The sequence below is a fragment of the Tasmannia lanceolata genome, unplaced genomic scaffold, assembly GCF_043159265.1.
Source record: "Tasmannia lanceolata isolate RefF3 unplaced genomic scaffold, GAP_Taslan_0.1 ptg000008l, whole genome shotgun sequence".
Classification (NCBI taxonomy): Eukaryota; Viridiplantae; Streptophyta; class Magnoliopsida; order Canellales; family Winteraceae; genus Tasmannia; species Tasmannia lanceolata.
In genome coordinates, this window is record NW_027518685.1 from 10435106 (window position 1) to 10545094 (window position 109989).

Below are 109989 nucleotides of genomic sequence, written 5' to 3' on the forward strand. Positions count from 1 at the left end.
GCTTCGAGGTCGTCAGAGTTCCCCGAACAGAGAATGTAAAGGCGGATGTGCTATCGAAGCTTGCAGCATCAGGTTACACCGCCCTCAGAGAAATTCGCATGGAGTTTCTGAAGAGGTCCAGTATCGATGGCCAGTCCGCCGTAGTGATGCAGATCGACGATGAGCCGTGCTGGATGGATGAGATAATCAGGTATCTGCGCAGCGAAGAGCTCCCGGGAGAGAGAAAGGAGGCCCGTAAGGTCATGCAGCGGGCAGCAAGGTTTTCACTAGATGGCGAGACTGTGTACAAGAGGTCGTATACCCTCCCGTATCTAAAGTGTCTTCGCCCCAGTGATGCCTTGTTAGCCCTGCAGGAAACCCATGAAGGAATCTGCGGAGAGCACCTCGGGGGCAAGGCCCTCGCCATTAAAGTCCTCCTGAGAGGTCTGTACTGGCCTACATTGAGGAAGGACGCTCTGAGCCTTGTGAAAAAGTGTGAGAAGTGCCAGAAGTTCTCTCCGGCCGTCCACCAGCCCCCCGTTCCGATGGCCCCGATCATCAGTCCTCTTCCTTTCGCAGTATGGGGAATGGATATTCTGGGCCCCTTCCCGCCGGCCTCGGGAGGCCGTGAGTTCGTCGTTGTCACCATCGATTATTTCACCAAATGGGTAGAAGCAGAGCCTCTGGCCAAGATCACATAGCAGAATGTACAGAACTTCTTCTGGAAATCAGTAGTGTGCAGATTCGGAATCCCCCGGGTCCTCATAACGGACAATGGCAAGCAGTTCGACTCAAGGAACTTCCGAAAGTTTTGTTCCGACCTGCAGATAGAGCAGAGGTTCACATCTGTGGCACATCCTCAGACGAATGGGCAGACAGAGGTGACGAACAGGACCCTCTTGCAGGGGATAAAGAAGAGACTGGATGGCAAGGCCGGGCGTTGGGCAGACGAACTGTATCATGTGCTCTGGGCGTATCGGACTACTCCGCGCACGGCTACAGGAGAGTCACCCTTCAATCTCTCCTTCGGAACAGAAGCAATGATCCCGGTTGACGTCGGCGTCCCCTCCCCAAGGATCGTCCATTTCAATGAGCAGCTCAACGGGAACGGACTCCGTGCCAACCTTGACTTGCTTGAAGAAGTCCGTGAGGAATCTCAGATCAGGGCTGCGGCCTATAAGCAGAAAGTGTCCAGATATCATGACGTCAAGATCCGACCAAGAGAATTCCGTGCCGGCCACCTAGTCCTGAGGAAGGCCTCCGTTTCCCAGCCAAGAAGAGTAGGCAAGCTCTCTCCGACCTGGGAAGGGCCGTACCGAGTCAAAGAAGTCATCCGACCAGGAAGCTATCGGCTAGAGTCCCTTGACGAACAGATGCTACCGCACGCCTGGAATTCTAGAAATCTTCGAATCTACTATCAGTAATTTTGTTTGCCTTCGTTGACTTGTAAAGAACTGCTGTAATTATCCAAGTTCCGGAATGAATAAAATAAGTTTTCCGAACAAGTGTCCCTCTTTGAGTCACTTATATAAACACCAACATACAGCACTGGACCACTCCGGCTCATCCTAGTGGCTTGGAGGTCAGTTCCAGCCGAGGACGCCCGCAGTGGAAACCACCTTCAAATATTTTCTAAGTGTTTGAGTACCAAGCTCCCAGCTCGGTTCTCGCAGACTTAGGACAAGCAGTAGTGGTGCACTCCGGCTCATCCTAGTGGCTTGGAGGTCAGTTCCAGCCGAGGACGCCCGCAGTGGAAACCACCTTCAAATATTTTCTAAGTGTTTGCGTACCAAGCTCCCAGCTCGGTTCTCGCAGATTTAGGACGAGCAGTAGTGGTCCACTCCGGCTCATCCTAGTGGCTTGGAGGTCAGTTCCAGCCGAGGACGCCCGCAGTGGAAACCACCTTCAAATATTTTCTAAGTGTTTGCGTACCAAGCTTGGAGGTCAGTTCCAGCCGAGGACGCCCGCGGTGGAAACCACCTTCAAATATTTTCTAAGTAATTGCGTACCAAGCTCCCAGCTCGGTTCTCGCAGACCTAGGACGAGCAGTAGTGGTGCACTCCGGCTCATCCTAGTGGCTTGGAGATCAGTTCCAGCCGAGGACGCCCGTAGTTGAAACCACTTCCAAAGAATCTAAGTGTTTGCATACTTAGCTCCCAGCTCGGTGCTTGCAGACCTTCTCGGTCGTTGAAGTGGGGTTGAAGTGGTTCACTACGGCTCGTTGTAAATGGCTCACAGACCCTCTCGGTCAACGACGGACAACCACTCCGGCTCGACAGAAAGAGAAGAAAGCAGCACAGAAATTATGCGTACAAAAAATAAGAATGCCGTACAGACAGTTGAACAAAAGTGTATTTGTATTCATAGTATTCATATTACAAAATTGCTCTCTTCGCCGAGCTGGCTTACAAAGAATGGGCCTTACAAACTGTGCAAAAAACATGCCACCAAAAAGAAAGATAAGAGCAAGAGGGCTGCTACTCAGGCCTCCTCGTCGGCCACTCCCTCGGTGACGACCTCTGTGGGAGTGAGGGTTGCAAGCTCGCCGACCTCAACAGAGGAGACTGCGGCCACAGTCACCTCCGCATCCATCTCAACAGGCCGGGAGGAGTCCGGTTCGTCTTCCTCTTCGTCATCCTCCCCCTCCGGAGGTGCATACGGAACGGTCAGTCCGTCCAAGGAAACGCCGGGGTGAAGCCTCTTCACCTGCTCGGAGCAGAGAAGGAAACCCGCCCTATAGGCCTGGAGGCCCAAGTCGAAGTGCTGAGCCTCCTTCCTCTCCTCGGTTTCCTTCACGGCCTTCTCCACGGCCGCCTTCTCCTTCTTTCCGGCCCTCTCCGCCGAACTTAGGAGATCCTGCACGGCCTGGTTCTTGACCCTCTGCAGTTCGTCCTGTAAGCTGTTGAGTTCGGCTTCTTTGATATGGACGGCTTCGGTAAGCTCGCCGTTCTCTTTCTGGAGCTGGGCCTTCTCGGACTCGATCCTTGTGATCGTCTCAGAGAAGAGATATCGTTTCTTAGCCATGTCTCTCGAGTAGACTTGGAGTTGATAGAGGGCAGAGCTGATTGCCGCTTCGCAGGTCTCCGGCACCTCTTTCTCGACTACTAATCGGTCGCGTGGGAGGACGCCCTTGTACATCAATTCCGTGGCCACCCGGGTATCCCCCAGGCCGGTGTCCATTTTCTGCACGGCCCAGTTCGGGCGGAAGACGTTGTCGCCTCCAACCGTCGTGGCGGCAGCGATGCCCAGAACTGCCCCGCCGCGTTGCGGCCCTGTCGTCCCTCCAGACTTGGAGCTCTGTCCCGTGGTATCTGCCCGGCTCGATAGGGCAAGCTTATGCGTCGCCAGGCTGCTTTTCAGAGGCTTAGCCAGTGCGACCATCGGCGGAGTCGACTCCGGTACCTTCCTCTTCTTGCCCTTGGCTTGGGGCTGCTCCTGCGCTGGGGACGCTTGGGAGGTCTGCTTGATTCTGTCCAACAGGGACATCTGCTTCACCATTTCTGCGAAAGAGAACGGAACGCAGTCAGAACTATGAAAAATTGAAGAACAATTCAGGAAAATAAAATGCTGGCCTAAAAAGTCTACATACGTGCCAGCGTCGCACGACTGACCCCGAGCGCTACCAGCTCGGCCTCCTCTTCGAACTCTGAGCAGTGTATTTGACCTCGCTTGAGCTCTTCTTTGATCAGAGCGAAGGTCATATGGTCATAGTCCTCAAGGGCTGGTTTCTTACTAAGGCGACGAGTGTCCAGCGTTCTCCATTGTAATGAGAACGGCCAGTGGGAGCCCGGCACGGTGTCCTTTACGTAGAAAAACCTGTTCTTCCATGTGTGAATGGAAGTAGGTATCCCAGTGATCATTCTCACTTCAGGCCTCTGGCTAATGTAGATCCAGCCGCCGTCCTTATGCCTCTTCAGGTGCGCACACATCCTGAAGATGGGCACGGTGGGGTTCCTACGGAGCCAGACTTTCAAAAGGTACAAGAAGCCGACCAGCGTTCTCCAAGAGTTTGGGACGACCTGTGTAACTGCCAGCCCGTAATAATTCAGTACGTCAGCAAAAAAGGGGTGGAAGGGGAGCCTAAGTCCGGCCCGTAAGGCCTCTTCATATAGGCAGAGGTCTGCACTATCGTTGCTGGCCCGATCCCCTTCAACAGCCGCCCTCAAAATGTACCGGCTAGGAATACAGTATTTGTCCCTGACGGTCTGAAGCTTGCCCGGCCACAGATGGTTCACCTCGTATAAGGCCCCGATGTTATACTGTGGGTTGGCTTCCATCTGTGCCTCCGCTATCACCTCGACTGGCATGCGCGGCGAGCGAGGAACTGTCGTTTCGACGTCCTCTTCATCGTCGCTGGTTTCTACCCGGTCCGGTCCGTCCCCACGGACCGGGATTGTGTCTAAGTCCACACTCATTTCCTCACCGCTCTCCTCATCTAATACGATTACTATCTCTTCGTCCTCAACACCGGCCTCCATAGGTGAGGCCGGCACCGCCCTCTCTGACGCCCCGGACCCCGTGGTGGTACTGGTCGAACCGGACTCCTTTGAGCTAGAGTCCGTCTCCGAACTAGTGCTAGACATTAAAAAGGAAAGAAAAGAAAAGCTAAAAGAGATTACCGAACTGAAGTGTTGGACGAAGATCTCCGGGCTCACTGATCCGAAGCGGGCAGAAAACTTGAATAGCCGAACAGAAGAGGAGGAGAGTAAAAGATGAAAAGTAAATAATGAAGAGTAAACTTCAGTATATATAGAGAGGCTGGGAAGAGCGGGAAAAATCCCGCCCTTTTCCCGCCAGCCGGAGTGCGCCACGTCGCCTGCCGCATTAAATGCGCCGTTCGCATTAAATGCGCCGTCCGCATTAAATACAAGGCACAGGTTCCAAAGCGCTAGAAGACAAAAGACCTGTCCGGCTGTCCGGACAGGATATGGCGCATTCGCTAGACGACAAAAGCGCTAGAAGACAAAAGACATGTCCGGCTGTCCGGACAGGATATGGCGCATTCGCTAGACGACAAAAGCGCTAGAAGACAAAAGACCTGTCCGGCTGTCCGGACAGGATATGGCGCATTCGCTAGACGACAAAAGCGCTAAGAGACAAAAGACCTGTCCGGCTGTCCGGACAGGATATGGCGCATTCGCTAGACGACAAAAGCGCTAGGAGACAAAAGACCTGTCCGGCTGTCCGGACAGGATATGGCGCATTCGCTAGACGACAAAAGCGCTAGAAGACAAAAGACCTGTCCGGCTGTCCGGACAGGATATGGCGCATTCGCTAGACGACAAAAGCGCTTAGGTATGAGACCTGGCCCATACAGAGCCCACCACCTGTCTTGGACAGGTGGCTCAGAACTACCACCTGTCCTAGACAGGTGGCTCAGAATCACTATAAATAGCCTTCACTTGTACTAAGGTGAGGGTCCTGAAATCTGAGAATCAAAACTCTAAGCTTTTGCTCTGACATTGCTCTACACTCCTGCTCATACTGACTTGAGTGTCGAAGCGCCCGTCCGGAGTATCACTCCGGGTTGGTCCTCTGACCCTTTTCTTTCTTGTCTGTACCCTTGTGCAGCGTAGGACTCAACCAGCCCTTCAGTCGTGACTTGTTAGCTCGGACCATCCAGCCCTACCATAACCTGTTACCAATTTTAGACCTAACAAGACCTAAAAAACATGTCCTAGGAAGATCCTAGCCCTTCGATCTAAAGAGGAACTGCATATTACGGAAATCTTTGTAGATCGGAGGGTTGGGATAATTCTATGTAAATGAGTTTTGGGGCACAACTTATTTATGTTGTGTCCCAACAATGGACGGTTTGGTACAACCTCAAAAAAGGGCAAAAAAACTCGGTAATCAATTCTACCGGATTAACGGGCTTTCAGAAATAGGCCCAAGCCCATCCCCGGAAAGTTTAAAGTTAGCTTTTTGGCTGGCCCAGCCCAACTTTCACCCTAACATAACTAGAAAACAAATAAAACACCACATTTTTTCACAACGGGATCCAGATTACAAATTATTTCAAGTCATTCCAAAAAAAAATTAATTCAAGTCATCTTATTTTAACATGGGATCAAAGTTCCAAATCAAACATGCCCTAAATCAATCAAACCAAGACGTAGCCGCAAAATATACCAAGCTGGGAATCCTATATATATAAAGCGGAATCCTCTAAGCTGTGGCGGTTCCACATGTCAGCCCCTTCTCTATCCCGCAGTTTTAAAAGGCCCTATTTATTACATTTTGGCAAATTTTCTGAATTAGGAAGGTCGGAATTCCAATAGTCTAAATCGTTTCAAACTTTCTTTCCCATACCATATTGTATATTAGTTCCTCTCTCTACCCGGTTTTAAAAAAAAACATTTAAATAACATAATGACCGTAGTTAATTCCCAAAAAACTCTCTATATTCCTTTAATTTAGCCTTGAAATCCCATAAAATCCTCTCTCTCGATATGACAAGGTGCTTCTTTAACCCTTTTTTAGAATATTAAAACGGATTTCTTCTGCCGCAATTTCCTGGACCAAAAAAAACTCATACTAAAACTCTCTGTCCAGCATATATCTCTTTCCATTTCAATTCCAAATTAAAATAAGCAGATAAATCTTCGAAATGCCAAACGTCATAGATTCTCTCTTCCCGTTTTTTACATGTACCTTAAAAACACCATTATTTATTTCTATTTATTTCCTCATCTCTTCCTATTTATCTTCCATTCTCTCTTCTTCAAGAAACACATCATCTTTTCTCTTTTTCAAGGTGAGAGTTATCCTTCTTCCATTTTATTTTTTTACACATTCGCAGATAAAAAACATATTAACAATCTAGGCCTTTGTCTGATACTGTCTTCTTTACTTTTGGCTTTGGCATGACGTTTAGTTTTGTTTGTGGTTCCTGTTTCATCATAGAAACTTTCATAATCTATATTCTGGTGGTTCGAAAATATGTGTTTTTTGTTTATTTATGGTGCTATCTTTACATGTTTTTATGAGATGCTTCGTGGCTTCTTTCATAAATCTATCCTCTAGTAAAAGGTGTTTTGATACTACTCATGTTAGGGTGATTTGATACTGCTCATTCTGCATCTAGGTATGATTCTTTTTTACAGCAAACCCAACTTTTGTTTTGGTGTTCAATTAAAATTTTCTAATGATGGAGTGATTATTAAAATTGATGGAGTGATTTTTAAAATTTATTTAACTTTTGATGCAGGGCTTAGGTTCAATCTCTAATCAATTTCAAAGTAGTCGATGATGCCCACATTAATTTCAACATGATCAGGATGTAGTTATGTCTGATTTGCTCATGTGCCTTTTTTCTCTATCAGTTAAATGATTTCACATACTTTTATAATTGGATTTTTCTCGACCGGGTGAAGTGAAAATTGGAGATTTTGGGTGGATTCTATTCCAAAGTTTCTGTAGTTTCATTTTGGAGATTGAATTGTGTGATGGTTTTTGACAGGTAGAAGAATAGAAACCCTACTATCCACTTGGTTTTTTCTCCAATGCAAGATAGGATCAGTGAAGAATCACACAGGTTTACTCAAAGTATTTGTTCCCATTTTCTCTTCAATTGGGCTGAAAGGTATCTCTTGCCTATGGGTTTAGCACAAGAGGTAATATAAAGATGCAAATTTTAAATTATACCCATTTGTTGTATAAAGCTTTCTTACTTTCTCTCAATTCTCTCTTTCAAGTCTAATATTCATTTGTATTTATGCGTAGAATTTGTGGGCATTTATCCAGTGTAGTGGCCTTTCTCCATTTCTAACCATCCATATTCAGTTGCAACCCTCTCTAAGCCGTTTTCAAAGTCATAAATGTAGAGAGAAAATTTAGGCTAAAAATCAGCAGTCTTGATTGCATACATACTTGCATCTCTCTCTCCCATGACGTTTTAAGGGTGTGTTTGGCGTACCGTTTGAAATAGCGTTTAAAACGCCGTTTTGCAAAATGGTGTTTTGGTTCAAAACGGTGTTTTGCCAAACGATGTTTTCATGTTTGGTTGGCCAGATCAAAACGGCATATTAAACGGCAAACGGAGGTATTGTGTGTTTGGTTGCAAATGCCACAAAACAGAGTTTTAGTGGTAAAATGACCAAAAAGGGCATTGTTTAGTTGGCCTCAATGTAACTCAACTACTCTCTCATTAGGCCCAATATTAAAAGGTCATTAGGATCTCATTCAAACACTACTAAAATTAAGCATCATTGCCAAAAAAAAATGGCTATACCTTTGGGGTTCTTCTCCTTCTTCTTCTTAACGGTTGGATTTGCCGGATTTGACGGACGAGTGGAGGCGCTGAGGCAGTGAGGCGTGAGAGGGTTTGCAACTTTGCAAAGTAGATGAAGAAAGTAAGAAACTAGGGTTTCTTTTAATTCTTTTGTCTTTAAAAAATCAAAATTAAGTGATCATATAATGATATCAGCAGCCCCTTGTTTTGAATTAAATATTAACAATTTAACAAATTTGTGTCCTCAAGAATGATATTAACACCCCCACTTTTTTGGTATTTGACGTAACGCATAAAATCGCAAGCATATATGTAACAATGGGTTTTGGTGAGGGCAAACACGTAAAAACCCAAAGTCCAAAAACTCCGTTCAAAACGGCGTTTTGCAAACGGACCTCCCCCCCTCCGTTTGCAAAACATCGTTTTGAGGGTTCAAAACGGTGTTTCAAACGGCGTTTCAAACGGTGACTGCGCACCCAAACACTCCCAAACGGCCATTTGGCCCCAAAACGGTGTTTCAAACGCCAAACGGTGTTTTAAACGGTACGCCAAACACCCACTAAGTATACAAGAAGTTGAAAAAATCAGCTAAAAATCATGTATTTTTTATTATGTAGGCCAAAAATCAGCCGTCTTGATTTGCACACATACACGTATCTCTCTCTCCATGACAATCTTAGGGTACACCACATGTTGAAAAATTCTACTAAAAATCAGCAATATTTGATTATACAATATTTAATATGTTGTACGCCCCAATTGTTCAGTCTTTTTCAGAAAGCATTGTACAGATTACACCATAGGATGATCCAAACCGTCCATTAGACGGGCCACAACATAAATTTGTTGTGCCCAAAAAGTCATTTCCATAGGATGATCCCAGCCCTCCGATCTAGAGATCTACAAATTATGGAAACCACTCTAGATCGAAGGATTGGGATCACACTATGGAAATGATTTTTCAGGAACAACCTATTTATATTGTGGCACATCAAATGGATGGTTTGGATCATCCTATAGTGTAAGCCGTACAATAATTTTTGAAAAATACTTGACAATACAGCCTTACACCATATAAAAATACATCACAACCATTAATCCAAATATCACTCTCAGGATTGAATTTAAGCATATTCATGGGTCCCACATGGGACGTGTTATAATCAAACATTCTATATGGGTCCGTCTAAAGCTAAAGCTATGTCTAAAACGTTTGGTATACTCTTTTGAGTGGGTCGAAATGTCGAATTACCGAGAATCTCTCTCTCTACGTTTGGTATGCTCCTCTGAGACTCTCTAATTACCGGAAAATCTTTCTTCTTTAAATTATACAGGAGAACACGGATATTGGCACCATTGTGGCGGACTTATATGTAACCAATCTAATTTACTCGCCGCCCCGTGCATCTCACGAGTCTGCAACTAGTCATATTAATATTCTCATTTGTCATGTCGCAATCGAATATATATGTCAATACAATATTGAGGAAACGGAGTGCTTAGGTGCGGTCGAGGGCCCAAACACATGGGTCCCACATTTTTTGTGCTGATGAAAACCATTCATTAGCAAAGCCCCATCATAGATAGGGTGTGTACAAAAAATCAGGTCCATTGGATCATCCTAACCCCTCCAAAAGTTGAGGGAAAAAATGGGCAGATTTGTGGCAAACGGTGTCTGTCCATTTTGACCTCCACAAATGGATGGGTTAAGATGATCCTATGGAGCTGATTTTTTGTACATACCCCATCTATGTAAAGGCCTTTCAAATGAATGCTTTGGATCATCCTAACAAAGTGTGCCCACATGAGTTTGGGGCCCTCGACCGCACCTAAGCTTGGTGCGGTCGACCGCACAATCTTATTCCTCTACAATATTAGTATATAACAAACTTTTACTCAAAACTAATTTATTTATACGATAGGAGATAGGGAGAGGTTGAGGTCTAAACACCTCCGTTTTACGTTCTCTCCTTCCTTTGTGGGACTCGAGAAGTTTTGAGGGCATTTGATCTCAGTCTCTTGCATGAAATCTTCCAATTCAGAGAAGAAACCCAACCCACTTTCTCTTCTTTTAGCTTCTTCATCTTCGATTCACTTTTCTTTCTTTTTTCCTCATTCTCCCCTCCCTTTGAGGCACCCGAAAAGATTACCGGACTTTTGAACTCCTCTTGCATGAAATCTTCCCATTCAAATGAGGAGTCCAAATCGCTTTATCTTCTCTTCGCCTTTTCTTGTTGGATTCATTTCTCCAATGATATTTCATTGCTCGAATATTTCTAAGCAGAGCAAAAAACCTCTCCACCTTTTGATCTTCTTCATCATGCCCCTTTGTTCCTTCTCCTTCCATGTAACCCAAGAAAGACAAAAACACCCACCTCTTTCTAAGCCTTTCCACTCTCTCTCTCTCATAGATGAGTGGATGAATATGACGAAAAGAAAGCGAAACGTGTTTCCTTACTTCTCTTTTGCTTGTTGGGACAGCATATACTAATCTGGGTCTGGTCTATTTAAAGAACCAGGCATGAGTTTTTGACTTTTGGATCATGACGAATTCTCATTCACAAAATTAACCTTTGAACCGACTACATAGTATTTGGTTTCATTAGTGGGTAATGGGAATGTTTTGGTAATTTTTCACTTTAGATTTAGGTAAGCCACTTTTTATGTTGGACGCTTATCACCATCTGACCTCACTCTGCAAACGTAATGACTCACGTTTTCATGGTCAAACCACGCTATTAGTTTTCTTTCCAATGGAGTGTAGATGAAGGATGCTAAGCTGCTAACAGAGTCACCGTCAACTGGGGTTCGGTGAAAAGGGAGGTAGAAAATAGAAGAATAAAAACAAGGAAAATGATATGAAGTAGTATTTTAAATGGGGGAATGATATTTTTTCCCCCTTTTTTTTACTTGGGACAGCCCCCTCTTGTTTACTGGGGGTTGTCCCAAGTAAAAAAGGGGGGATTATATCAATTCCCTTTTAAAAACATGACCGAACCACCCCGTCTAACCCCGGTTCTACTCGAACAGACCGCCTTGGCCAAGCCGGCATAAGTGAAAAAACAGTTGAACTAGTCTAATTTTTAAATTAGAGCATGCCAACCATTTGAATCAACCACAGTTGAGTACATGCGAAACTTAGTCCCAGTTTGTTCTCGATTTTGAGAGCCGATTGAGTCTAAAACTGAGGCCCTGTTTGTTTACGATTATGCCAACCAATTATGAGTGCAAAACCGGTTATTGGACCCCAAGTTAAACTGTAATTTTGGGTCCAATAATTGGTTTTGCACTCACAATCAGTTGGCATAATTGTAAATGAATAGGGCCTGATTATTGGACTCAAAATTGAACATAAATTTGAGTATAATAATCAGTTGTGGACTAGCAATCTGATCCAAAACAAACAGGGCCTTAGCGTTATAATCCCAATTACTTAACATATCATTATTTTTAAACTTACAAAAGTAAAAATTAAAAACTTAATATTTGCCATTTACAATTTACAGTATTAATTAATCAAAACTAAAACTAATTTATGGTTTTTGATTTCTTTGTTTCCTTCTTTATAAAGTAGAAGTTAAGGTTTTGCTACATGATTATCACTGTGTTAATTTATAGTTCTTATGAGAAAAGCCACATGACAGAACATATGCCATGCCAAGCTTGCGTACTGGGTTTTCTTCCCTTAGGTCCTGTTTGGATGGCAGGAAAAGTATTTCCCATGGAAAAATATTTCTTAGAAATTTTTGCGTCCTTGATTTATAGGGAAATGATATAGTTATGAATTATTTCCCGAAATACGGGCTATTTCTAAACTTTTCTCTCCTTTACTTTTATCGTTTTAATAGATTTTAATTAGATCTATAAAAATTCATATTGACAGAAAATTCATATGACTTTTTTTTTTTTGACAAATTCTCCAACCGATAAGAGCGATGTCGGGGTTTCTTCTAACTCCATTGCACCTTCTCATATAATAAAATCGTAAGTTGTCACCAGGTTGTCAAACGAATCATGAAGCGAAGTAAGAAGCAAAAGGGTCTTGTCTTCTACCTTCAACTTTTCGTCAACCTTTTCGAGCTGATGCACAAGCCCGTTGAACACTATAATGGGTTCCAGAAGATGTTCGCCTCCGTGCATCATTAGTCTGTACAACTGCCGCTTGACATATAGCCGGTTGGCCAAGATTTTTAACATGCAAAGCTTGTCCAACTTCTTCCAAAATTTAGGTGCTTCTATTTCTTACATAATTTTATTGCGAAACATAGTCAAATTGTGCTTACCTCCTTTGACTCAATGTTTTCTCATTCGGCATTCACCATCTTCAGACCTGATAAATGAAACCTTTTTAAAAGTTCAAACTTAAAATTAATGGCCAAATAATCACATGCGGCGGGTCCAATATTGCCTTGGACAACTTGGGTCATGAGGTCATTTCTCTACGGCACCGCCTAATCGAAAGTTTATTGATTGTTGCATCTTTAGTTGAAACTAAACTGGGATGCTATACACATCAATGGTGAATAGACATGATTCTAATTGTAAGCAACATCTTTTATCTGGTTGACACATAATGGTGAATAGACATGATTCTAATTCTAGGCAACATCTTTTATCTGGTTGACACGGAATAATAAAAAGCGCTCTTATCAACTTGCTTCATGTGAAAAAAAAAAATTTGGGAAGTTACCTTATTTACAAATTGTCAGCGACTGTCAAAGGTTATTATCAAAAGAGTGTTAAACAAAGTGAGTCGTCGCATTACCAAAACTCGATCTCCAAATATTGGTAGACAAAGTGATTAAATGGGGTCTCTTTTTCTTTCATTTTTTTAAAGAGAATTAAATGGGCTCTCTTACTAGCGGTTAGATTGGTTAATAGAAATAACCTAGCCTTGGATATTGTGGAAGGTATTTTGCCGACTAGAGATTTTTTGCGATTTGAATTCACTTGTCTAGATGATCTAAGCTGTTCATTTGTTGGTCTCTGCTGGGGATAGGTCAATGTCCCAAAAATATTCTTCATAAGGTGAACCGAGCCCTCCATTGTATTTTCTATGAAATGGACGTACGGTTTACAGAGTTGAAAACATACCGTTTAAAAACGGGAGTTGATATATACGCCCCTTAATTCTGCGGACACCTTTTTTAAATCACCGGCCCCAGCTAAAGCAAGTGGCCCATTACATGTAGCGGTTATTTTAGAAAATGACCAAAACACCCATGTAGGCATCCAATATCCTAGGGCTGCAACAGGGTCGGGTTGGGTCGGGTTTTTCAAAACCCTAGCCCAATCCTAGATCCCATTATCTCGGCCCGGACCCCCCCCCCCCCCCGATCCTGAGTCAGGGCAAAAAAACCTCAACCCATTGCCCTCTCTACAGGGCTCACTGCTGGGCCTAGCCCGCCCTGATTGGCCCTGATTGGGCAGGGCAGAGCCGGACCGGCCCTAATTGACCCTAGTGCAAATACCTGTTAAGAGAGCCAAAAATAAAGCAACCACTTATCATATAGAACAAAATGATTAATAAACAGAGAAAGGGAACAAAAGAAGACAATATGAATTCAACAACATTACGGGCAACAAAAATAATTAATAATATTAATCTAAAGAAACATCAATCCAAGATGATAGAAAACATTAGCAAAAGAAACATGCACAGATGGTTCATTTCTATAATAGAAAACTTATGGTCGGGCAGAGTCAAGGTACCCGAGGCATTAACCCAGAACCCGACCCGACCTGAGTCACGGTCTAAAAAAATGAACCCTGACCCACCCTCAGGGTTGGAAAATCCAGCCCTCACCCTGTTCGAGCTCAGGGAGGGTCAGGGCGGGTCAGGGCTGACAGGGCCAAACTTGCACCCCTACAATATCCCATCTCAACCCATAATCCCTAACCTTCGTTTCTGTCTCTCTCACCTAAATGCAGAGCCCAACTTCAGAAACCAAATCCAGCGCCGGTGCCTCTCTCATTATTCATCGGTGGGCATGGGTGTTGGAACCAAATGTGATATAGAAACTAAGCATAAAAATGGTATTCTTATGACATGCAGCCATCAGATTTCTGTATCTAGAAAATCAGAGAAGTTTTCTCTGTACAAAGTTCCTTAGCTGCCTCATGCTTGATGACAATGGTGGTAAAAGGATAAGTTAAATTTTAATTTAGGGAAATGTTATCAGCACTACTGTATTTTGATGAGTGTCTCCTCATTTTATTAAAATGTAAGGTGTGGCCCGCACCATGGGATGATCCAAACCGTCCATTAGATTTGCCAAAAATCATTTCCGTAGATTGGTCCTAACCCTCCGATCTATAAGGGTTAGTATCAACCCTCTAACATTCAGATCGGAGGGTTAGGATCAAGCTGCGGAAATGATTTTTGGGGCACAACCTATTAAGGCTGTGGCCCATCTAATGGACGGTTTAGATCATCCTATGGTGAGGGCCATACCTTACATTTTAATAAAGTGAGGAGTGCCCTCATCAAAATATAGTGCTGATAACATTTCCCTTAATTTATGCAGAAAACTTGTGAATCATATATTGTGAATCATTCACAAGTTCTCTATAGATCAAAGGGTTTCGATAGAGAAATCCATCTGTTCCGAGAAATTGCCCAAAACTGCCTCCGAGCTAATGTTTGTTATAAATGTTGGGTAGCAGTGAGAAGGGGTTTTCAAGAGAGAAGCTTCTTCTCCTAAGCAGCAATGGTATCTATCTTCCTCTTTTTGGTGGTGGGATACAACAAATTAAGATGCCCTAAGAGAACAAAATTTCCAGAGTTGTTGATTTCTAGAGAGAGAGAGAGAGAGAGAGAGAGGGAGGGAGGGAATGGGCGAGGTAGAGAGAGAGGGACCTAGGGCGTTTCTGCACTTTCTGGGGCATCATCTCTGAACTTGGCGCCGCTGGATTTGGGCGAGAGTAATGGGCATAGATGTGGGATGAGTGTTGGCTGGGCATTTTGGTCATTTCCTAAACGACTAAGTATGTCTAACTGGAAAATTTCATTAGCCAGTCAGGCGGTTTTGAATCGATTGTCCCTAGTAATATGAAAAGGGGCGAATATATCAGCTCCCTTAAAAACTTTTACAAATTGAAGGGTTAGGAACATTCAATGGAGTAGATTTTATATATTTTTATTCAGGCACAGGACAATCTATCGGCTGTTCCGGGGGTCCACTACATGAATGCTCTTTTTTTAGGCACAAACTACGTGGATGTAAAATGACCATTTATTGTACTTTTTTGCGTTATTGTATTTCCGTGATACACGCCTGGTATCTTAAAATATCCATATGTATGCATAATGCATGAATGCTTACATGCCGATAAATATTTCCAAACAGGCTAGTTTTTAAATGGTGAGTGCCATTGAAGTCGAGTATTTTTGGAAAAGTACACTGGGGCACACTTCACACTTCACAGTATGATCCAAACCGTACAACAGTTGGGCGGCAACGTATATAGACTGCACCCCATAGCCTCCAATTTGTAGTTCCCAAGATGATCTACGTGTCTTCAATTTCTTACAATTGGGTCCGTTAAGCTAATCAACAAGCATGAGTTCGGACCCATCTGGATCAAAAGATCTTAACCTTTGATCCATCAAGTTTCATTTCAGGTTCAGAAAGAAATCTTAACCGTTGATTTTTTAGCCATTAATTCCAAGGACGGGATGCACATTTGGTGTGGGACCATGACCACATCAGTCGCCTCAAGATGATCCACATGATAAACGGTCTCGATTATACAAAAATGAAACATATCCGTTCTTGGGACCCAATGGTTGCACTGATCCCGATGGCTTGTTCTCTTGTTGGGACCCTTTATAATTATATAATAATTGAACCCAATGACTCAATGAGTGCACTAATGGGAGTTTGGAATATAATTTCCCAACTCTTTGTCCCTATACTAAACTAATTCCCAATATAAATATAAATAATGTGTGGCTCACGGTCAAGTCTACCTGTTTACAAACAGGTAAGACAGATATTGAGGGATTAGGAATCCGTAACACGCGTCATCTTGAGTGCGTAAGAAAAGCTTTCACGGCGTAAGTGGATGACGTCAAGACCACCTGTTTATAAACAAGAAGAAATTACCCTACGTAGTACCTACGCACCATGAATTACCAAACTACCCTCCCTACCATAACCACATTACCAAACTACCCTCACTACCCAGAATGTCACCTTCACGTTCGTTGGTAAAATTAATTTTTTGGCTCCCACATGATGCATCGAGGGTTTAGGATAATCAAGCCAAGGTGATCTCGAAGGCACTCGGCAGGGCCTAAATTTTGCTGTCCGGATCAACGGTTCTGATCATGTAGATGACGTACAAGTATGACTCACTTGATGAACTTTTGGACATAAAGCTACCATTCTATGAAGAAGTACGTTCACACGCTATGTTGTATTTCCTCCGTTGAAACAGAGAAACAAGTCGTAGTTCTCTATAGAAGGCGTTTTGCCCTTTTCTAGCTTCTCAAGCCTCTACAAATTGACAATTCCCATGTTTGTGTAAGTTGTCCTGAGGAAAACAGAGTAGAGAATAACGTTACGTTTTGGTCTTCTTTGCTTTTTAAGTTTCCAGTGTGGAAGGGTAAACGACGAATACAGAAGCTTAGACCTCAATCTCTCTCTTTAGTATAATTGGTTACTTAATACAATCAAATTGTCAGTGGAAGAAAGTTGTCATTTCTTCCAGTTTGTTGTTTGTACTTTCATCAGTTAAAAGTGGTTTATGGAAATGCTGTTTTAGTAAGGTTGATTGAGATTCTTGCAAAATACAAAACACAGTACGTGTGCACATTCACAGGCTAAAATCAATAGAAGATGGACATTTAATTCCAATCTCTTTCTGTTTCTTAAGGACAGATAATGTGGTTTTAAAATAATAAATATAATTTCATTGCTTTATTTCAGACTTATTGTTTGTTGTAGATATTTTCGGTCAATGTTGCTCTGTTCTTAGAATTCAGCTTTCTTTCCCTTTTGCTTTACTAGGAGATGGACAACACAACAGTTAAAAATTGAGTGTGACAATGGTGGATAGGCTTGCTAGTGGGTTTTCATCAAACTCAACCCATAATTCACAGGTTTGGATCCTTTTCAAGACTCTTGTGGATGCCTAGACTTGACAATTACAAACTATAAAATGGACAAGAGATTTGCTATGAAATGTCATTTTTTGATATTTGTACAGCCTTTACAGTCCAATTTATTTACAGTAGAAAGGGAAAGGCTAAGGTCTAAGCTCTTATCTTCTTTTTCTTCTTCCTTCTTAGAGGGACCGGGAACGGAATTAAACTCCACCTTGTGCGTGAAATCTTCCCATTCGAATGAAGGAGTCCAAGCTGCTTTCTCTTCCTTTAGTTTCTTCTTCTCCGGTTCATTTGACTCGTTTCTGAGACCATCTTTTATAGTTCGAATACTTCTAAGGAGAGCGTAAAATTTTTCCATCTTTCTTTCTTCTTCTTCTTCTTCTCCTTCTCCTTCTCCTTCTTTGTCATCATCATTTGGTGGAGCAAATTCTGCGGGTCTCTTTGCTCTGTCTCCTTCCATTGATATATGTTAAATTGGCAAAGAGAAGGCACGTTTCCCTTCACTTATGCTCGCATTTCATATGAGAGAAGAGAAAAGGACGACTTATCTGGTTTTTGCTAAACCGATTATCAGTCAATTTATAGAGTCCGGCTCAGAAACAAAGTCCTCTACAGAGAATGACTTTTCAAATTTACAAAACTACCCTTCTTAGGAGTTGAAATTTCGGAATTGATGCCATAACAAGCGCTTACCGTGAGAAGTCAGAGCGGGCCCACTCGATCCGTTCATCTAGATGGTCCACTCTAACATGATGAATCTATTACGGAGCGATGGATTCTTCAACCTTTGACCGATCTGAACCATCAATTCCCCGCATAGGACTTGCTTTTGGATCTCTTCTTCTGTCTTAAAATGGACTTGCTTTTGGATCTCTTCTTACGTCCAAAAATTTACTCATGATTTGGTATTACAATTGTAGGTTCATCTGATTTATTTTTTTTGCCATAGGAGATCTAAAGCAAGGCCTGTCAGATGGACGGTTCAGATCACAGTTGCTTGGTGAGGGCAGGGACAATTCTGGCTTCTTTTGCAATGGCAATTGTGTAATTCCACATAAGGGTTGGGAGGCAGGTTTAAAACGTGGCGTCATCATATGGCATCAATATGCTGACGTAACAGCCTACGTAGTTGGGTGACCTTAGTTTTTATCACGGTTTTAAATTTTGACCGAAATCTGAAATTTCCGTCCAGACCGACACCGAAATGGGTAAAAACCGAAACGGTCATTTATTCCGACCGAAATTTGACCCAAAAAATCTTTTTTTTTTTAATATTTCACCGATTGAATAAATTATTAGTTTCGGGTTTGGTACCAGATTTCGACCGAAAATTTGAAATTTCAAGGTCCGAAAACAGAAATTTTAAACCTTGGTTTTATATGGTGACCGGCCGTCCGTCCATCAACAAGGGCATAGAGAGAAAAAACTCTCCCCTTTGATTTTTATCCAGGGCAAACACACTTTTTTGACTTTTACCTTGATAAAAATCAACCTGGTTGCATGGTTGCAGGGACGGGGTCGAGGGGGGGCCTCCATTTTTGCAGAAAATTTTCTGAGTCGAGGGGAATGGATACTGGATAGGTCTGGTTTTAGAAAGCCCAATGTTTTTTTTTTCCTCTTGGCTAATAGCCAACAGCATAGTGGTAGGGATTTTGATGTGGGTCCCATTCGTTGTTCAAAAGCGAAACGTAAGCCAACAGCATAATGGTAGGGTTTTTTATGTGGGTCCCTTTCATTGTTCAAAATCGAAACGTGACAAGAGAACTCGATGTGCTTAAACGAGAAGTTTCCGAAATAAAATATAGGGAATGATATACTCGACCCTTTTATTAATTGGGACAGCCCACGTCGTTATTGTAACAGAGGAGTCATAATTGCACTAGAGGGGCTGTCCCAAATGGATCATTACTTTCCATTTTTTATACAAGGAAAATTATATGGGAAATGATATATCACCCTTTTGATCACCACAAACACCCCCAGTCACCACAAACACCCCCTGTCAGTGTATCAGTGACTCAAGAGGGGCTGTTGTACTTATGTCAAAAGAATTCAATGCCCCTGATAACCACAGACACTGACAGGGGGCGTTTGCAGTGATCAAAAGGGGCGGATATATCACTTCCCAATTATATTTCTAGTTTGGGAAATGTTATCAACACAACCATATTTTGATATTTGCACATTCCATTGGATGATCCAAACCGTAAATGTGTTGGGTCACAACATAAATCGGTTGTGCCCAAAAAAATCATTTCCTTGGGATGATCCTAACCCTTCGATCAATAGGGAGACTGCACATTATGGAAACTTCAATAGATTGGAGGGTTAGGATAATCCTATGGAAGTGGTTTTTGGGGGACAACAAACGAATATTGTGGATTCAACACGGTGTGAAAATTGGCATCTCGTTAGAATGAGATGAAGAATTTCTTTCGAAGAATCTTTTTCTCATTCCCCCTTAATTATCCTCCACCGAAGTTTACTTTTGAAAATGGCAAAGTCTATGTTTTGCACCCCACCATCGAAGGGGACGAATGACCAGCATTAGCATTAGACCTCCCTTGGTCTTCTTCGTTTTGGATTTTGAGAATCGATTTTGACTCCAATACAGATTATTTAACTATGAAAGAGTATAATTAAACTGATGGAGTCCGAGCAGTGAAGGCAAAATATATAAAATTAAAAAATGAGGTCGTTCAATAATCGTCTTACGGAGAATATTTTGATCACCATTGAGCGAGATGATGTTTACTTCGATCCCATCAAAGTCAAGTTTCTTAAAACAGAATTGGAGGTCTAATTAGCAACCCAAAAGCTTTTAAATAACTTAAAAGCATAAAGGCTAATTTTCATTCATTAAGTTAAAGAAATCCCATACAATGCTTTGGTAATAACTATTTATAAGAAGAGAAAATCATAAAAAAATAAATAAAAACTAAAAATATGACTAAAATTTGTAAATAGCCCATAACTTCCACAGATCACCTCCAAACCATGTGATCATGGGCACTTTATATAGGTAATTGGAAAATCTTTCTAATAATACCAAAATAAGCCAAATGTATAAGATTTGATAGATAAAAAGTAGGCTACAATTAAGATGACAAAAATTAAAGTTAAAGAATAAGGAACTTGATGCCGTTCAAAAAAAACAAAAAACAGTAATAAGAACTTGTTCCACCTTGCACTTTCTTGATGATTTTCATCCGCATCATACGCTCAGTTTTATTTTGAGTCCAATAATCAGTTTTGGACTTACAGTCGGTTACCAAAATTCAAAGCAAACCTGGAAATTTCTCACATGTCGTGAGAAAATGAGGAGGTTTTTTTTTTCTCTTAAGTTGCTTTGGTGTACAGTCTTATTTAAGAAGAAAGGAAAGGTCTGCAATTTTTTGGGGTTTGGTTTAATCCATGACAATCATTATATTCTTAACTAAGTGAGAAATTGCAGTTTCTGGTTTGTGGGGTTTTTCTCTTCATGTTCCCTCCTGTAGCCGTATGCATCTCAATCTTTAAACGGCAAAAAAAAGAACAAATGATGGTTTGAGTTATCATCTTTAGAGAGGAAAAGAAAAATATTTTAACCCCTTTCAGGCTTTTGTTCATCTTTGGTGTCACAGGTTAATGATCATGGGTTGATTGGAAGGTTGTTTTAGTCATATTTAAGCAAGTACTTGCTGAAATCTAAAAGTTTGGTTATGCTCCACATTTCTCTCTTGTTGATGTTATATATCCTCTAACTTGACCATCTTTTGCTTGAGAAGATATTTGTATCTCATTATAATAGTAGAAGATTTTACTGGACTCTGTCTCATAATTCTTTGATTTTCTTCCCCATGAAGACTGTATTTTTGTTTTAGGTCTCTGCCTCTTCTTCTCTTGTAATCTCACCATTTCCAAAAAAAAAGGATCAAAATTGTTCCACCACTTTGACAGTTATTTACTTCATATTCGTGGTTTCATTTTTCTTATATTCTGCTTATTTTTCCACTTGGTGTGTCATATTTGATTTGCATAAAGAGAAAAAAGGTGTGTTGTTTCCCATCACAAGCTTTGATCCATTTGCCATTAGTTTCAAAACTTACATTAATGCTCTCATTTGCCCTTTTCAATATACTCAACAAGAACTAGTAGGCAGAAAGTGACTTTCAGGGGCTGTTTGGATGCGTGGATTTTAGAATCCAGGTTTTAGTTTGAAAGCGGTGTAAAATTTTGGATTTTACAATTCATTATCCTTGATTTTAAGTAATACAGGTTTTACAAATCTCTCTCCCATCCTGAGATTTGTAAAACATGGAAACACGGGACGATCTTCTACACTCTAGCTCGATGAAAAGAAGGGCGAGAAATCAGAAAACGACGGACGGTCTCCTACTCTACTCTACTCTCCCATCTAGGATTTTGAGGAAATTCAAGATTCTAAAACCTGTAAAATACAATTTTGGCTTTTTCAATATGGCACAAGTGGGCATGTATGTGAGTTAGAACATCACGATGTAACCCACATGGTTTTAGTCGTATCCCAAATGGACCACCAATGTCTAAGATGAAGGTTTTAAAAAATCAATTGGTTATCTTTTCTTGTCGGATCCCTCGGCTTGATGGATCTATTAAAGATTTTTCAAAATCAAGTGTTTTGTGGTCAAAACAAATTTTGAAAAATATTTTCTTTTAGTTGTTTTGGGAAAGGAAAAACTATTCTTTGAAAAAGTTGCTTTTTTGCTTTTGCAAAGAGTGTAGAAGTGCATTGAAAACATAATTCCATATTGCTCCGGAGAAAAGTTGGAGATGGGCATATATTAGTTCACTCATTCATTTCTCTTGTTTGTGTGCACTTGGGGTCTTAGTCATGGGTCAAACCGCGGGACGGTGTTGCAGCGCTCGCGCACGTGCACGCGCGGCTTAGGCAATGGGGCGCATAGTGGCACTTTATTGGCTCTTTTTTAAGCGCACTTTGCACTTCGACGATTGTGGATCGGTCTAATGGGTGGGCCGAATAGTTCAAAGGCCCATCAAGCCCAGTGAAGAATAGTTCGGTTGGGTTGGGCTTTGATTCGAGCCTAACGGTCGGCCCAGCTGGCCCAATACTCCAACGGTCAGTGGGTGCGATCCATTGGGTTTTGTCCCTTCCCCCAACGGTCAAGAATCTAGGGGTGCGATCTGTATCGTAGATGGATCATCTAACGGTTACAGGAGAGGACAAGATTTTAAATATCCAACAGTCACTCCAGGATTGATTTGGATCATTGAATCGCGTATGGGCGCGATTAACGGCCAGAATTCAAACCGAACTGGAAAGACACTATTCAGCCGTGCTTTTCAACTTGAAAACTCACCAGAGGCTTAATAAGAAGTGCAGAATCCAGCGATTTCAAGAGAGAAAACGAATTTACTTAATTCTGGTGCAATTCTCAAGACTTCCAGTGCAATTATACTCTCTTTTCTCAATCCCACCAGAGTTATTATTGTTATACTGCAAAAACAGTAATTAGATTGATTCACTAAGGCTTGTTATTCTCTAAAGGGCATTTCAGATTTGACTCCGCTTGTGCATAGCGTCGTCAAATATAGTAGGACATTCCTACTGGCTTCATTGTATCTTGGAGGCAGTTTGCGGGTCCCCTTTGCACACTTCTAGTGGGGGCAAAATCTGTCTTAAGGAAAGCGATTTCGTACCTTGAAGCAAACCGGTTTCTATTCTTTCTTCTCCAATAGATACAAATTATGCCCAACAAGATCAAGGTTGTCTGACATCTGATCAATATAATTAAAATGTTGATTTGGACATCCGTTCGATCAAAGGATCAGATCATGTAAACTACTCCTAAGTGGGCGAATTAATGTCTTTTGGAAAGGGGTTTAAAGTGACTTTCTTGGAAGCATTTTCCATGCTGGATATTAGCTCGCAGATTCATCTCACAAATCACAAAACATCAATACTGTGTGCCTATCAAAATCATCTGAAGCTGCACCAAATTGTAAATTGAACCAAACCAAACTTAAGTATGGTATACAACCCTAATCTGACTACGGGACCAAGGCCCTGTTTGGATGGCATCATGGCAAGAAAAAAATTTCTGCAGATATTTTTTTCCTAGGAATTATTTTTCTACTCAGGAGGGAAATGATATGATTATGGTTAATTTAGAGGGATATTATAATAAGGGGAGTGATAAATCGACCCCCCATGTGTCCTCCTCTCTCCTCTCTCCTCTCTCCTCTCTCCTCTCTCTAACCCAGAGGAGAGAGAAAGAGACAAAAAGGGTCGATTTAAGATATTTGGGGGTCGATTTATCACTGCCCTATATAATATAGAGGGCAATATTTTTTTCGCCCTGTAGGACTGCACCTCCCTCGTAAAGCGATTTGACGCCAAAAAGCGTTAAAGTCTGCTCAATTCACAATTAAGAGTGGGGAGCATAATCCCACAGGAGGGGCGAAAAATTATCTCCTTTCTAATAAAAAATTGAATGAGGTTGGCTGAAGTTATCGAGGGACTTTTAGAAATATTTTTTTATTTCCAAACAATCTGAGAATTTTTATTGCAATTCAAACAGGACCTAACCTCTTATTGATCCCCCCCAATAAAGCAAAAGGAAAAGAAACCTGAATTGTAAGAATAAAGCAACATTGACCTCAAATTCCACAGCCGCCCATAAATTGGGAAAAAAGCAATGAAATTATATTTATTATTTTAAAACCACATGATCTGTCTTAAGAAGCAGAAAGGGATTGGACTTATAATCATTTTAGCATGTGAATGTGGACATGTTCTGGGTTTTGGTGTACCAACCTTACTAAAATCACAGTTCCATAATTAATCTATTTCTAAGCCTTGTTAACACAAACAACAAAGCGAGAAGAAATGAAAAGTTCCTCCCACTGACAATTTGATTGTATTATGTAACCAATTACACTAAAGAGAGAGATTAAGATCTAAGCCCCTGTCTTCTTCCTTTTCCCCTGCATTGTTAGAGGAACCCAGAAAGATAACAGGGTTTTTAAACTCAATTTCTTGCAAGAAATCTTCCCTTTCAAAGGAAGGAATCCAAAGGGCTTTCTCTTTTTTCAGCTTCTTCTTGGATTCATGTGACTCATTTCTGAGACGATCTTTTGCAGCTTTAATATTCCTAAGTAAAGCGTAGAACTCCTCCATCTTTTCTTTTTCTTCATCTGGTAGGAAAAAGCTAGCAGGTCTCTTTGTTCTTCCTTCCATAATGTCCACCAGAAAAACAAGAAAAACTTGAAAAATAAAAAGAGCAGAGGAAAAAACACGTACGTTGTTTGTTCTCGACTCTGTTTTCCTCAGGACAACACACAAACCTAATCCTTAATTTATAGAGGCTTGAGAAGGTAGAAAAAGACCAAAACGCCCTCTACAAAGAACTACGAGTAGTTTCTACCTTTCAACAGAGGAAATACATGTGTGTGAAGTTGTAAACCTACTTTTTCATGTCAAAATGTTCATCTAGTGGCCCACACTTGTACCTCATGTACATGATCAGAACCGTTGATCTGACAGCAACAAACTTAGGTCCCACACCAAATGAATGCTGTTGAGATCACCTTGATTCGATTAATCTAAACCCTTGATCCACAACATGTGGGACCCAAAAATTTCATTTTACGTTTGATCGTGAAAGTGACATTGTGGCTACTGGTTCTTAAATATTATATAAATATGTGGTAATGGTCATGAGGGTAGTTTAGTAATTCACGTGGCGTAGGTAGGGTAGTTTCTTTCTGTTTGTTAACAGGTGGTCCTGACGTCATCCACTGACGTGGTGCACACTTTTTCTTACGCACCTAAGATGACGCAAGATACGAATTCCTAACCCCAGAAAAATATCAGGCTTAGGTAGACGACGTGGGCCACACATTATTAATTCAAATTTGGAATTAGTTTAGTGCTAATCACAAGAGTTAGGAGATTATATTCCAAAGGGAAATATTGGGAATGGGAGACACCAAAATACAAGAATTGTGAATACACACTTTCGAAAAATTGTTAGAGAGGGACAAAATGGAGTTATCAACCCTCTAAATGGCGTTATCAAATTCTCGAAAGGGGGTTATCAACTCTCTTTAACAATTTTTAAAAATTATGTCCCTCTCTACATTTCCAATATTTTGGTTTCACCCATTGGCAATTTTTCCTTCTCCAAATTCCTATTCCGAACTCCCTTTGGTACTGTTTTTGTGTCCAATTATTATATAAAAGGGTCCCACCACGAGGAACAAACCATCGGGGTCATTGCAACCTTTTTGGTCCCAAGAAAGGATATATTTGTAGGGCTGCAACTCGAGCCGGGTAAAACCCGACCCGCATCGACCCGGCCCGAAAATAGCCTGGGTCGGGTTCAGGTTTCATGGGTTTCGGGTCGAGCCGGGTTCAGCATTCAAAAGCCCGCATGAATCTCGGGTCGAGCCGGGTTTGAAGGGGCCCGACCCGACCCGACCCGAGTTACATAAGTTATAGTATGTATATTTTTTTCTATTGTTAGTTAAAAGTTAAAGGGATAATTACATTTACACCCCCTCTAGTTTCTGACACATCCACTTCCACCCCTATAATTTAAAATGTGACAAATACACCCTTGTAGTTTCAATTTGTTTAAGGTAGGCCCCCTCAACGGAAGGTTCGTCCATAGATTGAAGGGTTAGGATGATCTGATGGAGCTGATTTTTTGGGCACACCCTAACTATGTCAGGACCCATCAAATGAACGCTTTGGATCATCCAAACAATGTGGGCCCACATTATTTGGATGATTTTTTGGTAGTGTTTGGATTCGGGTAGGGGCCCACATTATTTGGATGATCCAAAGCGTTCATTTGATGGGTCCTGACATAGATATGGTGTGCCCAAAAAATCAGCTCCATCGGATCATCCTAACCCTTCAATCTATGGACGAACCTTCAGCTGAGGGGGCACAGGGGTGTATTTGTCACGTTTTAAACTATAGGGGTGGAGTGGATGTGTTAGAAACTAGAGGGGGTGTAAATGTAATTATCCCAAAGTTAAAAGTGAAAACCCACGCACCCACTGTTACTGTATGTGAGTGTAATTTCTGCTTCTATGAGTTGAGTTGATTCAAGTGTTTGATTGTAATTACAACATTGTTTGATTACAGCATTGTTTGATTCAAGTGTGATGTGAGTGTAATTACATCATTGTTTGATTCAAGTGTAATGTGAGTGTAATTTCTGCTTCTATGAGTTGAGTTGCCTTGCCAAACAAGAATTTTCCATAAAAATTTGCGTCAACGTGAAAAAATCCGACCCGACCCGAACCGACCCGAGATTTATCATGGGTAGGGCCGGGTTTGGGAATCGTGGGTTTTCTGAAAAAAAACCCAACCCGACCCGACCCGAGATATTTCTCGGGTAGGGTTGGGTTCTCCAAAACCCGACCCGCCCGACCCGAGTTGCAGCCCTATATATTTGTATAACCGAGAGTGTTGATCATGTAAATACTCTTGAGGCGACTGATATGGTCATGGTCCCGCGCCGAATGGGTATCCAGTCCTTAATATCAAGGCCTAAAAGAAAAAAAATCAATGGCTTACATTTCTTATCTTCACCCAAAATGAACCTTGATGGATCAAAGGCGAAGATCATTTGATTGAGATGGGTCAATGGGAATGAACGGAACTTATGCTTGTTGATTAGATTAACGGACCCAATTGTTTGAAATTGAAGTCACATTAAATTAAGGGAGATGATATTTTCACCCCTGCAACACGCATGCGCCCCCCTTATGACGTGATTTGACATGAACAGTGGACAACTTTAACGATTTTTGACGCCATACCACGTTAAAAAGGGGGCGCATGCATACGGCTGTGGGGGTGAAAATATCATCTCCCAAAGTTACTTCTTTTGTTGAGTATATTTAGTGGCTGCAATACATTAGGTTTCTAGTGTATTTTTGGAAACCACTAATATGTATTCTTCTGTTTTGCATGTTTTAGGGGCGAGCTTTTGAAGGAGGAGAAGAAGATTGTTGTATGTGCTAATTCATGAATGAGATGTGGACCCTCTTTTGGTGTACCGTCTTTCGAGATTTGATACGGTGAGGGGGCATAAAGTCCAGTATTTTTTTTCGAAAATTACTGTGTGGCCCACTTCAGAGGATGATCCAAGCCTCCAAGCCATTCATTTATTGGGCCATAATGTAAATAAACCATACATCGTAGATAATCTCCATAGAAAGATCCTAACCCTCGAATCTATAGAGAAATAGAGAGAGTGCACATTATAGACACCTATAAGATCAAACGTTTCAGATCATCTGATGGTGATGATTTATGGGGTACAACTTATTTACGTTGTGGCTCAACAAATGAACGGCTTAGATCATCCTTTGAAGTGTGAACCACTGTATATTTTGATATTTTCACCCCTCTACAGTATTTATTCGCAGCCCCCCCCCCCCCGCCCCCCACGCCCGCGTCAAAAAGCGCCACTGTTCGCGTTATAAGGGGATCATCTCCCTTTGCAATTTGTAATATTGATCGCCATGGATATTTTAAGATGCCCGGCGTGTGTCGCGAAGCAAACAGGTACAATCAATGGTCATTGTACACCCCAGGTGTATCACGAAGCAAACAGGTACAATCAATGGTCATTGTACACCCTAGGTAGGTTGTGCTTCAAAAAAGAACATTCATGTACTAGACCCGAATAGAAAGATTGTGCTGTGCCTTAAAAAATCTACTCCATTTTAGGGGTGTAAACGAGCCCAGCCGAGCTTGGCCCAGCTTGACTACCTCGTTAAGCTCATTACTCGGCTCGGCCGGGCTCCCGAGCGGCGCGAGCCTTACTAAATTCGTTAATAGGACAATTGGGCCCCAAAATCCTACATATTGGGCTTTTTAGACTTGTCTTGTACAATCAAATGATTGTGTATGTGTGATATATATAGAGGAATATGTTCGTGCGCTTGAGCGTTGGAACCAAATGGTGCGCTTGAGTGCACCATTCACATGGGTCCCACAATTTCTGTGAGGATCCAAACCATTCATTTGCAAGGCCCTATCATAGATAGGGTGTGTACCAAAAATCAGATCCATTGAATCGTCCTAACCCCTCCAAAAGTGGAGGGCAAAAATGGGCAGATTTGTGGTCTGTCCATTTTGACCTCCACAAATGGATGGGTTAGGATGATCCTATGGAGCTGATTTTTTGTACACACCCTATCTATGTAAGGCCTTTTCTAGTGAATGCTTTGGATCATCCTAACAATGTGGGCCTCATTGGTTTGAGAGCTCAAGCTCACCATAAGGTTCCAACGCTAAAGCTCACAATCCTTTTCATATATATATATATATATATATATATATATATATATATATATATATATATATATATATATATAATCCTTAACGAGCCGAGTTCGAGCGAGCTTCCGAGCCCGAGTCCAAACTGACACCCGTAACTCCATTGGATGGTCCTATCCCTTCAATTTGTAGAAGTTTTTAAATGATCCTTTTTTTTAAACTTTCTAAACCTTATGCCCATTTTATAGAAACTACATTGGAAAGTTAGCTTCACCTTGTGAAGAATAGATTTGGGGCTTGACCTATCCACCAGAGAGACCAACAAATGAAGAGCTTAGATCATCTAGGCAAGTGAATGCAAAAAACCACCAGTGGGCCAAATACTAGAAATTTAGAAAATACCTTCCACAGTATGCAAGACTAAGTTAATTCTATTAACTAATCTAACCGCTATCAACAGAGCCATTTAATCACCTTTATTGTTTAATCACTTTGTCTACCAATATTCGGGCTCGGGGATTGTGTTTTGATATGGGACGACTCACTTTGTTTGTTTGGCTGCTAATTAATTGTTTTTTGGGAATTGTAATAAGCAATAACCTTTGACAGTTGCTTACAACTTGTAAATCAAGGTGACTTCGGGACGAGGAAAGAAGACTAGAAAGAGATGAAAAAAGGAAAAATAAAATGTTTTTTTTTTCTCATTTAAGTAAGGTTTCTGGATGTTACAAAAATACCCCTCATGAATAGACATAAATGAATGTACCTATGAGTTATATTTTTCTACATTGCCACCGTCCGTCATAGAATTTTGGGGCATGATCCAAAGTAATTTCAGACGGGGTGTGTGGATCCAATTGACACAATTTTTAATCTAGTTGTGCCCTAATCCTATCTATTAACATCGTTCGGAACCTTTTAATCGATGAGATCATCTTGGTCCAATGAAACCCCTACTCCACACCAGCGACCATGTATTTCGAAAGCCTTCACATTTTAACAATGTATGTAGTTCAATCATTGATTTTCTTCTAATCGATAAACAAATGCCAAAACACCGCCAATAAATTAATTTCGCACGTTGAAACCTCTTATGTCGTCCAAAATTTAAGGCAACTTGTTTTCGATTTTCTTTTTCCTCTTTCAATTTCTTTATGATCCTAGGTACATCCGACACCCCGGGGTTACGACAAGAGATGGAATTATACCACATCGTTGAGAAAACCTGCTCATGAAATCCAATTCGATAGTCCAAAAACAAATAAAAAATAAAAAATAGACACAAACCACAAGATAAATACCGAAATTTTATGTGATTTGGCCAAGATGTCTACATCCATGGAGAGAAGACGATCTTCCACTACGAAAAATAAAATTATGAGAAAAAAATAAAATTACAAGGATTATAATGAGCTAGATTAATCTGTAAATCAGCAAACTCGCAAACTACAATCTTTTCCCTTGCTTCTCAACGAAGATTATACACAAGAAAGTTGCCTGAGAAAAACTCCAAGAGAAAAACTCAAGAAAAAACCTTTTCTTCTTCAATTAGCTCTTTGTTTTTCCTTCTCTCTTTCCCTCTTCTTCTTCAATTCGCTCTTTTTTTTTCCCCTTATCTTTCCCTCTCTCACCACCCTTACACTTCACGTAACCCCACTTACGTTTGTATAGCTAGGTTTTCTAAAAACCCAAACCAGCTCCATTTCTATTTCTTTCAATTTGTTTTCCAATTCCTTTTTCCTCTTTAAATTTCTTTCATGATTGTTGGTGCATGTTACTCCACGACGTTAGGACAATAGATGGAATCATACCACATGTTCAAGGGTGGTGGAAGTGTCCTAGTGGGCAGTGGCCTAGCCTCCACCAATTGCCAATACCACCCACTCAAATGATTCTCCTTTTCTTTTTCATATTTTATTGTGGTAGGGAAACCTAACAATGGGTACCTCTGCCCCTCGATCACCCAACATTGGGAGTTTTGTGGGCTTTGGATGAATGAGGTTATTTATGTTAAGACGTAGCTTTCACAAAAGTTTGTGATTGACGCCATTTCTCCGTGGCTCCTTCCTAGCATAATGTCTATGATATTTTCATGTGATGGTAGGTAATGCGGGCAAGTTCTTTCAATATCTGTCAACGAAAAAGATATGCCACCAGACTCCAAAAAAATTAGGAGCATTTCATAAATCGAACGATTTTTCTTCCTTTAGAATCATGCTTTTTTGACCGAAGGACAAATGCTTTTCTGGATTTTTAGTCCTCCCTCCTGTTTTGAAAGTGAAAAAAAAAAATGGAAAAATTAGCTTTTTACATGGGTGAAAGATGGGTATGGAAGATGGAAAAAAAACTACCTTTTGTCTCTTTGGCTCCCTTTGGTTCTCTTTTTTTGTTTGTTTTGTTTTAGTCTACTGATAGCCATTAGCTAGGAGTCCGACTTATTTAGGAGTTTTAATAGCTTAGATTAAAGAGGTTATGTTTATCCAGATAAAGTAAGAGGAGTTTTGGTTATTTGCAACTACAGCACTTGTATATAAACATTAACGTGAATAAAGTTTGCAGAGAGTACTTCCACCATTTTCCCGAGAGCTTAGAGTGCTCATTCCGGTTTATCAAATTTTATATATTCAGTTTTTTGCCGAGTAACTTTTATTCTCTCTTCTTGCTTTCAATTTCTTCTTCCAAATACCCAAGAAAGGTTTACAACCTTAGCAAATTAGGAAAATGATATGGAGACCGGGAAGCAAGGGACCTGCAATGAAAATGTGCCGTGTGCACAAAAATTTCCGTTGTTGTTGATTTTTCTAATTCTAAGGGCTGTCACACATCACTTGTGATATTGTGGCGATAATCCATTTGTTCGGTCCCCTTTTCCGTGGTATTTTTCAAAAAGTACTATACGGCTTACACCATAAGACGATCCAAACCATCCATTTGATGGGCCACAACATGCACACAAAATCGTTTCTGTAGGATGATCCTACCCCTCCTATCTATAGAGCATATTATGAAGCCTCTATAGATCAGAAGGTTGGGATCATCCTATGGAAATGATTTTTTGGGCACAACCTATTTATACTGTGGCCCATCAAATGGACGATTTGGATCAACCTATGTTGTAAGGCCCATCAAATGGAGAAACTCTATTGATAGTTCGGCTCGGGCTAGTCCATCCGCTTCCCCATTCGCTGATCTCCGGGCTTGATGGTAGTGAACTAAGTGACCCTCAAATGAGGTGCCCTTGGGGTTGGGCTTAATATTAGCGTTCCTTTACAAAAAAAAAAAAAAAAACTCTTTTAGCCCCTCCTTCGTTATGGGGTTTTACACGATGTAATCCCATATAGTCCTGTATTTTCTGTAATTGTATTGTACAGACCACCCTATAGGATGATCCAAACCGTCCATGTGATGGGGCAAAACGTAAATAGGTTGTGCTCAAAAAATCATTTCTATAGGATCTTCCCAACCCTCCGATCTATAGAGGAACTGCATATTATGAAAACCTTTACAGATCGGATGGCTAGGATCATCCTATGGAAATGATCTTTGGGGCACAACTTATTTACGTCGTGGCCAATCAAATGGACGGTTTGGATCATCCTATAGTGTGGTCCGTACCGTACTTTTAGAAAAATACAGGATAATAAGGGCTTACAACATATAAAATCTCCTTGATTATATGTATGGGGCCACATCCTCTATTTCTGTAATTTTTAACGTGTGCTTGGACTTAATAATGGGAATTGATATCTACCTACACATAGGGGTGGCAAAATTGGCTGAACCGAACCGGAACCGAGCCGAAACCGAACCAAAAATTCGGTTTCGGTTTGGTTAAACCAAACCGATTCAAATTTCGGTTTGGTTCGGTTTGGGTATCAAACTGAACCGAAACCGAATATTTGCAATTATTATGAGTAAAGTGTGGCAAAATTGGCGGAACCGAACCGAAAATTCAGTTTTTGTTCGGTTTTGGTTTGGTAAAACCAAACCGATTCAAATTTCGGTTTGGTTCGGTTTGGGGGTCAAACCGAACCGAAACCGAACCATTGCCACCCCTATCTACACATGGTTCAGCAATGATACTTTCTCCTTTGCTTAAGCCTAAATTGGCCGGACGTCCCCATCCCTCATTATTACGTAATTCGAAAAGTAAAAAAATTTCTGAGTGGCATTACCAAAAGAAGAGAGTGCGGATTAATTGGTTCAATAAGTGATATAGAAGTCATATATCGTAATGCTTACGACATTCGTAAGTCGTAGGTCTTAAGTAGGGGTGTCAATTTTGGCTCGGGCTCGGAGGCTCGCTCGAGCTCGGCTCGAATCCTTAACGAGCCGAGCTGAGCCGAGCCCGAGTTAGGCCAGGCTTGGCTCGGCTCGGCTCGTTGAAGCTCGTAAAGTCAACATAATCGGTAAAAAGCAAAAATAGTGTACCGAGGGTAGGTATGTCTTGTCAACATCATCGCAAATCAAACGGTTCGAAATTAGTTTTTTCCTGTGTAATTGTCATAACTTTCAACATTTTTGGTATTTTTTTATTAATTGTCATAACATACTACATTTTCTTCGTAATTTTTCATTTTAAACTATATAAATCAGCTATTTTACTTTTCTCTGTAATGATTACCTTTTTTTTTGCTTTTGCTTTTGCTAACAAGTTTTGCAAAAATAAACCTAAGCTCGATAAAGCTCGCGAGCCTGGCCAAGCTCGGCTCGGCTAGGCTCGTTTACACCCCTAGTCGTAAGTACTCTGATATTCTCGTGGGTCACGAGACAAGCCTCGAGGAAATCACACATCAACAGAAATCGTGGGACCCACCACCACGTAGACGTCACGAGGCTTGCGTCAGGATTCAGCAACTTGTACGGCATTTTTAAAGTGACGTCAGCCACCAATTAATAAATGATGACATTCCAATAATGTCTTTGAGAGAAGGACTGGTATTATTCTATGCTTCCCATTTATAAGACGAGGAGCAAAAGAAAGACACAGGTCGAGAAAAAAAAAATTAAAATTAAAAATATCGCTTTAACGTTGCCGTTTGTCGCCGTTAGGAGGCAAGAAGATGGAGATGGGGAGGAGAAAGCGATCTGCAAACGGCGGAGATGACGGAGAGAGAACGAAGGCTAGGGCAAAGGGTAACGACGTTAGCCAGACGGTGACGGAAGACGAGGTGGAAGAGTTCTTCGCGATCCTCCGTCGAATACACACGGCGGCAAGGTATTTAAACGGAAACGGAAAGGGGATTAAATTGACGGAGATGAGGTGGAAGCCGTCTTTCGAGTGTGAGGATTTTGTCGAGGGGAGTAACGCCGTTAAATCTGACGGGGAATCTCTCCCGAAAATCGTAACGGGTTCTGGAGAAGAGGGAAAGGAGAGGGAAAAGGAGAATGCGAGTTTTGATTTGAACGCTGAACCGGAAACGGAAACGGGCCCAGGTTCGGAGGGGGTGATTTTCTCTGCCCGCGCACTTTAGCATGAAATGAATAAACCTGCGCACATTACTTTTGCCCCCCCCCCCCCCTTTTTCTTTTCTTTTTTTGTATTCGCAGAATGTTTAAATGTCGTTGCTCTGTGACGGGTGGTAATTAATTACTATGGCTGATAACTAATGAGTTTTTTTTTTTTTTTACTCTCCATTAAATTCATCCTCAATTCCCATTTTTTACTGAACTACGTACATTATATTTCGTTGGTTTTGTTTCGTTACTCAAATTTTTGGGTAAGTACATAATTAGGGCTGCAACAGGGTCGGGTCGGGTTTTTCAAAATCCTGGATCCCATTATCTCGGTCAGGGCCGAAAAACCTCAACCCATTGCCCGCCCTGATTGGATAGGGTCCGCCCTAATTGACCCTAGTGCAAATACCTGTTAAGAGTGTCAAAAATAAAGCAACCACTTATCATATAGAACAAAACGATCAATAAACAGAGAAACGGAACAAAATAAGACAATATGAATTCATCAACATGACGGGCAACAAAGACAATCAATAATAATAATCTAAAGAAACATCAATCCAAGATAATAGAAAACATTAGCAAAAGAAACATACATAAATAGTTCAATTCTATAATAGAAAACTTAGGGTCGGGCCGGGCCAGGGTACCCGTGGCATTAACCCAGAACCCGACCCGACCTGAGTCAGGGTCTAAAAAAATGAACCCTGACCCGCCCTCAGGATTGGAAAATCCAGCCCTGACCCTGTTCGGGCTCAGGGCTGACAGGGCCAAATTTGCACCCCTAGTAATAATGTTTGACGACTGTTTAGATAATGAAAGACAAGGTGAGCTAATGTAATTATCAAAATGTGGTAATGAAAACGCCAGTAGACAAAATTCGTTTTAATTTAATCTTAATTGCAAATGAGGCGGACGTGAGAGCGATCCTCTAGGGCATTAGATTGATGGTAGTTCGAGACTTCGACAATCTTATTGTTGAGGGTGACTCCCTCAACATTGTCAAAAGGCCGGACAAGAGAACTCCCCAACCATGTAGAATTTTAGAGTTCATGGATGAGATTTTCAACCATGTGGCAGGTCACTTAATTCACTTCAACAATGTAAGCAGGTCGGCAAATGGAGAAGCAGACTGGCTAGCTCAGGTGGGTGTGTCTAGATTGGAATTAGTGTTCTTCTTTATTTCTTACCTCTTGAGTTGTATTTGAAAAAATGTTAATTGCAAATGTGACATTAAATGAATCTTAGCTGTAAAGGGGACATTAAGGTGGTCTATTTGGTGGTCATTAACGTCCCCATTATCAAAACTATATTAACACATTACTTGAAAATAATTATATTTAACTTCAAATCTTATATCCAATAGGACTTTTAGAGAAATCCATTATATTTTCTCACCCTAGTTGCTACTAAGTACGCCCTAGAAGTCACCCTTTCACATTTTTGTAAGGGGCTCCAATTAATCTCACTAAAAAAATGTATTTTAATCTCAGCCCTTCAAAAAAAAATGTGTAAGGCCGATATCTAGGCGACACACTTAGTCACGACGAAGGTGAAACTATCCCGGAATCCAAACTGGGGAACATCTTATCTCAATATGATCCTGAAGTGATGTTGATTATTCCTATCGATATAGAATCAATTTCATAGGAGTTTACATGATAGTGTCGTCTCTTTGTTGAAAGAATTTTTCAATACAAATGAAAAAGTAAATAAAATATATTTTTTGAACCGGTCAAAATTTACTAACAGAGGACCAAAGCTCGACCGAGACCGTAACTCTGTTTGGTTGCCGGTAAAAATTTTGTCCTAGGAAGTTTTTAGTAAAATTTTCGTCTCATCCCATGTTTGGTTGTCTTTTAGAACTAGAATTTCTTTAATCCCACTCTTGTAATGATTGTTTCTATGGTGACATTAATTCCTTGTCCCCTCTTTTTCTTTCCTAGAGAATGATGTCCTCTCTCTTTCTCTCTCTCTTCCCTCTCTCTCTCTCCTCCCTTCCCATATTTGGTAATGACACCTTTAAATTTTGACGGGAGATTTAGAAATTGTAGGAAAAAAAAAAACCATAACAGATCTCGTTGACTTCACTGTTTGGATTAAAAACTACCTAGGATAAAAACTTTATTGGCAACCAAACACACAAGAACAAGAATAATACAAAAAGACCCTGCAACTATGGGGGAGAAAGTCCAATAACTCTAATGCTTCACTAGTTCTCCGGATACTCTCTCCCGGGCTAAACAGTCGCCTAACATGATGAAACTGAACAGACCTTCCACTCGATGAAGAATCTCGTCAATGTGCTTTGAAAATCTCCTAGGCAGGGTAGCTCTCCTATCTAGCCACCTGATGACATTTAGTAAGTAAAGTATTAGGCTGCAAATATTCAATTTTATACAGAGCATGCCTTCTGTTGCACCTACGTTTAACAATTTAGTCTCAAGTGTGGGCCTAGTCATTGCACCACACCCATGTCGGTGCAATGGACCACGTCAAAAAGTTTGAAGCATTGAAATATGTTCTCTTGTTTTATTTCTACTTTTTATTCTCTTTAGGAAAAGCAAGCTAATACTAACTTTTGATGTTTCTCACTGTGCTACGATTCTAAGTTCCGTTAACCACTTGCGTCTCTACTATTAAAAGTATTTAAATTAAAACACTAGTATTTATAAGGGTGTGAGAGGGTCGGAAGTACATAAAGGATTTAATTAAAACACCAGTCTTGGTCTCTATTATTAAAACCTGTTCGGTTATGAACCACTTGCATTAGAGTTCTCTAACAAAACTTAAGAAGTAATTTAGAAGTCTGTGATCTCAAATGAGCTTGGTGTATGACTGGCAGTACACCACCTAAAAAGACATGAGTTTTGTGACCACTCAAACCAAAGGATTGCACAAGGATCTGTGCACTCTTGGAAAAATAATCATCATATATACTCTAGAGTATAGACCATGTGCATGCGCATCTTGCTTTATTCATATGACGTACTCCTCTGTTCCAATTTGAAAGTTAAAAGAAAATCAGAGCTTTGTATTGGGTCTTGAGTGGAGCAACATACGAGTTCAAAACGCACTGAGAGAGAGAAATGTTTCTTAAAACCTTGTGTTGTTCAAAGTTTGACTGTAGACATGATGTACAAAAGCACATTACTCGTAAAAGAATTGTTCTATGGGAGTATTAATGTGGCACCCTTAAAAGCTAGAAGTTTAGGAGAGGGTGCCCAGGTCCTTATAAGCCCTTCCAAATCCATTCGCTTTTCCGTTGTGGGATCCTTGGCATCGCATGGAACCCCCAACAATATCCCTCTCCTAGCGGAAGTAATTAATGTGGAAAATACAAGATCTTCCCCAGGGATTTTTCTCCATCCTCGAGGATACACTCGGGTTATTGAAATCTTCTCCGAGGGATTTTCTTCATCCTCGAGGGGCACCGGGGTTACCACGCCCAGGCTCTGATACCACTGGTCGGGACCCGGGTAGAACTCACCATTAAAAGCAAGTTGTTAAGGGGAGGGTGCCCAAGTCCTCATAAGCCCTTCAACGCCCATTTACTTTTCAGATAGCTCTGTATGCCCCAGCTTGGCGAATTGCATCCCCGTGCAATGACATTGTTGTACGCCCTTCATCGTCCTCGCTCAGTGTTTGCAACAGGTGGTAAGCCAGTCATAGAAGCGAAGCCCATCGCCATGCCAACCATCAAATACGAGATTGACCCCTTCTCAAATATTTGATGGAATGGCCCAGCCCAATAAAGGAACGTTGTTTTTTTTTATTTTTATAAAGATAACAATTTTATTAAATTATAATGGATTACATGTGCACTTCGCAATAAATTATAAAAAGATTCGCTAGAAGCTCCTAATTTGGCTGAGCAATCAGCCAAATCATTGGCAATTCTAAGCATAAGAGAAAAAGAGCAAAACCCAAACAAACACATATCTTTTATTTCATCCATAAGATTAGCGAGCCCAAATGGACCGTCGCTAGTTCCTTTAGCCCACAAGACTGTGTTAGAGGAGTCACTTTCTACTTCCAATCTACCTTCAATTTGTCTGAAGAAAATTATCAATCTTTGATGAAGTGCGCGAACCTCTGCTTCTATAGAGTCTGAAACGCTGATAGGGCCCGCAAAGAAAAAGATGATATCACCTTAGCAATCACTAAAAATACCTTCAATGCCTGCCATGCCAGGATTACCAAGAGAGCAACCATCAACATTAAGCTTGATGATGTTTCTAAATGAAGGTTTCCATTTTTTAGGGATGCTACCGATAAAGGAAGGTTATAGAACATACCACGCAAGACCAGATGCAGAGCCACTGGCAGGCCTATATGTTACATATGGGTAGGCTGATTCCTTGCAGTTCTGTAAGACACAGAAGGCTATAGTTGGCTGTAGAAATCAAATCAAAATGTTGTTGCTGCTTTCTTGAAATTTTTGATTTTTAAGTAGTAGCATTCAAGTATTTTTTACCATTCTAAAAAAAAAAAAAAAGCATTCAAGTATTTCTTAATATCCTTTGATCATGAGCTGAAGATTTCGTTCTTGCTGGTTTCTTGACATTTTAATAGCTTGAACTGTAGCATCAAGTATTTCTTAAAATTCTGCAACCTCGGATTTAAGCTTAATTTTCAGTTTTAAAAGAATAAAAGATTAAATAACGCCATCTTCAACAGCTTGATGGCTTTAGGAGTAACTGGTTATTTCACACACAACACCACCTAATATTATCGTTTTCTTTTTGTTGGCAACTTCTTGTTCATATAAGCAGAGTGATACAGTTAATCGTGAACCATTTATCCCTCTAGTTTTCTCAACCACTTTTGGTTTCTACAATGCATTCAACCCAGCTCACCTAACAGGGCGTAAAAAAGCAATCTAAAGGCAGGTTCCTTGCAGTGGGTGACTAGAAAACACAGGCAAACCTGCTAAGTCAAAAGTAAAATATTAGCTTTCGAATCAAATATTCGAGACAAACATTCAAGTTCCCTAGAAAGTTAGGTGAGCAACACAACACCTTGTTTTCGGAAAACAAATAGTGTCTGATGTTGGAAGGTTGTCAAACTCAAATGAAATTTTTAATGGACATGTTGGCCATGATCGCGGGAAATCTTATAAAAAGGAACATTTTCTAATCTATAAAATGGGATTTGCTAGAAACCATCGCGGAAGTCATTTCATGGCTGTGCATGAGAGTTCAGCCACCTCAAATGAATTAAATGAGTAAGTCAAATCTGAGCCTATGTGGCTGCACTCACATGCAACTGTCTTTCCACGAAATGTCTTCTGTGATGGTCCCTAGCAATTCCCCTATCAAACTAGACATCAGTATACTGTATATTGGAGCAGGGGCATGACTACTTTCACATCAACCTTACGAGTTTCTCATGAATGGGACCCTTCTTGCATGTGTATTTTGCTGTCTATATAAAGTGCAGAGGATGGATCCCTAGAAGGACTGTGTAGCCACGTGAAAAAAAAAAAAATTATCCTATATTCCTATGTTAGCGAAGCTTCGTGTTTTTTTTTTATTTTTTATTTTTTCAATAGAGCTTTCAACCCCAATTTTTATTTAATTTTTATTGAAAAAAAGTAATCTGAGTGGATGAATATCTCTCCCATCAGGAATTATTCTCTTTCGTCGCTCTCTTTCTTTCTGTTTTTCATTTTCCTTTCGATTGGGCATTTCTCATTGATGAAATTCATTTAAGATCAAGGATGGACAAAACCTAATGAGTGTTGAAGTGAGATCTAGTGTTAGGTTTAGAGATCAGGGATTGATAGTAGTTAATGTTGGAAAGTTTCTAAAAGTCTGCAGTTTCTAAACTTGATAGAATCCCTAAAAGACAAGGATTCTATATTTAGGCTTGCTAATTTGAGTGTGGCCTTGCATGTTTAGAAACCTTTCATGCTCATAGGGTTGTATCTTAACTTTAGAAACGTTTTGTGAAGGAAACTAAGCTAAAATATCACTTTCTATTTAGAGTTTAATTGCCAAACGAATTTGGGCATTTTAGCAAAGCTCTATGGGAGGTTTTGCCTACCCTTGGTCCCTCTTGCCACACACCACCATGGTTTTAAATTTCGATCGAAATTTCGGATTTCGGTGAGGAACGAAACGAAATGGTACCGTAACCGAAATTCCCGAAATTTACCAAATTTCGTCGAAACTTATGATAAAATAATATTTTTTTTATTGCGTTAAAGAATTTCGAATGAAATTTCGGTAATTTCGATTGAAATTTCGTCCTAAAAACCGAGATTTCGTGCGGCAATACCAAATTTCACCCGAAATTTCAAGATTTCAGCTACAATTTCAGTTTTGGATAAGTCCGAAATTTTAGCCGAAACCGAAATTTTAAACCATGCACACAACACTAAAACTCATTGAGAGAGAGAGAGAGAGAGAGAGAGAGAGAGAGAGAGAGAGAGTTCACTTTTGAGAGGTTTTCCATAAACCTATTGGTGTGCAAGGTAAGAGAAGTATCAAGGGGCGTTTCTGGGTCTTCGTCGTGCTTGGAAAAGCTATGAGGATCTTCAGATTACACACCTTTAAGCACAAGCCATGGTAAAAGATACATCAAACCCATCTCGTTAAAATCAAGTTTTTCTTTGTTTTCAATGCCAAAGATCGAAAGGAATCATTAAAGTGATGTTAGAAAATAACAGTTAAGATTGTTTAAATTAATCTATTTCCAGATAAACTCGAAGTGCATCATAGGTACTGTGCTCTTTCTTCGTCTCTGGAAAGCATATTCATTAGTCTTAAAATATTTTAATTTGTCAGTAAGTGTGATTTCATTAGTCATAAAATATTTTAGTTTGTGTATATAATTGGTTAGTGAAGTGTTAAAGGAATAGATGAACGATGGATTATAATTTTAAATTTTAATGACTAGTCTTTTAGAATTATGGATGTATATAGACAATCCTTTGTACTATGTTTTATTAATATGAAGACATAGTTTTAAGCCCGTATGTACAATCCTTTGTACTAGTTTTAAGCCCGTTTGTGATTGTCGTATTAATATAAACGAGAAATTATATGATGCCCGACCGTCAAAATAAAATTGCCTGGACAATCCCGTTTACATGAGATTGTCTAGGCATCTTCACAAAAAACCATTTCATAGCCCACATTTTGCAGGAGAGAACATCCATTTCCTCTCCTGTTAAAGTGAGTCGCAAAATGGGATTTTGAGAAATCCCCCCATGTACAAGATTGTCTAGGCAATTTTGCTAAAAACACCATTATAAACAGGATAAAGCTTACACCTATATCCAGATTATGATGCCTCAGCATGGTTAACATGGATAAGGTCATCAAACAACAACGAAGCACAAAGAAATAAGATGTTTCAATGTAAACAGTAATAAAACTTCACCAAAATACCTCTATTAGGATCATGCAGAAACATTGTCCTTACCTCAGTACCTATTTCCATATAACACTACTTAGAAGCTTATATTGGAAATGTAACACTCTCAGAATACTATATGATACAATCACTAAGACATCACATTCTCATCAACAAAAAACCAAGAGCTGAAGAACCAGTTTCACCCTTTGAATTTACGTAAAACCAGCCATTCCAATGGTTGAATTTGCCCGATTTGTTTTGCGAGCGGCCTGAGAAGTTGCCTTGGTGAAGTACATGTAGTAATATACATTGAGAATCATCGTGAAAACCACGAACACGGCTGCCGCTACAAACACTCCTTTCCGCAATGTTTCACATGACAAGTTATGGGCATATATGGCATCCCTGTACTTTGTGTGGTAGGCATTTTTTGTTGCGCCGGCAATTAGACATGCCTCCGCAATTATAAAGGATACCCTGCCAAAATGTACATGCTAATTGTAGTGTCTAGTGAGGAAGGCACATGCAAATTGCAAGTGTTGTCGTCCAATAAACCAATATAATTTCACAATCAAAGAACTTGAGAGAACAATAAGGCCTTAAGAGACGAAAACTCACCATGATGAGGCAAAATAGATAATGGACCAGGCTCGACTTCCACCAGGGGCTAAAGGACTCCCAAAACACATGCACTTTGTGACACCCATAAGTAGTGATTGACTTGAGAGAAGAAACAAGAACGAACCAACCCCATAACCGGTTGCAACATCTGATTTGTAAACGCAGTACGTGCTATTGTCTCTCACATCTTCAACTATGGTACCCTGTAATGCATAAAGAAACTTCGTATTAGAACAGTAAATCCACCTGTGAATAACTAGCAAGAGCAATACTTATCTATAAAATATATACTAAACGTGAATCTTTCCTGTCATTTGGTTTGTTTGTTTTTCTGGAAAATTTTTATTGGAATTTTTCTATTGCAGATTTTTTTACACCATGCATAACATGAGTGAGGCCACCATTTTACACATCTTTTGATAGGGTGAGGCCCATCATTTTATACCGTTGATATGCATGGGTGGGGCCCACCACTTTACACCTCATGTTTTGATATTGTAGGGCCCATCAGTTTAGGTATAATATGTCAATATATTCTAACATCAAATCAGTTTGTTGATGGCCACAGTAGTTACAGGATGGGAATTGATCCAGTAATGAAACAAAATATTTAAGGGGCACATCACGATCTCATAAACATCTTGCAATTATAGTTATGAAAATAGAACGAACTAGGATACAATTTCTTTTTTTCTTTTTCTTTTCTGAACGTTACTAGGATACAATTCTGATATCATTTCCTGTGACCAAGTGCCTATTTAAAAGTGCCTGTCACATAGTTAGCACGGAAGCAAAGTTCTTCTCACTTCCCAAATTTAGGAGAAATGCGCTTCGCACACGTTTCATGTGTTTCCTTTCAATTTAGAGTACACTTCCAATTGAGGTGATTACTTTTTCCTAAGACTGTGTTTTCTCCTTTTGATAATGTTGAATGAGCATATTTTAAAAAGATCATATTTAAAACTTAAAAGCTCATCTTAAGTTGCGAATAAAGTTTTTCGAAAAACTTAATATTAAATCCACATGAATAAAACAAGTGAAACTATAAACCCCTAAAATAGTAATTCTAATCAGTCACGAAATCTTCTTTACTATTTGTAATCCTTACCTACATTAACCCTTCCTCCCTAAACTACGATAACTCTACTAGTTTTGTACACTTCTTGTTTGTTTCCAATAAGGATTACTACAAGTTTCATGGTAAGTTTCAATGACACAACATGTTTCCTCTTTTCTTTAGTATTTTTCACTTCCCGCATTTTATCTTTTTTAGACCTCTCGCTTCCGGCACTCACTTTCCACTCTTTCCACTATGGCAACTATGGTCTGTCACTACATGTATGCATGCTTGGTTATCTCTTCAACAAGAGTTCTCTCAGTTGGAAGAGTATTTGGAGGTATATATTATGGACTATTAATATATTCAATAGAAATTAAAAATAAAAATGCAGTGACTACCATTTGAAGGAAAGAACAATGAGAGAAAGGAGATACTAATCTAGGAATCCAAAGTGGGGTTTTCCCATTTACGAGAAAACTAGTAAACAATGAGGTCTGGCAAGTGTTTGCTATCAAATAGTAGTAGCCATATAACTGGTTAAATATAAAATTATGACAACCCATGAAAATAAGCCTAGAAACACTCGATGATGAAGAAATTTTCTGGACAAGGCCCATCACATTTTTGGTTGTGTATTGACCATGCTACCATTCAGCTTTGATAAAAGTGCAGACAGCTTCCTTGATGTTGACCTTTTGTGTATTTCTAGCCATCGACACTTTTTTTTCCGCATAGTCAAGTTGTCAAGAGATGAGGATGGTTAGCTAATTCCCCTGAATCTCTTCCCTTTTCGAAATTTTAATTCTTTCTTCATTGATTTTTCTAATAGCATACCTTCACCAGGACAACCTTTGGGGATTGCAATAGACTTCTCCCCTTGAACACAACATATCAGGAACCTACCACAATCATGGGCCAGCCCTAAAATTCAAGGAGCAACAACCTTTTATGTTCTCCTTTTTGCAAGTAAACAGGCACCTGCCACCATCATAGGCCATCCCTAAAATCCAAGCAGCACCAACCTTTTATGTTATCTTTCTTTTCCGTTTTTTTCTAAGCAATAACAAATTTATGCATAATCAACCAATTATCATATGGTGAAAATTCCCATGACCACTAAAACTTTGGATTGAGTCCATATCCTACTATTACTCTCTATGCAGTACGGGTACGGGTACGGCGTGCGGGTACGACATGACACGGGTACGTGGGTATGTGATTTTCCAAGAAAACTGGGTGCGGGAACGTTCGGGTACGCCGAATATAATAATATATTTTATTATTTTATTATATATTTATAAAAATTTTAAAAAAAATTGGAGAGCAATCAAATAACAATAACATCACCAAAATGAAAAATTCGAATATTACTCTTCATTTCATAAGTGATTAAGTTCCATATTTCATAACATGGGGCATCAATACATCATTCATTTGAAAAAAAGTATGTCACCAGTGTGTTGACCAGTGCCTGACAAGATGAATAATTTTAAGAGACCAAATTATGAGATTTTTTATACCGGACTGTTGGGATTTAATAATGTTTCGACATGATAGATTTTATGAATTTTTAAAATTTGAAAAATACCCCACCGTTTGGAAGTTGAGAAGGTTAAAATTTTGACCCGACCCTTTTTCTGCGTATTTTGTACTAGAATAGGAGAGTTGACTTTTTTCCCTTTTAGATTTGGGTCTTGAAACTATTTTTAATTGATCCAAATGGGGGGTATTCCGTTATTTACATGTAAATCTTAAGTAAATGGACAATTAAATAGTAAAGACATTATACTAAGTACAGGAAAGGAGAGAGAAGAAGCAGGAAGGGTTTACAAACCAGATAAGAGAAGCAGGACGTGTCGGGTACACGTGGGTGCGCACCCCCAACGCACCCGACACACACCCAGTACAAGAAAAAGGCTTTTTACTTTTTTAATTATGGGAGTGCGTACCGGGACGTACCTAGGGCGTACCCGCACCCATACGTGTCGGGTACGGGTACGGGAGGCCCGGGAGAGTACCCGTGCTTCCTATATTACTTTCTAAGAGCAGCAACCAAAAAGTGCCATTTTTCAGACTACTTTGAGAAGTAACGTTTAAAGATAACATGGAAAGTGCTTCTCGAAGATGTCCATGCTCAGTGCGCAGCAATTTTTAAAGGTATTAATACTGATGGCATGATGCAGAGAGAAGGCTTGCCTGAGCTCCGTGTGTACAAGCAGAGCAAAGGTTGCCCACAATCCTGATAAGAATGCGCCTAGCCAAGCTTCTATTGGATAAAACATTCAGACTAATTAAGCTGAAGGTTCAGATGAGAACCTTTAAATGGTTAGGGAAAAGGGAAAGGCAATTGATCGACCTGGTAGTAAAATATGTTTCAAATGTTGTCATATTTTATTTTTATTTGCCCATTTTATAAAGGATATTGTATAATCACTCCAAGGATTTTCTTTGTATGGTTAGAGAAACAGGCCCGCTAATATCACTCACCCCATTGATCAATAATTTTGCTCCCAACCCAACCCAAACACATAAACCACCCCACTGTCCCATCCCACTCCCTGAACCAAACTCAAACCTTCACCCTCATTGTACGCATGACAAATGTACACTCATTGTTGGGGCTGTTGATTTAGTAGGCTGACATGCAACCTTATGGGACTTAGCAGTCCCACAAAAACGGATGATCCCAACACCTTGAACATGTCCTACAGGTGGCAAGAGTCAGAAATTCAGGGAATGAGGGGCAAGATCATTTGTTGGCCTCAAAAAATGGTAGCCCAACAGATACCAGTTCCAAATCTCCTAATCAGTTGAACGCGTTCCATGAATGCACACGGAGATGGAAAGACATGAAGAAAAGCAATAGAAAGATTTCCCTCATGACTATTATATCCCATCGAACCTTTTCATATTAGCAATTCTGACATCCATCTGAAATAGAATTGACCCGTATAAGTTGGTTACCCCTAAGAGTAGATGAACCATATGCATACTTATTATAGGGTAAAGAGTGTCTTCAACGTCAAGCTCATATTGATGATTATACCCCTTTGCAAATAATTTTTCCTTGTACTTGTCAACTGTTCCATCTGATTTTAGCTTGTAGGCCAATTAGCAGACAAAAACATTTTTTTCCTATTAGCCTGGCTATAATTTTCACGTATCATTATTGTATAAGGTATTCATATCTTCTACCATGGTAATGCAAGCAAAGTTCTTGAACAAGCGCATAATTCAGGAACGATGATTCGAGAGAGAAAAAAGACTGACAAAGATCCAAAAGTAGGCCTAAAAATGACATCAACATCATGCTAATGTAAATAGTGGACCTGCATAGCTTCGTTTGATAAAAAATTGTCAGACTGGGTCATTATGATTTATGGAGAATGTTTGTGATTTTTATTTACATTTTGGATAAAGATTACGCATAGTGGCCTCGGTGAAAGGCAAATGTGAATTAGCATTTTTATGCCAAAATTGGAGTCTTTCTAACTTAGGAAGTTTTGAAGTTAAGAAAGGGTAGTATTTGGGTTGGGATATGTAACTTTGTAGTAGCATGAGTCCTTAATTGACTTAACAAGTAAAGTAATAAATTTTAAATGTTTTCGTTTGAGTCTTTTAACCCAAGTCGCGTGCATAAATCAATTCTTCGCTAAAATACACACCTACGAATTTACCGGTTGGGAAAAGTAAAGTGTTTGAATCAAGAAGAATTGGAGTCACAAAATCAGGGATAGAATCCCCTCTGTTTTCCGGAAAAGGCAGATGTTGGTTTCTTGGGAAGTTGCAGAACCTGCACAGACCAATCAATAGTTCCGTACATCATTATCAAAAGGTTCCTTGCAATTCATAAGGGAACATCCTTCCTTCTTTCGGGTGATCGATTGAATCACTATGCCTCGTTGATTTATTACCATATTGATGCTGAGAGGGACCACACATAGAAAACCGAAAATCCGTATCGGCGAGAGTTCAAAGAGGACATCTCTTCTATATTAGAGAGAAGGTTCTGCAAGACCTAACTAGCTCAAAAACTTCTAGCTCGTTCCGGTTCAGCCCTGGCGTCAGAGTGAGAGAAATAGCTAACCCAATTTCGACCAAGATCTAGATGGCAACCTAACCGTAGAAGAGAAAGGGAACACCCCCAGAGCCTGAACACAGGCATTGACCTCTCCGCCACCAGCACAAGCGAATAAGAGAAGATCATGTCTCCTAAGGTGGCGGGCGGTACCACCGTCTACAGGTCGAGTCACGATTTTTTTATTTAGGTTGAACCAAGGTTGCCAGGGCGGGAATCGAAAGCGGGATTTGATTCGGGATTCGAAAGCGGGAATCGAAGGCTCCTGGGATGGTTGGAAGCGGGAATCGTGAGTTTGCCAGAGAGTCGACGGGGATTCGTCGGGGATTCGCCGGGAGTCGCTGGGGAGTTGGGTTTCGCTGGGGATTCGCAGGGAATCGCCTGGGAATCGGGGTTCCTATAAAGTGGAAATCGGGGTTTCCATAAATTGAGAATCGAGGTTCCCAAAATTGGGAATCGGGGTTCCGACGGAATCGATTCGGGATTCCCCAGAATCGGGGAATCGAATCGAATCACGATTCCGATTCGCGATTAAAGGAATCGCGAATCCCCACCCTCAAGTACGAATCCTGCTTCCCTGGGTTGAATTACACTGTTACGATTAAACTGAGGTGGTCTCTCTCTCTCTCTCTCTCTCTCTCTCTCTCTCTCTCTCTCTCTCTCAAAGTATCCTCATCTTTCACTACCTAAAGTACAATATAAGGCATTTTTGTCTTTCACTTTTCTTATTATTTCTTTCGGCTTTTGACATCGTCTTCTTCATCCTCTCTAACTAAACAATATTGTTCTCTCACTTTTCTCCCCTTCCCAAGACAGCCTACTACTGCACCACTCTAATCACCACCATCTATTTGGATTGTTTGCATTTGCAGCACATGTGGGACAAGATGGTGCTCCACTGAAACATTAAATCTGGAAACATATAAATGGATGAGGAGATGCGAGGGAGGTTGGGGGATTGAGGCCGATGAATTTGTGTCAGCACGATCAACATGAGGGCTGTGGGGACGCTGGAATTCTCGCCACCCGGGATGGTGTGGGTGCCAACTTTGTTGGCAATGAGCACTGTTTATAGTTTTGGGTGGTAAAAATTACAGCGATTGGGCGGGGAGGCCGATCGAAGAGTGATCGGAGGGGTTGAGGATGGGTCCTGCCTGCATCCATCCAGATACATCGTCCCACCATGAAGGAGATGGTAGGAGTTCTGTTTGAGAACAACCTGTTATGCCGCCAGGGATTTTTTTTGTTGGATCTAGTGGGGAAGTGCATGAATGGGGCCCATGATGAACCCCCTTGAAAATCATAGGGGGTCTAAAATTGGAGAGGACAAGGAGACAGTTCTGTTATGGGGGTTTTCAAGGAGATATATTTTGCTACTTCCACTGCTTTTTTTTTTGTTGAGAAATAGTCTATCTGAGGGAAATTAATGTAGGAGTGGAGGAAAAGGCTGAAAATTTTCATACATATATAGAATAATTTGCGTGATTGTTTAATTTGTTAGCAAGTTTCCTACTTTTGGTGGGTTACAGGTAGATTTACTTACATGAAATTGGTATCAGAGCAGGCTCAATTCAAAAACCTATTTGAGTATATGTGATGGTACCGAAGTACGCTATTGATCCACATGAAAGGATTGATCAATTGGACGAAATTCACCAAAGGATGTTGCAAAGGTTAGACCGTTAGATCGACTGACGTCGGATGTGGACTTATTGTCCTGAGGGTAACATGGAAATGAAGACGACGATGACGAGGAACCAAATGAAGGAGGACGCAATGACATCAACTCTGTTCATCGATGTGCGACTTTAACATGTGAAGTTTGAGGTCAAACATGATATTAGTGATGATCAAGATCAAGGATGAAACTGTGATGAGGAAAAGTTACTCTTTCTTCCAATCCTAAAAACGTGGATCATGATAGCAAGGAATTGATAGAATTTCAATCTAGAAAAGAAGATCCCAGCGTGTTAGAAGAGATTGGCGAAATTCCTAAATTTTAGTTGCAACTTGCAAGTCCCGACAAAAGCTCAAGTAGAATTATTTCTGTACTAGGAGAGAATGATGCAAGTAAATTTGAGAATACCAATATCAAAATCTCAAGTAGACAAACACCAATCAGGTTGTCTAAATGCAATTTGGGGCGACTGGCGACAGTGCTTCGTCAGACAAATTTTTACAACAGTTTTAAAAAGATATCATGATGCCATAACCAAAACCACCCCACAACAATCCAAAGTTTGATGATATTTTTAAAATAATTTGGCTGGTAGAACAAGAGCAAGTTGTAATGCCAAAGGCCAGATTTTTTCAAGGTTACATGAACCTGAATTCATCGACAATTTTCGCACCCATGGGAAGTGACACAGGGGCTAGAAATTAGCACTTTCTACTTCATCTTTTTGGGATTTCCTATTGGGGATAATACCAGTGGATTTCTAGGATGTGGAATGGTAACTTGGATTGTAATCTAAACAAGTTTTTCTTCAAGTTTAATTGGGATTTGATGTAAGAAAATGAATTTGGAGCAATATATCTTCACTTCCAAATCATTTTACCCCTATTCCCCCAATATCTCCTCTAACACGAAGCATAAATTTCCAACATAAAATAAACACAAAAATTCAAATTGAAAGAATCCAAAACTTCGATAATATTTATACTAATTAAAAACATAAGATTCTTCCATCAAAAAATAAGAGACATTTCTTGATGAAGTGATCAAATAGCATCACACCATTCATATACAGCATCACGTTGCACAATGTTAAGAATCATTCCCAAAATAACAAAATATAAACCTCCCAGCAAAAACTGGCAAAAATAGAGCAAAAGAATGTTATATACTCCTAGCAATATGGCTTTATTGGGGAAGGGGTGTGCGCACCACTTTACCTGTGCAATTTTCAAAAATCCAAACTGAAAGGTTGAGACCCCTAATTCTTTAAAGAAAAAAAAAAGACCCACACTTTTCAAGAATATGGCTACTAACATAACTTAATTAAAGCTTTTGAAACACCTTACATGCCTTTATATAACTAAGAAAAAAATTAACTTAAAGAACCCTTAAACTGTGCAAGTTTCAAAACTCCAAAACTGAAAGGTCGAGACCCCCTAATTCTTTAAATGAAAGAGAGAATATCACTGCAGGGAAGAAACCTGATGCAGCAGGTAAGAAACTCGAAGCAACATGGAAGAAGAAGCTCACCGCAGGGACTTTAGGGAGGTAGCTCGACACAGTGGGAAAGAAACTCGATGCAGCAGGGAAGAAGCTCACCGCAGGAAAGAATAGCAAAATGGATAAAAAAAGGCAACAAAGGAAATTAGAGAAAAAAGTTTAGGAGATTGGAAATGCTCTCGATGCAGCTTAGTAAATTTCAAACGGAGGGTGATTTGTTGGAGATGCAGTAAGATTTGGTCAGTGAATGACCATAACATTCAGAACCAAAGGCTACTAGCTGGGAGAAATGAATGCGAGAAGGCTGGGTTCGCTCGAGAAAACCGCCCAAGTTAAACAGTTGATGATCAAGCACAAACCGGATGTTCTATGCATTTAAAAAACCAAGAAGCACTACATGAACCATTGTGTAATAAAAGAGTTGGGGGCAGGTCAAGCTGGGATTTTGTCACTCGAGATGCGGAGGGTACTGCAGGAGGGACACTTGTCACTTGGGACTCCGGTGCATTTGAGATGACTGACAACTTCATTGGAAGGTTTTTGGTGTCAGTGGTGATAAATAAGTTAGGTGACAGGTCATTATGGATCTTTACAGGGGTTTACAGGCCAACCCAGAGGGCGGATCGGAGATTGCTTTGGGAGGAGTTAGACGAGGTAAGGAGATAGTGGTCTCACCCATGGCGTATTGTAGGAGATTTCAATGTGACGAGACTAGTGGAGGAAAGGTCTGGATGCAGAAGAACTAGCCCATGTATGTTGGCCTTTTCTGATTTTATCACTGGAAATGAAGTTATTAACCTTCCCTTGTCCAGGGCCCAATTGACATGGTCAAGGAATTCTAGCAGGAGCAGAATAGATCGGTTCCTAATTGGAGATTAAGAAAAACTGTGGTTAACTAGTAGTTATGTAACAACCAGTCATGAAGATGACCACAAGATGCTCACTAGTTTCTGCATACCAAGCCCTCTAATAAACATCCATGTAGAACCAGACCTCGTATTTTAAACAATGAGTTCCTTTTCTTACAATAACCAATAGCAGAGAACGGTATGGATGTATACATCCTGGTTATCCATTCAAATTGAGGAAGATATGTGGCTGTTGATCCTCCATCCAGAACGACGACATTGTAAATATGAAAAGGGGGGAGCCCAAGGCTAACTCAATGACAAGCCAAACAATGCATTCCCCAGTGAGCATCATAAGGAAGTTCTATGAATGGTGTCTTCACTTAGAGTTGAGCATAAGAAATAGCTTAAGGTTAGGCTTGAAGAGATCAATTTTTGGAATAAAGCAAGGATGTGGGGCCTTGTTCTAGTGTTTATGCAAGGATTTGAATGATAATTGGCACGTTCATAATCAAGTAATAGTATGGAGTGTTTGTAAAGAATCGCATTTTCTACAGGATACATTTTACTTACGTTTGCAATGTTGCTCGCAAGAATTGCTATTTGCTCAGCTAAGGAGACTTAAGTGGTATACTGAGCATGAAAACCTTGGTTACAGAAATGTTTTTCGGATTGATGACTGAAATTTCGCAACATAAATGCAAAATGGGCCTCCTCAACGAGTATGAGATGTTAGTTTGGCAAGCTATGCAACACGGAAGAACAAAAAATATAACATATGATGAGGCAATCATGCAATTTTCACGCATAGGCCCACGACTTCTCCCATACAAAAAAAAAAAGCCTCGCCTCATGAAACAAAAAAGAAACATAAGAAATGCATTCTACTCATGTGTAAAATAAAAATTAGTCATGGCAGCAATAGCTTTCTGACTTAAGCAAGATCAGGAGCACTCTACTATGCCAAAATAAAAAGGATCAATTTACATATCCCAAATAATATTTGTACACTACATACTTGGATTATTCACATTGAATGAACTTGGCTAACACTACTATAAAGAAAGTGATGATCAAAGAAGGCAATCCTAAGCATAAATGTAAAAAAACAACAAAAATACAGAAATTTCAACAGAAACCCTTTCCCAAGAAACACAATTGCAAACAAGCTAATCAATGCAAATAATCCTATGTACAGCAGATCTACAAACCCTAATCTCCAAATACAGGACAACCTCGAATCTGATGCTAAACTTACCCTAAAATTTCTTATATAGACTGGCACATATAATTTTTAGACGAAACCCTAAACCTTAGAAACTTCAACAAAAACCCTAATTGTAGTTGGATTTTGACATCATAAGGAAAAAAACGAGAGAGAAAAGAAGGTTACAGTGCTTCTTCGACGTTCAGCAGCAATGGAGAATCCAAAGGCTACTAAGCAGAGAATCACGGCCAGCAAATGAACTAATGTCGAGCCCCTTCCCTCTCCCATTTCTCACCCCCCTTTTTTTTCGTTTCTTTTTTTTTGTCTTTGCTCGTGCCACTGAGAAAGTGGGTGAGTAAAATGCTTGAGCGGTATACTTTTTGAAAGGAGAAGCTGACTCCTGGGAGCTAGGGCTGGCAATTTCACCCGAAAAAGCGGGGATCCGCCCCGCCCCGCCCCGTTTGGGGAGGGGATTCCCCGATTTGAAAGGGGAAGGGGAAGGGGAAGGGGAATATAAAAATTCCCCGGTGCGGGGAGGGGAAGGGGAAGGGGATGGAGTTGTCCCCGCCCCGCCCCGCCCCTCCCCGCCCCGCCCCGCTAATCAATGCCATTTTTTTGTAAATTTTTAAGTGGTTTTTTTTAAGGAAAACTACTAGAAACTCTGTGGATCGGCTACAAGATTCCCCCAAACATAAACTTAGCTTGTCTTTTCCTTTTAATTAGCTTCTGAGAGCATTTTGGGAACTATAATAACCTTTTCACAGATGTTGAAATAATGAAGACAAGCTGAGAGCCTGAGACGCTGAGTGTATGCAATTATCAAAAAATCGTAGTGCCAACAGAATTTTAGGGTTGGATTGCAAGTTTTAATTTTCAACAAGAAAAAATTAGCTACTAGAAATTTGTTTCATGTCAGCACTAGAGTGAATTGCAGTTAAAGAAATAAGTCATTTGTTGATTTTGTTCTCTTCTCCATTCTCATTTCTCATGCTCATCTAGGGGTTAACATGCTATACAGAATGAACTAATGAACATTATTTTGCGTGTGTGAGCGCCCACTTATGGACTTTTAAAGTTCATTGTGACTACTGAAATAGTTACTTTTTGCACATTGGCTGCCTGTTAATGAAGGTAATCCTGGTGCTCATTTCCTATTTATCATTCCATAATTTATGCAGAAAATTGCTGAAAGATGAGGTCCTGTTGTTATTTATGTTTGTTGTCTCATCCATGCATTTCTGATTTTGTCCATCTGTTTGTTGATCACATGAATAGAATCATAGCATTCATCACAATATTGTCTGTAATGGACGTAGAAGAAAGAAGCTCTGTTTGCTGGTTTGGTTGGGTTCCAAAGAGGGGACGGGGCGGGGATTTTGTCCCCGAAGGATGCGGGGAGGGGAAGGGGAAGGGGAAGGGGATTAGATATTCCCCGCGGGGAGGGGAGGGGGATTCCCCACCATCCCCGCAGAGGGGAAGGGGAAGGGGAGGGGGAAAATTCCCCGCAGAGGGGAAGGGGAAGGGGACCCCAACATCCGGCCCCGACCCGCCCCGTTGCCACCCCTACTGGGAGCTTTACAAGAGTGAGGCGCTTCACTTTTTTTAAAGTCCGCATTCGCGAAGAAATATAGCACTTTTCATTTAGCGGAATTACCGAATATGCCACTCGGTAATCGGTAATTCTAGAAGCTGCTCCCATGCCCGTAGATTTAAATCTTATAGTGGGAAACGAGTCAACAACCCCCCCACCCACTCATCACTTTTGCCGTCTCTCTCTCTCTCTCTCTCTCTCTCTCTCTTCCACATTTTGACTAAAAAAGTTAATAAAAACTCCTTTTACCTCTCCTGACTTATGACCATGGTTTAAAATTTCGACTGAAATCCGAAATTTCGGATACCGGTGGGGACCGAAACCGAAAATTTCCGAAATTCAATTTTTCACCATTTACCATATTTCAGTCCGAAATTTCTGTTTAAGGACATTATTTATTAAAAAAAAGTGTTACAAAATTTCAATCCGAAATTTCAAAATTTAAGTCCGGAATTTGGAACCAAATTACCAAAATTCGGCTTTTTGTGGGGTCCGAAACGGTTACCGAAACCGAAATTTTAAACCTTGGTTATGACTAGGGGTGTTCATTATTCGGTTTTAACCAAATAACCGAACCGAACCGAATTGCTTCGGTCGGTTTGGTTCGGTTTTTTGCTAATTCGGTTCAGTTTCAGTTTCGGTTCTTATTTCTGGTTAATTCGGTCATTCGGTTTCGGTTTCGGTTATCTCGGGAAAAAAATTTGATTAACCGAATAACCGAAATTAACCAAAAATAAACATTATTGTTTCAAAAAATGGTGTATGGGCACTCCGTAGGATGACGCAAACCATCCATTTGATTGATCACAACTTCAATAGGTTGTGCCTAAAAAACAGTTTTGATAGATTGATCATAGCCCTCCGATTAAACCGTCCAAATAGATTTTTTTGTCTTTTTCTATCACTATTCGGTTATTCGGTTATAATCAAAGAACCGAATTTTTAATCGGTTCGGTTTCGGTTCGGTTTTCGTAAAATTCGGTTCGGTGTCAGTTTCTGAAATTTGATAACCGAAATTATTTCGGTTATCAAATTTCGGTTATTTCGGTTCGGTTATAACCGATTGAACACCCCTAGTTATGACCGTGTCAACCGAGTGCTCGACTACGTTGTGGAGAGCTTACTAGGATTTTCTTCAGCAGGGTTTTGACCCGCTCCCGCTTTTTGAAACACTGCTATCTATCTCAACCACACTGCTATCTATCTCAAATAGTAATTCAACGAGAGTCGAATAAGTGTTTGCTTGGGTCTTAAGTTTTACTAGTGGACAAAAAATAAATTCGCCAAAATTTTGCCAATATAAGTAGGATATTGATTTCACATACATGCCCCTATAATTTTTTAGTCCAATAAACCTAGCATTGAATAATAATAATAAAAGAAAAGGGATCCATATAAAACATAGAGCAAAAGATAAAAGCCCCGTACTTCTTTTATCAACTAGTAAAAACGCACGTGCGTGAACAAAGGATTATCATATGTAAATTATTTTTTAGGAACAATCAATTTATATTGTGGCCCATTAAATGGACGGTTTGGATCATGCTATGGTATAGGCCGTAAAATATTCAATACAATTTCATCTATTTTGATATGTAAGTTGGGGTTTTGCAGGGAACCCTACCGGCTTATTAAGAATTACTTCACTACATGGGCTTACACCATATATATATTCTAACAAGAATTTTGTGACAAAGCCTGCAAACCAAAAACATATTTCTTATACTCCCTATTAAAAAAAACAGTATTGTATAACTTACACCATAGGCTAATCCAAACCGTCCAATTGATGGGCCACATCGTAAATAGGGTGTTCCCAAAAAACACATGTCCATGTGATGATCCTAGCCCTGCAGTCTATAGAGGAACGGCATAGTTAGGAAGCATTTATTGGTTGGAGGGTTGTAATTATCCTATGGAAATGAATTTTGGCTGACAACCTACTTACATTGTGGGCCATGAAACATCTATTGGTTGGAGGGTTGTAATTATCCTATGGAAATGAATTTTGGCACACAACCTACTTACATTGTGGCCCATGAAATGGACAATTTGGATCATCCTACGATGTAAGCCATACAGTACTTAAAAAAAAAAAAAAAAAAAAAAAAAAAAAAAAAAAAAAAAAACTCACTATCAGGACTTACACTGTATAAAAACTCTCATAATCACATCATTTCGGTTAGGAAACATTTATTGGTTCGAGGGTAATAATCCTATGGAAATGAATTTTGGCAAACAACCTACTTACATTGTGAGCCATGAAATGGACGGTTTGGATCATCCTACGATGTAAGCCATACAGTACTTTTTTCAAAAAAAATACTCACTATCAGGACCTACACTATATAAAAACTCTCATAATCACATCATTTCCCTCTAAATCATGGGGAAATGGGTCAAACGGGCCGGGTCAAAATCACCCGGAAATGGATGGTTTGGACCATTAAATGGACGGTTTGGATCATTCTATGGTGTAGGCCGTAAAATATTTAGGACAATTTTTAATTTTTAGATAGGTGTGTTGGGGTTTTGCGGGGACCCCTACCGGCTTATGAAAAAAAATACTTCACTACATGGGCTTACACCATATATATTCTAACAAGAATTTTGTGACAAAGCTTGCAAACCAAAAACATATTTCTTACACTCCCTATTTAAAAAAAAAGTATTGTATAACTTACATCATAGGATGATCCAAACCGTCCAATTGATGGGCCACATCGTACATAGGGTGTTTCCAAAAAACACATTTCCATGCGATGATCCTAGCCCTGCAGTCTATAGAGGAACGGCATATTTAGGAAACATTTATTGGTTGAAGGGTTGTAATTATCCTATGGAAATGAATTTTGGCACACAACCTACTTACATTGTGGCCCATGAAATGGACGGTTTGGATCACCCTACGATGTAAGCCATACAGTACTTTCAAAAAAGAATATACTCACTATCAGGACTTACACTATATAAAAACTCTTATAATCACAGGGGGGGATTTTATGGGTCAATGAGCTTGGACCCACACACCCGCGGGTCAACCAAAATTTTGACCTTTTTTTGAAGAAAATATTTTTTTATAGAGATTTGCTAGTCACATTCGCCGAGTCTACTTGTCAGTTGTAGCCCATCATTTGCTGCAAAGATTGGCAAGTACGATTTGTGCAAAGGTGGGTAGCAATACATAATAGCAATAAATAATAATCGTACTAAGTTTTAAATGAAAAATTACGGAAAATGGAAGCAAATAACAAAATTACGAAAAAGTACCGAAAGAGTGTAATTAAATATGACAATTATGGGAAAAAGTATAAAGAAAATTCAAAAATTATAACAATTACGGGCACAAGTCATAAAAGGGAGACAGCTGGGGTATTATATTATTATTATATGATCAGGAATAGCTTTTGTTTGGACGTTTATTATTATATGATTAGGAATAGCTTGCAGTGTTTGTTTGGACGTTTCTGGAAGCGAATTTCAGTAAAATAAGGGAACCAATTGTTAAGATTCTCACTTTATATATAGTCATAAGGATTTTAGAAAATACCATCATCTCTATAGCTTATTCCAATGGTTGGACAAGTCTACCGGGACAGTTAAGGCATGACAGGAGAGTCTGGATTGCCTAAGGAGGTTGTTCACATATACCTTTCATCTCTCAAATTTATCAGAAAGCAGACTCGTTGACCAATAAAATTTAAGTATGGCTGATGGCTCAGTCTTAAAAATGACCTTTGCCCCTTCTTGAAACCGTCTTTCACACTCGCCAGTTCCTCTCGTCTTTTCTTTTTTTTTAATGCGAGAGGCAGGCCTTACCGCTAGCTCATTAAAAAGGATAGAGACCTTCCTCTTACAAACCGACTTTCTTTAGTAGGTTGGGGTTGAACTTGTGTCCACTGAAACTTCTCCCAGGTCACCTATGCTCTGTTTGGTTGCTTGTAGATGGGTGGGAGATCCAGAGAAAGTCAAAGGGGAAATTAAAAACAAATCAGTTAGCGAGAAGATTGGAAGCAAATCTACCAGACGTTGTTTGGTTGCGTTAGGAGATGTGAAAGAGGTTGTTGGTAAAAGGCAAAAGAATTTGCCTGAGAATTTCTCTCATTTTTTCCTCATTTTGGAGAAATGTGTTGACGGACTTTAGAGGGTTCCACGTCAGCAGACAAGGGACAACCCCAGTAGTCAAACTCCGCATTTTTGCTAAATTCCAAACCAAACAGCTTTAAGCAAATCAGTAGAATAACATTCCCTGGTATTTTTCTCAAAAAAAGGTAACCAAATTGAGCACTACGTATTTAAGGATCCAATTGAACTCTTTTCCCCTCTATTTATTTGGAATACCTAAAGCCTGCAAACAATCATATATTTTCTGTTTGGGCTTTCAGAATGTCTCTTTTACTTACGGTTTTAGGCAAATCACACGCGTGTTTGCAGGTCATGTTGCACATGAATCATTTAGAAGAACATTGGTAACATTAGAAAGCCTACGAGAAGAAGATTATTCTGAGAGAGGGGGGGGGGAGGGAATAGAGTTCCATGGTTGAAGGATTGTAGTACAGGCATGGCCGTTTCGCTCTTGATGGTTCTTTTCATGGTGGGCCACACTCTTTAATTTGATGCTTCCCTTTATATTCTAAGGCATGGTGACCGCTCAAATTGTTCCCTCTCTTGATGATCTCTTCTCTATGCTCCGGTTGATTCCTCAGGCCATTTTGGTTTTTAGATGTTGTTTATGGTGGTTTCCATAATTGATTGGGGAGATCTATCGCCACTTTCTCTTCTCCCATAGGACCCACCAAATAATTTTTACATATCTTTTCAGATTGAGGGGCTTAGTTGCCGGGCATAAACAAAAGTAAAAAAAGAAAAGAAAAGAATTTCCAAACAATGTGTGCAAAAGGTTTGGCAAAAAGGGAGACACGGCAAATCCAAATTCCAAGAAAAGATTTGATCTATAACAAACTAGTGCTCTTCACTTTTCTGCCGTAACCCATTTCGTTGAACCTTTTGTTCGGAACTGCGTAGAACTCACCCTTGAAAGCTAGTCGTTAAAGTGAGGTTGCCAGAATCCTTATAAGCCCATCCACATACTTCAACCTTTCCGATGTGGGATCTTTTGCTTTCACGTGGAACCCAAATACCTTTGTCGTACATGGAACTCGTTAGGTCCTCTTTGTTAAACCCTTCCTTGAGCACTTTCTTTCTTCATATAGGCCAAGCAGGCGAAATGGGGTTGTCTACAAGGTGGCACAGTGTCCAAAAGAAGTTGGAATATACATATCCTTAAAGTTTTTAACCGAAGAATTGTTATAAAACTGACCGAGGCATAAAAATAACCTTGAAAGTATGTAAACAGAAGCGGTGCACATTAGGGCAAATGATTCATGACCAAGATTGACTGGCAATAAGAAGCAGGCAACGCTTCGATTTTTTAGGAGGTTGCATGATCAAGTCATCAAGTGTGACCCACTTCTATCACTCTTTGATCTTGCTCAGATGGTGATAAGGTTCGCTATATTTAAATTTAATGTTTGGAAAAAGGGATCCACACAAGCTTCACTTAAAACTGAAGCTAAGTTTTTAAGTTTGAAATATAGTATTTTTTTTTTTTCAAATACACTCATTGAGCACTGTCAGTTTGTCACAAGGAAAAATAACCTTTTAGGAAAAAATATTTACCCAAATAGAAAATATACTCTTAATTAAGAGTAAGTACGCGAGAAGGTATTCCCGCTTCTCTTAAATTTTGGAAGTGAGAAGAATTTAGTTTCCAAAGCGAGTTTAAGCGAGGTTATGTAGAAACCCAACTTGAAAGCTTCCGGTAAGTATGATCCAGGCTCATCCCATTTTAATATGGGTCGCCTGGATGAAGGGCTTGGATCGCGTTGCATCATGTGAAATGGGCCTGAGTGGAGCTTCATCATGCTCTTTTCATTTTGGAGCCCTTCATTATCTTATTCTTCTCGGTTTAATAGGACTTGTCGGCCCCATGGCAAATGAATGATCCTAACCGCTTGATCATGGTATGAGATAATCATGCCATGATTCTTTCAAGATTGCAAAGAGCCAAACTAGTCTCTGTCCTGGAACATTAGGAATCAGCTTAATCGGGCCCAAATCAGAAGCTGACAAGGAGGAAATTATTGGGGGTTAGGAACGGAAGCATATTATGAGACTTTGATGTAAAATGGTAGAGGAATTCGGATCACAAATCCCCACTCAACACAACTGCATCTGATGGGGTGTAAAAACGCAGCAGCCTATCGGCTTCCCACACGTGGCTAGAGGGGGGGCCCACCGCAGACCAGCCTATCAGCTGCCGACACGTGTCTCGAGGGGGCCCACTGCAGATCCCGCTTCAGCAAGGGTAGTTCGGTAATTACCTCAGAGTAGGTGAGCTCGGGCCTATGGCTGGTCGGCACCTGCCTTGGAGCATTAACTCCCCACCTATCCCAAATTTCCCCTATAAAAAGGGCTTCCAAAGCTCATAAATCAGGGTAATAACTTCTCACCCACCACTCTTAAAACTCCCTCCTCATTCCGGCTCATACTGACTTGAGTGTCGAAGGGCCTGTCCGGAATACACTCCGGGTCGGTCGTTCTGACCTCGTTTGCTTCTGTGCAGAACACAGTTCATCCGGACTCCATTTCCCTCACTTCAGCTCCTCAGGCCCTCCAGCTCGGCTCTTACGTCACTGTCACATCTGTTAACCGATTTCGGGCCTAACAGCATCCAACTTTGTAGAAAATTTGAAGGAATTTTTTTGGCAATAGAGTTCTCAGGAACAAGCATTAATACAACCTCTCATTTTCGAGAGTATTCAATGATAATTTGGTCCTTTCGCAAGTGGTCCCCGGGGCCAAAATATTTTCCGGTCAGGCCATTTGAGTAATAGCTCCCAAATGGACATTTAAACAAAGGGATTTGCTAGCCTCCTTCGCAGAAAGCACCTTTGCGCCCGTTCTTTTCAAGTTAGATTGCTAGTCCGCCCCAAAAATAATCTTCAGCAACATACATTGGTGATTGGAATTGATCATTCGGGATCGCCATGGATGTGGGCTGTTGCCCAAATATTTAATTAATCAGATGATACTAACCATTCGATCAATGATTTTTTGCACATCTTATGTTCATTGTCAGCCATCCATTTTGAAGCCACTGATTAAATGGCTAAGGTTGCCGATTGGTAAGATTTTTTAGGGCAGCCCATCCATGGTGGGCCCCAGTAGATACCAGCGCAAATCAGAGCTTCAGTAGATAGAAGGATGGACCACTTGAAAAAGGCATGGGTGAAGGGAGATGTAAGAACCAAACCAGGTCTCTCATGGTAATATTTCCAACAGCTAATGCAAGGGTTTTCTCATAATTTTCTGTCTTCATCTATCTACCATGTTTGGCAGATGGGGACTGATATGTGCACGACCATGTATAATGTATTGATAATGGGATCAATTACTGAGCTTAACACTTCTCTAATAGGTTGTAGAGAGTGCTTTGGGCATTGTAATGACTTATGAGAGCTGGTTAAAAAGTGTAAAACAAGGAGCTTCGTGGCATTATCAAAACAGGTAGTGCAGATATCAGCTCCCTTTGCAGATATGTGGTTAATAAACATCAAATGAAGGGCAATGAAAAGACTGTTCAAGAAACTCACATTGCAGATAAGGTGAACCAGCTCTCGCCACGTAGCACACCGAGAGAAGTGCCAAACGATAAGAATGCAATCCAATTTTCCCTTCATGTGTGGTTATCGAAGTGAAATGCCAATCAATTGAAAATCCAACGGCCCAGATAGATCTAAGATCTACCACGAGGAAAGAGGAACGTTGGATGAGAAACAACTCTGCCTAGAAGAGAACAGAGATTATATATAGGAAGGGTTTGGAGAGCAATTTCTGTGATCAAATTGAAGGAGTTGTATAGAAATATGGCTTCCTCGATGATGGTTTCTTCAGCAGCTGTTGCCTCCACTTTGGCCATTAACCGGGCCGGGCCGGCCCAGGCCAGCGTGGTGGCACCGTTCACAGGTCTTAAGGTCTTACCCACGATTCGAAAGACTAACTCTGACCTGTCTCACCTCGCTAGCAACGGGGGCAGAGTCCAATGCATGAAGGTGAGCGAGGAAGGACAATGGAGGAATGGGTCTTGAGGATTTGCTTTTAGTGACTTCTAGTAGGACTTGCAAAGGTATATGGAGGGCCATTGAGTGAAATTGGCTTATTTTTTCATGTATATGTGTGTACAGGTGTGGCCTCCTAAGGGCCTCCTGAAGTTTGAGACTCTCTCTTACCTCCAACCTCTCTCCCGACAACAATTGGCCAAACAAGTTGAGTACCTTATTAAAATGGGTTGGGTTCCTTGCTTGGAATTCGACGAGGTCAGTCTCTCTCTGTCTCTCTCTCTCTTGTTAGTGAAAATGGATGGAGATTTTGAATTATACTAATAAAGTAATAATAGCATGGAATCTGACTTAACTTATCTGTTGAGTCGAGGCACGGATCTAAATCTACAGTTAACATATAATAATTTGAGGGTTTTTTTTCACAGGTGGGTTTCGTGCGTCGTGAATACAACGCCTCCCCGGGGTACTATGATGGACGCTACTGGACCATGTGGAAACTCCCCATGTTCGGTTGCACAGACGCGTCACAGGTATTGACAGAGCTGGAAGAGGCAAAGAAAGAGTACCCAAATTCCTTCATTAGGATCCTGGGCTTCGACAACCTTCGCCAAGTCCAGTGCTGCATGTTCATTGCCTACCAGCCTTGAAGCAAGACATGGGTGACCATCATCCCCACCATTTATGTCAATTAGTTTAGGTTTCGCTTCCTACTTGTTATGCTATTTTTGTTTTTCTCTTTGAGTCCTTTTTTTTTTGTTCTCCAAGGGATGAGAATGGAGATAAGTCTCTTTATGTTTTTGTTGGTGAAAAAGCTTATGACTCCGGCTGCATATTTCCTCCATTTTTTATTACATTATGGTTGGGGTTCACGGGTTATCATTCTACTATTTTTATGCTTGTTGATTGCCTTGTTTCTCACGGCGGAACGAATTGTTGTAAAATTAATATGTTCGATCGTGGAGCCTATAAGGATACTAAACAAATTACAAAAGCACAACACAGAAGAGAGCTTATTTATGAGGATGATTTGATAAGGGGTTGGAATTCCTAAAAAGAAAATTATAGGAGTTTTGTAAAAATATTGTTACCACGAGCACTGAACCGAGCCAAGTCGGGATGGGACATGGACGTGGAACTGAAAGTATTTTTTTTATTAAAATGTTTAATATGTTTAACAAGATTTAATAAGTTTAAAACGTTTTTTAATATAATGTTTCGTAAAATTGGGTCCTTTCTTCTTCCTTGAGGTCACGTCTGACAACCATGAATTTGTTTTTGGGAAATGATATCCCTCCCAAGGTCACAGTTTCTGTGAGAATGTTTCACTGCTCGAGGATAACTTCACCCTTTTTTTTGAAAAGGGTATATATATATATATATATATATATATATATGTAAAAACAGAACCGAGGTGGTCCTGAAGGAACAAGGATAACTTCACCCTTGTAACGGTTTCTCTCTTCTTCTTTTTTTTTGGCTTTAAAACTTAACGGATGACGCTGTGGTTGGGGGGAGGTGTGGGGGAGAATATCATTTCCCTTCTTTTTTTTCATGATAAATTAGCTTCTCCAAGTCGTGAGAGAGGTAGGGCAGGCTTCTCTTACCCACTACTCATTCAGTCCCTCATGTATCTATCCCTCTCCCACCCCTCCCTCACCATTAGGTAAGCTAATATTCTAGAGAAAAAAATCATGGTAACAAAACGTGCCCTAAATATACGGTATGAATACAAAAACGGCATTTGAACATATATACTCTCTAATCTGTCCTCTCTCTCAAAAAAATCTAGTCCTAATCAAGGAAACTGTCAAGGTTGAGTGTTCTCAAGGCATCTAGGATGTGTAAGTGCACGCTCCTAGAGCATAGTCGTTGTATCCTTGAGGTATAAGTTGTACAACCCATTTGCATTGTTAATAAGTCATGTGCGGGGTCAAAATTTGTCTTAAGGACAACAAATTCAGATTCGTGCCTCTACCGTTAAGTACTTAAGTCACTTCTTCTTCTTCTGTCATTATTTTTAGTTTATTTTCTTGCATTTTACTACTATTTCAATTACTTGTTTATTAATATATAATCTGAAATCCCATACTCCAATTTCAACAACGAAGATAACATGGGTTTTACGATATTAGATAAGATTACTTATATTCACGGGAGATAAATCATCTTTCATCATGAGAAACAACTAAAAGAGATAATAAAACGATCGTCATCAATCTCTGAACTTAATCTTTATATGCTCTACGCTCACAACTCGAAAGATCAAATAACTCGAGCTACTCTCATGACTAAAAGAAACTCTACAATATTTCTTCTCCGCGTTAAAACATTATTTCATTTTCTCACTCTTTTGCATAAGGCATAACGATATCTTATTAAGAGCCAGAGAGCTAAGAAGCAAAGTCAGAAGATGATAGACACCCGTGGATATTGGAAGTTCTTGAGATTCTCCGTGCCTCTGTTTCTGCTTCTAAGAATATGTCTTGTCGTTGTTCTCTTGGGTTGTTTCCCTATTCTTGTGATAGGGTTTGTTTTTGTGAGCTGATTGTATCTAAGGGCGGAGCTACATGTAGCATAAGGGGGTGCAGTTGCCCCTGTTGGGTTGGGCCAAATCGTTTATAGGCCCAACTCAATTGGGCCCAGACCCTTTAAAATTTGAAGGCCTGCATGTATAAGCCTGTATAAGCTTGCGCCCCTTATGCATAAATCCTGGCACTGCCACTGATTGTATCATCTTTATCATTCAAATAAACCGGTAGGGGTCCATGCCAAACCCCAGCTTACCTACCCAAAAAAAAAGATTCTTAGACTCTCTCTCTCTCCAACCCGGAAGCAACAAGAGCTCTCATGGTTTTCCAAAGCAGAGACAAATCTCTCTTTTTCTTTGTCTTCTATTCAAACAAGGAAATCCCTCCAAGAGAAAGAGAAGCTTTTAGTCAAACTAGGATGAGCCTCACTTTTGTCTCGTGAGAAACGAGTAACAAACCCAACAATTTCCGCATCGACTTGTTTCCCAACTAATTGAAGACTTTTCCATTACTACTCCTGTTTTTGTTCTCACTAAAAACTTCCATTTTCCTTTAGAAAACTCTGTCACATACATCATCGAATTAACATCTAACTCGGTGAACATAGTCAATGCAAATGTATAGCTTGCCCAAAGTCAACTTGCTTCATCAACTCTCTCGAGAGAGACCTCGACCAGAAATGTTCTCTCCTCCTTATCATCATTTGCAGTCAGAAAACTTATCTTCCGCTAACTACCAAAAAACCCTTGTGTCCACACACTAGCCCTTTTTAATCATTCATCGAGATACTAGGAACATCACTTGTTATTTTGTGCCCCACCAGGCATTAAACATCCTCGCACTTCTCTTTTTTCATCAGAATCATACAACCACATTAATTTTCAAAACTTCAACTGCAGCTGAATACCTGCAACCTATAGTGTCCAACCGGCTAAGTTACAGTAGATTCTTCTGTATCTTTGAGACATAAGTGTCGCCACTTAAATGTGCTCCACTCTATCTAACATTTCAATCTTCACAATCCAAAACTTTCTCCATCTCTTTCTTTCTCTCTACCAATTCAACTTATAAGATGCAACAATAAATCCCACTGGTTTGGAAAGAATACACAACTCTTTTTTATCTCCTGTTCAAACACGGAAACCTTCAAAGGGAAGCTCCTAGTCAAACAAAGATGTGCCTCACTTATCTCATGGGAAACAAGACCCAATCTAACAACGAATGCTTGTGAAGATGATGAACCCATGACTGATATGTTAACAATAATGAATAGTGAAAAGCTCATTGAGTGAAATATAGTGTCCTTTCCTAATTTAATTGCAACTTGATCTTTTATTTATTAATATGATCCTAATCTTTCTTAGCGTAATTTGACTACAAAAGAGAAATCAAAAGATTTCTCCCAGCTGTCTTGGTATGCTTAACATTTCACTAGGATCTTACACATTTTTACCAAGACTACAATAGATTTTTTCTCTCGGAAGCTAAACACGTCCTTCATGTGGTAAAGAATTCTGTGGCTATAAGATTTTGAAGACATTTTTGGATGGGATTTCACGTGATAACATAGGAGGAGATAGGCCATGCTGCTGACAACACTTCTATTACTAAAGACTCCACTGAGGCCAGATGCCCATGGTGTTAGCTCTCGCCCAAATGATTTTTTTTTTAAATACTAGCATATACGCGCTGACGCCATATAAAAACTCCATTTATATTACCCACGCCACCAGTTTTTACTAGGGCTGCAACTCGAGCCGGGTTTTACCCGACCCGCATCGACCCGACCCGAAAATAGCCTGGGTTGGGTTCAGGTTTCATGCGTTTCGGGTCGAGCCGGGTTGAGCATTCAAAAGCCCGCATGAATCTCGGGTCGAGCCGGGTTTGAAGGGGCCCGACCCGACCCGAGTTACATAAGTTATAGTATGTACATTTTTTTCTAATTGTTAGTTAAAAGTTAAAAGTGAAAACCCACGCACCCACTGTTATTGTATTTGAGTGTAATTTCTGCTTCTATGAGTTGAGTTGATTCAAGTGTTTGATTCAGCATTGTTTGATTGTAATTACAACATTGTTTGATTACAGCATTGTTTGATTCAAGTGTAATGTGAGTGTAATTTCTACTTCTATGAGTTGAGTTGCCATGCCAAACAAGAATTTTCCTTAAAAAATTGCGTCAACGTGAAAAAACCCGACCCGACCTGAGATTTATCATGGGTAGGGCCGGGTTTGGGAATCGTGGGTTTTCCGGAAAAAAACCCGACCCGCCCGACCCGAGTTGCAGCCCTAGTTTTTACACAGTATCAAGAGATCTTATATGATGCGTGGGTATGGCGGTATAAACCCGTATTTTTTAAAAAGTACGGTACGGCCCACTCCATAGGATGATCCAAACCGTTCATTTGTTTGGCTACAATGTAAATGGGTTGTTCACCAAAAATCATTTCCAGAGGAGGATATTAACCCTGCGATCTATAGAAGTTTCCATAATGTGCAATCCCTATACAGAGTCTGCACTCAATCATCTATTTGGTTCCATCTCATTCCCTCAGCCATTGAATTGTGCCACTCCGGTACCAAGTTGATGTGTTCCTTTTTTCGTGTTCACCCAATCTCGAAGATGAAGTGGAGAAGACAAGAGAAATAGGATCCATTGGAGAGGAATCTTCACTCTACTAATCGCAATAGAAAAAAAAAGATAAAGAAAAAAGTAAATGCCAAAACGTCCATCTTGAAAAAAAGAATAAAAAAACCTCCTAAAGCAATCAAGGACTTCATGTAGAGGAGAGAACAAAGAACCTCTTCCAAAGAGCTTTCCTCTTAGCCTTGAAAACCTCCATCTCTAAAGAGCTCTCAATTTTCACACGACCAGCATCTTCGAATTCATCTTGAAAAGCTTTCCCAAATGCCACCTTTGCTCTCTTATTTAGCAAAATATATTCGGAAATGGCACAATCCTACAGACTTTTTCAATTGTGTTAAAGTCCATCCGATTAAATAGGGGTTGTCTCTATTTTCCACCTGATAGGGTCCGGACTCAGCACTGAGGGAATCCGGACTCAGCAATCCGGACTCAGCACTGAGGGGTCCGAACTCAGCATCCAATTAGCTTCTGGCGCATGGCCCTCACAAGGACCGTTGGAAGGCCAACACCTGTCTCCCCTAGGTGTGACACCTGGACCAATCAGGGACCTCCACCTGCCCTCCTTAGGTATGAAACCTGGTCCATACAGAGGCCACCACCTGGCTCACAGCTACCACCTGTCTTAGACAGGTGGCTCAGAATCACTATAAATAGCCTTCACTTGTTCTAAGGTGAGGGTCCTGAAAATCTGAGAACCAAAACTCTAAGCTTTTTGCTCTGACATTGCTCTACACTCCTGCTCATACTGACTTGAGTGTCGAAGCACCCGTCCGGAGTATCACTCCGGGTTGGTCCTCTGACCCTTTTCTTTCTTGTCTGTACTCTGTGCAGCGCAGGACTCAACCAGCTATTCAGCCGTGACTCGTTAGCCCGGACCACCCAGTCCTACCATAACCTGTTACCGATTTTAGGCCTAACAGATTTGGCGCCATCCGTGGGACCACGCAACAAAAAAGCTGTTCGAAAATTTCACCCAGATAAAAATGGTAGGACAGACCGGCAAGCGAGCACCTCCGACTTCTCGGGCTACCCGGGCTACGGCCCCCCGTGAAGGACGAAGTGAGCGTCTGGCCTCACAGGTGGAGGTCGGGGCGGCCGTGGAACGGACTTCGCCCCACTCGGACCGTTCAGACCCCACCCCGACCCCGAGGGAGATGAGGGCCCTTTTTCAGGAAATGACCGCTGTAGTGGCGCAGTTCAGGAATGCGGCTCCCGCACTCCAGCAACACCCCGTCGAGGTTTCTCGACCTGTTCAGAGGGGAGAAAGCTCCCGCAGAGAACGCGCGTCTCCACCCCGCGACCAAACTCGTCACTCCACTCGAAGAAACCACCACTCGCGGGACAGGAGCGTGCGTCCTGAGCCTCGTCGACAGCATCGCCGGTCACGATCTCCTTCCGTGCAGAAGCGGGGCAGCAAGAGAGACCCTATGCACGGAGAGGGATCGCGGCACCGGCGAAGGAGTCCCCTCAGCCAGTCCGGATCCGCAAGGAGCCCATCAGCCGTAAGAAGTAGACCTGCCCGTCTGGCTGAACAGAGGGATGATCCGATGTTGTTAAGAATCCAGAAGATCGATAACAGAATCGAGGAGCTGGCTAGAGATCATGGCCGCCCTGCTTCAAGGATCTTTAGTAGCAATCCCCCTTTCACAGATCGGGTACTCGGTGCGGCAGTCCCTTTGGGCTTCAAGATGCCACAGATCCCGCAGTATGATGGGACCACCGACCCCGTGGATCATCTGCAGACCTTCAGGACCACGATGCTTCTCCAAGGGGCGTCGGACGGGTTCCTTTGCAGGGCACTCCCCACCACATTAACCGGAGCCGCAAGAGATTGGTACTCACGGCTCAAGCCCAAGTCCGTTGACAATTTCGACGACTTCGGGGACGACTTGGCCCGGCATTTCATGAGCAGCAGGAGGCCTCGAAAGACGACGGCTTCACTAATGGCCCTGAGGCAGGAAGACGGTGAGGCCTTAAAAGCGTTCGTTGGCCGGTTCAACAGGGAGGCCCTTCAGGTACCCAACCTGGATCCCTCCGCGGCAACGAATGCTCTTCTGGCCGGAGCCCGGTCCACCGACTTCCGAAGAGCAGTCGCCCGGCGAAATCCGCAGTCCTTGGCAGATCTGATGACCGGGGCGGAAGAGTACATCTCCGTCGAGGAGACTCTCGCTGCCCTGGATTCCGTCAGCAAGAGAAGACCAGAGGAGAAGAACCCCGCCAAGCAGCGTAGGGATGACAGACCTCAGAGGAAGGAGAGCAGTCCGTCCCGGAAGGAAAGGAGCTCCCCCCGGCCTCGAAAGGAGAGTAGCCCCCCGACGAGGGAGCGCTACACGCCCCTCACCGCGTCTAGGGCTCAAATTTTGGCAGCCATCCGGAAAGAAGACTTCATCCGGTGGCCGAAGAAGCAGACGTCGGAGGCAGGCACCCAAGACATGTCCAGGTATTGCCGGTTCCATAAGAGCCACGGCCACGACACCAACGCCTGCATTCATCTCAAGGAGGAAATCGAGCAGCTGATAAGCAGAGGGTACCTCGGGAGGTACTTAAAAAATAACGACAATAGAAGGGAGCGCCAGGACAACCCGAGACCCAGAGACAGAAGTCCTCGAGACGCCCAACCCCTGGGCGACCGCATCCAGGCTCCAGCCCCGGCCGTTCTCCCTCCTCAGGTACCTCAACCTCAACTCCAACCTCATGGTGTTATTGGTACCATTTCAGGAGGGCCGACCGCGGGAGGGACCTCTTCATCGGCCCGCAGAACCTATGCCCGGCAGGTCAACGCCGTCCATGCCTGCAGCAAGAGGGCCGAACCAGAAAATGAGATATCCTTTTCGGAGGCAGATCTGGACGGTCTGATCCTCCCGCACGATGATGCCCTGGTCGTCACAATGCTAGTGGCGAACTGGGAAATGAAGAAGATCCTGGTCGACAACGGGAGCTCCGCTGACATCCTCTACTACCACGCCTTCGAACAGATGATGATCGGAGCTGACCGTCTGAAGCCGGCCAACTCAGATCTGTTCGGATTCTCGGGAGAAGTTGTCAAGGTCGAAGGGCAGATTGAGCTTCCAGTTCTGATCGGGGAGCCGCCCTGCCAGTCCTTCGCAATGGTGACCTTCCTGGTGGTTAAGGCCAAGTCGGCCTATAACGCCATTCTAGGACGCCCTGGCCAGAACCTCCTCCGAGCGATTCCCTCCGCTTATCACCAGAAGATGAAGTTCATTACGCCAGGAGGCGTAGGTGAAGTCAGAGGGGATCAGCCCCAATCAAGACAATGCTATGCGGCAGCACTGAGAGGGAAGAATGCGTCTGAGTCTCTTCCAATCGAGCTGTACGATCTGAGAGACGAAGCGCAGATCACAGTCAACCAGCCCGCAGAGGACCTCATCTCTATTCAATTGAGCATCGATGACGAACAGAGGGTTGTCCAGATCGGCTCTGCCCTGCCAGAAGCCGCGCAGCAGGATCTCGCTCAGTTCCTCAGGGCCAATGCAGATGTCTTTGCCTGGACTCCTTCAGACATGCCCGGCATTGACCCGTCGATTAGCACCCACGAGCTCGGTGTCGATCAGACCTGCAAGCCCGTGAAGCAGAAGCGTAGACACTTTGCACCGGAGAGACGGAGAGCCATCAGAGAAGAGGTGGAGAGGCTTTTGAAGGCCGATTTCATTCGTGAGATCCAGTATCCGGACTGGCTCGCGAATGTGGTAATGGTAAAAAAGTCCAACGGGAAGTGGAGGACCTGTATAGACTTCACAGACCTGAACAAGGCCTGCCCAAAAGACAGCTACCCACTCCCAAAAATAGACCAGCTCATTGACGCCACAGCAGGTCACGAGCTGCACAGTTTCATGGATGCTTTCTCAGGATACAATCAAATCAGAATGTACGAGTCAGACATCCCGAAGACGTCATTCGTTACCGACCAGGGGACTTATTGCTATCGGGTGATGCCTTTCGGACTGAAGAATGCAGGAGCCACTTACCAGCGTCTCGTCAACAAGCTGTTCAGAAATCAGATTGGCCGGAACATGGAGGTCTACGTTGATGATATGCTAGTGAAGAGCAGAAGTGCTTCCAACCACGTCTCCGACCTCGAAGAGGCCTTCCAAGTCCTGAGGGAACACAACATGAAGCTTAATCCGACCAAATGTACGTTTGGCGTCGGAGCGGGCAAGTTCCTGGGCTTCATGGTAAGCCAGAGAGGAATAGAGGCGAACCCGGAGAAGATCAAAGCGGTAATGGAGCTGACTCCTCCCAGCACTATCAGAGAAGTACAGCGGCTGACCGGGCTGGTGGCAGCTCTGGGGCGGTTTATTTCAAAATCCGCCGAGAGATGCCTCCCTTTCTTCAATACGATCAGAGGTATAAAAACCGCGCCCTGGACTCCGGAATGTCAAGCAGCGTTCGAGGAGCTGAAGCAGTATTTGTCCTCCCCTCCCTTGTTGTCCACGCCGGAGCCAGGAGAAGAGCTGATTCTGTACCTCTCAGCGGGACCCTTGGCGGTTGCAGCAGTACTGGTCAAAGAAGAATCTAATCAGCAAAAGCCGATCTACTATGTTAGTAAGGTCCTCCATGATGCAGAGACCAGATATCAGAGAGTAGAGAAGCTCGTGTACGCCCTCATTACGGCGGCCCGGAAGCTAAGGCCGTACTTCCAGGCGCACACAATCAAGGTCTTGACAGGACAGCCTCTCAGACAGATCCTCCACCGGCCAGACACTTCGGGCCGACTTGTCAAGTGGGCCGTGGAGCTCAGTGAGTTTGATATCAAATATTTACCCAGGCCGGCGATCAAAGCTCAGATTCTCGCTGACTTCATAGCCGAGTGCACAGTTCCGGACCCAGACCCCGGGCTGGTAGCAGTTCCATCTCCAGAAGCAGAGCTGGCCGTACCAGAGCCTCGAGTCGTTTCCAGAGCATCACCGCCCCCCGGGACTGAGTCCGTCATCGCGCACCCAGTTTTTGATGAAGAGCCGCTCTGGGAAGTTTATGTGGACGGGTCATCGAACAAGACAGGGTGTGGTGCAGGACTAGTTCTCACCGGACCAGAGGACTTCGTCCTGAACTACGCCCTGAGGTTTGGTTTCCGTGCGTCCAACAATGAAGCAGAATATGAAGCACTCATAGCCGGGATGAATCTTGCTGCGCAGACCCGTGCTCAGAGGCTAAAGGCGTACTGCGATTCACAGCTGGTCGTCTGTCAGATCCAGGGAGTATATGAAGCCCGTGAAGAGCGAATGATCAAGTACCTGGGGAGGGTTCGCAGTCTTGCCGTTCATTTCAAGAGCTTTGAGGTCGTCAGAATCCCCCGAGCAGAGAATGTAAAGGCAGATGTGCTATCAAAGCTCGCAGCCTCAGGTTACACCGCTCTCAGGGAAATTCGCATGGAGTTCCTGAAGAGGTCCAGTATCGACGCCCAGTCCGTCGTGGTGATGCAGATTGACGATGAACCGTGCTGGATGGATGAGATAATCAGGTATCTGCGCAGCGGAGAGCTCCCGGGAGAGAGAAAGGAAGCCCGTAAGGTCATGCAGAGGGCAGCGAGGTTTTCACTGGATGGCGAGACTCTATACAAGAGGTCGTATACCCTCCCGTATCTGAAGTGTCTTCGCCCCAGTGATGCCTTGTTAGCCCTGCAGGAAACCCATGAAGGAATCTGTGGAGAGCACCTCGGGGGCAAGGCCCTGGCCATCAAAATCCTCCTGAGAGGGCTGTACTGGCCTACGCTGAGGAAGGACGCGCTGAGCCTTGTGAAAAAGTGTGAGAAGTGCCAGAAGTTCTCTCCAGCCGTCCACCAGCCACCCGTTCCGATGGCCCCGATCATCAGTCCTCTTCCCTTCGCAGTATGGGGGATGGATATTCTGGGCCCCTTTCCGCCGGCCTCAGGAGGCCGTGAGTTCGTCGTTGTCGCCATTGATTATTTCACCAAGTGGGTGGAAGCAGAGCCTCTGGCCAAGATCACAGAGCAGAATGTACAGAACTTCTTCTGGAAATCGGTGGTGTGCAGGTTCGGAATCCCCCGGGTCCTCATAACGGACAATGGCAAGCAGTTCGACTCGAGGAATTTCCGAAAGTTTTGTTCTGACCTGCACATAGAGCAAAGATTCACATCTGTGGCACATCCTCAGACGAATGGGCAAACAGAGGTGACGAACAGGACCCTCTTGCAGGGGATAAAGAAGAGACTGGATGGCAAGGCCGGGCGTTGGGCAGACGAACTGTATCATGTGCTCTGGGCGTATCGGACTACTCCGCGTACGGCCACAGGCGAGTCGCCTTTTAATCTCTCCTTCGGAACAGAAGCAGTGATCCCGGTTGACATCGGCGTCCCCTCCCCAAGGATCGTCCATTTCAGTGAGCAGCTCAACGGGGACGGACTCCGTGCCAACCTTGACTTGCTTGAAGAAGTCCGTGAGGAATCTCAGATCAGGTCGGCGGCCTATAAGCAGAAAGTATCCAGATATCATGACGTCAAGATCCGACCAAGAGAATTCCGCGCTGGCCACCTAGTCCTGAGGAAAGCCTCCGTTTCCCAGCCAAGAAGCGTGGGCAAGCTCTCTCCGACCTGGGAAGGACCATACCGAGTCAAGGAAGTCATCCGCCCAGGAAGCTATCGGTTAGAGTCCCTCGACGAACAGATGCTGCCACATGCTTGGAATTCTAGAAATCTTCGGATCTACTATCAGTAATTTTGTTTGCCTTCATAGGCTTGTAAAGAACTGCTGTAATCATCCACATTCTGCAATGAATAAAATAAGTTTCCCAAATAATTGTCCCTCTTTGAGTAACTCATTTAGCCATCAGTATATAGCAGTAGTGGTGCACTCCGGCTCATCCTAGTGGCTTGGAGATCAGTTCCGGCCAGGACGCCCGCAGTGGAAACCACCTTCAAATATTTCCTAAGTGTTTGAATACCAAGCTTCCAGCTCGGCTCTCGCAGACTTAGGACGAGCAGCAGTGGTGCACTCCGGCTCATCCTAGTGGCTTGGAGATCAGTTCCAGCCAGGACGCCCGCAGTGGAAACCACCTCCAAATATTTCCTACGTGTTTGAGTACCAAGCTTCCAGCTCGGCTCTCGCAGACTTAGGACGAGCAGCAGTGGTGCACTCCGGCTCATCCTAGTGGCTTGGAGATCAGTTCCAGCCAGGACGCCCGCAGTGGAAACCACCTCCAAATATTTCCTAAGTGTTTGAATACCAAGCTTCCAGCTCGGTTCTCGCAGACTTAGGACGAGCAGCAGTGGTGCACTCCGGCTCATCCTAGTGGCTTGGAGATCAGTTCCGGCCAGGACGCCCGCAGTGGAAACCACCTTCAAATATTTCCTAAGTGTTTGAATACCAAGCTTCCAGCTCGGTTCTCGCAGACTTAGGACGAGCAGCAGTGGTGCACTCCGGCTCATCCTAGTGGCTTGGAGATCAGTTCCAGCCAGGACGCCCGCAGTGGAAACCACCTCCAAATATTTCCTAAGTGTTTGAGTACCAAGCTTCCAGCTCGGCTCTCGCAGACTTAGGACGAGCAGCAGTGGTGCACTCCGGCTCATCCTAGTGGCTTGGAGATCAGTTCCAGCCAGGACGCCCGCAGTGGAAACCACCTCCAAATATTTCCTAAGTGTTTGAGTACCAAGCTTCCAGCTCGGCTCTCGCAGACTTAGGACGAGCAGCAGTGGTGCACTCCGGCTCATCCTAGTGGCTTGGAGATCAGTTCCAGCCAGGACGCCCGCAGTGGAAACCACCTCCAAATATTTCCTAAGTGTTTGAGTACCAAGCTTCCAGCTCGGTTCTCTCAGACTTAGGGCGAGCAGCAGTGGTGCACTCCGGCTCATCCTAGTGGCTTGGAGATCAGTTCCAGCCAGGACGCCCGCAGTGGAAACCACCTCCAAATATTTCCTAAGTGTTTGAGTACCAAGCTTCCAGCTCGGCTCTCGCAGACTTAGGACGAGCAGCAGTGGTGCACTCCGGCTCATCCTAGTGGCTTGGAGATCAGTTCCAGCCAGGACGCCCGCAGTGGAAACCACCTCCAAATATTTCCTAAGTGTTTGAATACCAAGCTTCCAGCTCGGTTCTCGCAGACTTAGGACGAGCAGCAGTGGTGCACTCCGGCTCATCCTAGTGGCTTGGAGATCAGTTCCGGCCAGGACGCCCGCAGTGGAAACCACCTTCAAATATTTCCTAAGTGTTTGAATACCAAGCTTCCAGCTCGGTTCTCGCAGACTTAGGACGAGCAGCAGTGGTGCACTCCGGCTCATCCTAGTGGCTTGGAGATCAGTTCCAGCCAGGACGCCCGCAGTGGAAACCACCTCCAAATATTTCCTAAGTGTTTGAGTACCAAGCTTCCAGCTCGGCTCTCGCAGACTTAGGACGAGCAGCAGTGGTGCACTCCGGCTCATCCTAGTGGCTTGGAGATCAGTTCCAGCCAGGACGCCCGCAGTGGAAACCACCTCCAAATATTTCCTAAGTGTTTGAGTACCAAGCTTCCAGCTCGGCTCTCGCAGACTTAGGACGAGCAGCAGTGGTGCACTCCGGCTCATCCTAGTGGCTTGGAGATCAGTTCCAGCCAGAACGCCCGCAGTGGAAACCACCTCCAAATATTTCCTAAGTGTTTGAGTACCAAGCTTCCAGCTCGGTTCTCTCAGACTTAGGGCGAGCAGCAGTGGTGCACTCCGGCTCGTCCTAGTGGCTTGGAGATCAGTTCCAGCCAGGATGCCCGTGGTGGAAACCAACTTCAAATATTCCCAGCTCGGTTCTCGATGAAGCACAGAAATAATACGTACAAAAAAATAAGAATGTTGTACAGACAGTTTAACAAAAAATGTATTTGTATTCAGTGTTCATATTCGCATTACAAAATTGCTCTCTTCGCCGAGCTGGCTTACAAAGAATAGGCGTTACCGACTGTGCAAACAAAAAAGAAAGAAGGCTGCTGCTCAGGCCTCCTCGTCGGCCACCACCTCGGTGACGACCCCTTCGGGAGTGAGGGCTGCGAGCTCGCCACCCTCCGCCGAGGAGACGGCGGCCACAGTCACCTCCGCATCTACCTCAATAGGCCGGGAGGAGTCCGGTTCGTCTTCCTCCTCATCTTCCTCGTCCTCTGGAGGTGCATACGGGACGGTTAGCGCGTCCAAGGAGATGCCGGGGTGAATCCTCTTCACCTGCTCGGAGCAGAGAAGGAAACCCGCCCTGTAGGCCTGGAGGCCTAAGTCGAAGTGCTGGGCCTCCTTCCTCTCCTCAGTTTCCTTCACGGCCGCCTCCACGGCCGCCTTTTCCTTCCTTCCGGCCCTCTCAGCCGCACTCAGGAGATCCTGCACGGCCTGGTTTTTGACCCTCTGCAGCTCGTCCTGTAAGCTGTTGAGCTCGGCCTCTTTGATCTGGACGGCTTCATTGAGCTCGCCGTTCTCCTTCTGGAGCTGGGCCTTTTCGGACTCGATCCTTGTGATCGTCTCAGAGAAGAGATATCGCTTCTTGGCCATATCCCTTGAGTACACCTGGAGTTGATAGAGGGCGGAGCTGATTGCCGCTTCGCAGGTCTCCGGCACCTCTTTTTCGACTGCTAGCCGGTCGCGGGCGAGGACACCCTTGTACATCAACTCTGCGGCCACCCGGGTATCCCCCAGGCCGGTGTCCGTTTTCTGCACGGCCCAGTTCGGGCGGAAGACGTTGTCGCCTCCAACCGTTGCCGTAGCCGGCATACCCAGTACTGCCCCGCCGTGCTTTGACCCCGTCGCCGCTCCGGACTTGGAGCTCTGACCCGTGGTGTCTGCCCGGCTAGATAGGGCAAGCTTATGCGTCGCCCGGCTGCTTTTAAGAGGCTTAGCCAGCGCGACCATCGGCGGGGTCGACTCCGGCACCTTCCTCTTCTTGCCCTTTGGTTGGGGCTGCTCCTGCGCTGGGGACGCGCCCGAAGACTGCTTGATTCTGTCCAAGAGGGACATCTGCTTCACCATTTCTGCAAAAGAGAACGGAGCGCAGTCAGCAATATGAAAGTTGAAAAATACTTCAGAAAAATAAATGCTATCCTATAGTGTCTACGTACGTGCCGGCGTCGCACGGCTGACCCCGAGTGCGACCAGCTCGGCCTCCTCTTCGAACTCTGAGCAGTGAACTGGACCTCGCTTGAGCTCTTCTTTGATCAGAGCGAAGGTCATATGGTCATAGTCTTCGAGAGCTGGTTTTTTACTAAGGCGGCGAGTGTCTGGCGTTCTCCATTGTAATGAGAACGGCCACTGCGAGCCCGGCGCGGTGTCCTTTACATAGAAGAACCTGTTCTTCCATGTGTGAATGGAAGAAGGTATCCCAGTGATCATTTTCATTTCAGGCCTCTGGCTAATGTAGATCCAGCCGCCGTCCTTATGCCTCTTCAGGTGCGCACACATCCTGAAGACGGGCACGGTGGGGTTCCTACGGAGCCGGACTTCAAGAAGGTACAAGAAGCCGATCAGTGTTCTCCAAGAGTTCGGGACGACCTGTGTAACTGCCAGCCCGTAGTAATTCAGTGCATCCGCAAAGAAGGGGTGGAAGGGGAGCCTAAGCCCGGCCCGGAAGGCCTCCTCATACACGCAGAGGTCTGCGCTATCGTTGCTGGCCCGATCCCCTTCGACAGCCGCCCTCAGAATGTACCGGCTAGGAATACAGTATTTGTCCCTGACGATCTGAAGCCTGTTCGGCCACAGATGGTTCACCTCGTATAGGGCCCCGATGTTATACTGCGGGTTGGCTTCCATCTGTGCCTCCGCTATCACCTCGACTGGCATGCGCGACGATTGAGGGACTGCCGCTTCGACGTCCTCATCATCGTCGCTGGTTTCTACCCGGTCCGGTCCGTCCCCACAGGCCGGGATTGTGTCTAAGTCCACACTCATTTCCTCACCGCTCTCCTCGTCTATTATTATCACTAGCTCTTCGCCCTCAACACCGGCCTCCACTATAGGTGAGGCCGGAACCGCCCTCTCTGATGCCTCGGACCCCGATGCGGTACTGGTCGAACCGGACTCCCTTGAACTGGAGTCCGTCTCCGAACTAGTGCTAGACATAAAAAGAAAAAAAAAGAAAGAAAGGCAAAAAGCTAAAAAAGATTACCGAACTGGAGTGTTGGACGAGGACCTCCGGGCTCACTGATCCGAAGCGGGCAGAAAACTTGAGCAGCCGAACAGAAGAGGAGGAGAGTAAAAGATGAAAAGTAAGAAATGAAGAGTAAACTCCTGTATTTATAGAGAAGCTGGGAAGAGCGGGAAAAATCCCGCCCATTTCCGCCAGCCGGAGTGCGCCACGTCGCCTTCCTCATTAAATGCGCCGCTCGCATTAAATGCGCCGCTCGCATTAAATGCGCCGCCTGCATTAAATACAAGGCACAGGTCCCAAGGCGCCAGAAGACAAAAGTCCTGTCCGGCTGTCCGGACAGGATATGGGGCATTCGAAAGACCTGTCCGGCTGTCCGGACTGGATATGGCGCGTTCGCTAGACGACAAAAGCGCTAGACGACAAAAGACTTGTCCGTCTGTCCGGACAGGATATGACGCGTTCGCTAGGCGACAAAAGCGCTAGGCGACAAAAGACCTGTCCGGCTGTCCGGACAGGATGATTCAAGAGGACAGAGACCTGTCCGGCTGTCCGGACTGGATATGGCGCGTTCGCTAGACGACAAAAGCGCTAGACGACAAAAGACCTGTCCGGCTGTCCGGACTGAATGTGGCACGTTCGCTAGACGACAAAAGCGCTAGGCGACAAAAGACCTGTCCGGCTGTCCGGACAGGATGATTCAAGAGAATAAAAGACCTGTACGGCTGTCCGGACAGGATAATTCAAAAGACAAGAGACCTGTCCGGCTGTCCGGACAGGATATGGCACGTTCGCTAGACGACAAAAGCGCTAGGCGACAAAAGACCTGTCCGGCTGTCCGGACAGGATGATTCAAGAGGATAAAAGACCTGTCCGGCTGTCCGGACAGGATAATTCAAAAGACAAGAGACCTGTCCGGCTGTCCGGACAGGATATGGCACGTTCGCTAGACGACAAAAGCGCTAGGCGACAAAAGACCTGTCCGGCTGTCCGGACAGGATGATTCAAGAGAATAAAAGACCTGTCCGGCTGTCCGGACAGGATAATTCAAAAGACAAGAGACCTGTCCGGCTGTCCGGACAGGATATGGCACGTTCGCTAGACGACAAAAGCGCTAGGCGACAAAAAGTTTCACCAGCAAAGACCTGCCCGGCTGGCCGTTCACAGCCTTAGCCGAGCAGGACCCCATGACTTCCTGAACCAAGGACGTCCAGGACCCCTGGCCGCCCAGGCCCCTGGTCAAAAATTCAGCCATGCTGGATAGTCGAATGCCTTCTGCCCGGCCGTACTCCTTCAGGCTAAACGCCAAGGCCAGGCCAGGGCGCCAGGAGTCTCCCATCCAGCCACTATTTCTCCTAGCTGAGTCTGAGCCCGGCCTCAGCTGCCTGGAGGTCTTAAGGCCGGCCCGACGCTGTCTTTACCTTCTCTTTGCTTCTTCTAGCCACTTTTATGGCTTGAAGAACCAGGGGGCAACTGATAGGGTCCGGACTCAGCACTGAGGGAATCCGGACTCAGCACTGAGGGGTCCGAACTCAGCATCCAATTAGCTTCTGGCGCGTGGCCCTCACAAGGACCGTTGGAAGGCCAACACCTGTCTCCCCTAGGTGTGACACCTGGACCAATCAGGGACCTCCACCTGCCCTCCTTAGGTATGAAACCTGGTCCATACAGAGGCCACCACCTGGCTCACAGCTACCACCTGTCTTAGACAGGTGGCTCAGAATCACTATAAATAGCCTTCACTTGTTCTAAGGTGAGGGTCCTGAAAATCTGAGAACCAAAACTCTAAGCTTTTTGCTCTGACATTGCTCTACACTCCTGCTCATACTGACTTGAGTGTCGAAGCACCCGTCCGGAGTATCACTCCGGGTTGGTCCTCTGACCCTTTTCTTTCTTGTCTGTACTCTGTGCAGCGCAGGACTCAACCAGCTATTCAGCCGTGACTCGTTAGCCCGGACCACCCAGTCCTACCATAACCTGTTACCGATTTTAGGCCTAACACCACCCATTTAAAGACACATATCCAATGGATCCGTTGGACAGTCCGATCAAAATCCTAACCATTAAAGTAGATGAGAATAAGAAAGCTAATAAATCGAACTACATTAAATCATACTAACTATTGAAGAAAAGCCAACATCATACAGCTAAAAGACAGATGGTCACACATCACAAAACGCACTCATTGACAACAAAAAAAATCTATCAGCAGAAGATATCACCCACTCAGCCTTCTTATTTTTATCTATTTCGCCATGGGAGACGCCCGGATCCGATCAACCCTAGAGTTTTCTAGTCAGAAAAACACGCTCCTCCGTCCGCATCCTCTCTTTTTCTGCTTCCTCTTTTTGGGAATTGATACATTTTTCTTCCCCAATCAATCTAAGGGGATTTGATAGGGACCTTCGCAAAAGGCACTCTGCAGGCGGGCTGTTACATGTGAGAGCAGCCGTACAAGCTCAGTTTTTGTCTTATTCATTTAATTCATCTGAGGTGGCTGCTCTCTCATGCAACAGCCCAGCTGATGTAAACGAGTCATAAATAGACTTTAGTGGGGCTGGTCCAGGGAAGAAAAGGGGGGCGAACATATCACTTCCCCCTTTTTTTATATTAATTACTTATGAAATCAAACAAAAATCATAGGGAAGTGTTATCAGCACAACCATATTTTAATATCTGCACAAGCCGAGCTGTCTTTTATTCTTTACAATCTGACAGCTCTTTAAATACTAAAAGACAAGATGGGTCTGTTAAAGTATCAAAATATAGTCGTGCTGATATAATTTCACATGAAAAACGCATATTATAATGATTTAACATACGCAGACAATAGCAAGTCCAAACAAAAGTGACATGAAATTGGGAACTCGGATGATAAATAAGAAGCATATTTACATATACATGACTCAACACTGCATTCTTTTTACAGATTTTCGCAAAAGATAAAAATCAGAAAATTAAAAAATAGAGGGTATACACCCTCCTTAATAAACATTTTTACAGGACACACCGAACCTCTAAAGACTCTTAAACCTAAGAACTAAGAGGAAAGAAAATAAAGTTTTCGTCTCCTCTGTCCCAAAAACTACAAGGAGAACACGTAATTACAGATTACTACCACATAGCAAGAAAACAGATGGTAGAAAGTGAGGATTTACAATAATAACAGATCTCTCTCCCTCTCTACGCCAACTCAGAACTCTCCAATTCTTCTCAATTTAACCTCCTTTTTTAAATTTGTACTAGCTTTTTTTTACTTGTTTGTTGTTTTGTGGTCGAAATTTTTTATGTACGATCAGATTCTCTCTAAGCAACGGCAGGGATGCTGCAATTTCGCCGATCCCTGCAATCAAAACCCTCGATTCTCACCGGTGCCGGATTATGACCGAACTTAGTTCGAACACAACCGCCTTTCCGGCCAGATGTTGCCGGAGAAGATGACAAGGCAGACGGTATTGGAAGTGGCGATGACGGTGACTCGTTCTCGTGGCCAAAACGTGCGTCGTGGACCAGAGGGTTCGCGGCACGTGCGGGAGGAGATCCGAAGAAATAAGGCGGGGATGATGCCACCTGGCTCGTTATTTGATCAGAGCTATATCCTCCCTGTGTTAAAACAAGAACAGTAAGAGTCAGATATGGAAAAACAGAGAGATCTGGGTTTTTTTTTTTTTTTGGTGAAAAAATCAACGTACCTTCGTGAGAATGATGTCGATGAGGTCTGTGCCTGCTTTTGAATCACCACACGGCTCTGTTTGATGACTGTTTGTTGTAAAAGGAAAAAAGAGTGAGTTTTTGGATGGTGAGATAAATTAATGTTGGAAAAATATGAAGTGAGGAAATTAAATGAAAAATTACCTTAAATTCCATCTTAATGGCCGATCGTTAATAGTAGGGGAAAGGAGGCCAAGACGACGAGGCTTAGGGCAAAAGACAGGATCTTTCCGATCGGAGATTGAGAGGGAGCTCCTCATCTCGTCGCAGAAGGGAAAAGTGTTCTGCTGGAAAACACAGGGGTTCATCTTATTTACAGCTTCAGATCTACACAAAGGGGGGAAAAAAGAGGCTCATCAGGAAAAAAAAGTCTAGAACGAGAAAAAGTAATTTTTTGGAATTTACTGATAAATCTGTAGGTGTATTACACCGATCTAAACAGATCAAAGTGTAAAAAACAGAGATTGTTAGCTGATCTGTATAGAAGTCATTCTAGTAGTTGGAAACTCTTTATAAAACCTTGAAAACACACCAGATTTCTTCAGATCTAACAAACTACTCTGCGTTTAATTTTTTAATTTTTTTAGAAGGCAGATATGAAAAAAGAAATCGGATAAAAAGAAAAAAGAAAATCGAGAGAAATCAGAAGTAAAGCAGCTCATTTTTGGACGATGACCAAGCGGCTAGGGTTTCTCTTCATTTCTGCGGAAAAAATTAGGTCTTTTTGGGATTTATTTACCAAATAACAGAAATATTACAGATCACAGTCATAACATAAAATAAAGAAGACCGTTTGAAGATAGACTGGAATCCTGCGAAAATTGAACATCAAAATCCGGAACGGAGACTCTGAAAAAAAAAAAAAAAAAAAAACTACGGAAAATACAGCAATATAGAGATCTAGATGCGATAAAACAGAAATTTCCTTTCAGAAAAGTAAAAGATAGAAGGCCAAAATAAAACAGAAACCTGAAAGAAAAGTCATCTTACCTTAGCTACCACCTCTCTCTCTCTCTCTCTCTCTTCTATGAGAGACGAGAACGAGAAAACAAGAAACCGGAAAGAGTGAGGGAGCAAAAAGAAGGAAGGGGAAAAAGGAGGGGTCTTGATGAGATTTATAGAAAAGTGGGAGGAGCGGGGAAAAGGACGAAGACAGTAGCGTCGGGTATTAGATAAGTAGAAGCGGGCAAAATCTGCAAAAGCCCAAATAAATTTAATTATTTTTTAATTCATCACGGAGGAGGTGTGCGAAAAGCGCATCGGTTATAGCACCGAGGCGAAGAAAAGAGAGAAAAGATTTATACAAGAAAGAGAAAGATGAGAGAAAAGATTTATACAAGAAAGAGAAAGATGAGAGAAAAAGGGAAAAGACTGTAAATTGAGAGAAAATTACTTGGCAAAGGAAGAGGAGAGAGATGGGGTTAAAAGAAAGATAAAGAGAGGAGAATCCGATAAGATCTCTGACGGTGAAGACGAGGAGGAGCGCTCTCTTCTCTCTCAGCTCGGTTATTGCCGTCCATTCATTTCTTTTTTATTTGTACGTTTCCTGGCGCTTTCTTTTATCACATGGTAAGACTTTTTCAAAATAGAAAAAAAAAACATGTGCACTCTCTGACTGGGTTAATGCTTCTTAAACCGCCATTTCCAGTTCATTAATTAGTAGCTTAATAGGAGATGCCGTCTTTCAAATCTTTTCTAAGTCGGTTTGGAAAATGGGACCCTTGACTTTTATAATTAATGGTGGGAAGTGATATATACGCCCCACGTTTGTTCCCAGGCCAACCCCACTGGTGTATTTGTGATTGCTCTTTTTACTCCTCAGGGGGTGGCCCTGGAAAGAAAAGATGGCGAATATATCATTTTTGTTATTCGGGTTGTCTATGGATTCACTTCCGATCGGATCCACCTATGTCTTGGTCGGTTCGAATCTTGCCTGTTGTCACTTAAATCTGGAGTGTGGCTCTCAATGGTGCATGGCACTGAGATGGCTTCCGGAACGAAGATCTGCAACATGAGGGCACATAAGAACGTTAGAAAGCTGTAGGAGTTTGGACTTTGAGGAGGCTTTCTGATGCATAAGTCAGATCATGCAACATGAATGAATTGCTTGAATCCTTTATTGGTCGGTTTGAATCATGCATGTTGTCATAGAGATCTAGACTATGGTTCTCAATGGTTAATGACACTAAGATGGCTCTCGGAACGAATATCTACACCATGAGGGCACATAAGAACGTCAGAAAGCCCTAGGAGTTTGGACTTCGAAGAGGCTTTCTGACATGTAAGTCAGACTAGGAAACGGTTATGAATTGAACTCTCTACAGGCTCAATGAATTGAAGGCAAGGAAGTCGAATGGAATGGAATTTGTACTTTTGAGACTTAGTCCCCTTTTATTGAGCAAGAATCCCCACCCAACTAGGAAAGTTGCCTATTGGGGCTCTCTCCTGACTGGATGGCTTACCTGGAGGTTTTGGTTTCCAAGTTTATCTTTTCCGGCCTTCTAAAGGTGGCTAGGATTTGTAGGGCTTCCAGAAGGGCTAGGGAATTACTCTTCTATCCCTGGCGCTTTTGAATCTCAGTGTGACGCATGCCAACCTCCGATCAAGGGCCAATATTTACCCCCAACACTACCTTCCAAGTGTAGATCACAAATCATTTCAAAATGGACCTTCCATGTATGCATTTTAGTTCTTGAGTTGTACCAAACTAGGGTGTTTTTAATGGGAGGGAAGAAGCTAGAGATATGTCTCTCTCTTTGAGTATTATGAAAATACCCTTCATGAATAGGCTAAAGGAGCTAAAATATGAAGGGTATTTTTATACATTGGCTCCCTTCATTCTGATCTAGGGTGATCCATCGGATTTTCTGAGTTTGGGTCCCATTGACAACCTTAGTAATTATTGTTATTTCAATATATTGATTAATACAATAACTTTAAAATTTTCAGTTTATTGGGATTCTTGCAAAAAAGGAAGTCCGTGGGCTCCTTGGTTTTCAAAGTCAATTGTGCTAAACTTGAAAACATGAACTTCAGACACAGTACCGTAACTTTAACTTTCAATTGTGAGAGGGAGGGTAAGCAACATGATGGTATTTTCGACACTTTTTGATTTGATGTTGGTAGCATTTTGATTTTTGAGTATACATAGGGGTGCAACATGGACCAGACTCAGACCAAACCCAATGGGCCCAACCTTATTTCAGCTCGGATTGGGTTGGAAAGGCCATCCCGCTCTTTTATTTTAGGTTGGGTTAGGGTTGAGGTCTTGGGACACCAAACCTGGCCTCGAATTATACCATGTCTTTCAGAATATCAGGGTTACGTTTTTTTCTATTTCTCATTTTTTCTATTTTTGCCCCGGACCAACTTGAGCCCAACCCGACGTAATTCCGAAAAGACAGAATAGATAGGTTAGGTCAGGGTTGAGAGATTAATAGTGCCATAGTGGCATGTTGGGTTACGTTTGACCCTTCTCGACCTGAGGCTCGGGATATGTGAGATTAGAGTTGAGGAAATGCCACCTTTGGTTGGGCTGGAGTCTGATGCACCCCTATTATAACAGTCCAGATACTGATATTGGTACTACCATATTTTAATAATTGCACAAATTCAGCTTGTCTTTACTCTTTTAATTGGCTTCTAAGAACTTTTGGGAAGCTGCAATAACTTTTGAAAGCTGTTTAAACAAGAAAAGACAAACCGAGTTTGTGCAATTATTAAAATATGGCAAGGGAACATCAGTAGCAGTTAGAAAGTGCAAAACAAAATGAGTAGTACCATTATCAAAATACGGTAGTGTTGATATCATTGCTCTTTTATATATATATATATATATATATATATATATAAATATATATATATGAGAATAGAGTTCCTAAGGTGTCACCTCATATAGCTTATATGAGGTGGCGCTTAAAAACATAAGGGGCCCACTTTGTTTGGATGATCCAAAGCATTCATATGATAGGCCCTCACATAGATAGGGTGTGCCCAAAAAATCAACTTCATAAGATCATCCTAACCCTTCCATTTGTGGAGGTTGAAATGGATGGGTATAAACCTCCATAAATTTGCCCATTTTTAACCTCCATAAATGGAAGGGTTAGGATGATCCTATGGACCTGATTTTTTGTAGGCATCATACGCATCTAAGGGCCTTTCAAATGAGTGGTTTCGATCACCCCAAAAATGTAGGCCCCTTATGTTTTGTGAGCGCCACCTCATATAAGCTATATGAGGTGACACCTTAGGAACTCTATTCTCTCTCTCTCTCTCTCTCTCTCTATATATATATATATATATATATATATATATATAGGGGAAAGTGATTGTGAGCGGCCCCTCATATAAGCTTATATGAGGTGACTGCTAAAAACATGGTGGCCCCACATTTTTGGAGTGATCCGAGCCGGTCATTTGATAGGCCCTGACGTAGATAGGGGGTGCCCAAAAAATCAGCTCCATAGGATCATCCCAACCCTACTAACTGTGGAGGTGAAAGAGGGGGAAATGGGTGGGTATAAATTTGCCCACTTACCCGTCCATTTTCCCCTCTTTCACCTTCACAGTACGAAGGGTTGGAATGATCCTATGGAGCTGATTTTTTGGGCACCCCTTATCTACGTCAGGGCCTATCAAATGAGCGGTTCGAATCACCCCAAAAATATGTGCCCACCATGTTTTTAGCAGTCACCTCATATAAGCTTATATGAGGGGCAGCTCACAATCACTTTCCCAATATATATATATATATATATATATATATATATATATATATATATATATATATATATAAACTGCTGATATTTTTTTAAAAGAAAAGATGAACCAAACTGCATGTGAGACTGTGGTTACCGCCAACCAGATTAACGCAGAATAACGAGGGTTTGGTGGGACCGTTGGGAGTAGGACTCGAATTCAAGACGGGACCTTTTCTTTTCTCCTTCACCATCCCCAGCCTGGCTTTTGTACTCCCCATGACCCCAGAGGAGGAAAAGATGCAAAACAGCATCTACGGGCTACGGCTTTAGCTGTCAGTGGGGCTCCGAGAGCTGTAACTGTTGGGCTTCACTAGACCAAATCCCATAGATGGGCCCATCCAAGGATCCTAAAACAAAGGAGGAGATTAGGGATGGACCAGAGAAAAAGAGGGAGCTTGCCTTATTTACCTTTTATCCGGTGCTCTACAACTGGATTGTCGAAATCTAGTGGTGAAACGGGATATCTGTTCATCTTAACCATTTAATTGATGGAATTAAATAGGCAGTTTCTTTTACAGGCAAGAACTAAATAGGCAGTTAAAAACAAGGCAAGGCCAACTCAGTGTTTATATTTAGGAAAAATTATATGGTGCAAGGCTTACAACAATGAGGCCCTTCTGCGGTAGAGATACCACCCTTCATATTTGATCCAACAGCAGCTTCCTAAAAAGTAAGCTGCTGTTGGATCAAATATCAAGGCCTTACACCCATGGTTTCAAATTTCGGGTTTGGAAGGCGTTTCGGTCCTCTCCGACACTGAAATTTAGACTGAAATCCGACGAAATCAACTAAACGGCTATTTTATCTCGTAACAGAATTTCGACCGAAATTACCAAAATTTCAGTAATTTTGGCTGAAAATTCACGAAAATATTTATCAGAAATCGAGATTTCTCGGTGAAATCCCTTAAATTTCGGACTAAATTCCGGGATAAATAAAATTTTGACCGAAATTTTGAAATTTCAGCCGGAAAAAACTGCCGTTCGGTTATAATCGATTTCGGTTTCGGAGTTGACCGAAAACCAAAAATTTCAAACCGAAATTTGAGATTCGAAATTTAAAACCATGCTTACACCATATAAACACTATATTTAGTGAGAAGTCCTATTTGTTATCTAAATATGTGTGTTTTTAGCCAATGCTTCTAGTTCTCCAAAATTTAACTGAATTTTGACTGGATCAATTAATTCTGATATCCATAATCTTAGATATGAAGGAACATAGTTAAAAACCTTTCCAAATCTGAATTTAGACGATTCTTTCTTAAATTTGAAAAATCATCATCTAAATTCTTTTGAGAAACTTCAAAAATAATTTAATGAGTTACAACTTACAAGTAAATCTTCTAAAGTTTACACGAATGGAGAACTTAACAAAGATTTACAGAATAATAAGTCCTAACTGTGAGTTTAATGGGAAAGAAATCAAAATCCCTAGGATTCTACATTTCAAAAAATTGTTAAAGTAAGAGAAAGATATTGAATAGAATTGTTGGATCTATCAGAATTCTATACTAAGAGCATGCATTGAACTAGAAAACCATAGAATTCTAAGCTCAACTAAGATCCACTAATGAAATTAAATAAATTGAAAGAAATTACGTGTAAAATGAATGTGCAATTTTTTATTTTTTTTTACGAAAAAACCCACTAAAATTTCCGAAGCAAGTCTATATGTGTATTAAAGAATCAAACACCAAAGAAAACATTCACACATGAGAACACAAAAAGATCCACATGAAAAACCTCTAATGAGCAGGGGAAAACCCTCCTATGAGCTGGTGGGAGGAAGGTGCTTGTAGATGGGTAGATGTAGAGAGATGGTGCACGAGATAGTTAAAATTTTTGAGAAAAATCCCTTTTTATATGGATGAGATTATTTTTTATATGTCAATGGTGAAAAGATAGGCTCTCTTCCATGCACGAAAGGGTAGTTATTATCTTTTGGGTAAAATCTCTCCCCCCAATTCAATCAAGATCCCGTAAGGAGAGGATTGACAAATTTTAATTATTTGCATTTGAATATGAGTATATGACTATTACACCTCCCAAGTTATCTGACATAAAGTCAGTCTCTCTTTATGCATGCTAGGGGGTACCTTTGCATGGCTGGGCGCCTCAAGCTCCTAGATTAGGAATCTCAGCTTGATTCGGGCTAAATGCATAGATCATGGAGAAATCAGCAAAATGATGGCATAGGGTTTTTTTTATTATTGAGAAGTGGTGTAGGATAAGTAATGATTAGTGGGACATGTAGCACTCCTAAGATGGGGCTCCGGGAATTTTTACAACTTAAAAGGGCATGTTAAAGCTCTATCTGGGAAAAGGGGGGAAGTGATATTTACGCCCCGTTTCATCACCAGGGACACCCAGTGTCAGTGTATCAATGGCAAAAAGGGGGCTCATGTACTTTATGTCAAAAAAATCCAGAGGCTTTGATTGCAAAGTACACTGGCAAATGGGGTGTCCCCGGTGATAAAAGGGTTGGACACGTGCCAGAGGCTCCAAAGTAGGTTGGTTTTGCGATATCATCAATCGGAGGGCCATTGGAGTCCATTATCGACATTCAAAAGCTCCTTCTTACTATTGGGCCCTCCTCAGACACACATGAACGGTTGGATCTTCTATTTCCTATTTGGATGAGCTCCCATGATTAGAGGACTCAATTGCTACACTTGATTCAGCGTCAATTTTGGTGCGTTGATTATTCGGATGCTTGATCGGGGCACTCTGGGGACAAAATAATTTGATTCGAGTATAGTGGGGGTTCCATACCGGCTTGGCTCCGTACTAGGAACTTCCTTCACATAACCCCGCTACAGAATCCTCAACGCGCAAGCGCAAGAGAGGCTATTATGAAACCCTTGCTTCCAACAGGGAAGTGTTGTCAGATAACTTGGGAGGTGTAATAGTCAGATTCAAACTTCACACCAAACACCGCAACTATAACTAGTTTTGCTACTCTTTTTTCGTCAGAAAAATAACTATATTCACAGAAAAGAAAGATTACAGATTCATATCAATGGGGAGAGTTGACCCAGAGTAAAATGAGTCCCTCAATTCCCCGGATTTAGCCAGCTGATCTTCTAGATCAAAGAAAGGAAACAATCATTAATCATAGAACTAAAACTAATCTCATCCGAAAACTTAGCTAATCTCCATGGAACAATGCTTGTGCCTTGGACCCAAGAAATGTCATTTGAAGAATCCCCTTCTACCTCCTGTTTGCCTTCCATTTGATCCTTAAATAACCTCATGTCGAAGTGAAGTGCAAGCACCTTCACTTAGGTAGAGTCCATTATTCCAACCGGCCAAGAGAAGGCGTAGATGATGACGCCATTACCATCTCTAAAACCCCTCCGATTCCCGCTTTGTCGGGGTTGCCAAGGGAGCAACCATTTGACGTTGAGCTTGAAAACATTTGGTGTGTGTGTGGGTGCAGATCTCCAAGTCGCCAACCTCTTTTCCTTGGGAATAGAACCCATCATGATCTGTAGAGTAGCTCCAAAGGGCATGGTTTTGCCAAGTCCAATTTGCCATGCTGTATCTGATCTTCCAAGCTAGCATAAAGGAAGATGAAAACTTTTCCTAGAAAGTCCCGGCATTCTTTTCCAAGCTAGGCAATGCTAATGTATATAGTGGAAACTCTGCACACTTTGATTGGCTGCAAATTGGATAACTATGATGGTTCTTTGAGAAATTGTCAAAAGTAACGGAATACTAACAAATTCTAATGAGAAAGAATAGCATATGACATTTGCTGTTATGAGATGTTGAGTAACATTTTCACTGACACCTTAAGTGATTTGAATTTGCATACTCATGCAATCTAAACAACACACTACAAATAATAAAACCCATAAACAATATGATCAAAACCATAAACAAGCTTTGATGATATTGAGATCGAAAAGTTGGGAAATATTTTGAGATAGAAAGAGGTCTATTAGAGTCAGGGACCATTTATAGAACACCCAAAATCTATTGAAGTCCCTCGTTTAACTTATATCAAACACAAGTCACACTTCATTTCACTAATAAATATCGTCCCTTACTGATCAAATTCATCCCATCCTAACCGAACAGCCACAACTTATCTGCCCTCTCAACCGTTTTCCCATCCATTCTTATACAAGTGGCATAGTTGTAACAGGCTGGAGCATCCATTCCCTTCCACTCTACCGTCGTATGATTTATTCAGCATCACATGGACATGGCAGGGTGGTGGTAGCCTGGTAGGGGATGCGGGGTGTACTTCATCTTCTCACCCCAAATGGATTTGCTAAGCTTAAGGGTTTGACGAGGCACTTCTACAAAACTCCTTTGGCTTTGGATGTGCGTAGCCCTGCCAGCTTTGACAGTTGCTTGCATTCAGATGTCCTTACCTATGCAACATATAGCGCTCTCCTGCCACATCAGAGCATTTCAAGTTTGCTACATCTGTCGTATGGTTGATAAATTCATCTGAATTCTCAACAAAGCAGATACAATCTCATTCATGCTTCTTCTTCACACCATATCTATCTGTCTCTGTCTCGATGCGATCGTTTTTTTTTTTTTTACAAGTTGGCATCTCCGCTTAGAAGAGACTCTCAATCTGCTCGGGTGTGGAAATCCAGGGCCCCACCTAGGGTGGTGGCTTTTGCATGGACGGTTGTGAGGAGAAAGATAAATACTTGCGATCATCTACAAAGAAGAAAAGTGTACCTTGCCAACCTATGTGTACTTTGCAAGAGCAGCAAGGAATCATTGGATCACGTATTGGTTCATTGCCTGTCTCTTATCATATATAGATGCGCATCATAAAGAGCTTTGGAATATCCTTACCGCTACCAAGATCCATCAAGCAAATTATACTGGAATGGAGTGGACGGCCTTTTGGCGAACAAGCAGTTTGGTGGTTGATCCCATACATGACGATATGAAATATATGGGGAGAATGGAATAACCACATCTTCAATGATAAACTGAGATGTTGGGGGAAAATAATCACCAATATCAAAATTGATCTTATACATTGGAGCAGGTGTGGAAAGGATATGTTGGTGAAATTTTAAGAAATTGGAATATACCAATGGCTGAAAAAAGAGAAAAAAGAAGAGTGACTCCGTGATGGTCCCCTCACGCACCGGATGAGTCAACCTGAATTTCGACGGAAGTTCATAGGGAAACCCAGGTAAAACGGGAGTTGGTGGCCTAATTTGAGATGATAACGCAAGAAAATAATCTCATTCTCAGGCCCGACTGGGATATGTGACCCAAAAGAAGCCAAGGCAAAGGCTTTAGTGCTTTCCTATGGGGGCTGAAATGGTAAGCTGAAAATGGCAATCCCTTGATCGTGGAGGGAGATTCAGTCATTGGGCCTGCACTAAAGCTGCTATTTCGTGGAAATTGGCCCCAATAATAGATGAAATCGGAGAGTTAGCTGAGAAGTTATCACCAAACTTCCAGCACAAATGGTGAGCAGTGAATGAGGATGCAGAAGAACTGGCGAAAACAAGAGCAGATAAGGGGGACTTGCAACTGATGGCAGATGACAGATAGCAGAGATTTTTTGTGGCCAAGGCTGGGGCAGGATTGGCGGTTAGGGGAAAGGGTCTTGTATGTTGGTATGTTCATAGGTGGGTATGTGTAATCGGTACTCATAATTATGGGGTTGATATTGCTGAGGCTTACATGTGTGGGATGACTCGCCCCCTTCATTGTAATCCTGTTTTTGCAGTCAATAAAATTTTGTTATCCCTCAAAAAAGAAAAAAATGGCTGCATTTAATGTGACAATAATGTTAGATCCATCTGATAACTACCTCGCAGGCGAGGATCAATGAAGTCACTGAGCTCGAACTCTATGCTTTCTCCCTTTCATTAAAGTGAGTATTGCTACTGATAAGAGTAAATCTCCTCCAACATGCCTGGCAATTGTATCTTTTCCAGTAAGCCCTCACTTTTCTTTCTGCCTCTCATTTTTTTTGTTTTTTTTTGTTTTGGTAGGTAAGCTGGGATTGAACCTACAACCTCAAGGTTGAGATACAAAGCTTCAACCATTGAGCTATAGGCCCAACTGGCTTCTTTCTGCCTTTCTTATGGATAGAGAGAGAAGGTAAATGACGCCCCGTACAGTTGGAAGACCTCTTTCCTGGTTAAGGGATTCCAGTTTCAATAGCAGAACCCCAAGGCTACATTGGTTTTGGCTTCACTAAGGCCCTATTTGTTTTAGATTTTGAGAACTGATTGTGAGTCCAAAACTTATTATTAGACTCAAATTTATGTTTAAGGCCTGTTCGTTTAAGATTATGACAAGCAAACCGATTATTGGACTCAGAATTATGTTTAATTTTGGGTCCAATAATCCGTTCGGGGCTCACAATAGGTTGTCACAATCTAAAATGAATTGGGCTTAAACATAAATTTGAGTCCAATAATCAGTTTTGGACTTGCAATTAGTTCTCAAACTCCATAACTAACAGGGCCTCATCCAGTATCAGCATATATACTCAGATGCCTTGTAGCCTTTGGGTTCTATGAGATGCCTTGCCAATGCAAATCCCACCTTCCTTCTCCTCCGCCAGATAGAAAATGTGGAGTCTTAGCTCTTAGATCACAAGTCAAGAGAACGTTGCTGATGTTGATATCCTTGGGCATGTTGCCCATATCTGTGAAGTGGTTAAGATAGTTAAACCCGTTAGGAATGTCTAGAGAAATCTGAACTATCTGAGTCCAACCTAGAACTGTTAAAAGACTTGTAATAGAGGCAGTCCTTTAGAGACACATTTTTCCATATGCTCATAAACAAGGTAGCAGTTTCCTTGGGCCAAAACAGACATGATACAGATGTATCAGATTAAAATAGTTGATATTGTTCAGCATATTGACCTCCTTGGATACATCTGTTCTTTGTCTTTTTAATGCCCAATGCATCCTCGTTGAACACCCCATGATAAACGAATTGTTGAGTTTCGGGATATGAACTATAATCAACAAATGAGATGATGATATATTCCGAATATAATTAACCGAGGAATGATAGATGCAAGGGCCTCGGGCCCTCTCTACGCAAGGGCTTTAGGGCCATTGAATAAATCCACGTCATTAAGTGCAACTGAATTCAGTTTGTCAACCGATTAAAAAAATGACTTGGATCTATTCAAGGGCCGTTCTCCAACCCTTGCATAAAGAGGGCCCTTGCACCTATCATTCCTCTAACCATATTAACCGTTATCTGTTACTTATCTGTTTCCAATTCGGCCACTTGATGTATATGAAACAGTTGATGATGATATTCTCACACACAGATATAAGTAAAAAATAAGAACACCCAACACGAATCTGATTCGAGTTGAATGTTAAACATTTTTTCCTGAATTGGAATCCGGTCCCAATTCCAATCTGCCCAATTCTGAATTTTGGCTTAAAAAAAAAAGAAAATATAAGAAAGAACGGAACCGGGGGCGGGATTGATACCAGGGCGGAATCGGAGGGGAAAATGTCGGAATCTGTTTGTTTCCTCCCCCAAGAGGTGGTATTCTGATTCCGACTTGGTTGGGATGGGTTTCTTAGTAGTTTTTTTTTTTTTTTTTTTTTTGAATTAAATTTTTGTAGGGAAATGATATTTCCCCCCTCTGACGGATAAAATCCCCCTTTAACTGTATTCGTTAAGTTTTAAATGCAAAGAAAAACGTTAAAGGGGGGTGAATTTATCCTCAAGCAGTGAACCATTTTCACAGAAACCGTTTTTTTTTTTTTGGCAGGCGGGGGCGGGGGACAAACAGATTTTTTAATATGTTCCTTCCTTTAAGGGAGAATCGGAATAGGAATATAATGTCGATTCAAATTCCTGATTCCAACAATCCAAACACAACCTTAAGATTTTTTAATTGCCTTCTAATTATCGTAAGATTACTAATAGACTTTCATGCATGGGTAGAGTAATTGCAGTCCTATCACTTCTTTCTACCCGCTGTAACTGCAGTACATCTGGTTACAAAGTAACTTACTAATTTCTTCGTGTTTTCTATCATGTACTTGCAAAATATATTTCTAATCGTTTACTTTCTAAAACATTTTGTTCTATAAATTAGGTTAAATTTTACCTTTTACTTTCACTCGAAGGATTCGAAACTTTACACCGCATTGTGAGAGGCCATGATTCAATCCTCACAAAAAAACATCGGTGGCTGACTCCAATGCCCATAAAAAATGGTTGCGATCGATCCTACAGCATTTGAGAACTCATATTTGCTACACAGCTACAGTATCCTTGCCCAATGATTCAAGTACAAGTGTAACTCTAATAATTAATGATCCATAAATTTATAGTCTCTTATGTCTTATTGCATAGACCATGAACAATCATTGTTCTTGTGGATAATTTGTGGATAATTTATACTCTCTTATATGAGGAAAGTGTTCCTGAGTTATCTGAGCTATAGCTCAAAAACACATGTGGCCCCATATTTTTTGGGGGATCATTCATTTGGAAGGGCCTTCCATGAATAGGGTGTGTACCAAAAATCAGCCATGTAGGATCATCCTAACCCTACTATTCGTGGAGGGAGCAGCCACCTCGTGAATGAAGACAAAATCTGCTGAAAAGTGAGCCTCTGTGGCTGCCCTGACGTGCGACAGACCATCTGCAAAATGCCTTATGCGATGGGCTGTAGCAAATCCCATATAAGTATATAGGAAACGCTCCTCAGTCTCTTCAGTGGAATATGTGGAATATGTTGTGGTGGTCGTTTGGAGCCATGGACTATAGCACTACCAAGACAAAGAGATGGATGAATGAACTGCAATGCGGCTAGGACTAAGAGGCACGGCAATAGACAACATGTATTTGATAACTAATATTCTCTAATACCTTATATAAAGGAAAATGTTATCAGCACTACGGTATTTTGATGAGGGCACTCCTCACTTTATTAAAAGTACGGTATGGCCCGCACCATAAGATATCCAAACTGTCCATTAGATTGGCCACAACCTAAATTGGTTGTGACCCAAAAATTATTTCCATAGGTTGATCCTAACCCTCCGATCAACACTCTAACAATCAGATCGGACGGTTAGGATCAACCTATGGAAATGTGTTTTGGGGCACAACCTATTTAGGCTATGGCCCATCTAATGGATGGTTTGGATCATCCTATGGTGCGGGCCATACCATACTTTTTAATAAAGTGAGGAGTGCCCTCATCAAAATATAGTTGTGCTGATAGCATTTCCCAGTATAAAATGTGACCATCTATAAGGTAACGGAGAATATTGTATGGAATATGCTAATTATAACAAACGTAACAAGTCACCAATTCTTGTGGCACACGAGCAATGCATACACCAACCCATATCTTTTGATAACATACCATCAGATGATTAAAATGGACATCCATAACCATAATTGGAAGAACGCATAAAAGCCAAAGCAAATAACATGATAATGATGCCTGCACTCCCTTCTTTTGATAATGACACTCTTGACTTCATTAAAGACTTTACTTTTTAACTATTAATAACTTTTTTGAAAATTATAACAATATTTAGCAATTGTTGAAAGGAAATGCTTTTCCATGAAGACTATTGGGATCCGTTTGGATGTGGATGCACGTGAGAAATGCGTTTACCACTTGGAATATTTAGCATGTGAATAGTATATGGCAACCAAACAATGCTAGGAAATGGAATATGTACCCTTTTACTACGTTTTTCCTACTTCTTGGAGTATCCAAACGAACCTTTCTTCTTGATTCGAGAGGAAAGTCGAACGGTATAAAACAGCTCCCATTTGGAAAATTTACAGCCCACAAGGTCTGCCATGTGAATAGTAAATGGCAACCCAATAATGGTAGGAAATATATGTCTATTTACTTTGATTTTCTCACTTTATAGTGCATCCAAAAGGGACCATAGTTTTAATTTATAAAGATGGAGGAAATAGGAAGACAGTGGGGAATCCACCACCCTTGCAAATAGACAAATTAGAGTCAGGATACCCACACTCTACCAAACGGGCCTTATCTCTAATACCTTCCTCTCCTGATTTTCCTCGTGAATGGGCCCCACGATCCCAGATAAAAGCAAGAAGTCACGCCTTTCCTGCTCTGTACACAACAAAATGTTTTGAACAGAAGAGGACAACCTGGGACCGATTTTGGATACAAGTGTTTGATTTTGTGACTTTTGAGTAAAAACGTCACTCTTCTTAAATCTTTTAGATGGTGAGATCTGATTTTTGAGTAAAACATCAAAATATGAAGTCTGTTTCTTACATAAATTCTACTCACACAACGCCAACCTCACTCAAGACTCAACAAATTATCCGTAGGATAAAAAAAAAGCGATGATAAATTTTCACCCCCTGTAGGGTAATTCTCACCCCTTTAAGCAGGGTATGTGGCATACTATAATGCTTTTTTAACGTCAATTCAGGTTAAAGGGGTGCGAATTATCCCACAGGAGGTGCGAATTTATCATTGCCCAAAAAAATAATAATCAAATAATCAATATTCATGTTTTGGTAACATGGTCATTGGACTCATCACTAGCGATAAAGTTATAAAGATAAGAATTTGCAAATGGTGTGAAAAGAAAGAGATGGCTTACATTGAAAATGGAAGAATAAGAATTTCCATGTGAGGCTGAGGAAGAAAAGTAAGAGAAAGTGAAGGGAAGAATGGGAGTTTGGACAGTGGGCCTTGAAGAGGGAAAAAGACGTTAAGAGGGAGTGCAGAGAAAAGAATCAAGATGGAAAGAGATTTGATAGTGGGGATTGAAAGTGAAGAGTGGATTAAAATTATAAATTATAACTACATATGTTATATCCGGTTTTTGGTAACACTTGATTTTTAAAGCCGATGCTGAGATCCTTTTTGACTATATGAACACTCGGTAAAATAGTTAATAACTTAATTTTTTATAAATAATTTTTAATAAAATATGATGAGCAATAGATGAATTGGGTTTTGCTAGCATCCATCGCAAAAGGCATTTCGCGGATGGTCTGTTCCATATGAGAGCAGCCACCTCACGAATGAAGACAAAATCTGTTGAAAAGTGAGCCACTGTGGCTGCTGTCAGGTGCAACAGACCATCCGCGAAATGCCTTTTACGATGGACTAGCAAATTCCAGATGAACTATAGAGTATTTTTTATATTTTAAAATTTGATATCATCAATTGAGAAATACTTTAAAAATTTAGGTGTATATAAATAAGTTTTGAATGTTATTTACTTAGCACGGCATCATCCCCAATTTGAACCCTTTTTTTCACCCACAGATTTTAGTCCTTCTCATTATCTCTGACGTTTATAAATTCTATTTAGGGAAACATGGCTATAGTACCCACGGGGTCATGAAGTCACGACCATCTAATAAATAGTCCCAATGGGTTAAAACGTGAGCCATGTGCATGGCCATGTTCGCTAATCAAGATGCGATAGGAAAGTGATATTTCCACCACTTTTCCAGCATTCCATCTCACCCTCTCCCTTTTGTCTTTCTTTACTTGTTGTATTTCCATCCCTACTCACTTTCAAGAAAACACATATAACAGGGCATAGAAATGCTGAGATAAGGGGTGGATATCATTTTCCATATATCTAATTTTCCCACCTTTTTTTTTATTTTCTTGCATTTGGCTTCCATTGAGCTTCTCACTGAGGCCCTATTTGAATTGCAGATTTTTTTTTGAAATGTTTGGAAAGGAAAAGCTTTCCTAAAATATTTTTTTGCTTTTCTTTCTATTAATTTTTCCAAAAAAAATCTTGCTTTTACATGGCTTGATTACACATGGAAAAAAATAATTTAATTATATTTGCTTAGAAGATCTTCATTTGTCCTAAACCTCTGTAAAGGGGATAAAACCATATCATTTCCATTTAAATCATGAAAAGGAAAAATAACTACCCAACAAAAAAAGAATTCTGCCAGAATCCAAACATGGCCTAAAAGCATAACAACCTGCTCACACAGAGATAAAGGGAATGATGATCATGGATAGTTGCTATCACCATATATGAACCTGATCATCATTAATTCCATATTTGTAAGTGATTGGAAGTGTGAACACTTCATAGTAATACCAATCTAATCATAATAAAAGTTGCATAAATGAAATTTTTTCTTAATGAAAACTCGCATCTTATATTTAAAATAATAAATTAACTCTCTCTCTCTCTCTCTCTCATGAGAGTCTGTTGCCGTGTGCGGTTCCTATTGCCTGCAATAATCATATAGTTAAAATATAACAATTGGAACTAAAACCATGGTTTTAAATTTCGACCAAAATCTAAAATTTCGGATTTCGGTGGAGTCCGACACCGAAATTGACCAAAACCGAAACAGTCATTTATTTCGGCCGAAATTTCGGAATTTCGGTCTAAATTTCGGTTTTTCCGAAATTTGACCCAAAAATACTGTTTTTTTTAATATTTTACCGAAATTTAATATTAAATAAAATATTCATTTCGTGTTTTGTACCAAATTTCAAGTACCGAAACCGAAATTTTAAACCCTGACTAAAACAGCTATCACTATAATCTCAATAGTAAGCACAATGGTCAACTTTACACTTGCGAAAACACAAACTCATAATGAAAGTAGAATAAAATCACTTGCGTCAAAGCATCAAGTAATATATGCTCAGTCAATAAATCAAATTTCTTTTATTTTTACCAACAAAGCCTTCATAATAATAATTTCTTCTTGAGTTCATCATGCGGAAATGTCATTTTCACGTTCAACAGCTCTAGCTTAAAATCAAGAACAATTGCCATAGCCAAAACAACCATAACACTAGTTAAGCAAACAATGGGAGAGAATTGTTTTTATGTCCATTCAACAATTCTCCATCCATGTCCTTTAACTTGTAAACCTATCTACAATTAGTTTACTTATGACCATTTGATAACTCTATTAAATCTCATGTTTTATTTTTATGCAATGACTCTATCTCTTCCATGGTTTTTGTCCTTTGATCACTAGCATCAAATGTTAGTTTCTCGGAATGAAAATAGTTCACACCCTTCTAATAAGCATGCATAAACACTAACACTATTATTTTGAAGCTTGATATATACTCGTGTCATAGTCATTCAATTTAGTAGGAGGCATGTTAATCCTTTTGAGCTTACTTTTTTTGAGTCTCAATCATTTGTATGTCTTTCGGCATCTTGTTCACCTTGTCACGATTAGGTTCTTGATCGTGATCAAACTCTTTCTCAATTTCAGAATTATTAGGCTGCCCCTAATCTCTTATATGACCTGTTCAAACTCAACTATTCTTGTCTCTGGGCACGTTTGCACCGGCATAGACTCTTCATTAGGAAAAATCTCAACTAATATCAAGCTCGCAGACAGTAGGAAACCATAATCTGTACCCCCTTTTCTAATTTATAACTGAAAAATACACCTCTTGAGATTCATATCCAACCGAATTTTTTCATTTGTCTTAAGGGACTTATACATAAGCATCACAACTGAAAAATACAACGAAATGAATAATTTAATTCTTATAAGTCCAAACTTCTTCTAGAGTTTTGTAATCAGAGCATGGTTTAAATTTTCATTTTCGGTAACCGTTTCGGACCCCACAGAAAACCGAAATTTCGGCAAAATCCGAAATTTAGTATTAAGCGTCGAAATTTCGGCCAAAATTTTGTAGCAATTTTTTTATTATTAAAAAAATAGCAGTAAAACGAAATTTCGGACCGAAATTGGCGAAATTCGGAATTTCGGTTTCGGTCCCCACCGAAATCCGGTCGAAATTTAAAACCATGATCAAGAGAAACTGTGGGAGACATATTAACTAAATTACAAGTAATATTTACAACTTCAGCCCAAAAGTATCTCTAGTTTAAAGTTGGTGAACATACTCCTTGAACACTCCATAAGAGTGCGGGTCATCTTGTCAGTTCTAACCTCTTAGTATAATGTTCTTTACAAACTTTATAAACACACTTGATCACAATTCCCTTCCATTGTATACTCAATTTTCAAATCTTTTTGCTCTGCCACCTATTCTTTAAATTTTCTAAATTTTTTAAAAGTATCTGATTTTTTTATTATTAGAACACATGTGTCATAAAAATCGTCAATGAAATATACAAAGTAAGAACAACCTCTTAATTAGGGCTGCAACACGAGTCGGGCGGGTTGGGTTTTGGAGAACCCAACCCTACCTGAGAAATATCTCGGGTCGGATCGGGTTGGGTTTTTTCACGTTGACGTAATATTTTAAGGAAAACTCTTGTTTGGCAAGGCAACTCAACTCATAGAAGCAGAAATTACACTCACATTACACTTGAATCAAACAATGATGTAATTACACTCACATTACACTTGAATCAAACAATGCTGTAATTACAATCAAACAATGCTAAATCAAACACTTGAATCAACTCAACTCATAGAAGCAGAAATTACACTCACATACTATAACAATGCGTGCATGGGTTTTCACTTTTAACTTTAACTAACAATAAAAAAATAATACATACTATAACTTATGTAACTCAGGCCGGGTCGAGTCGGGCCCCTTCAAACCCGGCTCGACCCAAGATTCATGCGGGCTTTTGGATGCTCAACCCAGCTCGACCTGAAACCCCAGAAACCTGAACCCAACCCAGGCTATTTTCGGGTCGGGTCGATGCGGGTAGGGTAAAACCCGGCTCGAGTTGCACCCCTACTCTTAATGATTCAACATATGCCTCCTATATATCAGCATGAATTAATTCATTAATTTTTTTACTTCTATTGGTAGACAACAAAAATGATAATTTATATTGTTTAAGAGAATAGTAATTCTCACAAAAGTTTAAGAAAACTTTATACCACATAGAAAAATGATAATTTATGTTTTTTTTACAATAATAGTAATTCCAACCAAAACTTAACAAATCTTTAAACCACACTCACTCATGTGACCCAAACAATTGTACCACACCATCGAAGTCTCCGTCTTGCCACATGCACCAATTGCTTGTCCTACTATGGTCTCTTCAATAAGCCTACACAGATTGCTTAGTTATAAAATTTTCATATGCGACTACCTATATACCTTTAACCACTTTTAATTGACTACTACGATAAGAGTATTTTTGACCCATGCTCATAAAAAAATTTCAATGTTAAATATGGTGCACACACATTCATCGAACATCTTGATTTTTATATCTTTAATTCCCACTTCTTGACATTAACTTTTGTCACTCATGTAGAACTTGTGCATATTTTTTTTTAACAAAACAAATAATATAAAGAAAATTACCACTCTCTTTACACCAGTCACAAACTAATGCTTTCATACCAGATGTTTAGAAAATCTAATGCACGGAAACGCAATCTACAAATTAAAAAATAGCTTAGAAATTAAAGAACACGATAGGCTAAAGATTTTGCGTCTATGACGTATATCCAAAAAGCGTGAATCTCTTCTTCTTTCTTTACCAACAAAGACAACACTTACAACTTCAACCACGGGGCTATCCCAAGGACAAAATCCAAGAACATGCAGGAAGCAAAGAACTCACAAAAACAATTACGCGAGTTCTCTTCTAATAGAAAGAAAAAAAAAACTAACTCTTCACATTTTGGTTTTATCCCCTTTTTCCGTGTTTGGGTTAGAATCAGGCTTTAACCGTGTGCTGACGCATGGCTCGGGGCCCACTAAAACCCTCGGTCGAATTCCATCACATGGCATGTCAAGACTAGTGTCACGGGCCAAATATTTGAGCAACGGAATAACCCGTGCGGCGCCCCAACATGCACGAATGCTAGGGCCAGCCTTCAATCGTGCAAGCCTTTAAAGGCCCTGCACGCCAACACCCCTTGATGCTTCAAATGTGCACACAAACTCTAAGCTGTTCAACAGGCTACTTGGCTCAGATCTTGACATGCGCTTCTAGATACCCACACTCATGATCAGCCTGCATCACGAGTACATCGAACATAAGGCCTTGGGGCCTAATGCAAAGTCCATCGAGTACGAGGCATGACGATGCCACGCACCAATCCGCCAAGCACTAGGGCTTGGTCATCCAATGAGCAAGATGCCCCATGGACTGATCCGCAAGGTGTACACCTCGCGAAGGCAACCGCAGTCGCCCCGGCACGAACCCATGGAAGGCCTAGAGAATGGCCTACCCACGAGACGTACTGCGGTGCAGAGGGGCAAACAGTATAAGTAGCCCCCTGCACCGGTCCGCCGCGCAATGCATGTGGGAACCCAACCCAACATGCACTGTCTTTGGCCCCCATCCTCAACCAAAGAAACTGGAGCATCCCTATGGATAGCTCGCAGTCCGCACCCAAAGTTCCCTTAGGGCACGCCTACGAGTTGAAGTATGATTTCCTACTGTGTGCAACAAAATGCACAAGTAAGTCCTCTTGCAACCCATGAGCAAGCCACCAAGGCTCCTGCCCACACCTGCTGGGCCTAACGGGGGAGGAGTCACAAGTCACAGGGTCACCTCCTCCTATAGTGTTTGGCCAACCAACCCCCTTAACCACCAGTGGCGACCAAAGGTGCTATAAACAACGCATTTCCAAGACGCAACGAAGACGAGATGGATTTTAATACCGGTTGTGTCCTGAACTGTTTCCCCGTGACACTAGGTACTCACGGATACCCAAGCTCTCGGCCAACACGGTATCTCGGCCAGCACGACACCCAGAGACCACACGCCACGAAGACGCCCAACATGCTACTGTCTCAAAATACCCTGGACAATGCAATGTCCGATCACCAATCATGCCACCAACATGCAACACTTGAGCGTCTCTGCCACCCGCCACCCCAACACTAGCACCAATGCCAGCTATTGCCCTAGCGTCATGCCACCACCATCACCCCATGAGTCACAGAACCTCCACCTATAAAAGGAAAACCCCCACTCCGATTTGAGGGTAATGCTTGAATGCTCCATCCTAGGTACACAAGCGGACCCCTACTATTGGACTCCCGAGCATTCTCTTTCCTTGCGCTCAGCTTCATCTATTGCCTCGACTGATAAGCATTGGAGGGTTTCCCTAGATTTCCGATTCCGATTCCGATTCCGAGTATTCATAACCTACTTCTTTGACTTCATATCACCCAGCCGACCATTTCTCTGCCTCAGCTAGACCAAGTGGGACCCGTCCGAGCGCGAGAAAAGATCCTAGTAGCAACGGGAAGAAAAGTCAAAATAGGATGAAAAGTGACATATGGCAATTCCTAATTTGTTTTCATTTCGTAACAAGATGTCATACTTTCTATCGTTGAAGAACAAAAACTAGGAAATAAGGGTTCAAGTAAGAGAAATTTTTTCTCGGGGCCCACCATATACATGGTATATTTCCTTGGTTTATCAGCTAGAAGTCGGCACTACTATAAAACATGGTATATTTCCTTGGTTTATCAACTAGAAGTCGGCACTACTATCTAGTGGGCCCATCACGAGAGCATAAATGATCTGTGGTCCCACATATATCACTCACAAATTGCAAAATACAGATCCTTGAGTGCGATGGTTCGTAGCAAAACTCTACAAAGTAAACAAAAGCCAAAATCATATAAATTCATCCACAGGTAACACAAAAATAACTTGTGAATTGTGATACCCTTCTGGCCGCTCGAAAAACCCGTGAAGAAACATTTTGGATCTTCTGCTAAGGTCTAATTTCCAACTGGAGAGGTCTTCTTTCTTTTTTTAGCCTTTGCTGTGCATGGTAACAAAAACTATATACTAATCTATGACTTTGCAAATTTCTAGATTTGTCAGGGTGTGGTGCAGGTCATGCCCTTCTGTCTTCAAGTGCGTCAGGGTCAGTTCTAGATAACGCAGGAAAAATAGCGTATTCTATTTCTCCCCCTAATATATATATATATATATATATATATATATATATATATATATATATATATATATACTACTATAAAGAGGAAAGGGAGTTTTACTGTTCACATTCACACCCACGTGTTGGTCACGTGTTGGTCTCCCCTTCTTCCTCAGCCATTTTTTCCATTTCTTTATGCATTTCCTGAATTGTAGAAAAAGGGGAAAAGGCTTTAAAAAAAAAGGAAAATCACCCACGTGTTGGTCTCTCCTTCTTCCTCACCTAAAAAATAGTGGGAGACCCGCCTTGCGATATGGATAAAATCTCGGCTCTAGCTTTGCGAGATTTTGAAAAAAACAACAAGAACTCTCTCTCAAAACTAGGGGATATCATTCTCGGCGAGATTTTCAAATATCTCTCTCTCTCTCTCTCTCTCTCTCTCTCTCTCTCTCAAATCGAGGAATATCATTCCCGAAATTTCAGGAATTATTGGCCACCTGTTCGTCTTGAGGCCAGAGAAAAAATCTTATTTCTTGCGTTTTTTAGGGCAACCTCATCCCGTATGAAATCTGGAAATTTCGGAGGTTCAATGGTTCGAAGGTATGAACCGAATAAACGGGAGATTTTTTTTTGGCTTACTTACTTTCCCTCTTCTTCCTCTTCTTCTTAGGTTTCCTGGCTTTCTTCTAGAACATTGGGTTTTTTGTATTTTTCTTCATTTTCCGCTTCTATTTCTCTAATTTTTTGGATATTTTATTCTTTGTAGGTTTCTTGCATTTTTTTCTGCATTTTCCGCTTCTGTCTCTCTAAATTTTTGGGTATTTTTTTCTTTGTAGGTTTGTTGCATTTTCTACTTCTTCTTCGTTTTAAGGTTTCATACTCTCAAAGCCTTTTCCCTGTCTAATGTTTTCAAATATATTGGCTTTAAGGGTATTTGTCTCCTGTAATCTGACTATCTTGAATGGATTGTGCACTCGAGCGCATCAAGCTTAGGTGCGCTTGAGGGCCCAAACTCATGTGGGCCCACTTTGTTAGGATGATCCAAAGCATTCATTTGAAAGATCCTTACATAGATGTGGTATGTACAAAAAATCAGTTCCATAGGATCATCCTAACCCATCCATTTGTGGAGGTCAAAATGGACAAACATCGTTTGCCACAAATCTGCCCATTTTTGCCCTCCACTTTTGGAGGGGTTAGGATGATCCAATGGACCTGATTTTTTGTACACACTCTATCTATTAAAGGGCCTTGCAAATGAATGGTTTTGATCAGCACAAAAAATGTGGGACCCATGTGTTTGGGCCCTCGAGCGCACGATCCTTTTCCATATATATATATATATATATATATATATATATATATATATATATATATATATAGAGAGAGAGAGAGAGAGAGAGAGAGAGAGAGATAATTGTGTTCCTGCGCAGCTCCTCAGATAGCTTATCTGAGCAGCTGCTTTAAAAACTCATGTGACCCACATTTTTTAGGTGATCCAAAGCTTTCATTTGAAAGGCCCTTCCATGGATAGGGTGTGTACAAAAAATCAGCCCTATAAGATCATCCTAACCCAATCAAAGCTGAAGGGGAAAATGGACAGACACTGTTTCTGACCATTTTTTTCTCCACAAATGGCAGGATTATGATAATTCTAAAGGGCTCATTTTTTGTACACACCCTATCCATGGAAAGGCCTTCCAAATGAATGCTTTGGATCACCCAAAAAATATGGGGCCACATGAATTTTTGAAGCAGCTGCTTAAATAAGTTAACTGAGTAGCTGCTCAGGAACACTTTTCTCATATATATATATATATATATATATATATATATATATATATATATGAGGAAACTGTTGGTGAGCTTAAGCTCACCAAACTTATGGTGAGCTAGCTTGCCCAATCACATGGGGGCCCACTTTGTTAGGAGGATCCAAAGCATTCATTTTAAAGTCCCTTACATAGATGGGGGGTGTACTAAAAATCAGCTCCATAGGATCATCCTAACCCCTCCATTTGTGGAGGACAAAAATGGACAGACTTGTGTCTGTCCATTTTTGTCCTCCACAAATGGAGGGGTTAGGATGATCCTATGGAGCTGATTTTTGGTACACCCCCTATCTATGATAAGGCCTTGCAAATGAATGGTTTGGATCACTCCCCAAAATGTGGGACCCATGTGATTGGGAAAGCTAGCTCACCATAAGTTTGGTGAGCTTAAGCTCACCAACAGTTTCCTCTATATATATATATATATATATATAAACAATGGAGTCGTTGTTTCATGCCCGTATCCATACTTTGGATCCATATTTTCCTTCACTACAGTTTTCACACAAATTTCTTTAATTAGTTGGAAAAGAGAGGTGTACTCTTTCAATGCTTGAAGTTAATACCTGGTCATATACTCTTATTGGTGAAGTAGTATTGTACAAGTAATGAGCTTAAAGGAGATGATGAATTTGCCCTATTTTCTTACCCCGACCACCCCTTCTAGTGTATTTATGACTCTTTTTACACTACAAGGGGGTTGCCAGGGGAAGAAAAGCTGGAGAATTTATCATTCCCCTTCTCTGAATAGACGAAGTTCCCATCTATTGCAGCAGACCATTGAGACACTTATCGGGTCCCATTTATGCCTTGTTTATGTGAATGATCGGTTGATATGAACGGCAATTATCAATATCCATTTAGGCCTTTTTTTTGTTTTTTATTTTGAGAATCAATTTTGAGTCCAAACTGATTATTGTACTTAAAGTAAGCGTAATTTTGAGTCCAGTAATCAATCGGATCTAAAAATTTAAAACAAACAACGCACAATCGGATCTCTTAATTCAAAACAAACAGGGGGTTATGAATCTATGATTAACCTTGAATACCAAATGGTACGTATGTGTGTTGTTGGGACCGTTTATCTGATGGGGCCATGTGGCAACCCACGTGGCTATGATCTCATGCTGACTGGACATCCAGTACGTAAGATGATCACACGTATAAAAAAATATGCTAGTCCACCCACACCCAAAACACCACAAAGGTACACCGATGGGAACTTTCATCCAGTGGATTTGGCCCCTTATTTACCTGTACTTCATAATTATTATATGGGTTTTCAAAGGAAATTTGGATGCTGGACGAGTTCTCAAGTTAATTAGAAACATATAAATGTATGGGATTTGCTAGGAACCATCGCATTGCATGAGAGTGCAGCCACATCAGATGAATTAAGGGCCCGTTTGGATATCTCATGCATTTGTATTTTGATTTTTTTTTTTTTTTATGACGTAGGATGTCCCCACCGCCTTTGGGAGTAGGACTAGTCCTTGTATTTTGATTTGGATTTGAGTTTTCGATACAAAACACATTAATCATCTTCATGATCATGTTTTAAGAGAGAGAGAGAGAGTGAGGGAGCGAGGGATGTCTCGCTGATGCCGGAGCAATGTCGAGGAGAATGGTGACGGAAGTTGCCACAAATATTGATTTCCAAATAATGTCTCGCAGAAAAGATTTGAAAATAGGAATTTCTTGCACTGTTGTAACTGATTTGGAAATTCTAAGGATCTGAACTAGTTCAAAATATCAACTAAATCCGAATCTAAATCTTGCTGGTATCCAAACGTGGCCTAAATGAATAAGACAAATGCTATTGAAAAGTGAGCCTATGTGGCTGCACTCTCATGCAACATCCATTGTGCCAAATGCTTGGTCACTAGCAAGTCCCTATATTTCCATGTACTGTAGTCATTAATACCTTACAAAAGTAAATTTCCTTGTGAGTATTTCATACCTTATAATTGTAAATCTATAAATCACTATTAAATAAAGGCTACTCATATTGGCACTACCATATCTTCTTGTCTTTTTATTATTTAAACAGCTGTCAAATGTAATTACATTTCCCAAAAAGCTCTCACAAGCCAATTCAAATAGAAAAGACAAGCTGAGTTTGTTTATAATGTTTCAATTTACAAAAAAGTCTCATCGTGACTAAATTTGTCATAGACAATAGGATGAGACCAACATCAGCCAGAGTCTGTCCTGACAAGGAAAATAAAACAACATATGATGATCCTGTGCATAGCTGAAAGATCTCACCGAGTTGAATCACTCATCAATTCGTTCCACTCTCAAATCAACTTCAAGATCAGTGATGTTCTCTTCTAATATCCAAATTTCAGAGTTTGGTCTTTTTCTAAAATTTTTAGGGAGTGAGATCTTTACGAGTCTTATAAGGTATTCTAAAATCCCAAACCTGGTATTAGGTCTCGCTGATTGTTTTTAATTTCTTATGAGAATGCTGGTCACCCGTCACTACTGCTATAATTAGCAAATACAAAAATACTGTTAAAGTATAAAAGATAAATACTGCCTTTCTCTAATAGCTTAAGCTTTTAGAGAAGTTGGTAAGTTAACATGGTATCAGAGCCAAAGGTCTCAAGTTCAAACCTCCCGGATAGCAAAAATCCACATGCAATGGTCGGCCCAAAGTGGGACCACATGTGCCACGTGTTTGCCAAGTGGGCCACACGTGCGGGGGAGTGTTAAAGTATAAAAGATAAATACTGCCTTTCTCTAATAGCTTAAGCTTTTAGAGAAGTTGGTAAGTTAACAAATACCATTATGCGCACAATCACCTCATTAGTGTTCTAATTAAATTATATTTATGTAGAAATGTCTATCACGATCTTTTCCTATTCCATTACAAATCAACTGCTAGGCTGACATGATTCTTCTTCATCTCCACGCAATATCTCTCAATTTGCCCTCTTCTTTCAAGCAATCAATCGCGGTTTGATTCTAATAGCGAGTGGGGTTAACAAGAACAAGGCTTTCAACTCATGGTGATTGGGATGGTCATGTAGAGCAAGAGAACTTGTAATCTTTCGAGCTCTTTGAGTTCATAAAAATATTTCCAAAGGTCCTTTCTTTTTTTACACAAAGAAAAATAAAAGACAACTTGAACCAACCCTATTCCTTTTTCATTTGGATCACCTTCAATTGATTATGATATCACTCTTAATTAATCATGATCATAGAATTTCCCTCTAAATTGTGGAAAGAAAATTTTTTCCCAGAAATAAACACTTGGGTTCTCTTTTTTGCGAGGGCTCTCTTCAGTTTAGACTTCAATCACACGTGTCTTTTTCTTTTCTTTTTTTAATGGGTAAGCTGAGGTTCAATCACACGTGTCTCTAAGAAAATTTTGGCAAAAGAGGCCAACCTTTTCAGAGGCCAGCGGGAATCACGCCCAACATTTATGCACGACGATAAGAATAAGAAATTAAACCGTAGGCCGTTAGCCATCCAGTCACTTGACTCACTTGCGCCAAAACACACTCCACTC

The 109989-nt window shown here is 41.6% G+C and overlaps 3 protein-coding genes across 3 annotated transcripts; 1 reads left to right on the top strand and 2 right to left on the bottom strand.

Moving 5' to 3' along the window:
• Positions 1-41433: 41433 nt before the first annotated feature.
• LOC143882698 (uncharacterized) lies at positions 41434-52824 on the bottom strand. Its single transcript, XM_077386150.1, has 3 exons — positions 52609-52824; positions 42049-42254; positions 41434-41907 (listed from the first exon to the last, which is right to left on the bottom strand). Exons 1-3 carry the CDS (start codon positions 52708-52710, stop codon positions 41643-41645), a joined length of 573 nt encoding a protein of 190 aa, XP_077242265.1. The 5' UTR covers positions 52711-52824; the 3' UTR covers positions 41434-41642.
• An 8931-nt stretch (positions 52825-61755) lies between these two features.
• Positions 61756-63010, top strand: LOC143884310 (ribulose bisphosphate carboxylase small subunit, chloroplastic 5-like). Its single transcript, XM_077387814.1, has 3 exons — positions 61756-62127; positions 62260-62391; positions 62562-63010. The coding sequence occupies exons 1-3, from the start codon at positions 61942-61944 to the stop codon at positions 62781-62783; spliced, it is 540 nt and encodes a 179-aa protein (XP_077243929.1). The 5' UTR covers positions 61756-61941; the 3' UTR covers positions 62784-63010.
• Positions 63011-81211: 18201 nt separating this feature from the next.
• Positions 81212-83600, bottom strand: LOC143884311 (uncharacterized). The gene is made up of 4 exons (XM_077387815.1): positions 83064-83600; positions 82218-82400; positions 82055-82121; positions 81212-81965 (listed from the first exon to the last, which is right to left on the bottom strand). The coding sequence occupies exons 2-4, from the start codon at positions 82379-82381 to the stop codon at positions 81669-81671; spliced, it is 528 nt and encodes a 175-aa protein (XP_077243930.1). The 5' UTR covers positions 82382-82400; positions 83064-83600; the 3' UTR covers positions 81212-81668.
• Between the last annotated feature and the right edge of the window lie 26389 nt (positions 83601-109989).

What these genes read in the sequence shown, in the direction of transcription:
- LOC143882698 (XM_077386150.1), bottom strand. Translation starts at nt 52,710, where the DNA reads ATGGGAGAGGGAAGGGGCTCGACATTAGTTCATTTGCTGGCCGTGATT. An exon ending in CTGAACGTCGAAGAAGCACT is followed by an intron (nt 42,255 to 52,608) that starts GTAACCTTCTTT and finishes TATGCATTACAG; the next exon opens with GGTACCATAGTTGAAGATGT. An exon ending in ATCTATTTTGCCTCATCATG is followed by an intron (nt 41,908 to 42,048) that starts GTGAGTTTTCGT and finishes ACATTTTGGCAG; the next exon opens with GGTATCCTTTATAATTGCGG.
- LOC143884310 (XM_077387814.1), top strand. Translation starts at nt 61,942, where the DNA reads ATGGCTTCCTCGATGATGGTTTCTTCAGCAGCTGTTGCCTCCACTTTG. An exon ending in GCAGAGTCCAATGCATGAAG is followed by an intron (nt 62,128 to 62,259) that starts GTGAGCGAGGAA and finishes ATGTGTGTACAG; the next exon opens with GTGTGGCCTCCTAAGGGCCT. An exon ending in CTTGCTTGGAATTCGACGAG is followed by an intron (nt 62,392 to 62,561) that starts GTCAGTCTCTCT and finishes TTTTTTTCACAG; the next exon opens with GTGGGTTTCGTGCGTCGTGA.
- LOC143884311 (XM_077387815.1), bottom strand. Translation starts at nt 82,381, where the DNA reads ATGAACCCCTGTGTTTTCCAGCAGAACACTTTTCCCTTCTGCGACGAG. An exon ending in CCATTAAGATGGAATTTAAG is followed by an intron (nt 82,122 to 82,217) that starts GTAATTTTTCAT and finishes TACAACAAACAG; the next exon opens with TCATCAAACAGAGCCGTGTG. An exon ending in TCGACATCATTCTCACGAAG is followed by an intron (nt 81,966 to 82,054) that starts GTACGTTGATTT and finishes GTTTTAACACAG; the next exon opens with GGAGGATATAGCTCTGATCA.